The following is a 137,780-nucleotide window of genomic DNA, read 5'->3' as shown; positions in this document are numbered from 1 at the left end:
TAATATAATATAATATTTTTATTAATTTTTATTAAAAATAAAATTTCTTTGATTGATTTTCTTGTCATTGTTTATTCTTGGATTAATTTTAAAAAATTGATATAAATTTTTTTCATCCTCTACAATAGACACAAATAGTAAAAAAATTGGTAAAAATGGCAATCTGTCAGCATTTCCTCCCCTTTATGGAGAGGGGATTTGCGGAAAACTTAGGAGATGATTATTGTTTTTGTTGTTTCCATCATTTGTTTCTTTTGTTACCATTGGAAATTTATTTTGATTCATTGCTCATTCTATTTAGTGTTATTTAGTCTCTGAATGGTTTTGAGACATCTTAATGACTGATTGATCTTTGTTTATGCCTCACCAATACCAAAGCCATTCCTCCATGGTATCTTCATCTATAAAATCGAGTTTCTCACGTGTATGTTGTGTATTGAGCAATGAACATCGGGTGGGTGATTCATTTCTTTTCTAATAGTGGATAAAAAAACATGGTTCTCATTTTCATTAGGGGTTTGGATGATTTGGATAAAGATATCTCACTATGGGAATGCAGAATTCAAAACAACCAAATATTCTAAAAGGATCGGCAACCTACATAAGTGAGAGTAAGCAAACTTGAATGCCAAGACTCGCAAGGTACCATGGACTGGGAAATATCTATCCGAAGTATGTTAAACATACTTAAAGAAAAAAAAAACCACATTGGAAAAGGAAAGGAGATCATATTTCCCTGAAACATGGTCACCAAAGAGATAAGAGCAACTCCAAAAACATGAAAGAGCAACTTTGAGGCAAGAGTTCAAAGTTCATTGGCATATTAGATGTATTTGAGTATCGTTATGATTGTTTGCATTTTCTTATTAGTTCTTGTGCTTGCTTATTATTCCATATTTCATCTTGCGTTGTTAAAGTAATTGTTTCCAAGTGAATTTTACTTCTTATTATTGCGCTCTATTTTGTTCTCTCCTATTTTGTATTGTACTCTCTTTTATTTCCTAATACATGTTATGATCCAATTCCCATTATGTTTCTTCTCTTTGTTTGCGTATACATGTTGTGATCATGTTGCCCTTTTTTTTTCCTTTATCAGTTCTTTTATGTCTCCTACTTTTTGTTCGTGCTTTTTTTATGGGCTTGGAGAGGCCTCCTGTTTCCTTCAATGGGTCAAATCCCTATCTTGTCTTTCCTTCTCCAATTCGGTCTCTACTTTAATTTTTATCTTTTGTCTCTTCCTTTTGTTGGTCCAGGTGGCTTCTCAAGAGAGGGGTGAATTGAAATATTTAAATTAAAAATGACTTGTGCGTATGATTAAAAATTCATTCATAAAAGCAATTCAAAGTAAAGAACAACATACACATACCATAGGGATAAATAAATTTTTTGTTAACGATGTTCCCCTAGTGGTAGTAACCACCCAAGAACCCTTGCTTGGGAAAATTCCATTTTTTTCTCTAATAGCTGGAAAAATACAAAATTCCAGCTCTCTTTGGCCACATGTAGGTCAATACATGATTTACACAAGGCCAATCTCCCTAAGAGATTGTTGCTAGATTCTTGCTCTAGCCATGCCTTTTTATCTAGATTAACAAGTTCTAGATGAACCTCTCACAAATATATAAAAAGAAAGGGAAAAAGTTATACCTTTACTTGGAGAGATGTTCTCCTTGAGAGATTCAAGCTACTTCCTCCTTTGTAGCACATTCTGAAATGATCAAGGAGTTCATACTATGATGAATGTAATGATGATTGAAAGAGAATAAGAATTTCAAAGTGTGTGACTCTCTCCTCTCTAAAACACTTTTGATGGAAAATTGTAAGAGTAGTGGCTTAAAGATTTGCCAATTAATGCTCATTCACTTCTTTACTTAGGTTTGATGGGGCCAACTCAAACTAGTCGTTATTTGCATATTTACAAAAATCAGTACTTTGATTGATTGATCGATCAATGTAAAGTGATTGGTCAATCAATTTATGATAATGATAATTTTTAGTCAAGCAGTGACTTATTGATCAATGAATTCATCGATCAATATGTTATTGTTGGTCTAGAAAAGTCAAGTTGATCGATCATTATCAGTGGATGATCGATCAATCGAGATTCCTTTTGGTTGTGTAATACAAGTATGATTGACCTATGTATTTTCCTATGATCGATCATTTTTTATGTCTCTTACTGAAAAGATTTCATGTGATCAATCAATTATGTGGGATGATCGATCATTCCTTGTGAAAGCCATTGTCCAGGATGATAGATCAATCGACTATGGTTAATCGATCATGCTTTATATTTTTGGCCTACATAGTTTTGGATGATTGATCATTCCAATGCTAGTTTAAAAGTGTAGACTTTTTAAAAACATGAAATTTTTTCTCTAAGTACTCTTGCATGTTCGGAATGATGTTTATGATAATCCTAAACATTTATATATGTAATTTATAACCTAAAACTCTGATTTCACAAATATATTTAAGGAAATGGAGTTTAAAATGTTCTCATACAAAAGTGATTGAATTTAGATATTTGCCTATAGTACTTGAACTCTACTCTTCTGGTTGTCTTCTTCCTTGTGGATGGTGCTTCTTCAAGAGATGTTCTTCAATTGTGTTTGAGGTTTTGAATTTGGCTTTAATGTTTTAGACCTTGATAAACTTTAATTCTTGAAGGTGAAGTATCTGAAATACTGATTTTCAAGTTGTTAATTCAGTTAAGTTTTGTTATCATTAAAAGCAAATAGGACTCAAACTACAGTCAACACCTTTTAGCATTTATCTTTTTTGTCTTCTATTTTTCAGCCCATAAAAGAACAAAGTTTGGAGCCAATATTTGTCAATCTTTGCTTCAATAGATAAATAATTTGCTTTATTTTCTCTATTTATTTCTCCCAAATAGAAACTATCACCAATGAATAACGCTCTTCAACTAGGAGAGAAACTAAGAAACTTTCTAGCAATAGCAATGAGGAGCGACAATCAAAACAAGGAACACAAAATCTCAAAGAAAGAGAAATTGGAAGCAAAGAAAAAAATAGAAAGTAAATATAAAAAAAAAGAATTGGTTAATCTTAAAGAATAAAAAATTGGATCCGTTAGACAAAAATTTCTAAAATAGAGAAAATTTGAATCAAATCTCAAATAAGAGCTTCATTTTAGATAAGAGTTATGTTTAACAACATATAGGATTTCAGGTACTATATTTTAGTTAATAGGATACTATTAGCAACTCCTAAAGATGGGGAGAGGAGAGAAAATTTAGGAAAGGTAACAATCAAGGACTGCTACATTCCTCCTAAAGATGAAGATGAGAAGAAATTCAGGAAATTCACCAATTGGGTATTATGACCTCCTAAAGATGAGGGAAAATTCATGACACAATTCTTCACTCTTGACAAAAATATTATATAAATCGGGGAAAGACTCATTGACCTTCAACCTTCTTTAAATACTCCCAGTCTTCTCCAATCTTCTTTAAATACCATAAAAATATGGGGACAATGAGTTTTTTCTCAAATCATAACCCCCTTCTCCATTAATCTTCTTTAAATACTCACAAAATTCAGATCTCCTCTTCTCTGATTCTTGATCATATGGTTCTTAGTACTTTGAATTCACTCTATGTTTTTTTGTTTTTATTTATTCTTGCATACCGTTTAATTCACTCTATGTTTTTTGTTTTAATTTTTACATATTTATTTATTTTTATAATTTGTAGTACATTTAATTTTTAGTTATTTAAAATTTTCTTTAAGAATACTTTAAATTTATTTTCATTTTTTAAAATTTTTATTCTTATTATAATTCTATAATCTATTTTTTTGTTATCGTAATTTAGTTTAAAATTTTACGCATTATTTATTTTAAAAATAATTCTACATTTTATATTTTAATAAAAAAAGAATTCTTTATTTGATATATTTTTTATTTTAAATTTATTTTATGAATTTTACCTTTCCTCTTTCTATGTTTTTATTTATTACTTTCCTTAAATTATATGTTAAATTTTAATGTCCATATTTTTAAAAATTTTGAATAGTTTTTTCTTATAATATTTATAGTTTTTGATGATTTTTATTATAATATTTTGGATATTTCAAATATACATTTTATTTATAAAATTTCTATATTTTAAAGTAATTAAAATTTTATTTTTAATTTTTATTCCATTTATGAATTGATGTTTTAATTTTATTTTTTGTTTCGTAGTTATTTATTTAAGGTAAATAATCCATTTTATTTTCAATCAAACTTAATTTTTTTATGTTTCATATTCTTTTATAGTTTCAATGTACCACTTTTATTTAGTATAACTTAATAGGTTAATGTTCTATCCTAATATATAGATCATAAGTAATTTATATTTATAATATCGTTAGGGTGATACATTTATTTCATATAGAATTTATAATTTATCATTTCTTTAAAAATTTAATAAAAATAAGTTTCTTATGTTCAATCTTCTTGATGTTAGGAATTAGACGCACTAATTTTAAACTAACGAGAGTAATAATAATAATCGCAAAAGAAAAAACAAAAAAACATGAAAATACATCCTATCTTCCACCGCTACAATAATTCACTATGAAGATGAAATATTTTACAAGAGAAATCGCACATTTACAAGTGTTTTCTGTTACCTTTCCGGGCGACAACTCAAGATCCTTCTCCGATGATAAAACCCCATCGATTAGACTCCACAACTTAAGACTTGTTTCCTCATTAGTTTCATTTGTAACAATTGAAAATTCAATTTACCATCAGCATAGGTTTTTTAGACCATAAGAATTTTTAATCAAATAAAAAAAATATTTAATTTCCAGTTGATTTTTTTGAAAAAAATTCCAAGAAAAATTTTTAGAGGCAAATTGTTGAAGAAACGAGAGTAAGTATGAAGGACCAAGGTTGTGAAAGAAAGTGAGATGAGATTCATGGGAAGAAGCAACGGAGGAAGCTTTGGCTAAGCTCGCTGCTATTACCGTAAGTCACTACTCCTCTCAGTGGTGTGTCCACATATTGGATTGGCAGCTGCAATCTGCGGCAAAATACAACCCTTCTACTTTTGATTACAATCTTACAAGATAGATACTTTAACAGAAAAGAAAAAGTTAAACTGTGCTCTCTACTGCTACTCCCGTACAGTTACAGACTTAGCCATGACATCAAAAACCAGTTCAGATTTGACATAGAAGAATTGGGAGGAACCAACCTTGAACAAGCACAGGCTCATGGCCAAGAAGTAGAAAACGAAAACAAAAACCTACCTATTTGACGCATGGGGACTACAGAACAGAGAAGAACTGTTTCAACATAAAGCATTGATAGGACTTTCCAGGCACGGGCTATCAGAAGTTTTCACAAAGCACATGGATGGAATTTGATGATCAGTTGCTTCTGAGACAGGCACCACCATTGAGTCTTCTCTCAGCTGATGCTTCTCGTACTTGCAACAAACTTTTTCTTGGAACACTTCCAGAGCTTCCCGCATCCAATCGTAGCGGCAAAGCTTAATAGCATCTGAGATAGATAACTGTTGAGGGGAAAATGATCATTACCAGAGTGGGAACTTCAAAATGTTCCAGAAGAGGCTTCCGATTTCCGAAATGAGAAATAAATAAGAAAGAGAGCATTTTTCCATGCAAGAATACTGACCCATCTTCTTTCACGGCTGCCTTGCTCCGGCCAGTAATCAAGCTCCTCAGTCACCTCCATTGCAAACATGTAACCTTTACAATATCCTTCCCGGCCGCATCTATTTTCCTTGCTCTTGCTTCTGAATTCCCAAACACCTAATGGTTCATCCTATAGCAGGATCATAAACGTTTTTTTGAGACCTTTCATAGTATAATTGGCGTTTTTTTTTTCTTTTATTTTAAAACATGACTAGGACATAATTTTGATGATGAGAGAAGATTGTAAGGAATTACAGGAGACCCATTAAGGAGGAGGTTCAACCTAAAAAACGACAAAGTAGAAAATAAACAACAAAAATTATGACTAACGGCTAATTGATAGGAAAAGGACTCCACTGAATACACTTCTCTACTGTACTTTTCATACATAATCTTTTGGTAGGAAGTGAATTATGCAGAACTCTTCCCAAGTAGCATGTGAAAAAGGTCTTCTCAACTTGAATAGTCTGACACCAGAATTGGTTCAATTCAGAAATATTTAATACTCAAGAGAACGAGAAATTTTTCATAAAAACTGAGCATAATTTGATAACAAATACGTCGGAGACAGTACAGTATTGTGATAAAGACAATAAATAACAAAGGATCATCACTGAGCGCCAGTTACAAGTGCAGGTGTTGAGAGGAATTTAGCACCAAAAGCCATACTTATCAGTTGTCATATCCAGAAAAAGATTATATTCCAATAGCCAATTGATTGGACACAAGAAAAGCGCAACAACTGTTCTCAAACATTTAGATACTGAAGGAAAAAAATCATCCTTAAGTTTGATTCTACAAGTATTAGTTTCCATCTCTATTTTTCTCAGAAAAAGCAAAATGTTTAACCAAAGGTCTGTTGCATTTCACTGAAAAAGGTGGGAATAAAAGAAAGAAAGTACAAGAACGCCAAATTGGTAAAAAACTAAAAGTAAAAGGCTATACCTCAAGTTCTCCTTTAATTCCAGCTTCCTCCAAGGCTTCACGGCGTGCGGCATCATGCACAGACTCATCATTTTCCCATCCCCCCTGAAAATCAAACAGAATAGACCTATTCAACTCAAAATGTCAACATCAACAGCAGTGGACAAATTTGAAGAATTTTCTAACTAATCGTGTTTACCATCTATTCCAGATCAAAATATTGTAAAAATATGGATGAATATTCACAAACCTTTGGAAAAACAAGGTCATCACGATCGGGTGAAGAAACCATAAGAACTTCAAAGCTATCTTCTGAAGCAGTAGCATCCTCTACATTTTTCAGCCGATAAGGGATACATCTGTTTATGTTTTAGCATAGTCAGCAAGTAAGAAAATGAGTGGTATCTGTTTTGTACACCAGATACATCAGAACACAAGCCATCCCCAACTCAATCACTCACCCTTAAAGTAACAGTAGTCTATATAATGATTTTAAACTCATAAAAAATAGACATTTGACAGCACAACAAATGTAATTCGATGAATGAGATTAAAATTTCAAAAAATGAAAGCTAAAAAAAAAATCCATACTAGTTGATGACATGTTCAATAACATTCAAACATTCTAAGACAGAGAATGACAACCAACTGGCTGCAATAAGGAAGGCAAAACAAAACTTTCAAAATTGTCATAAAACCTTGGGAAGAATCAAAATATGATAATTAACAGCTTTAATCACACAAATCATCAAATTGTGAAAATTTTCCAAGGAAGTGTAGGCAGGATCCAGGGGCCATCGGCTTCGAAGACCATCCCACATATCAGTGTATGGCACTGCCTGGTTTCTCTGGGTTTTCTGTTCAGAAATAAAGCTCGGTACATGAGCCAAACTAATGTGATTTAACAATCACTGCCCAAATACAGCCTAAATTCTTCATCCGAGCACCAAATCAGAAAAAGCTAATTATTCTCCTCTTTCTCGTCAATGCATTCACTATGACATGTACAAGCTCTTTTCTTACAAAGATTTCAGTGAACTGTATGCTCAGCCTACTTAGTTTCTCTAGTTTGGACGTAGGTGCCAGTAAAAAGAAAGAATGAAGAAAAAACAGTGAGTTTAGAAAATATTCTTGACATTAGATCTCTTAATCTAAGGAGAAAATGAATAAATAAAAAAAATAAAGGTTTTTTTTCTTAATTTCAGAAGATACCCGTAATCCATACAGTACTGCTATTTTTTTTTATTTTTTTTTCTTGAAGCTAGTGAATTTGCATCTTTTAATGGAGATTTCCAGCAAAGCTTGAAGGCTCTCAAGCAGATGAAAAAGGAACTTGTAACTCTGCAATAGCTAACTAGAAGTTGATAGATTAGCATTCGCTGGAGAACTGTCAGGCATCCATGCGACACAATCTCTCCAGGATATCCTCACTCCTTGAAATATAAAAGCTGTTGACCAAAAAATTTTAAATTGTGAAATTTCAGAGCTCAAAACTCGAACACTGTAGGATTTGGACTCCGGTCAATGCTGCATCAAATAATGGTGCAAAAATAGGGAAAAAATTTCCTACTGGTGCGCAAGTAGCCAAACCACTTCTTTGTGTTTTAATTAGTAAATTAGGTTTCTTTCATAACTAATGGCCTCGCAAATTTGGAGTAGACCATTCTGTGTAAAAAAACAATGAGATGTCCACTCACAATCTCATCACTACAGCCCAATGAACAACAAGAAAATCATAAAAAAGCAATTAGGTTGCCAAGTCTGGTCAATCAAGGATGCTGTGAGAAGGATGTACAAGTGAATATGTTAGCATAAGAACTCATAAACTGGTTCAGCCCAACTGTTCAATTCCATACAAAATAGAAATTTTCCCAGCGCAAATTCTCCAATGACTTGACCTTGTAATTTGCATGACAAGCCTATTGCTGTAGAACTAGCAAAAATGAAGCCCTAGATCCCCTAAAGCAGCTTGTGAAGGCACCAAGCCTGGTATGCCAAGATGGAATGGGGAGCTCACCGACACAGATACAATTACCCTGTTCCAAATATCTTTTTTTTTTTTTGCGAGAATTTTATAGTTACCTTCCGCAAAACCAGATTCATGGACTTTTCCCACCAGTCAAATCCACAAGAGTAATAAGTTTGTAAAAGAAAATTAGCATACACGAGCAAATTTGCCACCAGATGGTTAAGCAGATGGAAAATGAAGAAGGACCTCTGTACGCCTCCCAAAAGAAAGAAAAATACAGAGCCCGAGACCACGAGAAACGGAAATACACCACAAAATAATGTTTTCTGCATCTAATCACTTTATGAAGCACAAGAAATAAATCCAAACAATGTACAGAAAGCAACAAAAACAAATTTTTATCGAAATAAAAGTAAAAATGAACATATAAATATAACCAAAGATGCAGCAAAGTGACAATTGCATTACGGACGGCAAATCCCAATGAATCAATGACAGCAGTTTATAAGAATCAAAAAAAGAAAAAGAGAGAAAAAAAAAGGATGCAAATGGAACAATGAGAAGAAGAAACAAAAAAGAAGGTTGGAGAGCAAAGTAGCCAAGACTTTACCCGGCGACAAGTCTGAGTCCCTGATCATAAAGTTGCCTTTGGCGACCAACACGAGCTTGCAAAGGTGACATGGTTTTCTCGCGAGATTCCTGACGAAATTAAGATTAATGACGAGTGAGAACTCGAATTCCCAAACGAAAAGGGTTAACCTCATAAATTACACAAAAAGAAAGAGTTTTTCCCCGTCCCATCAAAGAGTTACCGTTCAGAAAAGCAGATTCTGCTCTCATAACCTCGGGACGTCTCCACCACTCCACTCCGACAACAAATTCTCCTTCCACTTCGCGTCTGTCCGCAAGCAACTCAACTGCATTCAACCCGAAACAACAACATCGTCGCTCCACAAGATCCTAAAGACAAAAACTTAGCGCAGAATCACGCAGAAAGAACATCTCAATACCGAGGTTTCGATGGCCGGCCAGCGCCAGCTGATCGATTCTCATGCTAACCTCCGACTCCCCCCAGGTTTAACACAGTTTCCGCGCCAAAAGGAGAATATCACGAGAACCCAGAACAAGAAACTTAAAAGAAACAAAGAATCTAACAAGATAACAGAAGAGAAGGCGCAGTGAAATTTCTAAACGGGGCTTCAGAGAAGCAACAAAGGCCGTTGAATTCAGAGATTTCAAATGGGAGGAACTAACCAGTCCAAACCTCTATTTATATTAGTATATTATTAGACAATCAATTATTTTCTCCTCGATGTTAATTTGACAAATACTGTATTAAATATCGGGAGAGACGGAAAGACACAAAGGTTTCGTTTCGTCTGTGCTAGACAAAGAGACATGACTTGACAAAGAGACATGACTTGAGGAAGAAGAAGAGGAAAAAAGGAAGATAAGTAGAGGACAGCCGGAAATCGGGCCGCTTTCATTGACAGCGTGTAAAAACGCGGGAGTATTAAAACCAGGGAAAATTAATCTTATCGAATTCCTGAAAACACCCCTAAACTTTTCAATAAATGACGCTCGGTGTCCCCATTTTGTTTCATGGACGGGGAGGATTGGGCAGCTTTTTCGGCTCTTTTTATATGGGACCCACCTATATTTCCGGACCACCTCGAGTTTTAATCAACCATCAGTGACCCGGTCCGACCCGACCAAACCATACTCATATGAAAATCTTCTTCTTCTTCTTCTTCTTCTTCTTCTTCTTCTTCTTCTACTTCTCCTTCTCCTTCTTCTTGTGCTGCTGCCAAAGGAAATTTCTCACTCATTTACGATTTACAAATGCATGAATCTCCTCCTCATACCCATTTTGAATAGGTCTAAACTGAACCAGATATTCCGTGTTTGATCAGTTCAAGAAATGTCGAAACCTGGCCGTAATGACACGTACTGTTCTGTTGATGGTTCGATGGAACAGTGGTATTTTTAATCCCCGGGTTTGGATTATTATTTTGCATGGGCACAGATGCTGTTTGTCTGAAATGTTTCACGTGGTTCGACATATCGCATCTTTTGAAGTTTAGAACAGGATTAAAGACGAAGAAGAACGATCATCATTTCCTGCAACTCGATTAGATAACGTTGAGGTTTTTAACGAAAGCCAGAGGCTGTTCCCTTGAACTCGTTCAGAACCTTCGGAAAGTTGGGTAGAACTATATAGTAAGTGGTCGTAAGTTATTACGGCCGACAATTACAAGCTTTGTGATTCTTCTTCCAAATAACATCCTTTCGCTGCTATCTTTGCATGCAGACTAATCGTTTCACATGGGGCATTTCCGGTTTTTTCTTCTGTTTCTTTTCTTTGTATTGGTTTTATGTTTGCCAAGCACAGTGGTATGGGTAGGGATGACACGGAAAAATTGGATTTTTGAAAACTTCAAATTGGACGGTCATGCACTCAATTTCAGTTCCAACTGTAAACCCTTTTAAACGGTCCAAAACAGGACCTTCTTTGAGAAAGGTTCAGAAAGCCAGCTTTCTTTTACTTCTTCCATTGTAGAAACAATTTGCAATTTCGGGGGGAGAGAGAAAAGATTGACCTGAGACCAGTTTCCACCGAATTCCGCTACGGTTTTCTGCCATTTCCCACTCCGTGTCAATTATTATCAGAAGTCCATGCATGGATGCACCGACAAGAAAAGTCAAACAAAGTTCATGTTGATTTCAGAGGTCATCGCTTCCAGGACAAGGACGAGGAAAGATGCCCAAAAAAATTTGGACGTCGGCAAATTTATGATTGGAGTGGACAGATGCAGGACGGTGCCTGTGAAAAATTTATCTTCTTTCATTTGAACGTGTTCCGTGGGAGAAAACGATCGTCCAAGACCACAGAACGAGTCTCATCCCAGACTAGATGTGCAGCAGTTGAACAAAATGACCAACCTGTTCAAAGAATTGGCAGATACCTGTTCTTTAATGTTTACTAATTCTAATAAACCGGTGATATGTCTCTGTCTACTGCACCAGTTCAATTAATCCGTTCAGAATCATAAAACGGCGACTCCATTTGGGTTGCAGATTCAGATGATCTTTTCGTACAATTGGTTCAATGGTCAGTACATCTGTTTTAGAAGGTTTTTGAACTGATCGGGACTGTTCAATCTCCCCGACTTCATTCATGATTACAGGAACGAGAAACCTAAGCAACTGAGCTTCTTCTTTCTTTCGCTAGAAACTCCAGATACAGGAACGAAGATGGGAGGAGAGAAATGTTGGCATAATCGAGTTGAAAAATGTAAGGCCTGTGTCGGGGAGTAGATGACAAATCCAAAACATGATTACAGAAGACAGCGATGGGATTCTCACAATATTAAAGAGGTGCAGAGGCGTTTGCTTTAGTCAACCAGCTTTGGATGCGTCCCCAAAAAAAAAAAAAAAAAATTGTTTCTGCTTGTTTGTGAATTTTGTGTGTCGCCATGGCTGATATTGAAGGTTGAAAGGAAGAGAAGATGCTTCTTTCAACCCTCGTGCAATTCACAAGGCCCACACTGGAGCATATAATAATTCCATAGTTCTTAAAGAAAACCCAACTTTAAATTAATAAGTGCAAAATGGACCAATGATAAGACAAAATGTGTACGTGACACATACTTGTCATTAGGTGCACATGTCACCATTGTGTTATAATTTGCCATTTTTGTCCTCAAGCATGTCGACTAGCATTGAAACTTTGGAAAGCATCTTGTGGCATCTAATGCTTATCAAAGCCATGATAGAGACTTAGAGTTATATGAATGAAGGTCATCAATTTTATATGGGTCTTACATGAATAGATGCACTTGTTAAATATCAGAGTTTATTTACACTTTTCAATGTGAAGGGTGGCCTAGGTACAATGGAAGCCATTTATCAGATTTCCCATGGAAACCCCTTAACCAGAGGCCTATCTCTTGGTATAAATCGGTCTTTTTTTATGTTTTTCTTCTTAATGATTGGATAGGAACAGTCTCGTGCTTTTCCATCGAGCTCGGAAAACCCTCTTGGATTGAGGTGCATCTCAAAATTTGTACCTAAAGTTGAAGACCCTTTTCTCACTAATAATTATACGATTCTTCTTCCACATCTGTAACTCTAACAATTCAATTCTGAATTGAATTGGTTCAAGCTTCATGCCCAAAAAAAAACATCAACTTTTATCATGGGGAAGTTTCGTCACAGGCACAAAGGTCGTGGGAGGATCTCTTTTTGGATCCAATCTTCAAATCCAAGCAAGCAAAGATAGTCCTCCTTTGGAAAGAAACCTAATCACTTTTAAGCCACCAATGGCTTACTTTTCTTGATAGAACTTTCATAAGAAACTTCCGAGGCACAAAAATAGACAACATGTATGTGTAAGAAATTAATGTTTGTTGAATTGAACCACAATTTTCTATTGAATCAATTATGTTAAATTTAGGACCCCATGTTTGAAACCTTGAGCAAGAAGAGAGAGGGGGAAGAGGGGAGAAAGAAGAGAAGAAAAGAGCAAAGAGATTGAGCTCGGGTAGATAGGAGAGAAGAGAAAGGGGAGAAAATAGACTTAGCTTAGGAGAGGTTCTTCCACGAATTTGAGAAGAGGAGAGTTTGATTGAAGGCTTCAACCAAAACCCCTATTTATACTATTTCCATTACATATTTAAGCAAACTCTTCAATCAATTAGGATCCCATATTTAGGCGCGGCGGCCGCTACAAAACCTTGGGCGTGAGTCAGGGCGGAGCGACCGTCGATGCAGATCTTGGTGGTAGTACAAATATTCAAATGATAACTTTGAAGGCCGAAGAGGGGAAATGTCCTATGTGAACGGCAATATTATTCTTCATTCCTATATTCTACAATTATATCAATAATGATTAACTAAATTACATCAATCAAAATAAGATCAATCAATTACTTTAATCAAAGAAGATGGCCAAATCTTCCACCTCGTGTGATAAATCATCATGCTGACTTGTGTAGTCACTACTCATCATGCCACCTCGCGTGGGCATGGTGGGATTGGTCCCACCTTCCATCTTGGGGAAGTTTTGTCACAAGCACAAAGGTCGTGGGGAGGATCTCTTTCTGGATCCAATCTTCAAATCCAAGCAAGCAAGCAGAGATAGTCCTCTTTTGGAAAGAAACTTAATCACTTTTAAGCCACCAAAGGCTTGCTTTTCTTGATAGAAATTTCGCAGAAAACTTCTTAGGCACAAAAATAAACAACGTTTATGTGTAATGAATTTATGTTTGTTGAATTGAACGACTATTTTGCATTGAATCAGTTGGGTGTGGATGAGACCTGTCTCCTAGTATAATCAGTCTTTTTATGTATTTCTTCTTAATGATTGGATAGGAACAGCCTTGTGTTTTTCCATAGAGGTAGCAAAACCCTCCTAGGTTGAGGTGGATCTCAAAATTTGTAACTAAAGTTGAAGACCCTTTTTCTCACTAATAACCATACAATTCTTCTTTCATATTAATAATATGTAACTCTACCAATTCAAAGTCTGAATTGCACTGGATCAAGCTTCATGACCTAAAAAAACATCAGCTTTTGTCATGGGGAAGTTCCATCACAAGCGCGGTGGGGAGGATCTCTTTTTGGATCCAATCTTCATATCCAAGCAAGCAGAGATGGTCCTCTTTTGGAAAGAAACCTCATCATTTTTAAGCCACCAAAAGCTTGCTTTTCTTGATAGAAATTTCGTAGGAAACTTCTTAAGCACAAAAATAGAGAGCGTGTATGCCCATGTCCAGGAGAATTATGCTTTGGATATGGATAAGTCTACATACAAAGGATTGATCCCGCTTTTATTTTTATCACTACGAACGTTCCGTGAAGGTTCCCAGCAGTAATGGATGCTGAAAGAAGTTAAAGATGACGATAGTACTTGCTGGAGTGGAAATCTTCTTATAGCTGCACAAGCGGCCTTGAATGAATGCTTGAGTGGGTCAAAAGGCTAGGAAGGAATCAGACAAATAAGAATCCGATGAAACGATCAAATCATCAAATGGGAACTGAAGTTGGGTAGCGCGTAAGATGAGTCAGATACCCAGAGCTTATCCATATGCGGAGCTTCAATGACAAGCGCAGTCGGTTTTAGAGTCATGACCCAGTCAGCAACCTGGAAAGCTTGTCGAATTGGCTTCGTTAATGCATAAAGAAAGTGAATGATGCAAAGAATGAAAAGATGAAGAAATTCTAGTTCGCTCTGTTGAGCGGCGTTGATGTTTCGAAGAGTTAAGAAACCTTCATGTAAAACCCTGGTGTTGAGTAATCTTACTCAGAAGAAGGATTTAGAAAAATGAAAGATCTTCATGTGATCACTTATACCAGTAGTTTGATTACTACCCAAATGCAAAAATTCACGTTCAGATGAGTAAATTATCACTCATGTAGAAAATGAAGCTAAAACAAAAAAGAACGAAGAGGAGAAATGTCAGCTTCAGGCATGAAATTCTAATCCGGCGCCGGAGAGAAGTCATTACATGGAAGCAGTTGGTCTGTTATGGATCTCCATCCTTCTCAAATTAGGCAAAGACAGGGATGGGACAGTAACAAGAAATTAAACAATAGAGAATGAGTTCGCTTACTGGAGTCATCTTTCTTTGGATGGATTCCAACAAATCGCGTCTCCTCTTTTGGCTTATTCGCTGTGGAAAGAAGAGATCAGGAGATCAGGTCGCCTCTCTTTCCTCTCTTTTCTATACACGTGCTACTGCTTACAGGATGGATTTACGTCATTGATATGAGCTCGTAGCTGGCTAGGTTTATTGTTAGTCCCGCATGAATACAAAATTTTTGAGTTTATTAGTTAGAATTTTTTTTTTCTAAAATAGTTAGTCATTTTGGATAAGTCTTAAAATTATCTATTGCAAATAACCCAATTGAACCCATTAAGAAGACTAATCGAAACAAGAAAACTTCTCCCATATTTATAAACATGAAATCTATCTATTCTAAGTACAAAATTATAAGCAAAACATCTCTCAAATCTAATCTAATCTAATCTAATCTATCAAGACTGTTCTTCATATAATACTTATTATATTTTTAAAAACCAAGCTAACATAAGATTTCACGTGGGTTCTCCTATTGATGCTCAAACCAGGCAATATCGCTTAGATTATACACGCATAAGGCAATAAAAGAATCTGGACACAAACAGAAGGAAAGACGGCGAAACATTCGAAGAGAAACAGAAACGTCGATATCGAACGAACCATATGAGAAAGGAAATAAGCTGCTCGAGTAAACCACTCTTGGATGTTTTCAAATGGCATCCATCGCCCCATCGCCCACGAGCTGCTGTGGTTAATGTCGGCAGAAGTTATCGTTTTCCCTTAGTTGGTGACGTTCCCCATCTTCGTGAGATGTGCAGATTTTGTCTGTTCGTCAATGAAGTTGCTATTACTTCTACATTATAGTTGGAACCGACAGGACGGATGCTACCTACTGCTCAGTAAATCGTAATCTTGAACTGCCGTCCTCATCCGTTTTAATGGTTGGTGCCGTTGATAGAATCTCTTCTGATCAATAGCGATTCAGGCGAAGGATCTGATATGAATGACAGACGAAGTGTGGATGCTTTCAAATTATAATCAACAAATAACAATTTTTCGCCATCAGGCGAAGGATTCCTGGGATTTACTGCTAGCTGGAGCCAAGTAGCATATCTGCAAACGTTACAATACCTACGATATCGAAGATAAGGTTTATCGTTTCAGCATTGAGATATGAACCATGAGGAATTCATTATCCACCAGGCATGGCCTATTTGCTAACAAGTGTCAGTTAAACAAATCCTACTTCCAAAGCTCAATACAATTGAATGGCTCACTCATGCCTCAACCATATCAATCAGATTGAGGAAACCTGCACATTACTCTTTCTTCAACTAAGTAGATTCAAACTCATACCAATTGGAGGCAGATATAACAATGGTGTTAACGGACCAAAACACAATCAAGTGCAGATTGTCAAACCATGGAAATTAACAGTGCTTCAGATAGCAGGCCACAAATTTATGATGAAAATTATCAATTTGACAAACTGATATCTATGTTTAACGAAATAAATGTAAATTATCCGAGCAAAAAAAAAATAACCGGGAATGGTAATAGAGCAAAGACACCCACGAACTATTGTCAGGAAAAAAACAGAAACAGAAATCAGCTACCTGGTAATGCACGAAATTTAGCTTTGACTGTCAACTAAATAGGCAAAAAGTATACAAAATCTGGCTTTGGCTGTCTGTCTTTCTCATATCTGCACTGGCATTAACAATAAATACCTGGGAAGTCCAACTACAGATGTATACAACAAAAGAATCTGCTTACCAAGAACTATGTATAGATACACATATACCTTCTACTGAGAAGTCGTAAATTCCAAATACTAGGAATTTTAAAATGCTTCAATGGATCAGCTTCAAAAAATGGAAGACCGTCCTGTCTCTGGCTTTTGTATCATACAATTGAACAGTATCAAATAAAATACAGAGTTTCAAAATAAAATGCCCGTCAATGTCAAGGGCAAAACAATTTGGTCCTTGAAAGAGGAACCCTGCTCCTGTTGATAAGCAACTTGCCTGCAAAAGACACAAGGACTAAACAATGTGACTCACAAAGTGTATAAGAATAAAGGTAGAGACCCAAAACAGAATCTCCACTGTACAACTTTCTACAAATCCAACAGGTAAAAGGATGAAGAGATAGAGATCGTCTGCATCAGATTTTCTTATTCTGTTTTCCAGTTTTTTTTTTTCCAAAGTACCTCAAATCACTTAGTCTAGTTACTTAAATTACAAATTTTATTCTAATGGGAAACTGTACCAGGAGTTTCATCTCTCAAGCAACAAAGCTTGATGATGAAAGCCCAAGTAAAGCATTATCCTTCAGTCATCAGTTGACGGTATAAACTTGACCTTATAAGACAAAAGCACCTAATGACAGATGGATTTTACTTCGAAAGGAAATATGCTAGACTGTCAGACAAGGTCGTCCATTAATCTGTTTGGCTTGAAAAATTAAGTGCACCAAGCAAGTCAAGCAAACATGTCCCTTATAACTTTTCTTGAATCAACTTTTTCCCCCCTCAAAAACTATATCCTATTTTTCTTTAACAGTAGTTCTCTTACTACTTAATGTCATCACTCTTGACTTGAATACCTCAAGTGTAAGAAAAGAATGGTGCAAAGAAAAACCGTTACCTGGCAGATCAGATGTCACTATTTGTGGAGCATATATTCTTCACAGTTTGACTGTTATTAGTTCAAAGAACCTTACAAAAAACTCATCCTGTTAGGGACAAAAGAGTATCACCTACATAGCATAACCGAAGCAATCACACCTACTCAATTAGTAATCTTATTCTCGTCATCATCATCAACTCTATATAGTCAGCCACTTCAACAAGATGTCGTCTTGCAAAACCAGAGCCCGTCTTCAATCAAGCTCAAGACTCTTTTTCATGCTCTCATAAACAAGATAAGTAATGCTCGCGGAAGGCACCACTTTGAGAAGATTGGGAAATAGCCCTTTGTAGAATCCTGAAAAGCCTTCATGCTGCAGGGTTCTCCAAAATATTTCAGCCATCCCCTTATTTTTCTCACCTTTACTAACACGCTGGGCTTGCATTCTGTACAGTAGTTGGAAGAATTAATGCCTCCAAAGATGGCACAATCAAATAGATGCCTCCAAGGAAGATAGAAATACTGGAATAACCTCACCTTGTTCTGATAACCTGCAAGGGGTAAACACAAGTTGCTCCAAGAGATCCCGACACTGTTCCACAACCCAGTTGAACAAGTGGGCCTGGTTCTAAAGTTAAAGCAAAAAAATTAAGGTTACATTCTCATCAAGGGAGCAGAAGCAATGCTACAAGTTATGTTCTTCAAAATTTTCAATGTGTTTTTTCCACAGATCTTGTATCACAGTGTATTGAAGAACATACAAATAATAACAAAGTATGACATTAAATTTGGCATACTTCTGTTTTCAAGAAAAAAAATGGTATAAGATAAAGAGCAGATATAGAAGATTCTTCTATGACTCTCATAGAAAGAAGTCTCACAAAAAAGAAATTAATATGGTAGAGTTTAAAGGAGTCTCATGGGAAGAAATCTCACGGAATTGTTCAAGTTCAAAGATTGTTTAGTTTTACTGCGTTTCTTTAAGTAGTCATGTACTTTGATTATGATTAGAAATTCTACTTTGGGTGTAACTAGAACTTGGGTAGTTTAATTTCATAACAATTTTATGTACTTATTCAATTATAGATAGAGGCCCAGTGTACTCAAATTATATCAATCAATGAATTATTCCTCTTTTTCAAAAATCCAACATGGTATCAAAGTAGGTTATGTGAGTTGACACGGTCAACCCACAAAGATAATGTGATCATTTTCTTATATGTCATCTCTATTAGTTTAGGTTTGTATTCTACTGTTTTCTTCTTCATTAATGTTTTTCTATCCCAGTACTCTCACCTTCATACTACACTTTCCATATTACAAATTATAAATTGAAGAAAATGTCTTTGAGTCAATTTCCAATACAAAAAAAATTCGGAGTTTTTTACAAAGAGAAATTGATATATGAAGCAACAATGGTTAGGTAGCAAGAAAAGTTTGACCCATAGCAGAAAGCTTTGTTTTTTGAGACGTTTTATGCCATCAAGAACAAAACTTTATATGGAGATTATATCTCGAATGAAAGTTTTGCAGGTCTATTTTCTAACCCAATAAATTGTTTCTCAGTCCGATGTTTCCAAAGAGAGATATCAACATCTAAAGAACCAAAGGTCATGCTGGCAGCCAATTGCATGAAGAAATCCAAATTTTAATTCGATCTTTTCCTTTTCTATTTGGGTTGTTATTCTTTTCTTCCCCTATTGTTGCTACTGCTTGATTATACCTTAAAGTTCCTTGCGTTGGCGTTTCCAAAATTTTTTAAAAGGGTTGTTGTTGGCTATTAGTCCGTGCTTTGTCATTAAGCTTTTTTCCTTAAAACTCCATGGCCCACCATTTTTTTTGGGAACCCCCTCTAGTCTAATCTTATTCACCTTTGTCCCTCGAGTTGAAAATCAAAAATTCATTTTTTTGCCGCAACTATTTATAATCGATCAATCGAGGTTCCATTGATCGATCATATGTTATAAATTCTCTTCTACTCTTCTTCATGATCAATCAATTGGAATCCCATTGATCAATCATATGTTATAAATTGTTTCTTCTTCTCTCTGTCTAATAGATCATACTTTATAAGGGTTGATTGATCATCCTATATGACCCTGTCCACTAGTGGTCTTCTCCTTCTAATTTTATCATTTTGTTGTTTATTATACCTACTTTTCATCCCCTATAACTTTCTCACTATATCTAGCTTTCCTACCATCTCTTTTTACTTTGGACTCTTTCTTATCTTTTCAAACCAATCCCTTGTTGAGTTTCTTGGTTGGTTGTTTTTTTTTACTATATATGGGTGATTTTAATCCATTGGGATTTTCTACTGCTGCCCTTACGCAGTTTTTTTACTACTACGGTCATCCTTTGAGTAACAGGGATTACCCTACTTAGTGATTATTATCATTTTTTTGTGTTTGAAATCAATTGGGTTGGTTTCAACTCTTATTTGTTCATTACCCATAATTTCTACTATTGACAAAAACTTGAGTCCGCTTTAGGACTTATTCTTGGGACACTTTGAGATGATGGAAGAGATGATTACTACAGTTATTTTTATGTTTAAGCTGGGATTACTACTGTCTCCTCCCAACTTGAGCAGGAGAATAGAAGGAGAAGTATGAAGAATGAGGTAGGTGACAAAACCTACCATAAAAGATTCTACAAGTTGAAACAACCCTGATCACTTTCATTACTCTTTCATTACTCCATTAATGAAACATTTCACGTGTTGCACTAATCAAATTATGTGACTAGAGTATTTAAGATAGGCGGGGTACAATGTGAAGAATTTGTTTCCAAACAAGATGAATCTTTTTCTTTGCAAACTAAAGTTAGCTGTTGAGAGCAGAATGAAAGAGTTTTATATGAACTCTCACAAAAAGAAGTCTCACAAAGAAGTAATTAATATGGCAAAGTCTAATAGGAGTCTTATAGGAAGAAATCTCACAAAATTGTTCAATTCAAAGATCGTTAGTTTTACTATGTTTCTTTAAGTAATTTTTTACTTTATAATGATTAGAAGTTCTATTATTGGTGTAACCAGAACTTGGATAGTTTAATTTCATTATGATTCTATGTATTTTTTTATTATAAATAGAGGCCCAATGTACTCAAATTATATCAATCAATGAATTATTTCTCTTTTTCAAAAATTCAACAGTATACTAAAAGTAAATTTTATATTTAAACACATTATCAGTGTTGGGTAATCCTAAACTCTTTCATGCTTTTACCCTTTTCCTTTGAGTTCATCTAACACAACCCTTAAATTCAACAATCACACCAACTCACTCTCCCACTCATCAGTTAGCATGTGATGTTTGTATAGATGAAAATTAACTCTCAAAAACAGATATTAGGTCTCCACTATGGCATAGGCTTGCAGTCCTATTTCAATGTCAGACATGTTTATGTGATATGGAATCCATTCCCGTGGTCAGACAATAAATAGCAGGTCTGCATTTGAGCAGTTGATATTTTGAAATGAAAGGGACCATTATAGTGTTTAAAAAAAAATGAACAGGACCATTTTGTGTTAAAAAAGTAAGAATGGGACCATATTGGAATAGCATGTCACCGGCCCACATTGAAGAGGATACAATAGATTACTGTCAAAATTATTGTCTTTTTGAACATCTACAAGCCAAATGTTGGAACCCAATAAGAGGGTAATTATGATTTCTAGACTTTTGAGGAGCAAACTTTGAAGTATCAACTAACACCTTTCAGACTAGAACACTAGAAACCAAAAAGAGCATATCGTTTTTGTTTTTCAAACATTCATGCAAATTCTTCATCAAATCTGAAAAGCAAGAAGAAATGAGCTGGGAAAGTAATAACAGAGAGAAGACTAACTCCAAACGCTTACCCCCATCATGAAGTATATATGTTTTTGACATATCTTTTAATGTCTCATATGCAGCCAGGTCTATACCCGCATAGGGAATAATACCAAGAAGAGATGGAATCAGGCCTCTGTAGAAAGCCCGAGGCCCCTCGTGAACAAGTATATCCTTTGAGAGAGCCCCTAATTTAGGAACTTTCCCACCTTCAATAGTGCAAGTTTGCAGCCTTGTTTTCACCAAATCCATTGGATAAATAACCGTCTGTGCCACTGCACCAGCTAAACCCCCAGCCAAAAGTCTCCCAGAAGTTCCAATATCACCTTTACCTTCCCCCTTTGCATCAACAATAACAGTCTTCAGCATCTCATAAGCATAGAACCTAATTGCACTCTCTGGGGCTACTTTCATGACATTTAATCCATTCCCCCTAAAAAATCCCATGAAACGACCTTCTCTCCAGATGTCCTTTATCGCAGGCATAATACAGGCCTGGGTTGTTTGTACTTGCAAGACCACTTTTAGTCGGTCAAGAGGAGCAGTTGCAGTACGAGATGTCGCTCCTGCTACACCTCCAGCAATAAGATATTTACTAGCATGGACGTGCTTACTGATGCCTTCTGGAATAACAGCCTGCTCTCCAATATCTACCATACAGACCCTCTCCCAGTACTGATAAATGTTCTCTATGGTGGCTTCATGTGGATACAGAAGAAGAAAATCTCTCCACTCTTCAAAAGTTATGATTCCATTATTGTCCTTGTCAACATCCTCAACAAACCGAGCAAGCTCCTCATCATCAATTTCAATACCTGCAGAAGACAACGGACTCAGATAATAAAATGGATATATTAGTTAGCAACACTCCACTGATTTAATTATTTCTGTGGAGATTATTTATGTATTATAAAGAAAAAACAAATATGCAAGTCTGCATAAAATAGCCATAGGGAGTCTCTCAAGATGAATTCTTGTTCTTACTGTCTTCGTGCATTAAGTAGAATATTATATGAGCAGAAATAATCATTCCTGATGTTTTTCCAAACATCCTTGCAAGCAAGTAGAGTTTTTGTTTCCCTTTATCAAACATTAAGTAAAATAGATAACCCTACTCACCAGTGCACTATGAAACAGAACGGATATAAAAGATGGCATCAAGAAAACAGTTGTGTTTCAGACACCATGAGGCCAAAATACTCCAATTTGGAATAAGGAAGACATAAAAGTCACAGAAATAGCCATAAATGTTTCAACACTTTAAAATGAAATTTGTGGTTCTAGATAAATTACCTTTTTTTTCTTTTTTTTTAACTGAATGGTATGGACAAATCATCATTTTCCAGCAAAAAGATGAATCAATCATCACTCATTTTCTGTAAATGCTAATGAACAGTTGTATAAGTAAAAGTTCCTTGTTTTTTGGTTTAAGACCATACAAGAGAATTAGCAAAAATTATTTCAAACCATAAAGTAAATGCAACACAAGCCAGCTGCTAGGATCTAACACCCTCTGAGCCAATATTTCTTTAGACAAGTCTTATCATCCATCTAAAATATAACTAATTCTAGGCTTACCAACTAAAGTTGTTAACACCAGCCCGAAAATCTCTTGGATGTACCAATTTCTTTAAACTTAACAGATCGACAGTTAGCTTAACTAAATCTTATAATCATATTCATATAAAAGCATACGACATTTTTCGCCATGAATTCATTAGACTATTGATTAGCTTATAAATGAGCATCCTAATGCAACTAAAACAGCTCACATTGATCAGATAACAAAAACCTGCTCCCTGATTTTGATATGCTGTTGCAACCAAGTGAATTGAATTTTTTGTCTAAATGTTGCTAGCTTTTAGACCCATGCATCTAGATTGGTAGACTGGCGTCTTGTCTCAACCTGATTAATAAAAGCAAACTATGTATGGCTCCTGGGTGTATGCTCATGATGCTATTGCTCATATGGTACAGAAAGCATGTCAATAGCAATCAAATTCTCCTATTTCAAGTTCATCAACCATGATGACTACATATACCAACTTATGTCAAATTCACTCATATTAACCTGATTAATTATCTTTAAACAATGAGAAATTACAACGATTATCTATAAACTATAAGTAGTCCACCAATTTCATCGATCCTTACACCTATTGGAGTAGTTACGGTCAAAAGGAAGATGGATAAGAAGAAATCATACATCCAATAGTTTTATTGTCAATAGTCCCCACAACCCCCTTCCCAACCCCCCAAAACCAAAGTCTCGTTATTTATTCTGCTGCATCAAGTTGCAGCAAAAAAGATGCAATCTGGCTGTGTTCCAGTTTCTTAATAAGGGAAACACAAATAAACCAAGGACAATAGCAACCTGTATAAAGATATGGCAAAAACAGGGCACCACTCCCATTCATAGTACATTCCCAACCTTATCCATAAGGTACATGCTTTTGTTTAAGCAGCTAGAGCTAGGTTGCAGAAGATAGAACAATGGGACTGAAGCTTGCAGTACGATATAAGCCTACAATTTATTATTCATTCAATATTTTGTTTTATTTAAAATCATAAAGTAGAGCATTTCCCAGTCTTAAGGAACTGATATAGGCATATTGAAAGAGTTAGACACTGTTTAAGCTATACTATAAAAAAATATACTTTAATTAGGTGTATATTATTTTTTTAAACAAAATCTGACCCCATCATGGAGTTTCCCCGAGCCATCCCCAACTTATAGGAAGAAAACCTGATTTTGTCCTCTCATTTAACAGGGACAGGTTGTTTTCCATATTTACCACAGCCCATTCCAAATTCAGAATAAAATTTTGCTTCCAACAACATTTCATGAGATCATAACTCAATGCAGTCCTGGGCCTCTTGCAAGAAATGTTATTGAAGCTTTACATGGCTGCATATTGAAACACATAAAAGGAGTAATCTTTCTTTGTTTTTTCTTTATTTTTTTCTCTTGAGAAAGGAGATTTCATTAGAAGGAAAAAAGGCCAGCAATCTAGCAACAGAGCATGTAGGGGTATGGTCATAACAATGAAAGAAAAGTAAGTACAGTGTACCTCTTCATCAGATTTTATTTGAGTCTGTCAATTTCAAGATTTTATCATCTTACTATAGTTCTGATAAAAAGTAATTCGAGTATATCAAGAGTCAGCCAACACAAACACCAGAACAGGACTGAGTTGTCCTCTTAATGCCAAAACTGCCTTAAGTTTAACTTTAATGGGTAGTCAAGGGTGACCCAACACCAGCAGGCGTAAGTGGACCACTTAGCCTCCTTGCAGCAAGAATAATCATCCTTTTCTCTGGTACACTTATAACAAAGCAAATCCAACATAGTCAGAGTTAAAGCCCTCCTACACAAAATTAAGATTGATAAAAACACATTTTGGATAACCTCTTCCCAAAATGTGATTGGTCGGTTCATCAGTCTTCCAGACCTTGAAAGCTCATGCAATGCTATGAATCATGGTTGTGCAACTCAGAAAGATGTCTCACATCTCTGATGAGTTATCTTTCTCAAGATGAACAAGGGGTACTACTCGAACTGACCACCCATCTTAACCTAGAACTTGCCCTTATAACTTGGCCAAGGCCCAAGATGAACTAAGACACACAAGCCAACATTTTTTATCTTCTTTGTACTCATTTCTTGTCATCGTTCTTTATTTTCGACCATTATCAGCTTACTTCCTGCCAGATCCAGCCTTTACTTCCTTGCCTACATTTTCCAGCCCGATCCAAAGCCAAAAACCATTAGAAAGCATGTGGAAGCATTTTTAGAATGTTTCCCTCAATCTACATGCTTTCACCAGAAATCAACCAAATTTTTCATAGATATTGGAACCAGATCCACTATTTAAGAAAATGTTGCAAGTTTGTTGTAGTGAATGTTTTGATCCAATCTGTATGAGGTAATATATCATGACTAAGGAATTAGTTTAATTGACAATAACAGCTTTTGTTAATGGCATTACAAGAACCTAGTTAATGGCAAGTTTTGTGATCAATTTGTATTCGTTTCTAAAATGAATTATAAATTATAGAATAGAATAACTTCACCCACCTCTCCCCTTCCCCCCGCTCCACGGCGGCCAAATTATAGAATGGATTACAGAAATTTGGAATGCGCAATGAAATGAAATGTGGATATGGGATCCACCCATTCAGAAGATATGAACCCCCCACCAACAAGTGATTGTGGGGATTCACCAGCATTGCAATTCAGACATCTGCCCCTTTTGACCCTTTTTAACAAGTCCATTCATCATCATCATTATACAGATTAAAAAAAGAGAAACAGAGTCCTACACCTGCTTAACAGTGGAAATTTGGTTGGTTCATCCGACAATGATCGATGTTAGGAGGCCTTCTTCAATTATAAAAACAAGATCTTTCAAACCCAGGCCAACATTGGATTATCCTCACACACAAAAGAGCTTCCACTCTCAAGCAAGTAGCTTTGGATATGAAGCACAGGTAAAGTTAGAAAATGGTGGAACTTTTTACTCATCGACACTCCCCTTCGTGTCCAAATATAACCAATCATCCTAACCAAAGATGTGGAGAATGTAAACAAATAGATCATATAGAATAAACACAAGCCACTGAACAAACAAAATTAACTTGTACTTGCTCTAAGTTGGATTAACTAATCTCAAAATACCAAAGTAAGGAAGCTTCTTCACACCCAACTATAAGATTTTTTCAAATCTAAACCAGTGTAAGATTATTCCCCCACCCACAATAACTCTTCTCAGTCTACTAGCCTAAGATATGGAGCACAACCATAGCCACAACCAGCCACAGAATGATGGGAATTTTTACCCACGAACACTTACACTAGTAGGATTGCTTTACAAGCTGCCCACATTACTAACCTATAAGTGATCCCAAAAAATTAGCAAAAAGAAAGTTAATTACTGATCAATTTATAGCCATGAAAGAATATACCCAACAAGATTATTCATAAAAAAAGTGCATAAATAAGGAACAAGAAAATTTTCCTACATCTTTTTCCTAGTCCTGAATCACCTCCAAAACCATTCTTTGAAGTAGGTCAATAGTCCTCTATCTTTTCCTTAGTAGTAGGCGCTGCCTACTACTGTTTATTAGTACTAACTGTCTTCTTGCAAATGCTGCTTTTCACATGAAGCGTCATTCTAACTGTTTTTTTTTCAATAGAATGGTCATGCAATTCTCAAATGGCAGTGCCTACTACTAAGGCAAAGATAGAGGACTATTTTCTTAGCAAACCAGTATTCTCCAAGATAGAGGAAAACACTTTTTTTCCTTAGTAGTAGGCGCTGCCATGTGAGAATTACATGACCATTCTATTGAAAAAAAAACAGTTAGAATGACGCTTCATGTGAAAGCAGCATTTGCAAGAAGACAGTGCAATACAGATTACAATCCTGAGATGTATTTGTTACAAAACTAGGAAAAGAAGATCATACGCAAGGAAAAAAATAGAGCATATAAATTAAACATGGAAGTAGCCAAAATAATAAGAAAATAGGATACTCATCTAAATTGCTAGGACATACCAAAGATGCAGCAGAGTACAATTGAGGGGGTTGCCAGACCATCAAGAAGTGCTACATTGAGATAAGTGGCAGTGGACTCCAAACAGTGACAGTGGGGTAAACAATAAATACTATGGAGCAAAAGCATTCATGTGCTCAACCCAAACACAGATTGGAAAAGGCTTAAGCCAATTATGACAATGAGATGGGTCAATTTATTATGTGATAAATCAAAAAGAGTGGTTTCTACTAGCATGGACTATGATCCAAATTGACTAACCATTTGTCCATAATATAGACAATGTTAAAAATAGTAGGCTGAGGACCACGAAATCTCAACCCCTCCATGTTCACATGTTAACTTCCTAATCACCACAGCATTTCTTTTTTGTGGGGACTGATGGAACCATTGACCGAGCACCTGCCATCATTCTGATGCCTCATAACTTTTGACAAGGTTTCACTTTTGCTGGTAGTTTTCTAGGAATGCAGTGTACAGGGCCCAATGAATATGAAAAATTAAGCAAATATTGGTATCCTTATAAGGAAGTACTTGTCTGCTGAATCTAGCTATAGTATTTTCAAAGAATGAGAAAAATACTGCACATAACGGAGGTATAAATAAGATCTTACAAACCAAATATGGTTTAAGCCAAGAACTAGAATAGAATTACAAGATTAGATGAAATCCATCTCTTTATGAGATGATAGATAGCATGCTAGGGTCTAATTTATTTTGAGAAGCTGATTGGTTGGAGAGTTAGTCTCAACAATTCTCACTTAAAGTTAGGTCATCTTGAGACTCCAGGACAGATTCTCACTTACAGTTAGGTCATCTTGAGACTCCAGGACAGAAGACCCCCTCCAACCTCTCCACTTTTTTCTTTCTCTTTTTTCAATGAGAAGACCCCATCCACAGATGTAATAAAACGCAAAAGACTTGGCAAGAGCTTTCACGTGCTGAGAATAGTCATTGATGTCCAGTTTATCTAACAAATAAGTAAAAGGATTTCTGCAAAGGGCAGTTATGAGGTCTTATGAAACCTCCATTAACGTTTTGCCTTTTGTGACAAAACAACTAAAATTTTTAAGTGAAAAATCAGTCTCCATTTTATTCCAGCACATCTTATCAAAGAGCTCATGTCCCAGAACGGAACTTTTCTTGTTGCCTCATATAAACAAAAACAGCATAGTAACATAAATGGTTAGAACCTACCAAAGATTAGACATATTCGAAGAAAGAGAAACATCGATGAGCTGAAATTACAACATACCTGCCTTAACAAGAGCATCCCATAGTTCTTCAGGCAAGATGCATCCATTATGTTCGACATCAATTGCTTGGAAAATGCGATACAGCTCAAGCTCCTTATCATCCATATACCTCCTAAACTCATGATAATCAACACGGCCATCTCTATTGGCATCACAAACCTTTAAAAGATCCTTTGCATATTTGTACTCGGCAGGTATTTGAAGAGATGATAAACCTGCCTCTATCTGCGCGTAATCCAAATATCCAACATTTGCAACGTCAAAGAAATTAAAAAGACTACGAAGTCTCACCTCCCTCTCCTCTTTCGTCTCTCTCAGTGCCAATAGAACGTGATCCAACGTGACAGACCCCGGTTTCTTAACAGGATTGCAAGGGCCGCAACTGTCACTTCGCTGTTTTCCGCTCTCAACATTCGATTTTGTCTCCATCTTTGGGAGTCCAACATGCTCAACCGCCTGACTCGCACCAGACATTCCCTAATTATTACAGGAGGGCAAATTCCTAGCCTTCAATAACAAATGGAACACAGAATACGAACAAGACCAAAATAAAACTATGGACCACCTCAAGGGGTAGGAGATACAAAAATGACTCGGACCTGTCACGTTGAATTTGTTTTATCAAATTGAGAAATGAACTGTCACTTTTAAAGAAGGTTTCTCATTTCAATTATAAGCACAAACTGCTAGAAGAGTGAGCAACAGAAAACCAATAGACATTTAACAAAAAAAGAAGAAGAAGCGCTCCTTATTTCCAAAATTTAAGCTGTAAAATCAAATCTAGGACAAACTTAACAGAGAAAGAAAAGAGCTCGGTAACAACAAAACACACGAAAATTCAAAGAAAGAAAGTTGAACCAAACATAAGATGATCTCCGGCCGCTTGATTAAACCGCCCCAAATATCAATTTAATTTCTCAACGAAAACCAAATTCAACGCAAAATGAGCCGGAACGTGACTCCAAACCTTCCAAAAACCAAATGAATTTAAAGTCATTCAGAATTGGAAGTAAGAGACGAACGGCAAAGACCTCAATGTTCAACTCGACGTCAAAATAGAAAACAACCGCGGAAAGACAACGCGGCAATCCAATGGTCAAATAATTTCCACGACGGAATAGATATTCAAAGACGGAATATCGAACCGAGTCCAACTCCAAGGAATTTTGACCTAACTTGTTCAATGCAGAAGAAAAAAGTCGATCATATCCTCGAGAAGCTCCGAGGCGGAATCCAACGTCTGACGAAAAAAGAGGCAACACCTGCTCTTGCCTGGTATGGTGATAGAGGGAGAGCGAATAACACACGTTCCAAAGCCCCCGCGTGTACGCCGGAAACCTTACTACAGTTCAGTCTTCCGGCGGAATTGGTAGGAGCTCAGCCGGCGAGAGGCGGATCGCCGCGGCTGTCGATCGCCGAGGAAGACGCCATGAAAGACAGAGAGAGAGGAAGAGAAAAGGGATCTGTTGGATCAAGCGTGTGAGGAATGCGGGAAGAGATTGAAGAGGAGTGATATAAAGGAATTATTATTTTTTTTTCTTTTTACGTTCATAAATTATGGTTATTTCGATCGCATTATCTGCAAGCGCAGAATATATCTGGTGGAGCGGGAGTTTTGCGCTCAGCCATGGAAATCGCATTTTCTTTTTTAGAGAAAATAGATTCTTTAAATGATTCTACAGGTGGCATATTTACCACCGTACACGTGGATCGCGTGGGCCCGATGATCGCTTTGCGCAGCGAATTATTTTTTCCAGGATTCCAGAGCATTCGATAGTTAGATTTTTGTTATGGCGTTAGTGCCTCTCTTCAGGGGGAAAAACACCGAAGTGGTTTCTAGTCTTCCAGTCTTTCTACTGGAATCATTCAATTTAAAGTGGCTTCCACTATATAGTGAATTCCAGTTTGGCACCCTTTACACGTTCCATGTCCGATTTCTGGACCTTGAACATCAGCAATGCCTATGGACCTGTTACCACGAATAAAGTTATTAAATCATGTGACTTTATTAATTACCAACATGTCATTTAAATTGTAAGTTAGGACTTTATGGGTATAAAACCCCGTCGGGTTTGGCAAAAACCGAACCCGAACCCGATAAGGTGGAAAAGAACCATCCCCGGGTCAAGTTTCTCACGAAGGAAGGAGAAAGACCTGCAGAGCTACATTCTTCATAGTTTTGGCTTGTTCATTCTTCAGCTGTTCTCTAGCCTGCTGAGCACTTGGGAGAAAGGGCATCAATACCAATCTTTAGACTCATCTTGAGAATTGCCTTTTTTGTCCTCAGCCTGCTTTAACTTCAACTCAGCAACAGAAAGGGCAGTCTTTAGACACTCCACCTCAAATTTTGCTCGAGTTATCTCAAACTCAACCAAAGTCATACTCCTTCTGTCCTCTTCAATCATGGTTCTAAGAGATGTACAAGTTGAAGAGATAATCTCCGTATGCTTAACCAATATAGAAGCAGCTTGAACAGTTGAAAGTAGCTTGTATAATTCCTCTGAGAGCATCGGTTCTCCATGATCTCCAGGACTTAGCTCTGCATTACCTTGGTTCTGGGAATCATCTTCTGCCAAACTTTCGGAAATTGTCTTTGGTGAACCATTCAGGACTGATATGTGAGTGGAACTCAACTTGGCCCCAGTCTCCATCATTTTAGCATCATCCTCATAAAATGCCAGCAAAGCGTTAGCAGAGGCCAGGACGTGCTCAATCATCTTCATCACTTCACTTTTCCCTTGCTTCTATCCCCCTCTTTTTCTCCAGCTACTTCAGCCGACGTCTTTACATCTTCAATGTTTTTTTCTTCTTTGTCTTTTTGCTTTTCCTCAATAATCTTCTGCATCACATATTCCTTCCTAACCATTTGCAGTCCAGCCACCTCCCGTACTATTTCCATTTCCTCTTCCACCACTTCATGTTCTTCATGTTTAATCTCTTTGTCCTCTTTCTCTTCTCTCCCATTCTCTTGTCTTCCCTGTTCTGACTGTATTGCCTGTTCCACTTTTTTCACGTCTTCATTTATTCTTTCTCCTCCATCCATGTCTTTAGCACTGGAAGCCACGTCAGTCAATTTTTCCAGCCAGATTGATCCAGTATTCCTAGGTCCTCAATAGCGGAAAAACCGTTTCAATGAAATTGGCGTTTAAGCAGAGTATGAATGAATTTCTAATTGAAACTGCATGACCAGTATCCCCTCTGCTTACAGAAGTGACATACATCACTCTTCGTCCTTTCAGCCAGATAGGAACCCAGAACTGCGGTCCCAGCGGCAGTGGCAGACGAAGCATTTCCGAGGTGCGCCGGATCAGTCCGGAACTGCCCGACGGCAACTGACATCAGGCCTCCGATCAGGAAAAGAGCAACATTATGAGAAATTGAGGAAAAGAAGACGCAACCGATAAAACTGAAGCGAAGAATCAGAATCAGAATGATTTGAAAGCGTGTACAAATGGAAGGAAACGTCGAAAATAGCGTCTATTGTTGAGTAAGGCTTAAGAGCGAAGGGATCATTGGTAGTCGACGAATTTGCTTGAAGACTGACAAAATAAGAACGTACGGCGTTTTCTGCAGCCCAGCGCATGACTGCTTGACTAGGCAGTAACCATGAGGCGGTACGCCGGTAACCTTAGGCAGAGCCCGGCATCTCCTTAACTTCAGCCCAACGTCACGGCCAATTCTCCCACCAGCAAAGAACCAAGAGCCAAGGAAAAGATGTTTCAGGATCCGCAAGAAAAATCCCACAAAGACTTGAACAATTAGGCTGGGGGAAGTCTAATGTTATTTAAGGTGAATTATATCCAGATTGATGCAGGGGTGGTGTTTGGTGTTTATAAGCCATGACCTTAAAAAATTCTTTCATCTGCGTGTTGTCGTAGATCAACTCTCTTGGCTAATAGAGAAGCTCTTGGTTAAACGAAAAGAAAATTTGACTAGTCACAATTCATGATTCCACAAGCAACCTCAGCAGCCCATGCCAATATCGGTTCAACATTTTTGAAACATGGCAAAAACAAAAGCAGAACTATCAAGTCAATTTATTCACAGGAAGGAGGCTGTCCCCTGTATATTCTGTGAACATTGTATGAACGGTTTCTATAACATGACAAACACAAAAGCAAGACACCTGTGCTCTACCTGCTTCACGTATAAATGCTGCTTCTACCTGCTTCACGTTGATAGGGGTTGGTAGTCTTCTTTGCCTGCCTTCTTCTGAAGATAACCAATGCCAATACTAATAGTCACCACAATTCCAATGAAAACTAGTGGCCAAGTATAACTTGGAAACCACCTACTCATCTGCGCCTACACAAAACAAGATATGCATTGAGAGAACTTTTAAGTCAACTCATTAAGATATAAAGTTGCTTTCTTCTATTATCATAAATGTCTCTTGGGTTGTTGCATGCTGTGTATTGCCCGGTGTTATTGCTTAGAGTTGAAGAAAAGTGGCTCTCTTTGTCTTCTGATATAAAATAATAAGACACATAAAATTATTTCTACTGTATCTAAAACGTATGTTCTCAAATATGCAAGTGAAGAATGTAAATAGAAAAGGATGCCTTACATGAGAAGTTGAAGAATCTGCAAGTTGCATTGATGTTGTTGGGTCAGCTACCAAGATATAGAAGAGATCCATTACTCCTGTATGCATTTGAGTACTGTTGTAATTCGATTCCAAAGTCAAAATCTCCCCATCAGCAATCCTAACAGATCCCGGCTTTGGATAGCATGTGGACATTCCCACGATGTAGTCAGCTTCATTTCCAGCTTCCTTTCCATCTCCATAAATTGGGTTTGATGAGCAAATAAGCCGACCATTCTACATCCGTTCACATAAACACAAATTTAAAGAAAAATTTTCCAACTAAGAACATAAAAATTAATAGCTGAACTTGAGGCATCAGTAGCAACCTGTGATGGTTGAGACATGAGAAATAACATGATGATTGATGAATATCAGTCATTAAAGTAACCTAGAAAATCTTTTAATTCGTTGTCACCTGACCATACAAACTTGAGCCAACCCCGCCCCAGTGCTGATGTGCCACACCATAGACAAGTTCACCTCCTTGGGGGATGACCAGGTTTGTCTTTTTATTATCTACACACATGCCAATGGTTGAAGCTTCTTCTGTGCAAGCCGCAACTTCATATTCAATCTGATAATCAAATAAGGAATTATAAGTACTTCAAAATTAAGCAGAAAAATATTCTGTTGATAAAAATATATATTCTTCTACAATAAATGGACCACTTAATTTAATCATGCAACCTATCAGTGTTAGTCCTGTTACTCTGAATCTCTTTATTAGGAAATAAAACAAAAGAAAGTAAATACCTTGCAACCAAGTTGAATGTTCTCCTCAGTTGAGTTAGTCCTCTTGCCTGAATCTGTGACATCAAATATGTATATCCTTACAGGCACAACACTTTGGTCCCAGTCCACCCACCTCACAGTATATTTCAGATACAGCTTTCTCCTCACACCCTCAAACCCATGTCTCAATTTACACTGGGTTTGGTCATAGCAACAACGTAAACCCCCAGAGTAATTTTTTGCTATAGGCCGGTCATATTCATCCACAGTAACACCATATAGACTGCACCTACATTCAGTGCATCCCATGCGATCCACCACACCCCGTGTATCAATTGCATGAACATTTAACAACCACATCTCTTCATATCCATCTGAAATTTCCGCAGGGTTCCCTATCTCTATTCCATAAGGGTCTGGCACTTTTGTAAGAGTTCGGCGTGTTTCTGATCCAAGTCCAAAGTGCTGACTAAGAGCATTACCTGGGCAAATACCTGAGTTTCCAGCTAAAATACGCTTAGGTATATGACTATTCTGAGTCAGGTTCCCCTTAGAAGAAACTAGTGAGTAGTATCTGATAATGACCCAATGATGGAGGTATGTCTCATGAAGAGGAATGGAATTTCCCAATTCATCAACTACTTCAGCATTAAATTCTTTGAGAGCAATGTGACCCCTTGGAAACTTGATATCATAGTAATATTTGTTCAGCACTGAACCAGGTCCCAGAATAAAGGGAGGGGATAAAAAAACAGAAGATTTCCATCCATTTTCATCAGTTATTACAGGCTCTACAGCATAAGCATATACTGTTGAGAGTATGATAATTGATGAGAATATCACCCAAAGAGAATACTGCTTCATTTTCCTGGAAAAGAAGAAGAATTTTTCATATGTACACAAGCAAGGTTTTTTTCTAACCTGTTGCAGACATAAATGAAAAATAAGCAAGAGGATAGCTTCGTATTAAGTATAAAAAGCAGATAAGACAGAATACAACTGAAAAGACTGAACAGAGATAAGTAGATACACATTGGAAAATTCCATGTCATGAATACCACAAGAAAATAAATGGAAGACTTGAGCTAACAATCCATTCTTTAGGACATTATGAACTTCTTCTCAGTTTTGAACCGAAAACTAGAAGTGACCAAGCTGGAGACAGCTCTCGATGAATATTAGGGGAAGAAAAGCAAAAGAAAACAAGGAAAAATGGATAAATTTCTTTTAGCCTAAACTTTGTTTACACCTGTTAAATCCGACATGCCACTCACGATATGTAAAAAGCAAAAACAGGTTTCTGTAGAAGCTGCTGATAGCAAAGAGTTACAAGCAGTTCTAATAGTAATCTGTATAACCGATGCAAAGTAGACAACTAATTCAATCAGAGACAGTAGAGAAAGAAAGAGTATCAATTATAAGATTACAAAAGAAAAGGAGGTATGCTATTATAGAGAACAAGAACCATTTTATTCTTGGTGTTGTTTCAGAGAAATTTAGAATGGCAGCCTATCTATCCCGAAACCTATTAGTTCAATCACTAAGATAATAGCGACAGCATCTTTTGTGAAATGCAAAGAATCATCAAATTCAGGGGAACGCTTTCCTTTTCCACAGTTCCTCATGTAAACGCCAGAACTGACGACGGTGAACCTATGGTATATTTGCCAAAAACTGATGTGGATCCTCTTAAAATCAACAAACTGCACAAAGCAGCAACAGACTTCCTTCTGTTTTTCATCTAACAAGATGGAGCAGTACCATAGAAGCAGTACATTCATAGATGTTGATTAAAAAACAGAAAAGAGTATTCACAGATACGAATCTAAACGAACCATTCAAACATGCCCAACAAAATTTCCGCCAAAGAACCCAAAATCGTTCAAGCTAAAACCTGTTACCTTGTTAAATTATCTCTCGATAAAACCGAAGCTCCACATAAATTGAATACAGCAGTCGAGCCCAACAGGCGAGCCCCAAACATCCAAATACACAGAGTGACGCCATTGCTTGCGTACCAGAAAGATGTGTGAACAACAGAAAGCCGTAATAATAGTCAAAATGTCAAATAGATTATTTAGTCACCATCCCCCCCCCCCCCAAAAAAAAAGAAAGTTGTTTACAAATATGCCATCCTGTTTCTGCTGAAACTGTACACGGCGTATACAGTACGAAAAGCTAGCTGGTATCATCGGATCATGATACTGACCGCTGAGATAGCAGTTTTCGATGTTTAGTTGAATTTAAAATATATATTCTAAAAAAAATATTTTTTGCAAATTATAGATATTGTGTTGAATTTAAAATCTCATAGTGGCCTATCTAGAAATGATATCAAAATTTAAATATTTTCTAGTAACACGATCAATATTTCAAGCGAAATAGGTGGAAAATTGAAATTGACATTTCAATGCAAGATTGAAAATAAGAAGAAAATAGGCTACGAGTAGGGGTGGCATCGAGCCGAGCCCGAACCGGCCTATGTTCGAGCCGAGTTTGATTTAAATATTTCGAGTCGAGCTTCGAGCCGAACCTCGTCTCGAGCCTCAAATTGTTATCGAGTTCAAGCCCAAAAATTTTAACAGAGTTCGAGTCGAACTCGAGCTTCAACATACATTTAAAATTTTTTAAAAAATATATATAAAATAAATTATACAAAAAATTATGCATACATTTTACATAAAATTGGGTATGACCTCTACATAAAATTGGGCATGACCTTTACTTAAAATTGAGCATAATCTATGTATATAATACCTATATAAAATTCGGCATGACCTCTACATAAAATTGGGCATAATCTATATACATAATACTTACATAAACATTCAATAAACACTCCAGAAAAATAGTCTAAACACTCCATATACTGTATAACATTATGCACAACCTCCATACAATAATCAAATACAACAAAATTAAATGAAATATCACTATCAATTTATAATCACCCAAATAAAAACTATAAATCCTTTAAATAAAATCCTATTACTATTAGAGACTTACTAGAAAATTACAAGAAATATTTTAAATTTTTCTTAGGAAAGTTAAATGGACCTCTTATTGCCTCTTCTAAGGAAATAAATAAAAATTAATAATTAATCTAATATATTACTATACTTATCGATAAATTTTTAATCAAATAAAATGTCAAACACAAAATTGCTATGAAAATTGCCTTATGCTAAAAGTATTATTTCATCAACTGTCAAATACTTATTCAAAATTTCTCTATACGGTTTTCTAGCCCATCTTGGCAAGAAAATCTTACTTAAAAAATTATATAATTTTTTAACAAGAATTTATAATTAGAAAAATATTTTCAAAAAACATGATGCACTAATGGTCCCTATATTTCTACCAAATTTTTTTTTCAATATTTATTAAAAAAACCACTAATAGTGTCTAGAAACGTATTTCTACGAGAAAATTTTTCAATTTCTTCAAGAGCCATGAGGAAGGGAATTATTTCTCCCAATTTAGGAAACTCTAACCATTCTCCGATTTTCCGCCGAGATGAAGGGGAGCGAAGGCGTGGCGCCAGCAAGCACCTGTCGTCGACGACGATGGAAGCTGCAGCGACAGAAACAGAGGAGGCGAAGAAATCGGAGGGGATGTAGCGGCCGGCGAGGAGTTGTCGATCGCGACAAAGCAGCGGACAGGAGGGGCATGGCGTCCCCCCCCCCCCCCTCAATCCCGCCACTCGCCCGTTAACGAGCCGATTTCAGATCTCAAGTTCGGCTCGAGCTCGTGACATACCGAATCAAATCGAGCCAGCACCAAGCCGAATTCGAGCCGCTGGCGAGCCTGCTCGGTTCGAAGCCACCCCTAGCTAACTGAAGAGAGAGAAACAGAGAAGAAGTGAGATAAAGGAGATGAAAGAATAAGAGAGACGATGGGTTGATAGTAAAACAAAGAAGAAGACAAAGTAAGCGAGATTCGATGTGAACGCGCATCCATCTATTCACAAAATGACTTCTACCATTTTCTCCAAAACGAGCAAATTGTTGGGACTCAAGAAATTTCTTGAGATTTGATTTTTTTTGGGTTTTTTTTAAAGTATTTTATTACTTTTATTGATGACCATATATGTATATATCTCTATCCACTTGATGATAGAAGTGAAAAATAGATGTTTCTAAGGTCTATAAAGCAGAAGTAGAGAAACAATTCTACAAATAAATCAAAATAGTGAGGTCAAATAGAAGTGGTGAATATTATGGAAGGTATACTGAAAGGGGACAATTGCCTAGTCCTTTTGCATTGTTTATTGAGGAACAAGGTATTGTGCCACAATACACCGTCTCAAAATGATGTGGTTGAAAGAAGAAACCGAACATTAATGGACATGGTCAGGAGTATGATTAGTAACTTCGATCTCCCATTATCTTTGTGGATTAAAGCTCTCAAAATTGCATTCTATGTACTCAATAGGTTCCAAGGCAGTTCATATTAGAGTTATGAAAAGGTTGAAAACCTAGTTTAAGGCATGTACATGTTTGGGGTTGTCTAGCTAAAGGTTGGATTTATAATCCACATGAGCCAAAGTTAGATTCTAGAACAGTTAGTGGACATTTCATTGGCTATGCGAAAAAGTCTAAGGGACACAGATTTATTGTCCATCTCATTCGACAAGAATTTTCGAATCTAAAAATGCAAAGTTTCTTGAGAATGATGAAATTAGTAAGAGTAGTCAACCTCAAAACTTAGTTTTTGAGGAACATACAAGTTTTCAACCCGCTCCTACAACTTCACATAGATTGGTTCTTATTCATGATAATTATCAGGATGCGATTACTCAAAAACAACCAATAGTTGAGAACCATCTCATCATGAGGATATTCCTATAAATCCAGTTACTCAACATTCTCAACCCGAAAATGTTGAAGTACCATTAAAAAGATCTTCAAGAGTTAGGAAACTTGCAATTAGTGTACCTTCATGAGTCTGACATGGACACTGGTGTTAAAGATGAACCTATTTCGTTTTCATAGGCTATGAGTGGACATAGATCCACATTATGGAATGATGCCATGAAGGAAGAGTTGGATTCAATGGCTAACAACCAAGTTTGAGATCTTGTTGAATTGCCTAAAGGGGGGAAGACCATTGGCTGTAAGTAGGTTTTTAAAACCAAAATAAACTCTTTAGGCAATATTGAAATATATAAGGCAAGACTTGTAACCAAAGGATTTACTCAACAAGAAAGAACTGATTATCTCAATACCTTCTCTCTAGTTTCAAAGAAGGAATCATTTCGAATAATCATGACATTAGTGTCTCATTTTGATATGAAGTTACACCAAATGGATGTAAAAACGGTTTTTCTTAATGGAGACTTAGAAGAAGAGGTTTATATGAAATAACCTGAAGGTTTCATTTAAGAGGGGAATGACCATTTGGTTTGTAGACTTAAGAAATCTATATATAGAGTGAAACAAGTCTCCCGTGAGTGGTATTTAAAATTCCATGATGTTATTTTTTTTATTTGGTTTTACGGAGAATATCATGGATCAATGTATATACTATAAGGTCAGTGGGAGTAAAATAATTTTCTTAGTCCTATATGTAGATGATATTCTACTTGCTTAAAGTGATTTAGGATTACTTCATGAGGTTAAACGATTTCTCTCGACGAAATTTGATATGAAAGATATGGGTGAAATTTCTTATGTCATAGGCATAAAGATTGATAGAGACAGATCCTAAGGGACATTAGGATTATCTCAAGAAACCTATATCAACAAAATTCTAGAGAGATATCGTATGAATAATTGCTCATCTGGTATTGAACGTATTGTCAAAGGTGACAAATTAAGTTAGAACAAAGTCCACGAAATAATTTAGTGAGGGTACAAATGAAAAACATTCTATATGCTTCTACAGTTGGGAGTTTAACGTATGTTCAGGTTTGCACAAGACCAGACATAACATATGCAATAGGAATATTGGGCAAATATGAGAGTAATTTGGATTTGGACCATTGGAGAATCGCAAAGAAAGTTATGCGATATCTTCAAGGGACTAAGAACTATAAGATTATATGTAGGTGATTTAATCATCTGAAAGTAATTAGTGATTGGATATTCAAATTCTGATTTTGTTGGTTGCCTTAAGAAAATTGACACAAGGATGTGTTTTTTTATCAGCCGGTGGGGGCATTTCTTGGTGAAGAGTAAAAGTTATATTATGATAGGTAGAAGTTAATACTTGTTCTAATAGACTTATCATCGTATTTTATATAATTTAATATATTTTTTAGGGTACAAGGATATTTTATATATGGGAATTTTGTTTTTTGAAAATATATCATTATTGAATGGGCAAGTGGTGGAACAAGACCGAAGGGCAGAAATATTGAGGGACAAGACGTCAAAGACCTGCAGACTCAGACGTACTCTCGACGGCTTTAATAGTTTAGGGTCTTTAGACAATCATACATCAACTGAAAGCAGACAGCGCCTGCTTTGTTGGTAATGAGTTGGGACCATGAGAACTTTCCGGACTCAGTTGGGAACCAGAGATAAACCTATGATGGCTAACGACGACTTTGACTTGATGACTTTAACACAAAAAGACAATTTCACTCTATTAGGGGTGTAAACCCTTTAAATAGATATTTATGGCAAGTAACCCAAAAGTCTATGAATCATAAGTTTCGAGTGTGGCAGGAAGGAGCCCGGTAGCAACCGATTTATGGTAGATAACGATTAGACTTGATATTTGATGGACGGAGAGAGAGAAAAACTTTCATGGTAGAGGCAGCCGATGACGAATTGAGATGACGATGACCACAACGACGACGAATTGAGATGATTTAACAGCAAACTAGTGTACAGAGCTGTCTTTATATGTCTAAGTGTCATGAAGGAACCCTGCAGCAACACATTCATGGTAGAGGCAGCCAACGAAGACGAAGACGATCGCCATTACAAACCTATAAGATTGTTACAATTAAATTAATAATAAAATTAGTTAGGGTTTATAAATTACTTGATAATGTGCATCCTATCGTCTTATTGCACTAACTCTATTGATTAAGGAACTAAATTCATTTTAAGTAATACTTAATTAATTAATTAATCACTAATTATGCCCAATTAACTTCCATTAATTCACATCTAATTAATTACTTATTTATGTTAAGTTACTTAATGATAAATTATAAATAATAGTTTTATCAACAACAAATTTAAATTTAAAACTTGAAAATGAAAATAGGGAAATTATGATAAAAAGATAAATTAATTAGTATGATATATTCTATATTAATTACTTATTTATCAACTGACTTGAAGAATTCGTAAATGAATTAATTACCGAGGCACCCTTGCTGATATAAAATAAACCCAAGGGGACAAGTGGATCCACACTTCCCTCTGTCCTTCTCATCTGCTGCCTCTCCAGTGTTTCGGAATGTTCCCAAGGTTAGCCTTACTTCCCCTTCTCCTTCTCTCCAATCTCTTAGGTTTCCTTTCCACTGCCCACGGAGCCGACGCATGTCGCCCTTCTTCTTGCGGAATTATCCGAAACATCAGTTACCCTTTTCGTTTGGAAGGTGATCCCATCCACTGCGGTGATCCCCTCTACCAATTGCAGTGCCGAAACCATCAGACCCTTGTAAATATTAGCTCAGGCATCTACTTTGTCAAACAGATCTTCTACGACTCTCAGCGGATTCATATAGTGGACGCCTCTCTAAAGAGCGATCTTTGCTCCTCCATCCCTCAGAATTTTCCCTTGAAAGATGATTATTATTATTACCGTTGGCAGGATTTCTTCTACTTCGAATCAAACCTTTTCTTCTCCTCGGGCAATGTATACATGTTGACCAATTACTCGAAATTTATTGTCCTTGTGACTTGCCCAAAGCCCATTCACCACCCGTCCTATATTCAAACCGGTATCTGCAAGAAAAACAAGACCTCTCCAGCTTCATATGTCTACACCATCATAGATAATATTGCACTATCCGACTTCCACACAAACTGTGTCGTCGTAGCAAAATTCCCTGCACCGGTCGACGGAATTCAGATTCTAACTTCTACGAACATTTTCCAAATTTTGCTCCAAGGCTTCGAGCTCTCTTGGAAGGAGCAGCTTTCCTGTCGTCCTTGTCTTGCCGGTCTGTCCGACTGTATAGACTATATGGTCACTAAAGGATATCTGAGTGCAGATGAACCTCTTCCGTCCCATTACAAAAAGACAGGTGGTCCCTGCATAGACTATCAATCAGAAGTTTATAGATGCGGAGAAAACTTTGAAAATGTGCATTTCTTGCCCTGGTGGTTGCAGAAGTTACTGGCTTGGGTGGCTTGTAAGTATAACTCTATGATGAGCTCAGTACTAAAGTATATCTGTTTTTACTCATTAACAATTGCACAAAAAATTCCCTTTGAATCTTTTTCTTCATGTGATGGATACTCATATTGTTACTGATCTCCCAAACATGTAGGTCATCTGGACTTCGTCTTTGATTTCATACGGATAAACATTCTCAAGCACGACAGAAAGGACTACATTTCGTACTGGAGTCATCAGTATTTTGCTCTATCTGGTAAGAGTCATCGTTGTACTCAAGCCGCACGCACGCACGCACGCACGAGTATATCCTTCTATTCATTTCAGAATAAAAAATGCTCCTCACTAGCGCACTAGTACATGCCATTCAAGAGCCCTCCCATGCAAACAGAGGGCTACATTTGACGTTTCAAGGCCTTACATATTTTCCTCTCTTCTTTGCCTATCTCTGCAGATTACGAGTGGATCACTTTAGCGATCCTAAGTAAGATCAACTTCTGCTCTATTTATTGAGTAAACAAAAAGTCAGTAATAAAATTGGGTCTTGTAAAATCTAACAGTTCTTCATTTGTTTCCTCGAGTTTACAATAGTTCTGTTGGCTATAAGAACGGTAATCGGAGTATTATGCTTCGCGGCTTTCCTGGTGTACAAGTGTAGAACCAGAGCGGCATGGATGGATACGACAGTTGAGGAATTCCTTGTTCAATTCAGATACTAGACGCCAAACAGGTACTCTTACCGGGATATTAAGAAGATGACAAGAGGTTTCAAAGAAAAATTGGGCCAAGGAGGCTTCGGAAGCGTGTTTAAAGGAAAGCTTTCAAGTGGCAGACTAGTTGCTGTAAAGATGTTGTCCAATGCTAATAGTAACGGTCAAGACTTCATCAACGAAGTTGCCACCATTGGAAGGATTCATCATGCCAACATTGTTGCACTCATTGGGTTTTGCGCAGAAGGATCAAAACGAGCTATTATCTACGAATTTATGCCGAATGGATCCTTGGACAAATACATTTTCTCTCGTGGTCAAAGCGAAACGAACTCATTGTCATTGAGCTGGGAAAAGATACATGATATCGCTATGGGAATAGCACGAGGAATCGAATATCTGCACCAAGGCTGCGACATGCGTATTCTACATTTTGACATCAAACCTCACAATATTCTCCTCGATGAAAATTTTGCCCCAAAAGTCTCTGACTTTGGATTGGCAAAATTATACCCAACAAAAGAGAGTTTTGTGACGATGACGGCTCTACGAGGAACGATAGGATACATGGCACCTGAGTTGTTTTATAAAAATATTGGAAGGGTCTCTTACAAGTCAGATGTTTATAGTTATGGAATGCTTCTTATGGAAATGGCTGGTAGAAGGAAAAACATCGACACTTACGCAGAAAACTCGAGTCAGATTGTTTTCCATTTGTGGGCATATGACCAGCTTCAACAAGGAGGTGACCTAAGCATGGGAGATGCAGTTGAAGGTGATAAAGAAATGATAGAAAAGATAATATTAGTTGCGCTATGGTGCGTTCAAATGAACCCAAGTGATCGTCCTTCTATGAGCAGAGTCGTAGAAATGTTGGTGGATAGCAAACAACTCTTGTCTTTGCCCGCCAAACCTTTCCTTTCGTCCTCTGATCGGCCCCTGCGGAATGAAGAGAACGCAACAGATTCCAATGGATCATTCAGTATTTATGGAGTTGCTTCTCAGTCACAAACTGGTGTGGAAACAACATCTTTCAGTATCATCACGAATTAGTCTTTCTTTGTGAATGGGTGAAAATCTTTTGGTTTGAGATGCAGTTAGAAGTTTTTTAAGTATTCTGATTACCCTGAATGTAACTCCTGCATGTTGATTTGATTTATAGAAGAGAAACAATGGAGTAGTATAATAGTAGAATATGAAAGGAGATACTAAATAAAAGTTGCACTTCTTCAATCTCATCTATTTTTGTGTGGAAGATAAATAGGATTCATTCGTATTAAAACACGTAATTGGAAATGACCATCTCCGTTATTAAAACATTGTCTAGTAAACCTGAAGTCAATTGATTTGTCTCGATCCGTATTGCAACTTACTCTTTACATTATTTATTTGTGAACCTTTTACTTAAAAGCTCAATTTCTTATTTTACTTTAAAAAGTCGGGTAAGGGTGAGTTCCTTGTTGCCATATCTCTATATGAGAGGGACTCCTGAGTACTTAGAACACCAGAGTGCCTATTGATAGTTAATCCTTCTAGTTATTAACTAATAATGTCTTATAATTATATATTTTATCAAATTATTTGATTAAAATATATAAAATACCATATATAATTTTAAAATATGTATATATTTATTATTTATTATAAATTTATTTATAAAATATAATAATATTAATAAATATTTAAAAATGATTTACACACTAACAAAGGCTAGGGACATCAATTTTATCCGATTACCCATTTTTTTCCATTGTTTCTTAAATTGAAGAGGCAATGGAATAAAAATCTTACTCAGATATGCAGTCAAATAATTGTATCCGTTTACGGTTTTACTATTGGTTGAACGGAATGGAATTGGATAATACCTATTACACACCCATTTATGCGCACCTTATTATGTATATTGATGTTTAGCTTTTTTATTTCCTACAAATATTATAAGCATGTTATATTTTTTTCTAATTTTAAGAATTTTAAAATATTTGTATCAAATTTTACTATTTTACGATTATTTATCCGTTTACCAAGGTGTTAACCAAGTAAATAAACGAAATTGGAATACCTTAAAAAATAATAAAATAGAACGGATATAGAATCTTGAAACTGGAATCAGAATGGTATACAAAATAGCCTATTTTGTTTCATCCGTATACCGTTTACACCCTTAACAGAGGCCGCTCATCCACCCAGGGTAAAACCAACTCCTTTTAAGGTCTTACAAGGAAAAACCTAAAGGGGGGAAGGGTGATTAGGTTTATCAAATTTATATGGCTAAATTAAAACATTGATTGCATTCTAAGTGTTCAATGGAGAGAATAAATATATAATCAACCATTACACCAAGAATTTTTATAGTAGTTCACAATCAATTTTTTAGATTGTTACTCCAATCCAAATGAGCTCTTGCCTTGGAATTAATTTTTTTTACTATGATCAGCCAAACAACATCTACATCAAAGAGTCTTGAGAAGCTCAATTGCATCACCTGTCGAAGCAGTTTATGACTTATGGTCAACAACTTTTAAGTACATGCACTTAGACCCAACTAAGAGATTTTTTGAAAACTTCCAATAAGCTTATACATGCTTTGATTGGATTACATGCAAGGGTGACTTACTTTTATATTTGAAGTACAATTATGCCTCTTGTTATGCAAATACTACAATCAAGTATATAAGAATTGATTACACCCAATCCTTGTTCTTCCTTCTTTAACCCAGGATGCCATTGAGAAGCTCCTGATCTTGACAAGAAATCATTTCAGCATCATGGGCTTTGGAGATCAAACAACTTGCCCCCTTCAGAGGCTTGGACTGATGAAGTTGTTCTCACACTTCATATTAGTTGTTTCTTTGCGTTCTCACACAAAAGTCGACGAGTCAACTCCTTTCATTGTGTTCGACCCTTTATAATGTTTTCCCTTCCTCATATTGATGGGGTCGATTCTTTTGCAAAAGGGGTTATTTCTAGTGGTCATTCCTTAATAATGAACGTGGCCAACTCCTTTTTACTTCATATTTCAATTTTTCATTCTGCAAATAATGAGGTCAAACTCCTTTGCACCGTGGCTCTTCAAAAGGTCAGTCTCTACTTAAGTGGTCGACTCATAACTATTTTCTCAACTCTTTTGGCCATTTTTGCTCTTCTTGCCTCTTTTTGGACTACAGTTTAGATGTCTAGGCTAACAATCTTTAACAAAGACTTTTCTTGCTCCTCTCTGGTTACAAGAACTTGAGTTGCTTGTTGTGCTAAGTGTTTATCAACGCCATTTGGACAGTTCTCTATACAATTGATTGTAGAGTGTTTTCTCTCTCTCTCTCTTTCTCTCTCTCTTGTTCCGTAAAACAGTGTTTCTAGGTAGTTCAGGTGGTGTATTTTTTGGCATAAACTGTTTGCTTCACTCTTTGTAAGGATTGTTGGGACAAATCATGTCTGTCAAAGTGATATGGTGTCAGAAATGCTGCTTCTACCAGTTTTAGGTTCACGTTGATAGGGGTTTTTAGTCTTCTTTGCCTGACTTCTTATGAAGATAACCAATGCCAATACTAATAGTCACACCATAATTCCAATGAAAACTTGTGGCCAAGTATAACTTGGAAACCACGTACTTATTTTCACCTACAATTAACAAGATATGAATTGAGTGAGTTTTTAAGTCAAACTCGTTAAGATACAAAGTTGCTTTCTTCTATTATCACGAATGTCTCTTGGCTTGTTGCATGCTGTGTATTGCCCGGTGCTCTTGCTTATGGTTGAAGAAAAGCGGCTCTCTTTGACTTCTGATATAAAACAATAAGACACATAAAATTATTTCTACTGTATCTAAAACGTATCTTCTCAAATATGCAAGTGAAGAATGTAAATTGTGAAGAAATAGAAAAAGATGCCTTACATGAGAAGTTGAAGAACCTGCAAGTTGCTTTGATGTTGGGTCAGCTACCAAGATATAGAAGAGACCCATTACTCCTGTATGCATTCGAGTACTGTTGTAATTCGATTCCAAAGTCAAAATCTCCCCATCAGCAATCCTAACAGATCCCCGCTTTGGATAGCATGTAGACATTCCCACAAGATAGTCAGCTTCATTTCCAGCTTCCTTTCCATCTCCATAAATCGGGTTTGATGAGCAAATAAGCCGACCATTCTACATCCATTCACAAAAACACAAATTCAAAGAAAAATTAATAGCTGAATTTGAGGCATCAGTAGCAACCTGTGATGGTTGAGACATGAGAAATAACACGATGATTGATGAATATCAGTCATTAAAGTAACCTAGAAAATCTTTTAATTCATTGTCACCTGACGATACAAACTTGAGCCAACCCCACCCCAGTGCTGATGTGCCACACCATAGACAAGTTCACCTCCTCGGGGGAGGACCAGGTTCGTCTTTTTATTATCTACACACATGCCAATGGTCGAAGCTTCTTTGGTGCAAGCCGCAACATCATATTCAGTCTGAGAATCAAATAAAGAATTATAAGTGTTAGTCCTGTTACTCTGAATCTCTTGATTAACAAATAAAACAAAAGAAAGTAAATACCTTGCAACCAAGTTGAATGTTCTCCTCCGTTGAGTTAGTCCTCTTGCCGGAATCTGTGACATCAAATATGTATATCCTTACAGGCACAACACTTTGGTGCCAGTCCACCCACTTCACAGTATATTTCAGATACAGCTTTCTCCTCACACCCTCAAACCCACGTCTCAATTTACACTGGGTTTGGTCATAGCAACAACGTAAACCCCCAGTGTAATTTTTTGCTAAAGGCTGGCCAGTTCCATCCACAGTAACATCATATAGACTGCACCTACATTCAGTGCATCCCTTGGGATCCACCACACCCCGTGTATCAATTGCATGAACATTTAACAACCACATCTCTTCATAACCATCTGGAATTTCTGCAGGGTTCCCTATCTCTATTCCATAAGGGTCTGGCACTTTAGTAAGAGTTCGGCGTGTTTCTGATCCAAGCCCAAAGTGCTGACTAAGAACATTATCTGGGCAAATTCCTGAGTTTCCACCTTCAATACGCTCAGGTAGATGACTATTCTGAGTCAGGTTCCCTTTAGAAGAAACTAGTGAGTAGTATCTGATAACGACCCAATGATGTAGGTATGTCTCATGAAGAGGAATGGAATTTCCCAATTCATCAACTACTTCAGCATTAAATTCTTTGAGAGCAATGTGACCCCTTGGAAACTTGATATCAAAGTAATTTTTGTTCAGCACTGAACCAGGTCCCAGAATAAAGGGAGGGGATAAAAAAACAGAAGATTTCCATCCATTTTCATCAGTTATTACAGGCTCTACAGCATAAGCATATACTGTTGAGAGTATGATAATTGATGAGAATATCACCCAAAGAGAATACTGCTTCATTTTCCTGGAAAAGAAGAAGAATTTTTCATATGTACACAAACAAGGTTTTATTCTAACCTGTTGCAGACATAAATGAAAATAAGCAAGAGGATAGCTTCGTATAAAGTATAAAAAGCAGATAAGACAGACTACAACTGAAAAGACTGAACAGAGATAAGTAAATACACATTGGAAAATACCATGTCATGAATACCACAAGAAAATAAATGGAAGACTTGAGCTAACAATCCATTCTTTAGGACATTATGAACTTCTTCTCAGTTTTGAACTAAAAACTAGAAGTGACCAAGCTGGAGACAGCTCTCGATGAATATTAGGGGAAGAAATGAAAAATGGATAAATTTCTTTTAGCCTAAACTTTGTTTACACCTGTTAAATCCGACATGCCACTCACGATATGTAAAAAGCAAAAACGGGTTTCTGTAGAAGCTGCTGATAGCAAAGAGTTACAAGTAGTTCTAATAGTACTCTGTATAACCGACGCAAAGTAGTCAACTACTTCAATCAGAGACAGTGAAGAAAGAGTATCAATCATAAGATTACAAAAGAAAAGGAGGTATGACAAGAACCATTTTATTCTTGGTGTTGTTTCAGAGAAATTTAGAATGGCTGCCTACCTATAATCCACTAAGATAATAGCGACAGCGTCTTTTGTGAAATGCAAAGAATCACAAAATTCAGGGGAATGCTTTCCTTTTCCGCAATTCCTCGTGTAAACGCCAGAACTGACGACAGTGAACTTATGCTATATCTGCCAAAAACTGATGTGGATCCTCTTAAAATCAACAAACTGCACAAAGCAGCGACAGACTTTGTTTTTTCAGCTAACAAGATGGAGCAGTAGCATAGAAGCAGTACATTCATAGATGTTGATTAACAAACAGAAAAGAGTATTCACAGATAAGAATCTAAATGAACAATTCAAACATACCCAACAAAATTTCCGCCAAATAACCCAAAATCGTTCAAGCCAAAACCTGTTCCCTTGTTAAATTATCTCTCGATAAAACCGAAGCTCCACATAAATAGAATACAACAGGCGAGCCCCAAACATCCAAGTACAGAGAGTGACGCCATTGCTTGCGTACCAGAAAGATGGGTCAACAACGGACAGCCGCAAGAATAGTCAATGTCCAATAAATTAGTCAAATGTCAAATAGGCAACGAGCGAGAGAAAACTGAAGAGAATAGATTATTCAAAATGTCAAATACTACGTGCGAGAGAAAAACAGAGAAGAAGTGAGATAAAAGGGATGAAAGAATAAGAGAGACGAAGAGATGGTTTGATAGAAAAACAAAGAAGAAGACAAAGTAGGCGAGATTCGATGCGAACATGCATCCATCTATTCACAAATGACTTGGTCCATTTTCTCCAAAACGAGTCAAATTGTTGGGGCTCAAGAAATTTCCTGAGACGTTTCGAGTTTCAACGTCTGTTTTCGAAGACTTTTCTGATTTTTTCTTTTTTTTCAAGAATTTCGGCCTTGGGGTCAATAACCTCTTGCTTGTGCTACCGAATTTTAATATAATTATAAATTTATTTTAATCCTAAATGTAATTATTTAATTTAAGATATTATTTAAATTAATACAATATTTAGTAAAAAATAATTTAGTTTTAAAATTCTTATTTGTTGGTACAAATATTCTACCATATTTTTTATAATAACAAAAAATACATTTATTAATTAATTATTATTATTTTTTATTCTTATCTATTTAAAATCTTTTCTTATAAATTTAAAATATTTTTACTTGAATAAAATTATTTTAAAATTTTAATTTATTGGTACAAGTTTTATTACCTTATATTTAAAAATAATAATTTCTTTTTAAAAAATTATTTAAATCTTAAAAATATTTAATTTTATAGAAAATAAATATTTACTTTTCTTAAAGTATTTTAAAAAAAATTAAAATATTTAAAAATATAAAATATTTTTAAACTTTTAAAATTTAAAAAAAATTAAATATTTTCAAAATATTAAAAATATTTTAATATTTATTAATATTTTAAAAATATTTAAAAAGTATTTAACATTAACTAAATATTTAAAAAGAATATTTTAAAATAAATATTTTAAAAATATCTAATTAAATTTAAAATTCTAAAAACAATATTAAAATTTTAAAAATATATTCATTGACATGGCTTCTTGATGATGTGGTAGGTGACATGGTGTTAGACTCTTAGGTACTCATGTGGTGTGATGATGTGGTACCACATAAGCGGTTAAAACTTACATGTCACTTTTGACTATACACATGTGGAATTGACCGTCAAAGTTGGGTATTTATGCAATTAAATTCAAAAATTGGCTATTTTTATTATTGATTTAAAAAAATTGGATATAAAACTAAAATTTCCTTTTTTAATATTTTGTGATAGAGACCAGAGTGGGTAGATAAAAATGATAATTTTTACCTCAGACAATCGATAATTGCATTGCTATACTCTAGTCCCTAATGCATAAATTTTTATTTCTGTAGTATTCACATAATTTTATTATCAATTTCTACTGTTGTTTCTCTAAACTAATTATTAGATTCGGTGAGAAACTAAGGGAGGAGGGGTGAATATGTTTCTTAAATTCGTTAGTCAATTTTAACTTATTTTGATTCTTTTGTTCAACCCTTTTAAAAAGTGTTTATAATCTTGTAGAATTGGGTTGTGCAAAGTAATTTTTAAAATCAAGATTCAAATACAAGTAATAATTTAAACAACAAGTCCATAATCGACACACAACGATTTATAGTGGTTAATGATATGATATTATCTGAGATTGCTAATCTACTCCCAAGGTGTTTATACCTTGGAGTTACACTAGACACAATAGCAAATTGCTTCTTATGTCAATTGTAATGTTGCCATTCTGGGGACTTACATTATTCAATTGACGACAACAACCAATTCACTCTCAGATATGAATACAAAAAGAACTAGGTTATCCAACCTAGATCCACAAGGGATTTTCTAGCCTAGACCAACTGAAGGATTTGCCGTAACTCACTAGACACACCAATCTAGAACCATACTGGGATTTTTAGCATTGTTTGCCTACACAAGGATTTATTGCTCACAACAACATTATATAAAGCTTCTCAGCCCTATCCTCTTCAACCATGCAAACCTTCATCAATTCACTTAATTAGAGGAAGGTCTCACCTTGCCTAGGCTTGACAAAATGATATTAGGGTTACTTGGTTACAACTATGATCAAATACAATAACCTCTCTATAAAGCAAATATTTGAATTCAAGCAAAAATAATAAGCACACCCAATCCTATATGCTTGTTTATATAACAATAGCTAAAATAATCCTTAATAACTTGATTTTAAAATACAAGGGCACATGACTGCATATGCATAAGTAATTTTTACAAACTCCCTCGAATTTGTTATCTATTTTCGAATTTTTCTCTTGTATGGTAGTACTCTCCTAGACACAAAATGGTATCTGATAGGCCCAACATGACTTCTATTGCTACTCAGTACTATTCGGGGTTTGACCCTATTCCTTCCGGCTTACCACCACGTGGGCTAAATCGTCATGCGACCTCACAGTTTTCAGAGGTCCCTAAGCCATACATGTCAACCAATGTGACTCTATGGCTGCTTCAGCAGGGTAGAGCACAACTCCGTTTCGTTTTTTACCTCGGAGTATAACCAAATATTACTAAGTACCTAGCTTGGATCCTATTAGGCACTATTTAGATATTATTACTATTACGAGTGAACAGTAAAAATGAATAGAAAATATAAACAGTAAAAATAATAGAAACTTTTGAACAGTAAAAATATTTACTGTGGAGATTCATATATATATGCGAAAATGAACAGTGACAACAAACACTGTATGAATTTAAATATTACACCTGCGGAAAATTAAAATATTGTTTCAAACAAAAATATAAATACATAACTACATAACTCTTGAAGTTACAGACCGTGCTACCGGTCAACTCTCTCTTTACTACTCAGCCATTATGGTTGTTTTGCACATATCGTGTTTTAGGAACTTTACCGAAGGATGCTTGCCGGAAATCGCTTTCTTTCCTCAGACCGCCTTCTTCTTCTCGAAAACTCGGAGTGATCTTCAAATGCCTTAGACTCTTGCTAGCCTTCATATTTATAACCAGAAGTTCGGTTATTTCTTCCACTTTTACCCTTGATCATAAGGTTGGTGATTAAAGACTAAGGACATCTTTTTGTCTTTTTCTTTTGTCATCTCTTACACTTGCTTTAATACCTTTCGGTGCCGAAAGTAGGGGTGAATATGTCTTTTGTTTCTTTTGTCGTCATTTTGTAGACGTCACGTATTCTTTGTTGATGTGGTCCACGCCATTCTGATAGGCTGTCGTTTGACGGATTCCTTTGTTTGCACAATTGACACATGTGCTTCTTCTGAAAGGTTTTCTGTGCCATGGCACAAAAATCTTCTTTTATCTTTTTGCTGGCGGAAAAATTTCAATTTTGTAACTTCTTCAATGTTTCTTTGAGAGACTTCTATACATTAGATGGAGTCTCTTTGTAGCTTCTTGTGACAATTGTCAAGGATACTGATGTCTTGTACACGTAGCATTTCTTTTTCTGAATCAGCATCTCAATATACTGAATCATAGTCTTGAGTCCGAGAACACATCCAGTTGGCTAGACAGAATCAGGGCAAGGCTTGGGCTTAGGAATATGTTTTGGATCATATCCCTTGGCTTCATCTTCTTTATTGAGTCCTTCAAGAGTGATTACCGAAAAACTTGGGAAAATCTTATTTTTGTCAATAACTTCTACAATGGAGGAGATGATCTTGAGTCTGATCTCTTTATATTTTGTTATGGAGCAAAAACTTTTACATGCCTCCATAATTTCTTTAGGCATCTTTGCCAGTACCGATAAGTTGGTGGTATGGATGAAGAGTTTCCCAATAAAACCATATGTGTAAAGTAAATGCACATATTTAGAGTCTATTGCTAGACTCAGTGTTAACTGATTCCATCTGTTACTTGAATCGGTGGTCATGATGGGAGTATTAATTCCCTTACCAATATGTTCATTCCAATTTTGAAATTAGGTCACATGATCGACATATTTTTTTAGGACTCACATTGTTCACCTTTTGAGGGCATAGTGAGAGTTCATCGAACATTATATCCAAAAGTTTTAGAGGTTGAATTTTACTCAAAAAATCAAACACATTAAAACCTACTTTGTTTAGTTTTGTTTAAACTTTTCTACCTTGTAAACTCAGACGGGGTAACAAGTTTTGTTTTAAACGATTTCTCATCTACCGTTTCCATGCAAGATGGAACCGTTAAGGCTTCCTTCCTAGTTCAAGGCTGGCAAGTAGAAGTCCCTGATTCCGTTTACTTACATGACAGAATCGTTAAGGCTTCCTTTCCAGTTCTAGACTGGTAGGTAGAAGTCCTTGATTCCCCTTTCTTCATAAAAGATTGGGTTGTGGTTTCCTTCTCATGCCTAGCATGACCGATAGAAATCCCAGGTCGACCTGTGTTTAATGAAACACTAAAGTCATCTGTCTGCTTGTCAGCTGATGTTATAACTTTCTTTTATCGCAATGGAGATTCGTTAGAAGTTCCGAAAGATCTTGGCTTAACGCGCCTTTTTGTGAGTCCTTTTAACTCTTCGGTTAATTCCTTAACTTTGAGTTATAAGTTTTCACCGTTTAGCCCATAACGGGCATATTTCTCTTCAATTTCTCCTCTTTTAGAAAGAACAAGGAGGTTATCGAAAATGGATTGAAGTTGCGAAAGCAATACCGTGAGAGTGGCTATTGCAACTGTGAGGTCTGTCAGAGAGTTGTTGAAAGAATCCATTTGGTTTACCTGTCTGTAACACAAGAAAATTCTCGAGTAAGAATATCAGGTAAATAATTTTTGTCACCTGTAATGTGTTCGACAGTAAAAGAGAATTGAAAGAACCATTACTGCCAACGAAGTAATCTACCATGACAAAGTGAATCTTCTAGATTTCTTGTCATAAAACCGACAAAATTCTTACAGTTAGTTCTAACTAGAAATTCTTTGGGGGCAAGATAAATATAAAATTTCTTTATCCCGTTTTTTACTGCTAAAATTTCTTTTTCATAAGAATGATAGTTTCTTTCGGCAGATGTAAATGTTCTTGAGGTATAGTTGCATATTCTCTCAGAATGATTGGTTTTACATTTTAGTATTGTTGCCTATGTATGATCTGAGGCGTCAATTTCTAAAATTAATTTTGCATGTGGTTCTGGTAGAGTTAACGCCGAGAGGTATTTCATCATTTGTTTGATCCTGATTACTTCTGAACTATCGGTGGGTGTTCATTCCCATTTGACATCTTTCTTTAACTTCCGTTGAAAAGGTTTTCTAATTTCAGCTAAATTCTTTATCAATTGTTCAACATACGTTAGACATCCTAAGAAATGTTGAAGTTGTTTTTCATCTTCTATTTCATTTGGGAAAGCTGCTAGTTTTTTTAGAATATGATTTTGGAGAATGATTTCTCCTTTAGAGATGTTTAATCCTAAGAAATATATCTTAGTTTTAAACAATTCTGATTTCTTTTTGTTGAGTGTTATCCCAACATTCTTTAAGGCATTTAGTACCTTATGTAATTGCTCTTTATGTTGCTCTTTGTTTTCAGAGAAAATTAAGATATCGTCAACATAGACTAAGCAAAACTTAAAGAATGGTTTGAGATATCGTTCATTCTTCTTTGGAATATATTGGGTGCTTGTTTTAACCCGAAGGGCATAACAAGTCAAGCATAATGTCCTGAAGGACAGTGAATGCACTAAAGGGAATAGCTCTTTCGGTTAGACGAATCTGCCAAAACCCTAACTTGCAATCAAACTTGGAAAACCATTGTTTTCCTCTTATTGCGGTTATTAATCTTTCTTTGTTAGGAAGATAGTAGCCATCCATTTTTGTGGATTCATTAACCTTTTTATAGTTAATGACCATTCTAGTTTTTCCATGTTTTATCTCTGCATGATTCCGAACAAGGAAAGCAGGAGATGTATGTCGAAAATAACTTGCACGGATTAATCCTTGGGTTAGCAAGTCATTGATCTACGTTGAAAATTCTTCAACATCAGAGGGAGTGCAAACCATAGTTTTTTTTTGAATTTCTTTTTCAAGATCAAGAGGTTTGAGGTCGGCATATGGTCTTTGTTTATTCCACCATTCTAGGGGTTTCTCAGAACAAGTGGAATCCAAAAACTTATGAACTTCTGATTCGTAGGATTCTGCGAGGAGAGATTCCAGGGGAGGAACCTCATCACCACGCTTGTTGCGTTTTTTGACGACTTGGTGGAGGACTTCTCCATTGCCATAAATGGCAAAGGCTTCAATGGGTTTTACTGCGTATACATATACGGCATAATTATTTATCTCACGTTGAGTACGACAATGAAGTTTATAGTAGGTTAGTGTTTGTTCGACAGGGGCATGAAACATTAACCATTCATTTCCAAGGATGAGATCGGGTCCCGAGTTTATGTTAGGTCCTAAACTAATAAGTTTTGGGATCATAAAATTTTCACCTCCAATGTCAAGATGAATGTTTCTGGCTTCTGCAGGAAGAGAAATATTTTTTCTTGAGCCAACTATTACTTGAAGGGGTACTTCAAGTATTTTCCATAAATTTGTGGGAAGTAAATTTGGTCTGACGAGGCAATATGAATTTCCAGTATCTACTAGAGCGTGTATATGGAATTTATATATCCGGGTAGCTTAAGCATGACCGTGATATAAGAATTTCCATATGCTACATGTTTTGCATTTATGTGGATACTCGTTCAAAGAAGGTGCCTAAAGAGTCCGACATGTTTTCTGAGGTGGAAGACTCTGTTTCGAGATGAAGTTCATATACTTCATCTTCCGACTGGATTTCATCATGATGGATGATTTCCAATCCTTTCTCTTCGTCTAGTAACATATAAATATTGTACTGCCATTTTTTCTTATCATTTGAACAATCGCGAGAGAAATGTCCTTCTTTCTGGCATATCCAGCATTTACATTTGCATGGAGGTTTCCCCTTTGGGCAATATGCATTTGACCCTTTACTGGATGTGGTAGGGCCAGAGTTCGTTCTTTTTCTAAAGTATCTCTTGTTGGGAATATACCTAGTTTTTTAATTGTGTTGTATCCTAAATTTTTTCTTACGAAATTTCTTAGGATATTTTCTTTGCTTATGGGAGTTTGTTTTACAACCATAAGCTCCTACATTTTTGTTTTGGTTAGAACAACATAATGTTTGCTTATTTGCTTTACTACTTTTATTTTGTAGTCTTTGGGTTTCACAGAGGTTTGACAACATGTCTTATAGAAAGTTGTGTCTTCTTCCTAGAGTATCAAAACGTAGGAAAGATTCCATTGTTGGAAGTGGAAATTCTGCGTTGTTTTGTGGCCAATATTTTATAATAATTATCTTTTTCAAAGACAATTGCAAAAGGTTCGGGCAATTTTGAGTAAAAGATGGAAAGATAAGGTGTCTGATAATCTTTTTGTAATTTATAGAAGTAGCTTGCAATTTCGCAATAGTACTTCTCATAAAAACAAATGTTACAAACTTGTAACTTGTTTAGGTTTTGAAGAGTTTCTAAACGTTTTCTTTGTATAGTTCATTTATTATGAGCTTCTAAGGTAGGATGTATACCTAGAAATTCTTTTGATATCTTAGCAACTAACCCTTTTAGAATTGAAGCTATAGATGTGGATGTAGGTGTTTTTTGGTCTTTGGGAAGGTTGTCCCACCAATTAGCTACATTACCCTATAAAACATGGGTAAAGAAGTTAAATGCAGAATCTTCTTTATCCCAAGATTCGTGCATATTTGCTGCATTGCTCATGTTTTTTTCCCATTCTTTAAGAATTTTTTCTCCATCCTTGGGACAATCCAAGTTGAGATAAAATCCAAATGGATTTATACTATCAATGGTTTGGTGTCCTTTGTTAGCATGATTTGGATCAATGTTGATATATTTTGTCGAATATCTTTATCCTCCTAATGAAACTTTGGAGTGAGAGAAACTTTCTCTTTCTCGAGAGTTATCTGTTGTGCGGTCTCGGAAGTTGTCTTCCATGTGAGTATCTCGTGCCCTTGAACTTTTTACTTCATGTTGGCTAGTATTGCCACCTCGAAGCATTCTAAATCTTTTACCAAAATCATCTACCTTTTTGTCTTTAGCAGAGTAGTCTTTTTTCTTGGTATTTTCTATTGCAACTTCGTTAGAGTCCCATGCCTCTGGTTCACTGTCTTGTTGCTCTTTTTATTTACTAGAGGAAGGTTTTTCCTCTTGAACATAATAAATCGGTTGGCGACTGAAAGTATTATATTCTGCGTAAACTTCATCATCAGTAGAGGATGATGCTTTTGAAGTGATCCTAAAGGCACAAGGTTCTCGATCTTTTTTTCTAGGTGCTATGCAAGGTGCAATGTACATTAGGTTTTTAAGTCATCCGGTAATGTCAGGAAGGCCTAAAAGTAATGGAGTTTCCATATTATTTAAATAGAAAAACTCATTCATATTTATAGAGCTATTTTTGAAGTTTTCTTTGAAGTCTTCGAATTATGAACAGTAGTGTGCGTGCTCTAAGGTTTAATCTCATCCATTCAATCTGAAACTCGATAAAAGCTATCATAGTTTCATTTGCTGGTCTGAGATTATCTCTGAATTGCAGAGCGCGAACTTTTATTGTTCGTGCCAAATTTAAACGATCTAATAGTCTTTCTCTATAGATCATTTTTATAAAGCTAAGAGGTTTAGCTTTTATTTAATTCTTTTGATCTTGCATCTTAGTTTATATGCGCGATCATTATATCTCATCCACCAATAATGGTACATTACTTGGGATGGGATTGTATCATCTTCAGGTTGAAGAGTATCTCTTTGTTGTAGAGGGAGAGCTAGGCTTTCTCTACAAAATTCTAAACGAACTAATAGTTTTCACCTATAGATCATTCTGGTGTCCAAGGTGTAAAAGGGGTTTTATACCTTGATGGACTGAGAGAACCTAAACGTTCTTTTAATGCTAAGACTTCGGTTAAAAGTTCTTGCATTTTATCTTTGTTTAGATTATCTAAACTTTGTTTTAGTTCTATTAATTCTTTAAAGAAAACAGGACTATTTCCATGGTCAATTTTTTCTAGAATATTTTCTAGGATAGTTTGATATATTATTATTTCTCTATGTTTATGTTCATCATAGAGGAAATCAACTTTCTGCTCAACAACATTTTCTAACCTATTAAGGGTCTTTCCATAAGACTCTAAGGTTTGGTTGGAATAGGTGACTATGTCATTGTTTCCTATTGATGAGCTTAAGGCTTTGTATGGGCTATGTGCCATTATCGATGTGAAGTGGAACATAGGCATTGGGCATTGGGTTTCCTATTCATTCAAAAAGGGAACTTGTAGTTGCTCTACTGGTAGAGGTAGAGGGCCTATCCTGTTCGAGGGAAAAACTTGATCTAGCATTGGTGATTACTAGTTTTCCTTATATCTCCTTTATGGTTTTTCGGGAGAGGGGAAGGTGTCTTGGTGCCAAAGGTTGGACTACCCATTTAGTTGGCCAAGTTAACTCTCTGGGGTCAAGTTCTTCTATGGTCAAGTTTTAGAATAACCAATATTTTTGGCTAATTCTGTGATTTTCTTTGAATCTTTAACTGAAACCTTTCTAATGTTGATTCCTCTAGCTACGACGCATATACGTATGCGCATAACTCGTCGTCCTAATTGAATTCCATTTTTCGACCAGGTGTCTATGTAGATTTTTAAGGACAAGGTATCCTCGGTATGTTCGTCTTCTAAATTTATTCGTAAATTGTGCCAGGTTGTAAAGGTTTTTTCAAAATTATTCCTCAGTTATCTACGATAGTTGCTATGAAGGGTAAATTTTAGTTAATTCGTATTAAGGGGTTTAATCCTATACGAACTAGTCTATAATGGACATATTTGAATCGTTTTAGTTTGGCTAAGTTTGATTCACTTAATAACCTGTAGCAGAAGGTACCTGAGTCGATATCCTGTATTTCTAGAGATAGTTCCTTCTGGAAGACGAAGAACGGTGTTGCTAGGCAGTTTGGATGGTGTACTCTTTAGCATGAATTGCTTGTTTGCCTCTTTGTGTAGATTGTTGGGACAAAGCATGGGTGTTTGCCAGAAATTTCCTTTGGACCTTTTTTTAAATGCAAGACATACTTAATACATATTATTAGTAATTAAGTATTTATTAAATATTTGAAATAGAAATCATTACTAACTTAAGTATTTTTTTATCATTAAAACTATCTCTTAAACCAACTTCAATAAACAAATTTTCATTCCTGTTTCGTTAATTCGACTTAGAATCTTTAAATAAACAGATTTTCATTCATGTTTCGTTATAACACCCAAACTCTGATCTTCCGCTCTGCGTCTTCTCAACATTTGAAGACATGGTTGGAAGTTCTTCAACCGCTCTCGTTATCTTCCTACTTTCAGTGGTGCTTGCCAACAATCTAGTGTCAGGGACGCAGGCGCAGCCAGACTTGGGGTGCGTTCGTGGATGCGTGATGAAGAACTTGAGATGCCAAGAGAAATATCCGCCACAAGGACCCAGAAGGCTTCCCTGCTTAGACTTTTGCGAGCGTGAGGAGATCAAGTGACAATTTCCAGAAGGGTCTTCCTGCCTGCCTTCATCCTAGAAATGAGAAAAGATGAACTCACCTGTTTAAGTTCCATTGACAATTTCCTCTTCTTGATAAATGATTCATTAGTCGGATACGTTTCTACCTACACGAAGAAACGACTTGATGATGACATTAACAGCAGATTCATGGTTTTCTTCCTTCATCGTTATGTTTTTTTTTTTTTTTTCGGAAAGTATTTCCTTCCCTCTCACCCAAATAAAGAACAGAAAAAGGAAAGAAGAAAACCCCGAAAATAGCTCCTGTCTTTTTCGTCGATTGATTGTCACCCATCTGCATCCGATGTAACGTTGCTGAACACAAACCTCTACAGTCGCCAACTTCTTCTTGTCGTTTCTGAAAGAAAAGTAAAAATTAAATACGAATAAACGAAAGCTAATTAATGTACTCACCAAACAGAAGCTCATTCATGGTATCTATCTGAAAGTTGAAAGTTCTGTCCCGGACGAGGTGGCTCTCCTTCCTGTTCGCATTTTGCGGTCGAGAAAATCTCTTCACAAACAGTTCAAATGTTATGAATTTTGCGAAGTTAATTTCGGGCAGAGGTGGGATTGTAGTTTCTAAAAATATTATCAATGGGTAGTTCGTTCAAGTAGTTGCCTTTGAGGGCTTTCAGAATTCTTTTCTCAAGAATTCGGACTCCGGACGGAATCGCTTTTTCTCAAGACGTGGAACGTTTGCCACGTAGACGTTAAACGTGGACGTCTAAAATATCATAAAAAATCTACCACCCAACTCCAAAAACCTTGGATTCATTTCCGTGCCACGATTAGACTTGAGTAGGAGGATCAGGCACGAGGCAACCACCTTTGAAAAAAATGTGAGTGCGAGTACACGTGGCAACCTGAAATGGCGTGTCGCCAAATCCACCACAACCCCCTCGTTCCTCCCATCTGCCCGTCCCTCCAACCAACTCTCCAATGATCTCTTCTGCTTATAAGAACCGGCCAACTTCAGCCCGGTTACTCCACCACTCCTCTTACTCTCCAAGTCTCAACCCCTCCCGGAGTGGTGAGTGAAGCAGTAACGGACTTGTCGCTGCGCCAAAGCTCGGGAGAAGAGATGTCGAAATCGATTGAGGAAATCCGGGCGGCGCAGAGAGCGAAGGGCCCAGCAACGGTCCTTGCCATTGGGACGGCGACGCCGGGAAACTGCGTGCACCAGGCGGATTATCCCGATTACTATTTCAGAATCACTAAGAGCGAGCACATGCCGGAGCTCAAGGAGAAATTCAAGCGGATGTGTGAGTGGCTAGTGTTGTTTCTGGATTAACTCAGTTAACGAATGACGCTCTGCTACGTATACTAATGTGGAATCTCTTTCGGACAGTCGGTTTTTCTTTTCTCTGTGAGTGGCTACAAGTGTCGTCGTTTACGTGTTTTTGGCTCTGTTGTGGGTGTGCAGGTGATAAATCCATGATCAGGAAGCGTTACATGCACTTGACGGAGGAGATACTGAAGGAGAACCCCAACATGTGCGAGTACATGGCGCCGTCATTGGACAAGAGGCAGGACTTGGTGGTGGTGGAGGTGCCCAAGCTGGGGAAGGAGGCGGCGGTGAAGGCCATCAAGGAGTGGGGTCACCCCAAGTCGGAGATCACCCACCTCGTCTTCTGTACCACCAGCGGCGTCGACATGCCTGGGGCCGACTACCAGCTCACCAAACTCCTCGGCCTCCGTCCTTCCGTTAAGCGCCTCATGATGTACCAGCAGGGCTGCTTCGCCGGTGGCACCGTCCTTCGCCTCGCCAAGGACCTTGCCGAGAACAACGCCGGAGCGAGGGTGCTGGTCATCTGCTCCGAGATCACTGCCGTTACTTTTAGGGGTCCATCGGACAGCCACCTCGACAGCTTGGTGGGCCAAGCTCTGTTCGGAGACGGCGCCGCCGCCATGATAATTGGAGCAGATCCCAAACCGTCCACGGAGCGACCGCTCTTTCAGTTGGTTTCGGCGGGGCAGACGATCCTCCCCGACTCGGAAGGTGCAATCGACGGGCACCTGCGGGAGGCGGGGCTCACCTTCCACCTTCTCAAGGACGTGCCGGGGATAATCTCGAAGAACATCGATAAGAGTCTGAAAGAGGCGTTCGAGGCACTGGATATCAAGGACTGGAACTCCATCTTCTGGATCGCGCACCCGGGAGGGCCAGCCATACTGGACCAGGTGGAAGCCAAGCTGGGTCTCAAGGAGGAGAAACTGAGAGCAACGAGGCACATTCTGAGCGAATACGGGAACATGTCTAGCGCCTGCGTGATTTTCATCCTGGACGAGATGAGGAAGAGGAGCTTGGAGGAAGGGAAGTGCACAACCGGTGAAGGCCTGGAGTGGGGCGTCTTGTTCGGATTCGGCCCCGGGTTGACGGTCGAGACGGTCGTCCTGCACAGCGTCCCTCTGCTTGCAACCCATTAATGAAGCTGCACGCAGCCCTGGTTTTTTTATGTTTTTTTTTATATTGGCTGATCTTGCACGTTACAAACCGGGAGGTCATTCGAATTAAACCCAGAGTGAAGCAGAATTAGCGATGGAAATCTAATTAAGCGTGAGTTTGGAGCGTTTTGATTGCAAAGATGTTTGATCTGTTTGTAAGCCGCGTATATGACTGTTAATACTAGCAGTCCTTGTGTTGTAAAATCTTTTTGCTGTGGAATGTTATCCTTCTGGAGTTTGAAGTGTACGCCAGAACCAGACAACTGAGCCCACTGGCGACTGCTATGTAATGTGTTTTCTCCACATAATAAATAACGAAAATTTACTGACCATTTAATTAGCCTAAGTAACATCTTTTCCACATTTTTTATTATATTTTCCTTTTATTATTGATTTAATTTATTTTTAATTAAAAATTATTTTAAAAACATTTAAAGCATTTCATTTCACCTTTAATTAAATATAATAAAAAAATATAAATTTTGATTATTAATTTTAAAAAATAATTTTCTAATGTAATTAATACCTTAGATTATCGCTTAAAGATATTATTTAATATAATACAATATTTTTTAAAAAAAATAATTTTTGTTTTTAAAAAAATTATTTGTAGGTACATATTTTATTCCCTTCATTTTCTACAATAACAAAATATAAATTTGTATATTAATTAATAAAAAAATCATATTCTTACCTATTTAACACCTTTCATTATCGATTTAAATTTTTTTAATTAAAAAAATATCTTAGTGTTTAAAAATCTTATTTACCGCTACACATTTTATTACCTAATATTTAAAATAATAGTATATTAATTAATTTAAAAAATCTTCTAATATGTTTAACACATTTTATTGTCTATTTAAGATATTTTTTAAATTAAAAAATAATTGGTAAAAAATATTTAACTTTTCAAAAATCTTATTTGTCACAACATGTTCCATTACCTTCCATATTATTTTAATAAATATAATATTTATATATTAACTAATTAAATAATAATATCATGATAAATATTCTAAAATTTTAATAAATAATAAGCAAATTTTATATTTTTAATATAATTCTATTATTAAATTTTCACTTATTTATTTTTAGAATACTGTATATTTTCTTTTTTTCACCGCGAAAATTATGATGACATCATTTGATATAATCATGGGTCAACTGATGGTCAAACCTAGTTGACTGTCTTTGCTGACTTGGATTTATTGAAATTTTTCCTATCCATTTCAGATTTTTCTTTGAATTCTTTCGAGTGATTACCAGCCCATTTAGAAATTATTAACACGCCACGAAGAATATGGACCGGCCCAACTCCTTGAGGGCCGGTTCATTGCTTGTGCTTTAAAAGAATGGTGGCGCAAGAGGCCTCTCCACGAAGCGAGAGGTTGATCTGAAGGCATGGGAAGAAAAGCGCGGACTGAGGAGAGACAGGAGCGAAGAGAAAAACGGCTGCTAGAGATTAGTCGTCTCAGAGCGATTCCTTACACAGACGCCGAGAGGCAAGTTCTCTTTCTTTGCAGTGCTGGAAATCGAGGTTCTATAAGCGAGAAAAAAAAAGAGAGGAAATAATTGTTTACATCTACAAAATTCTTTCTGTGACTGGAAAGATACCATGGATATAACGAAATTGCGATTGCAAAGTGTTTGGTTGGAGAATTTTTTTGTACTTTGAGCTATTGAATAGATACTTACGCCCGCTGTCTCTGTCTTATTCGGATTAAGGTTGGTAAATAATCATTCTGTTTGTTCTAGTTTAAAAATTAGGGCTTGGTAAAATGCCTCTAGCGTGGGAGAGATTTTTGGCAGTTGGCTAGCTAAATCCACCTGGAAAGAAACTCTTGATGGGTCAATTAATCAACTGGACCACAATTTTAGTATCTACTTTGGTGGAAGCACATTTATTCGTCTTGCAAACCCACGAAAAAAGTACCAATCTAATTACTCAATAAGAACCTTTCTACTGTTGTCCCTAATGCTGGTTTTTTCTTGAATTTGGAAAAACTCTGTTTGCAATGTTCTCGTTTTTCATATGTCGGTTCAGCTTCTTTTTTTTCGTGATTGTTTTATTACTTTGAAGAGCCAGAAACATCTAATAATGCTAGATTACCAATAAAGTGCATTTGCAGAAGTTTCTATTGAGTTTATTTGGCTTTTGGGCTACTCACTGATATGGGCGTTCCTCTGTCATCTCCAGCTTTTTACAATGATGGTGAAAGTGCTCTTCAAATTCGTCATATTATTATCTTTCAAAATGAATTTTATTGTCACTTAGCATGTCATCATGGTCTAGGGAAAATTGTGTTTTTTGTTTTGTTTTTTATATTCAATTGGTGAACTAGTGACAAATTTGTTTACAAAGTCTCATATCAGTTGCTTGGTTTTTGTTGCTTATGTCCAAACTCATGATTTTCTTGGAGGATCTATCTTGAGTTTAACTGTGGGTGTTAATTGTTCATATTTTATTGCACTATAAGTGCAGTATTGTATTTGGAAAACTGAATAGGATTATTCTGAAGTATGATTAAGATTGTAACCAAACCCTCATTTCTAATACAGTGGTAGTCTTTTTCTAAGTTAATTTAGCATTGAAGGATTAACATATGCACCACAATCTCTCAAAATAGAACAAGGGGGGAACTCTGTTATATACCACCGGTTCTATCACAAAGCTTACTAGAGTAAGTATCCTTCTTAAGGTTTCCCAGTAGCTTCATTTGGTTTGAACACCATAGAACTCTAAATCTTAACTAAAACTAGTTGCTAGGATGTCTGTGTTTCTCATCCTGGGATTTTTATTATTTAAACTCAGGATTACTTAATTTTATTAAAAAATCTAGATGGTGGTCGTCTGAAACTATTGCGGTGGTGACTGGGAGTAACCAAGGAATTGGATATGAGATTGCACGAAGCCTAGCTGCATATGGTTTAACTGTCATTCTAGCAGCTAGGAACCCTGTTAAAGGCCTTGAAGCAAAGAAAGCTTTGCAAAAAGAAGGTTTGGATGTGGTTTTCCATCAGTTGGATGTTTCTGATTCTACCTCTGTCGAAGAGTTTGCCAACTGGATTGCAGCGAACTATGGTGGCCTTGACATTTTGGTGAGTCTTTGAGATTCTTTCTAACCTTACCGACATCAAAGACTGCTTCAAAGCTACTTCAGTGTGTTCATTTTTTATGCAGGTCAACAACGCTGGTGTAAATTTTAATGTAGGGTCTGAAAATTCTGCTGAATTTGCTGAAGAAGTTATAGCAACAAATTATTTTGGTACTAAAAGGATGACTGAAAGCATGATGCCTTTGATGAAACCATCAGCTTCTGGGGCTCGAGTTGTCAATGTGAGCTCAAGGCTTGGAAGGCTCAATGGAAGGCGCAATGTAAGTTGATCCTGGTTCATTTATCCATCTTTTCATATGTTTTCTGTGTACACAACCATTCCAAGTTTTTCACCATGATGTTTTCCATATTGTTTATAGTTTTTATGCCCCTAGTTTTCCCTGTTTTTCCTTCCATGGTAGATTTAACTATTAGTTTCCTTTTTCCAAGTATTTTAGTTTCTCAGAGAAAATTTGGTTTATTATGACTTTTGTTTGGGTGAATATAAAATGTCTGGTTTTACTAGGAGAGTGAGATTTTTTAATAGAATATTAGTCTGTAATGAAGAATCCTAGTAGAAATAAACCAGTATGTAATTTTCAATAACTTGGGAGATGAGCAAGATATCTCGATTTCCTAATGTTTTCCTTCTCTCTTCTGCTCTTTCCTATCAATCTCATGATTACTACTTTTTCCTTTTTCATTATGAGGCTCTAGAATTTTATTAATTTTAAATCTTCAACTCTGTTTTAACATGTTCAGAACAAAAGGAAAAAAGTTATAGTTGATACTTCTGCTAGTATTTTATTTGATTTATGAGTTTGAGTAGCTTACTTTCATTCTCCAAACTTTCATTTTCTGTTAAATTTGTCATTAGTGAATTTTGTTCATCTTAATGTAGCTTAATTAAAACACAATGTAACTTTGGCAGAGACTGGGAGATATAAACTTGCGAAACAAACTTGCTGAAGAAGAATCTCTCTCCGAGGAGCTAATTGAAGCCACCATTAATGAATTTCTTGAACAAGTCAAACATGGTTCTTGGGTTTCAGGTGGCTGGCCTCAAAACTTTACTGATTACTCGGTATCAAAATTAGCTGTCAATGCCTACACCCGCTTAATGGCAAAAAAAAATTCGGATCACCCAGAGGGTCACAAGATCTACATCAATTGCTACTGCCCAGGTTGGGTGAAGACTGCAATGACTGGTTGGCAGGGCAACATATCAGCTGAGGAAGCTGCCGATACTGGAGTCTGGATTGCATTACAGCTCAACGAACCCACCACTGGAAATTTTTTTGCAGAGAGGCGAGAAATCAGCTTTTAACTGAATCCATAGGCCAGCTTTATGAGTACTCTCCTCGTGTTTATTTTGTGGTACGAAACTGATCAATGGCACGAGTTAAATTACAGAAAAGGCCTTTCTATAACTATTGCGACTTGCCTCTGGAGCTTGGTAAAATGAAACAATTATTGGGTGAAAGCACAGTGTGTCAACCTGGAGCCATCAAGAGGTCTGTGTTCTTGAGGAAGAGTGGGTAAATATGTTGACGTCTCACAGAAAGATCGAGAAAGTAAACGACTTTTGGAGGATGAATCAGTGGCTTTACTTCCTTACCATGGATAGATCAATTCAGAGAATCGAGTCATTTGAGATCTCAGCCAAAAGTGGTGTCTGATCTTCGTTGCTTTGGGTTTGAGCTGGGTATTAAATGGATTCTGCTGCAAGTTTTGTGAACACTTGTACTCTTTCGAATGCGACCAGTTTGGACAGTTTTTTTCTTTACCTACAACTTCACATCTTGTCTTCCTTGGTTAAATTTACATCACAATGTGACTAAAAATTTCATTTTCACTGTAGTCTGCTCGTCGAAATAACCCTTGCCCATCATCTTCCATGTCAGGTCAGTGGCTTTTTCAAATGAAAAAAAAAAGAGATTATATTAAGTTCATGGAGATGGGCTGTTTGGGACGCCAAAGAGACAAGACCGAGCAATGACCTTTCAATGAGATTCAGCACTGACTCCTCATGTTGACCACAAAGAAGATTCAGTCGTCGTCAAGGAAATCTCACCGAAATTTCTTCTGGATTGGACTTGAACCGACCAATCCAAAGAATAATCACCTCCGAACATCTTAAAGGAGTCTCCATGTGCATCTCTTTTCCTCAAGAAATTCAACCTCATGTGGGTTTTGGATTAGGATTAGGGGCTAACATGCAGGATGCGTATCTTATTTTACTCGATGCTAGCGAGATCATTTCTGGGCCCAACACAATCATTCATGGGATTATATATCTTTATGGGCCTCCCCAATCCCATGTGCATCTCCTCAGCTTAAGGATTAACAACCCACTGTGACATCTTTTTATTAGATCTGCGCCTTGCTCATGTGGCATGTCTCCTGATGATCCCTTTTATTCTTTCTATCAACTCGGAGCAAAAAAAATTTCTTCTTCTTTAATGGCTCTTGGATCTGGCAATTGTGATTGACTGTGTCTGCTTAAGATATCAAAAAGGAATGGTGTCAAGCTCTCATTAGATTGAGGCAGCTATGTTTGATGGAGTGCTTATCTGTTGCTTGACCCTGGAAGAAGAAGTGAAGGGGGACCAGCCATGGATTCCGAGAACCAGTTTTATTTAGTAACTCGATGCTGCTACTGCTGCTTCTCGGGGTAGGCAAAGTAGGTTAGACTGGTTTATATATAGAGCAAAAACATTTGCCTAGTTTCAGAGCTCTTGAGATAGTGGTTGATCATGATCGAACTGAGATAGTGGGTTTAAACACCCCCACAAGGTTGGATTTTTAACCCCGTCCTCGTAAGACTGCGCTTTGTACCAAAGTTTCAATTGCGCATTCAAAATGTTGAAGATTTTATATCTTTTTTTTTTAAATTTTTAGAGGTAAAAAAATAACTCCATAATAAAAAGTTGGAATAATTCTTTGGCAAACCATCTTCACTATGACATTACAGAAAAGAAAAAAAAAGGGTTTTTTTCTAGGGTTTTAATCTCATTGACTTCCATCAATGCCAAATGGCTTCCCTGTTAATTTCTTCCTCTGTGAGTCTTGCTTACCGACCAAGTAGGCTCTAATATAGATTTTCCCTCGTGGTCCTCCTCGGGTCTTTCTAGGGTTTTGTCACTGCTGCAGTTGCTATTAGGGACAATTTTAGGGTTTTGGAACTGTGTGTTAAGGTCATTCGGTGGAGCCTAAGTATATCCCTTAGTCACCCACCGTGCGCAGATCTTCCGGCCATTGCCGGCGCTACGGCGAACAAAGACAACGCTTCCAGCTTTTTTTTCCTTTTTATATTTTGCACAGTCGGCCTTGGCTGCATTAAATGGCCTCCCAACGTTTAATTACGTGAAGAGAAACTTTAGAGACGAGACATGCAGTACTTTAATGTACATCTCTTTTGTTAGTCTTCGCTTTGACGAATTGAACCCTTTTGGAATGGACGACCCTCATCCCATATCTGAAAGAAAAACAACAGTGGGTTTGGTCATTCCGTTTGGAAAACTGAGAGAAATCTCTGTTGCAGAGGACGGAGTTCCCATGAGTTTGGTAAAACGAAGTTTTTTTGCGGTTTTTTCTTCATCGACTGTGCCAGGACTGACTTTTCACCTTTCAAACGACCTTTGCATCTTGTGGAAGAAGATGAATGAGAGGGAAGATCGTATAGAAATCCGAGTGAAGACTTCAATAGCTAGGCTAGCTCAGTATTCATGCAAATTTTGTGGGAGATGGATCCGTATTAATCTACATACGTGAGGACAAAATGCCTGATGAATGAAGAGAGAGAGAGAGAGAGAGAGGGACAGGGAGAGGGGCAACCTCTTTTTCCTCTGGCTGTTTCTCAGTCTCTCCCTAATTTTCCTCTTCTCCTGCCCTTTTTCAAGGGTACCCTGTCCCCTTAACACACACTCACGCCTTTTATTTTTAATCCAAAATGCTGCAACAGCAAATCCAGCAAATCCCGTTTTCTTTGTTTTAACAACTAACAAATCCACCTCTTTTACCATTTCTTTTCTCTTCCTTTCCTTTCTATTCCTTACCCGCAGTTTCCACACTCCATTTTTATATCTTATCTCATTTGTTCCTTATTTAATACAATCTCTGACTTTACGCCTTCCTTACTGTCCTCTCCCCAATTATTCTAACCTTTTGTTGCATCATCTCGTGCTTTCCCAGACTAGCTTTCTCTTCTGAGATAACCAAATACTATTTGCTGCTTAAATCACTGTTTTAGCACATAAAATAACATTTTCTAGGCATACCCAGTTTGAAATGAAACTTGTATTTTCCTCTTCCTTGTGAATCATTAACTTTGTCGTCAAGAGAGAATTTGGAAGGACCCATCTCATTGAAATATTTTGATTTGATTTCAGAAAGTTTTGACTGTTTCATGAAAGTGGGTTTTGGTCTTGGAGATGTGATGCGAGGTGGGTTGCTTAACATGGGAATCATCCGGATAACTAAAACAAAAGTTTCCTCATTTTGTTTGACTGAAACTGCCTAATCCCATGACCAGGTAGCTCGACTTTGGTAGAGATTCCCCTGGCCAGACACTGGAGGGGAGGTGGATTCCTTCTTCAGTTTGTCCCCAGATGTTGATTACTTTACTGCATTTTAAAGGTTTTGTTGTATGAAGCCATTGACACCTTTCTTTGAAGAAAAAGGGAATTCAGAGCAGTTTCATCCACACCCGAGGGCTTTAAGTACAGAATTTAAGTGATGAATGCAAGTATAACACTTGCTGGTTATAAGCAGTTACAGGTTTTTACCCTACAAGTAGAAATTAAGAGAACATGCCTGACATAAACAAAAGTGGTGAGGAAAAGCAAGCAGAAGCGTTTAATTCCAAAATTCAAATACATGTTTAGTTCATGACAAGGAAGACAGGATGAGGAAGATTTTATTTGTGGCTGACTCCAACATATATATATAAAGCTTCTAGAAAGCTCTAATGAAAATGTTGATGACTGCTCTTAATTAAACTTCAACTGTGCTTACTACTGAAAGATTAGTATCCAATTTTCTGGGTTTTAGCCCAAACTGTTCCCCTTGTTTTAGAGCTCCGTTTTTAGCTAAAAATGGGACAGCCATTAGGTCATGAAAAATGCAATTTACAGTGCTTAATTGCTTATACCTCTCCATGTGTACTGCCTCCCACAACCTCAACTAAAACTATCTCACTGCTACTGCTTCTTGTCTAAACACAAATATGCGGCCTCAGCATCTTGTTGTTCCTGTTGTGATCTCCACACGTACTTCTTGAGCTGTAAAGAGGCCCTCCCTATGATTGTTATTTGATCATCTTGTCACCTGCTGCCAAGGGTTTCTTGGATTTTTTCTGGTTTTCAAATATATTTTTTCCGCCAGCTTTATTTCACATAAAAAGAACTCGAAAAAAAACGGACCCTACATCATCTGCTTGCCCATCGTTATACTGAAGGCAATTACAGTCGAGACCGTGTCCTGATCGAAGGCAACATTAGCATTTAATGTGGAAATATAATATACTTTAGAAAATTATCCTATACTGCAGTAGTTTATAAGTCATACCAGTAAAGCTTGTGATTGGATCGTCCATGGGGTTTTCAGTTGTTTATATGTTATTGGTGTGGATTACTGAAGTGAACGTGAGGAAATAGGCAAACATAGGTTGGCTTTATGGCTGGAAAAATAAACTTCTACAATGTAGTTTGACCCACAATTGCTGCATCAAATACAGGCTAGAAGACATGGCCATGTGTGTAGGGTCGCCCCATCCTTGTCTTCGTCTACACTTCCTGCTCTTTTTCCACTTTTTTTTTAATTATTTCAGAAAAATAATGAAAATCCCCTCAGGAAGCCATTATATTTAACACTTCTCGTCACCCCTTTGTATCAACAGTTAACCAGAAGCAGGTTCCCAATCCAAAGAGAACGAAGAGAGTGTTTTAAATAGGAGAGAGAAAAAGGAGTTCAGTCCAAGAAGGCAATACAGCAAGTTAGTAGTGATTTTCCTCAGCCTCCTTCTGTCTTCTATTCAGTCCTTCTTCGTGTCTACAAGTTTAGCGGGAAGGGACACACTCCACGTTTGATCCCCCAGAAAACTAACTATTGCTAGCTTTTCTGATTCATGGCAAGTCCAGACTCAAACAGACTGCTTTAGATATCTTCTTCTTGTTTTCCTTCTCCTCTCTTGTATCTGACGATTTATTCTCGGGGTCTGATCGAAAATGCTGTGGACTTCTGATCCTAATAATGGAGAAAGAAATCTGCAGCTGATAGAGGAGCTGACCATAAATGCAGGCCAATTTCAGCAGGAGGTACTGAAGCAGATTCTGCAAAGAAATGCTGAAACTGACTATCTAAGTGATTTCCTCGAAGGCCATACTGATAAGGATCTCTTCAAATGTAAAGTTCCTGTTGTGAATTATGAAGATATCAAGCCTTACATCGAGAGAATTGCCAACGGAGAGCCGTCTCGTATCATCTCTGAGGAACCAATCTCGGAGCTCCTCACCAGGTAAACAGATATATAAACTTCTCATCTTCCTCCTTCCATTGCTCATCGTGTATTTCGTAACTAATTATGGGTTTTCCTTTTTAGCTCGGGTACATCAGGCGGGCAGCCAAAGATGATGCCTTCCACCCTTGAAGAGTTAGAGAGGAAAACTTTCTTTTACAGTGTCCTGGTGCCTGTGATGAACAAGTACGAAGTTCCTCTCTCATTCTGTCCCTTTCTCCCATTCACTCTCATTTCCTCTGTGCATAATATAATGAACTTAACAGCGGACAGGGTCTCTGAGATCTCTCTTCCTTCGTTTGTGTTGCAGGTATGTCAGCGGTTTAGACCAAGGGAAGGGGATGTATCTGTTGTTCGTCAAACCAGAGATCAGTACTCCTTCAGGTTTAATGGCAAGACCAGTCCTAACTAGTTACTACAAGAGCCCGAACTTCAGAAACAGAACCTTCAACAAGTTCAACATCTACACTAGCCCAGATGAAACCATCTTATGTTCAGACAGTCAACAAAGCATGTATTGCCAATTACTCTGCGGGTTGATCCAAAGAGCTGAAGTTCTTCGAGTAGGTGCAGTTTTCGCTTCCGCCTTTCTGAGGGCCATCAAATTTCTGGAAAGTCAATGGGAAGAGCTTTGTTCTAACATAAGAACAGGTCAAGTAAGCGACTGGATTACTGACCAGAGTTGCAGAGACTCGGTACTCAGAATCCTTGATCGACCAAATTCAGAGATGGCGGACGCAATCGGATCAGAATGTGGGGAAAGATCATGGAAAGGAATAATTAAGAGGTTGTGGCCTAGAACCAAGTATGTGGATGTCATAGTGACTGGCTCCATGGCGCAGTACATTCCCACTTTGGATTTTTACAGTGGTGGATTGCCTCTGGTTTCAACAATGTACGCTTCTTCCGAGTGTTATTTCGGGATTAATCTGAAGCCGCTGAGCAAACCTTCCGAAGTGTCTTATACCCTTCTACCAAACATGGCTTATTTTGAATTTCTTCCCGTGGAGGGAGGCAATGAAGAGAAAAGCCAATGCAATGGGGTCTTAGATCCAAAATGCTCCGCGCTACAGAACGAGACTGTGGATCTCGTGAATGTGAAGCTCGGTCACTTCTATGAGCTAGTGGTCACTACTTTCACAGGTGAACCTCTCAATACATCTGCTGCTCCTTTCACTGTACTTTCACATTTAGTCGTTGTTTCTTTTCTATTCTCAAAAAGTGAAGAAGAAAGATAGCATCGCATGGGTCCTTCATAAATTCTTGTATATCAAAAGGAATAATTTCCTCTGTTTCACCTCTGTATCAGGCCTCTACAGGTACCGAGTTGGCGACATTCTAATGGTGACCGGATTCCACAACAAGGCTCCACAGTTCCGATTTGTCCACCGGCGAAATGTAGTCCTGAGCATTGACACGGATAAAACCAATGAAGAAGACCTCCTGAGAGCTGTAACAAAGGCAAAACTCCTCCTGGTGGAGCTCGGCTGTTTGCTGACAGAGTACACCAGTTACGCTGATACATCCTCAATCCCAGGTCACTATGTGCTGTTTTGGGAAATCCAAACAAGGGGACCCGCCGATAATTCTAAACTCGATTCTACCGTAATGGAAGCCTGTTGCTCCACGGTAGAAGAATCACTGGATTCAGTTTACAGGAGGTGCCGAAGCAGGGATAAGTCGATCGGTCCATTAGAAATCCGGGTGGTTAAGCAAGGGGCATTCGATGCATTAATGGATTTCTGTGTTTCCCGGGGATCTTCAGTGAACCAGTACAAGACTCCCAGGTGTATCAAATCGAAGGAAGCTCTAGAGTTGTTGGACTCACGAGTGGTGGGGAGCTTTTTCAGCAGCAACGCTCCTCACTGGCAACTTTATCAATTGTGTCCTCATTAGATGTTTCCCACTGTCGGCGTTTTCAAATGTTCCATCACTGGATACTCCGACTAGTTACCCAGTAAGTTGCCGGAGTATCGGTGATTTCTGTACCAGTAAGTGTCTGTGGAATTGGATAAAATCTGTTTAGACATCACAAGTAATGTGAAGGTAGTTTGTCATTCTAGAGAATAGGGGAAATGTACTCCAAAGGTGTGATTTGCTTGATGATCACTTTTAAAGTTCTAATCATTGAGGGATTTCTCTGAATTCAACAAACAAGAATTTATCAAATTAGTCCTGGATTGGAGTCGAAACTGACGCTATTCTCTGTCTTAATGACTGAAAACTCGGCCCGCGGTTCTCATCTCGAGCTTCTTCACTCTTCTAATTCCTCTTCAAAGCTGTTTCAGTTTTTTTCTCGCCCATGCAAACAGGAAATCGTTAGAGCTAGAAGCAACAAATGAGGGAGTAGATGAAAACCTTAGGGCCAGAAAATAGACACGATCGAGGGTGGAGTCTCTCAACGGCATGAGCCTCGCAAAGGGAGACGCTGAGAGCAACCCACGGGGACAAGAGCTTTTACTGATTAGAAGCCTGTCTGAGCCACGAACTGCTGGAAGTGCACACGAGTGGCTTGCATTTAAGGACGACGTGTGACCTTAACAACCGCCTCTCTGGTCACTCGCCGTGAGCTGGACCATTCCCATCCATGGCTTCTGCTCCTCACCTTGATAACAAGTACAGAAGGGACTCTGCAATCTGCATTCGGTTCCTTCTCAGCATGATTTAAACGGGACACATCTCCTGTTTGGTAAATTGCTCAAATCAGTAGCGGGCTTCCATTCCGTTCAACTCTTGACTGCAATTATTTAGACCGGCTACCCAGACTCACCGGATCCTGATAAAGATCTTTAAATGTCAGTCTTGGGAATCGGAAGTGCAAAGTGCATCGTGTTAGATATTTAACTGAACCATAGAGGATTAATTAATAGTATTTATACAATTTAGAATTGAGAAATAAATTTTACATAAAGAAGATAAATAGAACATAAGATAAATCTAATGAGATCTTATCTAATAACTTAAGGAATTATCTTTATCCCTTATCCTTATCATGTCCCTTCAAGATAGGTCAATGTTAGAGAGGTCAATCTTGTCTTGTAGCAATTGAAACTATAAACTTGGCACTAACTATATAAGAAGATTTGTTTCAAGAGTTAAATAAAAGGACTGGAAGAGCAGCGGCTAGTAACAACTAGGGCGGACAGAATCGGAGGGAATGCATTATATGGTGATGAGATGGCGATGTCGATGAAGGTAGAGGATGGTCTTTGGCGATGACATCAGGAGAGGAGTTGGATTGATGAGGGGTGGCAATAGGAAGGGATTTGTTGCTTAGGGATAGGAGAAAGTCTTGTGCGGCATGGCACCGAGGAGACCCGGCAAGGATTGAGACCAATGGTTGCAAGTAGGACTTGCCATTCGGGCGACTGATGCACCAACATGACCTAGTAGGGAGAGAAAGAGCTCGTCGCTGAGAGGTGTCGTTATGGAGGTGTGAAGGGGCAAAGGTCATTTGTGATGGCTCAAGGAAGGTCGAAACAGAAGAGGAAGGAGTTCTGGGTTGGCAACAACAAGAAGGGATTATGGGTTAATGATAGCTAGAAAGAATGGCGATGGTCACTATAGATGGTCGAACAGTGGAGGTGACAATGGTGGCAAGAGATGCGATGGTTTAGTTGGGGGGGAAGTCCTACGTGGCACTACACAGGTGTGTGATGTCAAGCAACAAGAAAGGAGTCAAACCAAGGACAACAATGGGAGAGGGTGAGGTACACAACGAGGAAGTTTTTTTTTTTCAAGAGGAAAGAGCAAGGTTACAACGAAGGGGAAGGGGTGTGAGGAACATTTTTTTACAAGGACGGTAATGTTTCTCAAAGAGCTAGGATTTGGTGTAATGCTACAGCATGGATTTGTGAAATAAAATTCATGGAGATTACTTAGACAACAAAAAGAGGGAAAATAGGAGGAGAATTGCACAAGGACCTTCAATGGCCCTCGATAGTGGTACACGTCTACACGGCTCACACAAAACACTGTGGGTGGTTCAGCTTGGGAAAAAGTGTCAGAGAGAGTGACTTTTGGAGAATCAAAAGAATCGGAGAAAGAAAAATCGAACTAATATGATACCATGTTAAATATTGAACTTAACCACACAAGAAAAAAACCATACATTTACAATTGGTTAAGGGTAATATCTATACAATCTAGAATTGATAATATAAGCTTTACATAAAAACGATAAATACAACATAAGATAAATATAATAAAATCTTATCTAAGAACTAAAAATATTATATTTATCCCTTATTATCATAGCTTTCACTTCCTCCCCATGTACCGGCTACAAAGACAGCCAGATAAGGTGACGTGATGAGAAGTGTTAATTAGTCGTGGGCAGAGAAAAGCGGACCCTTTAAAGAAGACTTAACGAAATGAACCCTATCCACACGTGTACTGATCATAATGTAGTAAAGATTAGAAGACGAAAGCCGGAAAGGACAACATATCCTTTTGTCTCGAGTGGCTTTTAACCCGCGGCAAGGGCCCATCGTGCTAGCAAAACAAATGGAACGAGATGAGACAAGGGAGGCAATCAGAAAGCTGAGTAGAAAGTGACTTGTCCTAGGCCATGGCAATGGGGTCAAAGAGGGAGACTAGAGGGGGAAAGAACTTGTCGCCAGATGCTTAGTTGAACCAGACACTTGAGGCGAGAAAGGAAACCAAGGGTTCTGTGCATGCATTGGCAAGGAACAGAGAGTTGAGATATCATGTGTTCCCCTTTTGGCCCCCATGGACGTAGTCTGTTGCGCCTAGTAATGAAAAATACCGTGGAAAAGGACAATGTATCCTTATCTTGTGTGGCCTCAACCGGCCTGCCGTCCCTCCCTGCATGAGCTAACAAGATGGGAAAATGACATATCCTTTCAGGGCACAAAGAGATGGGAAACCAACATTTTTATCTTATAAAGTTTTCACCTACACCATGGTCTTGAGACCTTCCAACAGGACATGTCGCTGCAACTGCTGGGTGCGCCTTACCGTCATCCTTTGAGGCTTGTCCATGAAATGGACGGGTTGATGGAGATAATTCACGTGGACGTGTCCATGTGCCAGTTAGGACTGAACGTCACCCTGAAAGTGCAAACAGTCAAATTCTTAATCTCTGAAGGAAAGCTGTGGATGTATTCTCGCAATCACAACAACTCAATAACTGCAGATTTTTCTTTTTTAAGAATTGTCCATTTCATCAGGTCAGGCGTCTCTTTCTCTAGTCATCCCAAACAGGTAGCAGAGTTGTTGCCAATGCAAATGGCCGGCTGGTTCAGTTACACCAGCCAAAAAACTTTCCTTGCCCTCAGCTACACCTTGGGTCTCGACAAGAACCAACACTACCCTACCAGGCACCAAGCTTCTGGAACCATTCCAATTTTGTTTCAGTTTCCTGGTCCATGCAAGGATTTCGAGAACCCTACTCGTGCAGTTGTGGATATAATGTTGCGGGCCGGCCAGCCATTCATCCTGTCCTGCTGCAAGATTGAAGGATACATGGTTTCACAGAATAATCCCCGTCCTATAAACATGGTTGTAGAATACGGAACCCGGTATCATGTGTCCACTGCAATCCTAAACTCCGGAAGATATATATGAGTGTATCAGTTGACAAAGAACATGAAAAATGAATACAACTACGAGTAACATCATGTATCTTTGTATTTCAAATATTTAAAAAATCTTAGAAAAATAAGTTATCATAAACCATATATTGGTGCGCTCACACTTTTCATTCACAAAAAAAATTACAAAATGAATAAGCTTAAATTTACTAGTTTAACTCCTCTCTCTCTCTCTCTCTAAATCAAGTAAACAACATATTACAAGGTAATGAGGCATGACATTGTCAAACGAAATGGTATGAAGAAACCAGTTAAATTATAGCCAATTGAGGTAAACTTTCGTCCAATGCAACCAAATGAAAACAGGTATCAAAATCCCTATCGAAATAATTAAGCAATTACAATAAATACACATGAAAGACATCCCAACTTAATCATCTAACTCGGAATTGCATCATCTCAGCCTAGCTTACATCTTGATCTACCTATTATTTCCTAAGAAGTAGGATCCACTCTAGCCAGAACCTCAAAATTATTGACATAGGTTAACTTGGTCTCAGATCTTGATGATAACAAAACTCAAACTAATTAAAGTAATAATTTATAATTTAAAGCATTTCAGATGCATTTCTTTCAAATGACATAGCTACAAGGTTTATGAGGAAGAACCAACTAAACTAACACAAGATCTTGAGCAGGATGAAGAAACAAGTTACCTTGAAGTACTTTTGAGGAAGAAGGAAAATTGGAAGACCTAGAGTCTAAAAGTAAATCAATTTTTTTTCAAGAACTCTAACTTTGTAAGAAGATAGAAACAAGATTCTGATTCTTAGGTATAAGCATATTTTACCATGTCAACATTTTCTATAACCCTGTTTTTCAAGCTTATACAAATGTTTTAGAACCTTGCATTCACTTAAAATTGACCTATATCATGCTTAGAACCTAATGGTATACACTACCAAAAAAACATAGTCAATCATCCAATTAGCTATATGATCAATCATCCACTTAGTTGTATGATCGATAATTCAAAGTCTAACAAACTTTCAATATATAGCATGATTAATCAACCTCTGTTGGCATGATCAATCATCCAGTATGCTAAAAGGTAGACTTAGGAGGCATAATCGATTAATCCTCTTAGGCATGATCAATCATACTGAATGGTACAAGGCAGAAGTTATAAATAATGATCGATCAACTTCTGTAGGTATGATTGATCATCCAGAATCCCGTTAGGCATCAATTTCTACTTGCTTATTAATACCATGTTCAGTCCACCATCCCTTCCAACATTCTCAATACCAGGTCCAAGCTACATAACCTGTTTCTACAAATATAGAAGCACAAAAGACCTAGTGTATCTTCTCATCGACCTGAACTCATTGTTTACTTTTTGAAGGTTTATTTTCTGTCTCTAGGTAAACCAGGAACCTTGTTTTCCATTCGCAAGCCCTTATATAGACATATTTCTTGCACCATTATGTACATTTGACTCCCTCCGAATGTATGCTTTCAATAGTACCACCTTGCCCAACCATGCATGCAAGGTTCTTTAGAAATATCTCCACCCAGTGTTAGCTGTTTCAAACAAGGCATGTCCCAATCAGTTAGGAACAACTAGTTAGTGTCACATTGAAGCTTACCATCAGCAATTTCAGTAACCTAATGAATAAATGTAAATAAGTTGACCCTGCAGATTAGCATTCTAGCATCATAGACATTAATATGACAATCAATTTCGCAAACAAATCAAGTGGTCTTAAGTGCTAAATAAGGAGTACAGATTTTCTGAATCTTGGGTATCTAATGATCGTCTATGAGCATGGTTCACCATATTCCATACCAGCAGGTCCAACTCTTCATCTAGACATGTCTCAGCTTATGGACCTTGTATAGGACATTACAAAATTATTGGTATATTGGCCAATATGATACTAAAGGTGATACAATGAACCATGTCTAAAAAGTAGATTCGATACTCAAAACCTGTTAATATAGTATAATGTGCACATGTAGGGCAACATAAACAGCAAGAAAAGGGCAACGAAGGATCATATGTCATGAACAAAATTTTGCCAGTCAACTAGCACCATGCTAGTCTCCTACTGAGTACATACCAATTTGAGCAAGCCTCAGGTGAAACTCAACTTGACCGAAGGAAAGAACTTTCAAGTTCATGTCTAAGTCACACCCTATTAAAATAACAAGGTTTGAGACCTGTAGCAAAGAGCTCCGAGCAAATGAAGAACCTTGTCTTCCATATCATCTCCAGTTATTCTTAAAGAATCCACAAGCAATCTGTTCTTCAAATCTTATCTCTTCAGCTCTTCTAACATAGTTCTTTCAATAGACGTCTATCCTAAAATCTAGAGAACCAAAGGAAAGAACTTAGAAAACAAAGTTAAGAAAGAATATATTCCATCCACATGCACCACACTTAACAAAAATGGTTAAAAAACTCATCTGATGCACAACTGATTGTGCATTCAACTTTTGATCCAAAACTGATCAACAACCAATCCAGTTTCAGCAAACCATGATACAATAACCATGTCTGAGAGACCACAAGGAGATCTTGAAGTGACTAAGAGAAAAGCTATCTGTTCGATATCTTATTCAGAGATAAAATTTCTTGTTGACATCACAAAGTTGCAGGATAGCTAAAGCTAAAATATGTGTTTCAAGGAAACCAAGAGAAACATGTATCAGAGCAGACGAAAGTTTTGCAACTTACCATAATGATATCAATAAAAGGGAAGACCAAAGAAAGAATATTTTACAAATATACAACCTCAGAAATTACAGAATCTTCAGCGGTATCCTCACAAAATGGACAATTAGCAAATTCATCAAATACAAAACTCACCATCCACCATATAGAGCATCCCAGGTAAACAATGGATTCATACCTCTAAATGCAACCATACAACACCAAAATAAGACCACACAGAATACAAGGCATCTGCAACGGAAGGCACACAAAGTTAAGGCCAACAGAGTGGCATACAAGCAAAAATCATTTGGAAACAAACAATAAAAAGTATTATAAAAGTAAATATGAAAGATTCTCATGGAAAGGTTTTCTCACAATCACAGATTGAAAGAGTTAATATGGAGGAGTCTTAAATGACTCTTATGGAAAAAGAGTCTCACATTCAAGATTAATATGGTGGAGTCTTACATAAGTCTCATAACAAGAAGCCTCACACAAGAAGTATTTCACAATGACCAGACATATGTTCATGTAATAATTCTTTAGTTATTAAAGGACTTATCTTTGAGAGTTCTACTTTAGGTGTAATTGGGACTTTGGTAGTTTAACTTTACTTTGATTTAGTTGTTTTCTCTATTATAAATAGAGCACCAATGTACTCATTTTACAAAAATCAAAGAATAAAATTTCCAGCCTAAAACTTCAACATAGTATTAGAGCACGGTCTGTGAATTAACTTAGTCAATCACAGAGACAAGGATTTCAATATTCTGCAACCCATATGTCACAAAAAAAAATTAGTTTTAGTTTTAGTTTTGTTCTTCGTCTCCCAAAATTTATCACAATTGTCTCCCTCAAATTATCTGTCTTCCTAGTCTTGAGAAAAATAACAATCGTCCTTGAAACTCGAAGACTCCAACACTGATTTTCACGCAACCAAAGCTCACAAAATTCACCAGAAGCATCCAAGCCATCTCAACAATCTGAATCGGCAGTTGAATTCAAAGTTTGAAAAGGCACAAGCCTTATGGAGCCTTTGAGGAAGAAGACAAATAAGTTGACACAGGCAAGACAAAAACAGGTGATCCTTAGCAGCATTGAAGGCGACTATTCCTACGCTCTCTTGACCTTGGTGCTACAGAGCATGAAGCACTAGGTAACAAAAGCAAGACACCAAATCAACATAAACTTCCTCCACACCACACTCTTCCTGCAATCAACCGCCCCTATACTCATCCTCATCAACAAGATTTGTGATGGAATGTTTTGGAGCCAGTGAGTTTAAAGGAGCAGGACTAAGAGGAAGGTACAAAAAATGAGGATTTCGTAGAAAAAAAAAAGACTTGTTAAGTGATTTGAGAACTCTGCTTTTTAACTGAAACAACACTATCTTATGTTGCTTTCGATGGTCCAAGAAATCATCACAAGGAGTTCAACTCTTCAAAGTTTTACTATTCTATGATCAGCCTCTATTAAACAAGTCGTTGATCTTAGCTAGACATGAGATCATTGACGAAATTTCTGAAAGCTTCCTGTTTTCCCTCTACCAACAAGTCACAAAGCATTGATTTGAGCATGGAAAACCTCCAATTTCAACAAAATGTTTTGCAACTCCCTATTAAAACCCTGAAACACCTGCTACTCGAACTCAATCAAGAGAGTCACCTTGTCTTGGACTAAAGCAGAGGCGTTTTTGAAGTTGTTGATGAGATTCCCCACATTCTCCCAATTGATCCACAACTATACCTCAATCTTGAAGGAGCTACCTATGCAAGAGAACTCGTAGGGCGAGGAGAGACGGTTAAGAGTGAATCAAAGACTAGGTCTCATCTTCCAGACATTTTGGACAAGGGACTTGAGTAGGGAGGGTGTTGAGAAAGACTAAAAAGATAAGGGTCAAAGGAGAAGAGCTAACACTCCATCTCCAGCTCCAACAAGGCTTTTTCTTGGGCTTCCAAGACTTTCAACAGCAGAGGTTGAGTACCACCCAAAAAAGACGACTCAACACCTGGATTCCTTAAAAAGACGACTTAGTAGACATTGATAGTGGGGCCACTTGCTTCTTTCTTGGGCAAATAGTTATTAGATTTAACACCCCCAAAAATTTCTTTGACCTAGCAAGATTGGTTTATCTTTCAGCATCATTTCAAACAAAAAAAAAAGATTGGTTTATCTTTGGTCAAGTTTATTTTTTGTCTCTTTCCTGGCTTAAATTGCATGGTAATTTTTATGGTCATTTTCTTATGGTCTATTTTGTGGTCGAGTTTTGGATCCATATTGAGTTGCATTTTCATTCGAGCACTTAATTGAATTTGTTAGTTGATTATATCTCAATTTTGCGGTCATACTTCTTGGTCTAGCTTTAGTTAATTCCAGAGTTTTTTGGCTCAGCCATTAATGTCTCTTATATGTCATGCACTATCATGCCTTGTTTATGTTATCCTCTTAAGTGTCAAAACTGATCACCTTTGTTACCATTCCAGGAATTCCACTAGTACTTCTATCAATGTCACATTTCTTGTTCATCATTTCAGAATAATTGCCTATCAACTCACTTCCCGCAAAAAACAAGAGCATGCCCAACATCTAATTTGAGTCAAGTCATTTATTTTTCACCCAAGTGGTGACTTTTTTTAACTTCCATTAAAATAGTAAGTAAACTCTCTTCAATACCCTAAAATTTACCTTTGAGAGCAAAGTCCTCAGATTTAGACCTTTTTTTATTGGTGTATGGAGCCTTGTCATTTTTAGCTCAAAAATGATGTTTTCTTCTCTTATATTAGTTTTATGGAAGTTGGGCCTCTTGAAAAAACAAAGAGTGATCCCCAACTTGAGGGGGAGAAGAAATAGAGGCATAAAGAATGAGGCACGTGATACAGCCTATCATAACAAATTCTATGACCATGAGTTGTGGCAAAACCTTGTTCAAGTGACCAACAATGAAAAAAATATCACAAGTTATGGTAAAGAACATCCAAGTAGGTGGGAGAATGGAAGATGAAGAATTTGTATCTTTGAAAGATTTTGTAGCTCAAAGTATTAAAGAAGAATGAAGATTGCAAATTGAGAAGTTAACATGGTAAGGCTATCTCACAATCAAGCGTTGGAGTTAATATGGAGGAGTTTGATGCGACTTTCATGGCAAAGGAGTTTCACACTCAAAATTAATATGGTCGAGTCTTACATGAGCCTCATAACAAAAAGCTTCACACAAAAAGCCTTTCACAATCAAGCATCTATTTATGTAATAATTTTTTTCTTATTTTAGAACTTATCTTTAAGAGTTCTACTTTGGGAACTAGGACTTGAATAGTTTAATTTTACTTTGATTTTAGTTGTTTTCTCTATCATAAATAGAGCACCAATGTACTCTGTTGCAATGTGGGACCCACCATGAGCTCGAGAGGTGTCAACAAGAGCCCTCATACATAGTGGCTCGAGCTAAGAGATAAGGAACATGTGCTGAAATAGAATAGAAGATTAGAAGATCAAATGGGACCCACAAAGATACCACAAGCTGGTACCTCTATCAGCATGAGCTAGAAGATCATGTGGGACCCACAAGATAAGACCACGAGCTGGCTCTCTATCTTGATTCACGTGCTTAAAGAAGGTATTTGTAGTTAAGTTAAATTAGTCTCTTAAATAGATAATGTAATCTTATCATAATAGGCTTATCTTATAGAGTTCTAGTTGGAATGTAATTAGGAGTCCTAAGGTTAGTTGTACATGGACTCTATCACCTCCTCAACTATAAATAGGGGTGATTGTAACTCGGAAATATCAAGCAAATCTCTTCTTCTTTTTTCTCCTCTCTCATGTGAAGTAATCTCCTTTATTTTCCTTTTCTTCTCTCTCTACCCGAGAGCCTTTCTCTTTTTTTTTCTTTTCTTTCTCTCCCCTAGCTTGAGGTATTATTTACGGGGTCCTAAATTCAACATGGTATCAGACCTACCAATTTAGGATCTCCATTATGCTCTATGAAGATATGATTAAAAGCTACTCATAGAAGGCTCCTTATGAAGCAAGATTGAAACTCAAGAGATAAGTATTTATTTATGATATTATTAATTTTTTGCTACTGGTTTTTGGTATTAAGAGGTGGTTTAGAGATGTCCTTATGCATGTTTTCATCTTATGAAATTATGAGAATATATGCATCTTGGATTATCTTTGATTAGAAGAGATTTGCACAATACTTTGTTGATTTGCACACTACTTTGACCGAGACCAGTGCATATTGAATTTTTTTTATAAATTTGTGGGAACAAGATTCCCGGATAAAGAAGCATGATGTTGAGCCTTTTATGAGTCATTGTCCATTAAAATTAATTAGTTAGCTTTTATGCTAAGCATCTCCATTAACCAAGTTGGTTAAAGCCTTCCACTTGGTCATATTTTGATTACTTGATTGGAGAACTATTGATTTGCCTACTAAGGCTGAAGATAATATGAGTCACAAGAGTGACATACTCAGAATCACCACTGTACCCTTACGGGGGGAATTTTATGAACTGGTCCACATCAGTTCGTCGGTTTCTTATCACAAAGGACCTAGTTGGTCATCTCACCAACCGTGGACCACATATTGATGAAGATGATATATTCTATACCAAATGGTTAAAAGAGGATACATTGGTTATTAGTTGGCTTATCAACAGTATGAAAAAACATGTCTCCAATAATATCATTCACCTAAAGACGGCCAAGCAAATTTGGGAGACATACACTAAGTTGTATTCAAGCTCCGACAACTTACAAAGGCCATATGATATTTTACAACGGATGCTTACCACCAAACAAGGAGATAATATACATGAATATTTGGCCCGCTTTCAAGGCTTTCTTCAAGAATGGAAGTTTGCCTAGCCAACTTCTACAGATATCTTTGTCCAAGATAAACAGAAAGAGACCTTGATAACTGCCATATGCCTTGCTGACATTAAACCGCATCTTGAAGTTGCTAAGACTCACCTTCTTAGCTCTTCCGTGGTTTCCACTTTTGATGATGTATGTGCTACACTTCTCCGTATTCCAAATGCTTCTCTCTCTACTACTGAAATACCATCCGCTATGTACTCTGGACATAGGGGAACACCATCTGACCAAGGCCGAGGCTGAGGCAGATTTTATAGAGGTGGAAGGACTAGTTTTAACCGAACAGATGGGAAGGAATGCACCCATTGTAAGGGATATGACCACACTAGAGACACATGCTTTCACCTGAAAGAATGCTCTATATGTGGTAGATTGGGCCACTCTCGAGAAAGATGTTATAAAGCTAATGACAATACGGCTAACCAAACCTTAGTGAGTGATACAAAAGTAGAGTAGTCTACCACAACAACTGCAAAGGATACATTTATTGATTTTTTTTTTTGAAGAAGATGTATTATTAAAACGAAAGAGAATTACAAAATTTGAGGGAGCAAGTCCCTTACAACCAGTGATTGTAGGGTAGCTCCCTGCTTGGCAAGCACATCAGTCGCCGAATTTGCGGGTCTCGTAATGTGAGACCAAATAAAAGGAATAATTGAGGTAATATCTAAAATTTCTTTAAATGTATCCCAATGCCTCCATGGAGGAGAAGATGCGTTCTCACACCAACCTATCACCACTTTGGAGTCACCTTCAATGTGGAGAGGTCCCCTACATTTATTGGTGAAGACTATGAACTGTTCCAAAAAATGAAGACCATGATGGGGTCCTCCCCAGCAAAAACTCCTATGGACTCGAATACAAAATTATGTGCAGGTACTGGAGAAGAAGTAGATGTCGGAAAATATCAAAGATTGGTGGGAAGACTAATTTATCTCTGTGTAACGAAGCCAGATATTTCATATGCAGTCAGTGTGGTAAGTCAATATATGCACAAACTAAAACTCAGTCATTGGGAAGCACTAGAACGGATATTACGATATATGAAAGGATCACCAAGAAGAGGGTTCCTCTATAAAAATCATGGACACTTCAACATCGAAGGATTCTCATATACAGAATGGACCGAATCCCCGGATGACAAAAAATCTACTTCGGGATATTGTACGATGGTTGGAGGAAACTTGGTTAGATGGAGGACCAAGAAACATAATGTAATTGCATGGTCTAGTGCAGAAGCAGAGTACAGAGCCATGGCACACACAGTCAGTGAACTCCTATGGATCAGATCTCTCCTCACTGAACTGGGTTTTTACAAAGAAACTCTTATGAACATATATTGCGATAATCAGGTTGCAATTCACATTACATCAAATCTAGTCTTCCATGAGAGAATAAAGCATATAAAAATAGATTGCCACTTCATACGAGAAAAAATCATTGTCGGCTTCTTATCTCTCCAGCATGTATCTTCACAGAAACCGGTTGTAGACATTCTAACGAAACCAGTCACTCACAAAATTTTGTCCAACATCTGCAACAAGTTAGGCATCTACGATGTTTTTTCACCCTAGCTTGAGGGGGAGTGTTACAATGTGAGACCCAACATGGCTACACAAGCAAGTGGGACCCACCATGAGCTCGAGAAGTGTCAACATGAGCCCTCATACAAAATGGCTCGAGCTAAGAGATAAGGAACATGTGCTGAAATAGAATAGATGATTAGAAGATCAAGTGGCACCCGCAAAAATTCCACGAGTTGGTACCTCTATCAACATGAGTTGTAAGATCATGTGGGACCCACAAGATAAGACCACGAGCTGGCTCTCTATCTTGATTCGCGTGCTTAAAGAAGGTATTTGTAGTTGAGTTAAATTAGTCTCTTAAATAGATAATGTAATCTTATCATTATAGGCTTATCTTAAAGAGTTCTAGTTGGAATGTAATTAGGAGTCCTAAGGTTAGTTGTACATGGACTCTATCACCTCCTTAACAATAAATAGGGGTGATTGTAACTCAGAAATATAAAAAAAGTTTCCTCGTTTTTTTCTCCTTTCTCGTGTGAAGTGTTCTCTCTCTAATCTCCTTTATTTTCCTTCTCTTCTCTCTCTACCCGAGAGCCTTTCTCTTTTTTTCATTTTTTTCTTTCTCTCTCCTCTTACTCAAGGTATTATTCATGGGGTCTTAAATTCAACATACTCAAAGTTTACAACAATGAATGAATACAAGTTTCACCCTAAAAGTTCAACAAGAAGGATAACTTACCTGTTTTAAATTGTGTGAAGGTGTGCAAAAACCAACTTCTTAGCCCCAAATATAAACATAGGCAATTCAAGCATGATTGAAGTCGAAGTCAAATTACTTCTTGTTGAGTTGAGTAAACTTTATTACAAGCCCGAAGCCGACTATAAAACTCAGTGAAATCCAATCGGAAAAGTAGAAACTTTAAATCAACATTCAGTTCCAAAGGCAATTGAGCAAGGAAACCTTCAAGTGATGATGAGTACTCTTTTGCAATTCTATCCAACTCTTCACCCATTTTCCTACGAAACTCTTCAGCAAACTTCATTAATGCTTTTCTTCCTTCGCCAATCAATTGACTTGACTTCGAAGCCTCATTATTCACCTTCAGCTTTGATTTACTCCTAACTCTAGAGCCACTTTTCCATAGACTAAGATGTCCAAGAAAGAAAAAACATGTAAAAAATATTATTCGACATACATGAAACAGGAAATATTTATAGGCATGCGCAAAAGACCATTTAAAAAGTTCTTAAAGAGATTTAAAAAATTTGGGGGTACCTTGATTGCAGCTCACGAATGCCCTCATATAATCTGTCCACGTGACCACGGAATCGTAATATAAGGTCAAACAACACAAAGAGGACCTTGGAAATATGTAATGATGCTTCCCCTAGAAGAGATTTCTCTAAAATTGCATTGAGGTACTTCTCATGAGCAGCAAGGAGGTCATCCAGATCTCTTGCAGCATCCATTTCCTCCAAAAAATGAGACCAAGACACCTCAAGTACTTCAAACATAATATAATACTGCAAATTAGTCACGAAATGGTTCATTTCATTCCAAAGAACTTGGCACCTACGAGATATCCAGACAAATTGTGACATAACAGAAGAGCCATCTTTAACAGCAAAGAGAGCAGAACTGATAAAATTCGGCTTCATTATTTTCCATGCCCCAATTAATGCATGTTCAACCCGACGAAGCTTCCAGAGGAAGTTAAATATTCTAAGGTACCTAGCCATGACTGACTCCGTAAAAATAGTGTTCAATGGGACACGAGCACTATACTCCAGAGAGAAGACATCCCAACCCCTATCCCCTGCACCATGTGGCATCATCTTCACCCGTAATCTGTCCAACACATCAGGGTCATCATATTGTGCATTCGAAGAACGAATTGCACTTTCAAGAAGTCCTGCTAATTTAAATGAACTAATCGTGTTTGCAGGTTCTGACAGTTCAGGACCTACTATGTCCATTAGATACTGAACAAAATCACCCTGCCCAAGAAGTAAATACCTCTTAACTGCAAGACAATGCTCTCTAAATTTGTATCTTTTATATATAACATCCATCAAATGTTTATCAATTCTTTTTGCTGCTTCAGCAACAAGAGTCTCAAGGGCGTTGGTCTCACCATACCCAAGCCCACCTCTCATTGTTGTAGTCCCTGCTGCAGCTGCTGCCTCAGATGCAGCCTCAGCCCACCCTTGATCTTCACAACAAACTCTTAAGAAATTTATTGACTTCCCTGACCTCAAAATTCGCTGCGCAAGGGATTGTGAAATGAAATTAGGAAGCATCCCACTGTGCAGGCGGTAACCTTCCTGCCACAGTGACTCGGCCTTAACAGGCTGCCCAACCACAAAAAATTCTGAAAAAATATCATCCAATTCACCCTCCAAAACCCAACTCCTAACCATTTCAAAAAGTGGTGAGCATATGCGGCGCAACAGGCGTCGCATGAAACCCTGGATCATAGGGTCCCCATGCTGTGCATGCACATGGATAGCTCCTGCTAAAGCACCGCCACGTAAAACTCTGCAACTGTCAACCAGAACTGCCATCAGCCTCATTCTCACCATTGGTTCTGCAAACCAAACTGCCAACCTCCGTAAGGATAGATAGTTAGCAGAATGCCCAGAGCAAGCCATCTCTGAAACCAATGGAATTGGATGTAATGACTGAGTTTCTAGAACCGCTAATAGTTTATAATAATCTGAAAGCTCGTCTTGTAATGCTGCACAAAAGGCCTGGCCCACCGTCCCCACCTCCTCCGCAGGAAACTGCTCCATAATTTCGGAGATATAATTCTTCACCTTCCTGAACAACCATCCCAATTCGCAAAGCTTCCGAACCAAAATCCTTGTAGCCCGAGGGACTATTAAAGAATCAGACAGTGCATACCCATCCATATAACTATCAAATTTAACGTACTTCCCATCGATTCCTTGGCAGGCGAACAGCACATCACGGACCAAGGCATCCTCTGGCACTTCAGTTTCCTCAGTCACCAAGTCTGCAAACTCGCGAATTGCAATTTCACGAATACTATCCGGATCTTTTGAAACCATGAGAATGCCACCTTTCCCCTTACCATCTATGGTTTTCTGATTCTTGAAAATTCTAAGGTTATCAGTTTCATGTGCCAAAAGCGGTAGGCCATTAAAGATACTGGCTGTAAACAGATTTGACGACTTTTCTTTGCGGCAATCTTCAGAGATCACCTTAAGGAGATAGAGCACGGCCCACCTGTTCTTGATAGTCCCGGGACCAGATTTCGTCGACAACTTCGCGTACATGTCAGCAAATGTTAATGCTTCAGAAGACTTACCTTCATTAACCAGAAGGCGCTTGATAGATTCGACCACAGCCGCTTCATCTGCAGAGATAGAAGGCGTCATGCGACTATTGAGAATCCTAATTGCATATTTGAGGACCTTTTCGAGATCTGGCGGTTGTTTTTGCTCGGCCGATGAGTTCTGATCTGAAGGAACAACCAGGCGGAAAACTAGCTCCTTGACGAGATCGAGGGTTTTGAGCTGGTCTTCCATGGCGAAGTGAAAAACCCACCCGAAAACCCTAGCCAATCGAGGAGACACAAGAGCTTCCCCCCGACGGGACCTCCACAGGGGATCAGCCGAGTGGAATGAAGATTCTTGTAATTTGAGATTCTTCTGGGGGTCTTTGTATTTACTAGAGAACGCGCGGAAAACTAAAATTTTTGAAACGAACGATGACGGACCGATCATGGGCCCATTAGCCAGGTTGCTGGAACTGGAAGCCCTGCGCGCCCCTGTTTTTCCCTCGTCCGTGAAAATAATTATTTATATATATCTGGTATATAAATGGAATGAAATAAATTATCCCATGTATAATTCTATTTCTATATAATTATTGATATATGATAATTACTTATTTATCAAACGATAAAATTAGTAATCAAGTAAATAAATAGAATAATTAATTAATTAATTAATTTTTTAAAATATTATAAAAAAAAATCACATGCAAAAGCCTCATAAAAATGCTATTATAATGTATGATAAAATTCCATAAAACAATATTAACATATCCATATAAAAGACGTTTGAATTATACACAATTCGAGTCCCTCTCTTTGAGCCCTAATTCTCTTCTTTTCTCTACTCGACCTCACTCTTCTGTTCTTCGTAGACGTGCGAACGTGCTCGTACATGCGACCGCGTGAAGTTGATTGGTCGTGACGTGGCCCGTTAGTTTTGGCGGTTGGGTTCTCAAAAAAAACGTCTTTCGCGCGAACGAGGCTGGCCTTCCTTTCTCTGTCCGATCCCAACTAAGCTTCCAATTTTCTCTCGCTCAGTGGTTTTCTCCGCCTCATCTCGTCGATGCCATCCCAATCTCACTGGTATTCATTCACCTTACTATCTCAATTATTCCATCTTTTTCCCTCCCCTTTATTAATAATTTGGCGTCCTGTTTATTTTTTGTTTGTTTGTCTGTTTGTTTGTTTTCTTTTCATTTCGATGAATTTGAATTGGTCCAAGTTAAGATAGTTGGTTTTGGTGAATTCTTGACATTGGTTTTTTACGTGCTACTTGATTTCCATCTTCCGTTTGCATTTCTTCTCTCCGTTGTCGAATGTAAAATTTGCCGCTTGCTCGCATGTAGAAAACTGTAGGGTTTGGACGGGTGAAAGAATTCCTCTTTGCAGAGGTTTTGTCTTTATTGAGATGATATGTTTTGTTTGATTGGCTGTACGTCTTGCTTTTTTTGTGAAAATGGTGACAAAATCAATTTTCTGGAAGTTTAAATTTATTCTCTATGAACTGTTTTGTACCTTTGAAACTGATTTTTTTCTTTATTACTTGATTAAAACTCCGCCGGAAAAATATGCGATTCAGTAGGTTGGGGAACCCGAGATAACGTCTGGGAGCATTCGATCGGGATGGGTAATTGATCCATCTCCGGAAGGAAAGCGGTTTTCTTATACCTTCGATCGTACAATATGTTGTGCTGTGGAGGTGCCGAAGAGGAGCCTTTTGGTCAGCCTGTCAATCAATACACTGCTCCACCGCGTGGAAATTCATATGGTACTGTTTCTCGACTTTACTCTAAGCTATAATTATCACCTGGCAAAGCTAATTGGCTGAAAATCCTCACTTTTCTGTTGAGTACAATTCTACTGTTTCTCCACTCTGCGTGGTAAAACCTGACGAATTCTGAATCCTATTATTTTTTCTTTGGGAAACATATTGATCATGGGGTTTATTATGGTGACATATTGCTGTTTCTTTTATGTACAAGCGTGTTTTTCCCATACACTATTGTAATCAGGCTTAAACAACAAATAGTTTCTGTACAATAAATATACTTACTGAGTTTCTTTGAATCTTGAAGCTTTCTGGTGTTCTTGTGAGAAATCATCTTTTATGAGTGCGACAGCCACCATTAATAGATTACCAATAAGTTGCTTTTTTATTCTAATCTTCATCTTCTTCCCTTTCTTATTCTCTTTTATCAGAGATACAGTTGGTTTATGATCATTCCAGACACAGAATCATACTTCCAAGTGTTAAGAACAATTTCCTCAGCTTTAACATGCTTGCTGTAAAATGTCTCAAGTTGTATATGCACTTTATGTGCATTCAGTTTTTATCCTCGGTACTTCTTTGCCCCATAACATAAGTAATAAGCACATTATTCATTTAAGCGTAACATACAAGAGACATAGCCAGAGCTATCCACTTTAGAAAGGGAAGCAGAACAATGCTAAAGAAAAAGCTAGAAGAAGAGGGAAGTTAGTCTCAAGAAACCAATGAATTAATGTCTTCTTTCTGAAATAATAAAATTTCTCAGTGGACTCAAAGGTGTGTAGGATTGGTACGGAGGCACAAGCGTGTGATCCAGTTGCTCATACTTGTTGATATTCTCAACTTAATTTCTGCTTTTGCTTAACTGGAGGCTAAGTTCTATTTTAAGAATAAATTGATCCATATTTAATCTGAAAAATTCCATCATCATATAGCCAAATCAACCAATTCTGTGAGAATTTGAACCATGGTCTGCCCATCTTTTCGGGCCAAATGTTGGATCTGCAAACGGTAACGTATTGTCCTAGTTCTAAAACCTGTCATGTATGTCATCTTTTTTAGAGTACTCTTGCAGTTTTTTTATTTAAAACTGGTTCTGCTATGTTGTTTTCTCATTATTATTTACTACCATATAGCCATAAATAATTCTCTTATCCTCGTCTGCAACTTTGTCCTCATACCCTAAGAAAACTTGCATAACTAGGCAAACATTAATAGCATTCATGTTTTATATGAATTTTAGGGAATGACAGAGAAACAAGGACGGGAGCTGCTGCAGTCAAGAGTGGTGCCCCTGCCAAAGTCTTATCCATTGAAACACCGGCATTATCATTGGATGAGCTGAATAGATTGACCAATAATTTTGGTCCAAAGGCTTTGATTGGAGAAGGGTCTTATGGTCGAGTTTTTTATGCAGTATTTAAAACTGGTGAGGCAGCTGCAATAAAGAAGTTAGATCCCAGTTCACAAGAACCTGACTCTGATTTTGCTGCCCAGGTAATATTGGGACTTATAGGTCTTCTGTACTCATACATGTTGCTTTTCTTTTAGTGTCATAGCTTCAAGTAATTGCTATAAGCTGCTTATTCATGTTCTAACCTTAACTCAGTACTCATTCTCATTCAGGATCTGGAAATTAGAGAGAGAAACTTACTCAAGAAAAAAAAAAGAGAAAGATACATGCCAGAGAGCTAATAACTCACTTAAAACCAAAAAGCCCTCATCTTTAGTACATTCAGCAATGTCTGAAATTTGTACTTAGACTAGCATAACAAAGCTACATGTATTAATTTGTAAGGAAACCACAACCTTTGAACTCCTCTGAGCACATGAGTCTGAACTGAGTTGTAATGAGTTTGTCCTGTCATTGATGCAGCTATCAATGTTATCAAGACTTAAGCATGAAAATTTTTCTGAGCTTTTGGGTTACTGTTTGGAGGCAAACAATCGCATTCTAGCATATCGGTTTGCAACAAAAGGTTCTTTACATGATGTTTTACATGGTATCTCTTTCTCTCTCTCTCTCTCTCTCTCTCTCTCTCTCTCTCTCTCTCTCTCTCTCCCTCTCTCTCCCTCTCTCTCTCTCTCTTCTTGTTTTTTAAATATCCTCTGGTGTGTCAACTTTTGACACAGGAAGGAAAGGAGTACAAGGGGCAGAACCAGGACCAGTCTTAAGCTGGAGCGAACGTGTGAAAATTGCTCATGGTGCAGCTAGAGGACTTGAGTACCTCCATGAAAGAGTTCAGCCTCCAATAATTCATAGGGATGTCAGATCCAGCAATGTTCTTCTGTTTGACGACTTCCTGGCTAAGATAGCAGACTTTAATCTGTCTAACCAGTCTCCCGACACAGCTGCTCGTCTACATTCTACAAGAGTTTTGGGAACATTTGGGTATCACGCTCCAGAGTAAGCTTATCTTAGTCTTGTTAACTTGGCTGTTTTACATGTTTTCTGTTGTTTTAATTCAAAAGGTTTTCTCTTTCCTCTGCCCAGATATGCAATGACTGGACAACTAACACAGAAAAGTGATGTATATAGTTTCGGAGTTGTTCTTTTGGAACTCTTAACAGGAAGAAAACCAGTTGACCATACCATGCCAAAGGGACAACAGAGTCTAGTTACTTGGGTGTGTGTACTTCTTGTCCTCTGCAGTTACAGTTCCTTTCCAGGGTCGACTGATGCCTTAATCTCTAATTTCAAATAACAATTAAAATGCAGGCGACCCCAAGATTAAGTGAGGACAAAGTGAAGCAGTGTGTGGACCCCAAACTGAGTAATGAGTACCACCCCAAGGCTGTTGCTAAGGTGCTCCATGGTCACCCTCTTTTGTTTTGAATTTCTTCCTAGTTCAATTACAAAACGGAATAATGCAGTCACGGACATACAACAAGCATTACTCAGCCTTTCTCTGATGTTATATTTGTGTATCAGATGGCAGCAGTTGCTGCGCTGTGCGTTCAGTATGAAGCAGACTTCCGGCCAAATATGACGATTGTTGTCAAGGCTCTGCAACCACTTCTTAAACAGGCTGGTTGTGACCCTCACACATGATTTGTTACTTTGTCACTAAATCTTAAACAAGCGGACTTTGACCCTCAGACATGAACTATATTACTTCCCTTCAATTTGTTACTTGAACTTTCTTCACTAAATCCAATAGAACTTCCTTGTACAAGTATCAGATTTTGAGAAACAAATACCAAATATATGTTTTTATGCTCTACCTACACTGGAGAGAAAGTGATCCAAATAGAAACGCTGCCAGTGTTTTTTTAGCTAAATAACTGAACTTCCTTTACCATCACATTAGATAAAGGAACTCTAGTTATTTGTTGGGATTTGTTGAAACAAAAACATGTGGAGCCTCTTAAACAGAAGTCTGTGATTGAATGAAGCGTGATGCACACAAAAGACTAATCACAACCTGTTATTTCAGATGCTCTAACTCTTTTGTTTCAATTAATCTCATTACAGAGTCATTGACAATGTCAGTTTGAAACAGACTCTGCAGTAGCAGTTGCCATCACATGTAGCCAGACTGGATTGAGGCTTTTCTGCATCCTCTTCTCCATCAGAAGAAGCTTAGCCGCTCATTTCGGGTTTGTTTCGAACCTAGAAAAGAAAAGAAAATAAAAATTTTATTATTATTATTCTAAAAAATAGTTAGTGAAAATAAGATAATGATCAAAATCTTTTTTTTACTAACTATTTTTTAAAATAATAATAGTTAAATTCTCATTTTCTTTTCTTTTCCATGGTGTTCCAAACTGACCCTTTATGGTCCATAATAGAGGTGACATAAGAGATTTGTGTTTTGTCATACACATCATGGACTATTGTTATGGTTTCTTTGTGGGTTAAATAAATAAAAAATTAAGAACTTACTATTATTTCTATTGAGGTGTTTTTTTAAAACATCTGAGGGTTAAAAAAAAAAAATGAAGATCAACAAAAATCATAAAAAGAGCAAACTGGGGAAAAAAATAAGTCCCATTAGTGGGCTAATTAAAAAGTAAGTGCAGCAGATTCCAGATAATCTGCTACAAAAGTCACCTTGACGGCCTGAAATTATTATTATTTATTATAAAATCTGGGTATAAAAAAAAAAAAAAAAAAAACTAGCATGATAGAAACTATAGCTACCACTAAAGGGTGAGTGGACCATTATTAGGGTTTGTACATGTGACGGAGGGCCCCGCCCAGTCCAACAAACATGTTCTCACCATCTTCCTCAATAATTCAAAATCGGCTGTCCGCTCGATTCTTCCAAAAGCGCAGCGCATGTGACGCAGTGTAAAGCCAACACAAACATCCATACTTGCCTCTTAAACATGTATCCTCAAGATGATTCTATTCAATAAATAACATGTCTCTCAACTGTTCGATTCTTTCTTCTTCTGTTTCTGTTTTTTTCGATTCTTGATGAAACTCTCAGGTTCTCCTGTAAACAAGCCATACAAATCCTCTCGATTGAGCAGAAATGGGGGACCGATTTATACAATCTTGCTTAGCTGCCATTCTTGTTCCTAGTATTCTGAGTTTGCTGGATTATTCATCAATGGCTTCCAGCATTTTGGTCTCGATTAAAACAGAGAAGGCATCCATCCAGCTGCAAATCTTCAGCTTTCTTCCTATACATTATAAACATATTGAATAGCAGTATCCAGCTAAGTCTTGCTTTGGGGTTTTTTAAATACTGATTTTCATACATTATTTTAATTTTAATCTAATGGAGAATTGAGGTGACACAGTTAATTAAGAGAAAAATAAAAAAATTAATAATTTTTTTTAAAAAGGGCAATGGCTATCTCCCTTAATGCAAAAAAAAGAAAAAAAAAAGTAAGTGGGGTAGGTTCCCCTCTTCTCTTTTTTTATTGATGAACAAAGACAAGAGGGGGGAAGGAGACTATGACCACCTCTCTTCTCCCTTTTCTTGTGGATGGAGGGGGTAGTGCCCTACAGGTCTCTCTTCTCTCCTCTCTTCCATGAGAGAGAAAAAAAAAAAAAGGGGTGACTCCACCCTCCTCTCTCACCACTTAGACTAAAGGTACATAGTCGTTCAATGGCACTATCATTTTCCATTAACAGGGAAGGAGGCAGTCAAAATTAATTTCATTTTCTTTAATACTCAACCCTTGTTCCAAGACTGCAAACTAAATGCTTCATGTGGTTGTTTTTAGCTAACTATTTATTAGAATTTAAGCGAAAAGAAAAAAAAAATTCAATATTCAGTTCAAAGTTCACCAAATTGTAGATAAAAATATAATCTTGCAAAATCCAGTATTTTATTCTTCAGAGGCGTTCTTGAAATCATAATATGTTTTGAAGCAGCAATTAACATGTCCCTTTAATTGTTCAAAAAGGTTTGCTTGACCGAGCCAGACAGAGAGACGACAGAGAGACGGGGCAGTTTTCCTCTCGACAGCGTGACTGTGTGGCGATTATTTACGGGACCCTTCTGCTCTCAAATTCTCCTTTCTTGAATACAGTTCGCCTTTTCGCCAATATCGTATATTTATTCACTCCAAGTACGAACAGGGTATATTTGTCTGGGAACAAACGGAATCGTAGGGAGATAGGAGAATCTGCTGTGGTTTTTTGTGCTCTAGTCTACACTTTTCTGTTGGGAGTTTCTGGGAATCGATTCGTATTTCCCTGTAAACGTGTACCCTCTTTGACAGTTTTACAGTTTACCACCTGGGGCTCGTCGGGTGTGGATTCTGTACGGCTGAGAATTGGAATATTGCAAGGGAGACAGTGGGAAGTGAGAGGTAGCCGTTATTGCCTTTTCATTTTTCGGTTAGAGCAACATCAATACAGCTGGATGCTAGCAACAACAACCCCACAGCGTTGAATAGAGAAGATACTCTCTCATTCTCAGATTTTTTTTTCTTTTTTTGGTGGGAGTTGATTTTTTCAGATAGTTCAGAAGCTATATTTTTATTTTTTATTTTTTATTTTTTATTTTTTTGCTACGGCTACTGCCCAAGATGCCCAGAACAGGACAGGGATGAAAGATAGCCCCCAAAAACTTCCAAGTTGCTGCATCAGACAACCCCTTGCAGTTGCTTTACAGCCCACAAAAAGGCAAAATCCCATTCAAGTCCTGTACATCTCTATCCCTGCTTCAAGACCCTACTCTCTATTTTTGCTCTTCACTCTATTCCTTTTCAAGTTTATATGCCATGGGTCGTGGTGGAATTGGGACATAGCTTCTATTTTCGCGATTTATGTTGGTGCTCTGGTTATGTTTTGAGTACCTTGATTGTGTCGGCGTGCAGTCGCTTTCTGTCGGTATTACAGACGATACTTTGAGGTGGGGTTTCCGTCTTATTTATTTTAATTACATTGGAGAGAGGACTTGCTAATGGGGGTAGTACTTGGGAAGCAGTTGGAGAGTCAGTTCGGTGCCGGCTTATTTTGGTTGTTTTTGCAATGGGAAGTTCGTGAATCAATCGCAGTTGGCAGGACTTATTAGATTTCCTGCAGTTATAGCTATCAGGGCATCCCTGCCTTCTCAGACTCAAGCAAGAAATGTTTCGATCCACCAGGGAAGGTGTGGAATGAGAATGTAGGTGAAATTTGCTTCTCTCAATGATGGTAAGTGGAACATTCTGATCTGATGAAGTGGCCATCGCTGGCAAGCTAAGTGAGTTTCTTCCTAGATCGCCCTGTACTGGTTTGAATTGTTTGCACCTGGGCCTGATTAGAACTACTTTGCACGTGGTGGCTCATTCTTTGCTGGGCATTTCTCATTGTCTGGTTGGAGATTCTGCACAGAATCGGATCCGTTGAGGAGTTTTGATGTGAGACTGTGGAAAATGTCGCCCAATTAATTCTTGGTTAGCTAATGAAGCGGAACTTTTTTAAGATCATTCTGCAATCTCTGTGTGGAAGACGATTGCAGGTACTGAGTTTGTGGTCATATCTTACTTGAAGAGTATTAGTCGAAGAGAAAAAATCTGAAATTTTGCTTTATTACTGTCTTATCTGTTCATCATGTGCAGCATTGCATGGCCGATCTATGCTTAGCATATATTCTTATCAGAAAGGTAGTAACATATTTGATTTCATTCACATCTAAAGATACCTACCTCTTAATTATAAATCCTAAATATGGACATGGATTTTCTGATGCTTGTCTCAAATGATCTTAAACTAATTATTCTCAATTTTTGCTTGAACTTGAAAAAGATTAGCACGAGATTTCTAAATTATGGATAGAATACTTTCAGACATTAATTCATGTAATTATTTTCCTGGAAGCTTGCTTTGATTTCATTTTCATCCAGTTCTTACTTCACAGAAACACTACAACTCAGACCATTTTTTTTCCAAAATAAGGTATTGATCGATAAAAGATTTGAGAACAAACAGTTCCTTTCTCTTCTAATACCTTGGTGGTATTATCCGTTTTCAGATTCTATGTTGGGGAATACATACAGTAGGACTCCTGTCTCATGTGATTGAAGTGGAGCCAATACCAAATGTCAAGTTCTCTTGCAGCAGTACTTGGAGGTGCTGCAGGAGCCGTTGGTCTTGTGGTGATACTAGTCATATTTCTTTGGTACTGCTTATCACGTGACAGAAGCATCTCAAGAACTTCTGAGACGGGTTCTTCAGATCCATCTCTTCAAGGTTAAGATTTTTGCCTGTATACTTGTTTTCTTTTCCCTTTTTTCAGGAAGAAAATGGTGATGAAAGTGAGCATTATGGTTTGATGATAATTTCCAGTAGGACGAAACGTTGGCATTGGGTTACCCCACAGAGGAGCTTCTCTTTCATCTGACTCACAAGGAACAAGGCGTTTTAGCTTAGAAGAATTAGTTTCAGCAACAAAGAATTTTAGTGAAATCAATATGATTGGGGTAGGGAAATTTGGTGAAGTCTATAAAGGTTTGCTTCATGATGGGATGATTGTAGCAATCAAAAAGCGGCTGGGGCCTCCTTGTCAAGAATTCATTGAAGAGGTAAATTGGAACTTCATCATGCACATTATCATAGGGAAATACAATAGTTCAACGGAAATCAAAGATATCTTTGTTCATTTTGTTGTATAAATTGTTATTGCTCCCACGAGATTAACAGAGCAATTTATTCTAGTTACATATACATTAAAACAAGTTCCATTGTGAACATGACTGCAGCTTCAGATGATTTTTTTTTTTTTTTCATTTGAGCATGAATAAAGTGGTTTCTACTTAACATTTGGTTTTTACATTAACCAATGTGATCATATTCGTGTCAGGTGCTATATTTGTCATCTGTTAGGCATCGCCATATTGTTAGTCTTCTAGGCTATTGTCAGGAAAGTGAACTACAGATGCTTGTTTATGAATATATTCCCAACGGAAGTGTTTCCAGTCACCTATATGGTATTCATCTATCCATGGTTTTTCTTATTTTACACTTGTAATTTGAACTTTTGAGTTTCCTAAGCAGTGATTTTATGCTCACGCTCTCCCTTTCTCTCAGGTACAGTTCAACTCTCCAATGAAAAGCTAGAGTTCAAGCATAGGCTCTCGATAGCTCTGGGAGCAGCTAGAGGTAATCATTTAGCAAAATTATTGAGAACTTGGTCATACTCATGGTGTAATTTCTTCCTGAAATGAGTTGAAAAACAGTGTGAAGCTTTAATGCCTGCATGTAGCCCTTCCTGCACTGACTGTCTTTCTCCTAGAATATCCTCATTTCGTTCAGAAGCTCTCACTTTTATCTATTCTCTATCTTACAGGATTGGCTTACCTCCACAGTATGAACCCCCCATTACTGCACAGAGAATTCAGTACTAGAAATATCCTCGTTGATGAAAATTTTATAGCTAAAGTTGCTGATACTGGGCTTCGTAATTTACTTAGTAGGATTGACCCTGCAGCCTCGTCTTCTCAGTTGGTAGGGGATGATGACATATTCCTTGACCCAGAGTAAGGATCATTTGTCAAATCTTTGAGTGTTTGAGATTCCTTTTCAAATAAGTGCCATTTCTAACACTCTCATTGTCTCATAGGGTAAAAGAGAGTGGAAGATTCGTTGAGAAGAGTGATGTATATAGCTTTGGGGTGTTTCTTTTTGAGCTATTGAGTGGGCGAGAAGCTGTACAATCTAAACATTTGGAGTCTAACCAAAGCATGGGCCAATGGGTACTAAATATGCTCTTGCACTGAAATTCTACTATTTTATCTTTTATTAGTTTTGGCATATGGTATTCTAATTTGTTCTTGAATGGAAAGTATACGAGATGATATATCTTATCTGTCATGCATTGCCTGGGTCAATATTGGCTGTCTTCTTTCGTAGGATAGTAACCCTTGGAGTGTGAATTCATAGGCAAAACAAGCATCAGAACATGTTTCAGTTAATGATAATTGATGATGTTACCGTTATTGAATCCTGGCTTGTGCTGGTAGCTGACAAAAGAACAATCTTTTGTGGCATCTTGTTAAGGTCCAAGCTCATCAGGACTCGAACGACATTGCAACCATCGTGGATCCAAGATTGATCAGCAGTTTCACAGCTGAAAGCATGGGGGAGTTTGTAAATCTGACACTTGGATGTCTTTTCCCATCTGGCGACAGACGGCCTGCCATGAGTTATGTGGTTGCAGAGATTGACCGGATACTGGAGAAGGAGATAAACTTGACAACAGTAATGGGTGAAGAAACCCCGACTGTGACTCTTGGGAGCCAGCTATTTACAGCATCGAGATGAGGATGTATACTGCTTTGTTTGTTTGTTTGTTCGTTCTTTTGTTTGCTTGCTTTTTTGTTCTTTGTGCATGAATTTTTTGGGGACCTGTGGAATGGAGAGTTTCAGCTGCTTTGTAAGTGTATAAAATAACAGCTGCATCATTTTTTAATTTTTTTTCTTCTTCTTTTACTATAGTGAAGAAAAATATTCTTGTATAACCTCTGTAAGTTGGTTTCTATACTGAATGCCGGGAAACAATTTCATGAGTTTGGAATACCTCGAATCCGGATGATTACTGGGGGCAAATATGTTTGGGAAATCTTCTGCAGCTAGACGAGCAAGTGTTGGTAGCGGATTATGTGTAAGACATGCAATCACTTTATACTTGTATGGATTCAAGGGATGGTACAGGGCATGTAATTATAAATTGCAGTGTTTCCTAGCAGTGTGTAATTTCTTGAATATGATTTGAATATGATTTTTGATGTCTTAATGAGGTCTGAATCTAAATCCACTGGTTGAAAGTAAATTTAAATAGGATCTGGGCAGTGGGTGGGGGGAGGGGGTCTAGTCCATATTAACATGATTCAGTATAAGTTATACTATATATAATGTTATTGCATCTTCATCAGTATTTCATCCTTATCATTCTTTTCTGTCAGCATGGTTCTTCCATGCGAGGAAAAACTGTTTCTGTCAACCCTTTTTGTTCATTCCTTGCTCCTGCCTCCCTCTCTCCCTCTCTCCCTCTCCTAACACTGTTTGCCTGTGGCTTCTGTCCCTTCTCCTCAACTTACTTCTTGAGTAAAGAGTGCAGAGCCCCACAACAATTCACTTTTCTGTCATTCTTTCTTCTTGCCCTCTCAACTGACAACGCTTGTGGTGCTCTCCCTGGTATGGCCATGGCTCTACTTGAAAGTTGACCTCTATCTTAGCTTTAGCTTGCCAATAACGACCCAACAAGCTCAAGCAGGGTGACAATGACCCAGAAAGAGGAACACACATTCTGTTCAAGTTGGGTTAGCATTTTCGTGAAAATGGGTTGGAGGATGGCTAGCAATCAGTTTCAGAACTAGATAAGACATGTTCGGTAATTAAATTGGGTTCTATTGGAATTGGTCTTTCATTTTGTTTTGAAATTAAAGAACTTGAAGAAGAGAGAACACAGTCGATTCACTCTGCTTTCAAGGTTTTAATGGAGCCAATTGATGCGAAGTCATGCGAGTCGGTCTAACCTTCCTGATGTGCCCGCAATGGTGTTTTTGTAAATAGGTTCACTGCTCCCGACACACTCACTTTGCACTCCGTCGTCGTCGCTCGTCGTTCCCTTTCTTCTCTTCTCCAGTTCCAGAGCCTGTCTTCTTTCTGGTATTTTTGTGCTCTCTCGTCACTCTGGCAGAACCGATGCGCATGAGCAGCACCAGCGCTGGGTGCGCTAGCCACCTCAATTGAAGATGCTGAATGAGACACCGCTCTCAGCATTCTAAATTCTGTTCCGTTGCGCAAGATGATGCTCGACGACTCCCAACCCTACCCGTACCCACGCCGCCCCCCTTATATCTCCCCCTCCATGAGCGCCCCCACTTTTTCCTCTTTCTCCACTCACAATTCCCGCTCCTCCCCCTCTAGCAACCCTAGATTTTCTTTCTCCTCCTCCGTTTCCTTCTCCCAGAACCCTAGAATCGCAGTCGCTCTGATCCCGGCTGGACTTTTTCTTCTTGACCTCGGCGGACCAGTTGTCGCTGGCACTCTCACCGTTGGACTTATGATTTCTTATATTTTAGATTCCCTCCGCCTGAAATCGGCTGCATTTTTTGGTGTCTGGTTTTCGCTATTCGCTTCCCAGCTTGCGTTTTTCTTTACATCCGCCTCTTTCTCTCTCGTCCACTCGCTCCCTCTCTCTATCCTTTCCATCCTTCTCTGCGCACAGCACAATTTCTTGATCGGTGTCTGGGCTTCACTTCAGTTTCGATGGATCCAGATCGAGAGCCCTTCGATTGTCCTCGCCCTGGAGCGCCTCCTTTTTGTGTCTGTCCCTGTCGCTTGCCCAGCTCTTTTCACCTGGGCTACCATTGCCGCCCTTGGTCTGGGCCAAGCCACTGCCTACTACCTCGCGGCCCTTACCTGCGTCTTCTACTACCTCTTCTCCCTCCCCCGCCCATCTTCTTTTAAACCTATATCCGGCAATCCCAATCCCAATGACGACTCTTATATCCTTGGTCCGCTGGAGAGCTGCTTTCATACTCTCAACTTACTTTTTCTTCCGGTAGCCTTCCACATTGGGGTCCACCATGCCACCCTCTTCTCCTCTGCTTCCTCTGTCTGCGACCTGCTTCTCCTCTTCTTCGTCCCATTCCTATTCTTGCTCTACGCATCGACTCATGGGGCGCTGTGGTGGGTCTCCAAGCACCAACACCAAATTCAAAAGATACGTGTGGTTAATGGGGCTGTGGCACTTATCGTAGTTGTCATATGTTTGGAGATTAGGGTGGTGTTCCATTCTTTTGGGAAGTACTTGCATGTCCCGCCACCGTTGAATTATCTTCTTGTGACAGTGGCCATGCTTGGAGGAGGTTCTGCCGGGGGAGCTTATGCGGTTGGGTTAGTTGGAGATACATTTAGCTCCGCGGCCTTCACTGTGATGTCTGTTTTAGTTAGCGCGGCAGGGGCTATTGTTGTTGCCTTTCCTCTTTGGGTATGTATCCTGAGTTTATCCTTCTTTCCTTTATTATTTCTATTTGAATGAGATGAACTTTAATGTTCATCTTGACTTTCTGATATATTCTTTCTGAGTTTATCCTTCTTTCCTTTATTATTTCTGTTTGAATGAGATGAACTTTAATGTTCATCTTGACTTTCTGATATATTCTTTGATCAAGTTTTCTCTATATCCTCTCATAACAGTCTTTTTCTCCTTTTTTTTTTTTTTTTTTGGTTGAAGCAGAGCAGTGGAGGCTGCGTCGCCCAATAGTTATTATTTTGAACTAAATTTACCTTTCGCTATCATTTGTTTCAGTATTTTGACTAACCATTTCTAAGTATTAAAAGAAGAATTGCAATTTTTCAAAATCAAACAATTATGATAATTGATCCTGTTGATTTGCTGTGATGGGACACCATAATGACGAATAAATAAGCAGAAGATTAGTTTTTCAAGCGATTAAATGTCAAGAGGAAGAATATTTTTTTGTATGTGAGATTCCTAACAAAACTATTTTTCATAAATTGGAGCTGATATTATTGAAATGGTCATTTAAAAATATTATTGAAATGATCATTTAAATAATTATTGAAATGGTCATTAAAAAAATAAATTGAAATAGTGAAGAAACTGAGAACTCCCTGAGAGTGAAGTTACACGTCAGTCATGGGAAACTTACTAGGTGGTTAGTGTTTCTATTCCTTTTGCTGTATTTAGTGTGAAATTTTACTATTATCCTCTCGGGTGCCTATGGTTTTGAGCACAGTTAAATTATGAAGCCTTCGATGCTCAAGAAAAGAGAAAGCTGGAGGTTTGACTCACGAAACATGCAGTAATGGAGCCATTCATATAGAGCTTGAAAGATAAGGAAGCGAAAGTTTGTTGAATCTAGTATTAATAGTGAACTACAAATGGAGAAAAAATGTAGCGTATAAATATGTTAACACATTTAAGTAGGGCGATTTTAGTTTTTCAGGTGTGTTCGCAGCTGATGTGGTATTTTCGGATGGATATACCTAGCATACAGTGGGAAATTTATATTAGTTTGCAGTATTAGTAGCTTAAAAAATAGTTCGTGGAAAATCAGTCAGCAATTTTGTTAACGAACTAAATGGTGGTGATCAAGCTGATGGACTGTAAGTATCATAAGTTTTGAGATAGAATATCTTCTCTTTAACATATTTATATTTTTTAATGCTGATTACAGCACACATCCCTCAATACCCCTGGTGGTATTTGAACTCCAGACCTTACATTAGAATCTCCCATATGGCGATTGAGCTAAAGATTTGACTCCTGGATAAGCAGGCTATGATGGTCTGGTATTTGTATTGGAACTTTGATTATCAAAGACTGGGTTCAGCTCAAGTCATAGCATTTCAACTGATTCATGTGCCAGTTGGGAATACAGTGAAGGTTATCTTTGGTGGAAGGTCTCTACTATTATATTGATTGGACAACGGCACGTGATATCACTTGGAGGAAAATAGTGGTAGCTAGACCCAAGAATAAATTTTTATCAAATTCCCTAATCAAAGGGTAGTATTTGTTGTCATCTCATATAAGAGTTTATTTCATATTCAAAGTACTTCTCTTGTTACTTCCATGGAATTCTCTCTCTTTCTGATAAATAATAAAAGAAAACATTCTCGACAAAATCAGTAATACAATTCTTCTTCATGGCTCTGTCCTTATTTTTTGGTGGCAATTAACATGTTCTGTTACCTTTGTACCTTCTTGACATAATCAGTAATCCAATGCTTCTTGATGGCTGTCCTTATTTTTTGGTGGCGATTAACATGTTCTGTTGCCATTGTATCTGCTGCATAATGATTCTAAGTCTATTATTAAGCTAGACTTTATCTTGTTTACATAAAATTGCGTTTGTCCTTTGCAGTTGCTCCCGCTTCCCTTGATTTCTGGGTTCTATGTTGCTCGGTTTTTTACAAAGAAGAGCTTGCCTTCATACTTTGCCTTTGTTTTGCTGGCAAGCTTAATGGTTGCATGGTTTGTTGTGCATAACTTCTGGGATCTAAATATTTGGTTGGCTGGAATGTCTCTCAAATCCTTCTGTAAGATGGTTGTTGCAAGTGTAATCTTAGCTATGGCTATTCCTGGTTTGGCACTTCTTCCTCCAAAATTTCGGTTTGCTGCTGAAGTTGGTCTCATCAGTCATGCCCTGCTGCTTTGCCACATTGAGAATCGCTTTTTCACTTATACTGGCTTATACTATTTTGGATTGGAAGATGATGTGATATATCCAAGCTACATGCTTATATTAACAACTTTTTTGGGCTTGGCTCTTGTGAGGAGATTGGTACTGGACCATCGGATTGGACCAAAAGCAGTTTGGCTTTTAACATGTCTCTACTTATCAAAGCTGTCTATGCTCTTCATTACATCGAAGAGTGTTGTATGGGTATCAGCTGTTCTGCTTTTGGCAGTTTCTCCTCCTTCACTTCTTTACAAGTATGGATTTTGCAATAAGTTTTATTTTTCTCTTTTCTTGTTTTTATACAGATCTCGTAATGAGAGTTTTGTGTACAGGTTGGGAATTGTATTCATCAGTAGATATGGATATGTTTTGAAAAGTGATAAATTTCTTTATTTTAAAATTTCAAGGTGTATGGATGATTCTATTGTTTTAGCCTTAAACAAAATGTTTGAACCAAGCGTTGGGTAAAAGTTGAAAAGGAATGCGGTTTCGTAGAAAAGCGCCTAAAATGTGCTAGTACATGGAAAGTTGGGTGGAATTTACATTACCTAGAGCTAGTGAAGCACCTTGTTTATGAATAACAAATGAGATTGATATTTTATCTTATCAGGTGGAATTTCACTTTTTATTGAGATGTTTAGTTGAGATGATATTGGATGATAAAATCCTCCATCTGAACCCTAGACTTAAAATAAAAATAAATCTTCCACTTTGTTGTACATTTTCCATTGACACACACTTGCACAAAAAGAAAACAACACATTCTCTAGGGAAAGTGAATCACCATGGAATGAACTCGTACTCTGTTTCTTTAGGTGATCTACTTTCTCATTGCACTAATCTCCCTTTAGTATCTGCTGCATCGAATTTTCAGGGTAAAGGTATCTCGTTGTGCAATACGGAGAAATAAATAAATAAGAGATAACCTTTTGTTTACTTTCTGAACTTTCTTGCTTGTTTGTGATTTTGTCGAGAGAACTTCTTTTTGCAAATTGATTAACAAGTTTCAACTTTATTTTTTTATTTTTTAAAATTTTTGGTGCTTGGAATTTTCAGGGATAAGCTAAAAGCAGGTCCAAGAATGAGACCCTGGCAAGGTTTTACACATGGCGGTCTGATAGTTATATCTGCCTGGTTCTGTCGTGAGACAATATTCGAAGTTCTACGGTGGTGGAATGGGAGAGCCCCCTCTGATGGCGTACTTTTGGGATCATATATACTTTTGACTGGGTTGGCTTGCATACCAATTGTCACCATTCACTTCTCCCATGTGCAGGTGCTCTCATTTCTTTGGTGTTCAGCAAATTAGTGCATGAGCTTTTATATCTCTTCTGGCTTCCTTAAGTGCTATTCTAGTAGTTGTGCATGCAACACTTGAGTGTCTCTTGCAAGGCATTAGGTTGGACCTACTTGTGTTTCAAAACCCAAAGTTGTCTCAGGCCCCCTCCCCCTAAGCTTTTCAATATTGTCTATTAGAAATGAGAAATTTATGTGCTGGCATTGCAGGGTTCTTATGACTTTAGATCTTGCTTCCCTTCATTTGGTATTCATTTGGTATTCATTTACCCTTCAAACTGTTTGTGCATGGAAACATCTTCGGTGTTCCTTATGCTTTGTTTATGCATCAGTCTTTAGGGTTGACCTGGGAATTTTTGGTTTATAATGCCATGGACTTTGACTTAAATCTTTATTGAATGTTAATTTTGACAGGTAAATGACATTGCAAGGAGAAAACTGAGATTAACAGAACAATATTTAAAATCCTGAGTGTTGAGCCTTGGCTCAATGACTACATCCAAGTTTCTGCTAATTGGAGGCTTTAATCTCAACCTTCATTTTGGTGCAACCAATCTAAAATATAAATCTGGCAGTTTGATATAGAAGAATCTTTTGATAACTCCATAGTGGAAAAGTCATTACCCCTTTTCAATAACATTGTTAATTGCATGTTGGAATAGCTTGATCTTCTATCATGTGTTTCTTATACCTAGGATTGAGGGGTTTAGCATGTTTTTCTGCGATCTGTTACTCTTTTGTGGCTTAAACTGCTGAATGATTTAGTTTCTCCTTGTTTTCCATGGCAAACATCATTGATATGGAGTACATTCTTCTACAGCTTATTTAAAGATTTTGGAAGGTGTAGGAAGCTGATTCTTCTCTTTGTTCAAACTTCCATGCCCTCATATATTAGGTTCTTTGCACAGGAAACCTCACAATCTTAAGTGTAAGTTCAGAAGATTGTGCATCTACACTTGACATGGTTTGATGGTCTAACTGGAACATGTAAGAGGTTATAAAATTTGCTTAATTAGAAGTTTAATTAGAAGTTTTTGAATTTTAATTAATGATACCCCTAAAATGAAAAACCATCAAAGTATCTGGAGTTGCTTCTTGTTCTCACTGATTCTTTTTTATTTGTGACTTGCATTTAGTTTTTTTATTTGAATTATTGGTATATTTTTTTCTTTTACTTTTTGCTTGTTCTTTCTTCTTCTTGTGCACCATTACATGAAAAAAGATATATCAGACTGTTCAGTGTTTTGTTACTTAGGTTCCAGGTAATAAATTTTTGCTATTACTTATTTACCTGAACTAACTTCTTAATATGGCTACTTCTTTTCGATGTGCAGTCAGCTAAAAGATTCCTAGTCCTAGTCGTGGCTACTGGTCTTCTGTTTATTCTTGTTCAACCACCAGTTCCATTGTCATGGGCACTTGAATCTGAGTTAATCAGAGCTTCACATCAACCTGCTGATGACATTTCAATTTATGGCTTTGTGTCGTCAAGGCCCACATGGCCATCGTGGCTGCTGATTGCAACAATCTTACTGACATTGTCTGCTGTAACCTCTATTATACCTATCAAATATGTTGCTGAGCTGAGAGCCTTCTATGCTGTTGGAGTTGGTATGACATTGGGCATTTACATTTGTGCTGAATATTTCCTTCAGGTTGTGGTCATTCATGCCCTAATTGTTGCAGCAGTTGTATGTGCAACTGTCTTCATGGTCTTCACTCACCTCCCTTCTGCTTCAAGCACGAGGTTCTTGCCTTGGGTTTTTGCTCTTTTAGTGGCACTTTTTCCTGTTACATACCTTTTAGAGGGTCAATTCAGAGTAACAATTGGAGAAGGTGAAGGGGATAAGCTTACAACTTTATTGGCAATCGGAGGAGCGAGAATGTCACTTTTGGGGCTGTATGCTACATTATTTATGCTTATTGCATTAGAGATCAAGTATGAATTGGCATCACTAATACGGGGGAAAGCACTTGACAGAGATGGCTCTGTCACTCAAACAGGTCGAAATTCTGGGCACCCACTGAAACTAAGATTTGTCCAACAGCGAAAAGGTTCTGCACCTTCTTTTACTGTCAAGAGGCTTGCAGCAGAAGGGGCATGGATGGCTGCTGTGGGAAACGTTTCAACAATTTTATGTTTTATTATCTGCCTAATATTGAGTATTAATTTGACGGGTGGATCAAACCGTGCAATATTTCTGTTAGCACCAATCTTGCTACTTCTCAATCAGGATATGGACTTGTTTGCTGGATTTGGAGATAGGCAAAGGTATTTCCCAGTGTCAGTTGCTATATCTGGCTACTTAATTTTGACTGCCCTGTACAGAATAATGGAGGAAGTCTGGCATGGTGATGCTGGATGGGGCCTAGAGATTGGTGGTCCAGGATGGTTTTTTGCAGTAAAAAATGCTGCCCTTCTTGTCCTTACGTTAACTAATCATATTCTCTTCAATCGTTTCTTGTGGGATTATGTGAAGCAGACAGATGCAATGCTGTTACTGACTATGCCTCTTAACTTACCTTCAATTATCATTACAGATATAATCACCATTAGGGTGCTAGGTTTATTAGGAGTTATCTATTCTTTGGTCCAGTACTTGGTATCAAGGCAGATCAGAATTGCTGGGTTGAAGTATATATGAACTGAATGTGACTTTAACAATAGGTAAAATCTTGTTTGTTCAATTCCTTGTTCCCTTTAGTTTTCATTTGTCTGATCTTTCCTGTTTCTTATGTTTAAAGGTTATACATCTTACTGCAATGAAGTGATCATTACCATGGTTTTGGCAAGAGTGAAGCTTCGGTCTGATAATCAAGAGGCTTGAAAAACTAAGCAAAGGGTTCGTCTCCATGTTTTTGAACCATCTGCCCTTAAAAGAGTGAAACGGGCTCTAGAATTTGTCAAATGAAGTTCTGTTTTCAGTCTGCTCTCTGATTTTGGCGACAGTGGCGATAGCAGTCATGTTTGAATGAGTACCAAACTTTAAGCGGAGAGTTTTGTAAAAACTCTTTCCATTTGATAATTCTAGATGCAGCAAAAAGAAGTTTTGGACTACAGAAGAGTTTCACGTAATCTTGTTTTGCTCATACCAAAGTTGGACGAATTGCAGAGTATAGTATGAACAGCAACAGGCGGGCTTGGGGGGCAAAGGATGGCGGTAACTGAGATGTTTTGAAGCCATGACTTGCTACACTTCGTTTACAACTCGCACCGTTCTGGAAGTTCTTGAATGATTGACAAAGACGGTACCTGGCTTGGCTGCACTGATTGTGAGGTTCAAGTCATTATTTGGCAAACAGTGTCCAAAGGATTTCGTCTAAAGGGGGCTGAAAGGAGTACGTTTGTTATTTAGTGTGTTTTTGCCAAAATGAAATTTGAGTCAACAGGATTTTGGCTATAGAAAACTAATACGAAGGCTTTTTCTAAGAGTATATAGTGTAAGAATGTAGGTTTTATGTATCTAGTGAAAAATTAGTTTAGAATTTACTTGTGTTGTACGAGATGAAGATGGGGTATGAATAATTTTACAGAATTTTACCTTCGCTTCTACTTTTTTTTCTTCTCTTTTTGTATATTTTCTGCTTCACTCTCAATTTCTAGAGCAAGCTGAATCGTCAGCCCAACGATTGGCTTCATGCATCGTTGAACTGTCCTCGTTGACCATCAAAACTGCATTCTGCCTCACTTCTCTTCCATTACTTCAGTCTCAATTTTGCTTCTAGGATGACACCACAGAGAATCCAGGAACAACATAGCTAAAAGTCTCAAATTTTCCCAACTCGAATGTGCGTGAGTTTCCTTGAACTCGCCATGAAGTGTTGCCTCCTACTCGGAGCCATACTTCCTACATCCTACACATGAGGCGCCTAATGACAAGGTACTGAAACACATAAAGGTCGAGGCTCCCACATTCGATGGTCATTTAGATCCATGGGTGTTCAGATCCATGGGTGTTCTCTACACGAGTTCGTGAGATGGATAGATTTTTTGAGTGGTACAATCTACTTGAGGATAAGAAGGCCGGAAATGTAAAAATGAAATTAACAAGCACTACTGAATTTTTTAGGTAAATGTTGAGAATGATACTATGATTAGGGGGGAGGGAGTGAAGCACAAGTTACAAACAAAATACATCCCTCCCTCCTATAAGAGCACTCTTTTTTACCAGTGGTACAATCTTAGGCAGGGGAGCAAGTTTATCACTGAGTACATAACACAACTCGATGAATTCCAAATAAGGTATTTCGTCATAGAAGATGAGGTGATCACTTTAAATAGGCTTCGAAAGGGCCTCAATGATGACCTTAGGCGTGAGTTGAAGCTTCGGGGCTGTAGTCACAATTGAAGATGCCTATGCACTTATACACAATTATGAGTAGGCTTTCAAATTTCAGCAAACACATGGACCTAGCATCCGTAATATGCCTTTTAGATCCCCCCCACTTTAACTCTCAAGTTTAAGGTAAGTCTATCCTAGGTCCATCCCCTCAAAGAGTGAATCACAGTTTAAAAGTCCATACCATGGGAATGGGGAAGGAAGTGTGAAAGCTCAATTCTAGGATTCTATGTCAAGTGTATAGGATTTGGCGCATTGTGTCCCACTATAGCACGAGGGCTCTTCTCATTGAGGATCATGAGTATTCACATGAGATTCAGGAATTTTTGAAGTATGAACTTGACCTTGCCGACTTTGACCTTTAGATGAGACATGTGAGGATAACACAACTACTTTGAGTTGCATCAAGCCTACCTGACCTAAGTTCTCACTAATACCATACTCAAATCAACCATTTTTTTAGAATAAACTCAGATGCAAGGTAATTCTTCTCATAATAAAATATAATGCTTTCTTCTCTTTTTAGCTTATTTATAATTTTTTTTTTTTACTTTTCAAGTGACTACAATCACTAAGATCATCTCTACCTAACTCTCACTTCATATTCAAGAAAAGATGGTAGCTTCATGCCGTCCAATGCTTCACAGAGAATTGGGCCCTCTTCCTCAAAGTGCCTATCTGCTCTCCTACTAGTAACAATTCCAGTTTTTCATCTATAGTAACAAAGTTTGATTGGAGCAAATAAATAAGAAAGTTAATTAGAGAATGTGTTGCACTAAGGTTGAACATTGTGCAATGCACGTTCACTTAGCCCAAGGAATCCGATGACTGGCTCGAGACCACTATCTTAATACCTACATCAGGTGTGGAGATAAGGGCTACAAAGTCATTATTGAAAGCGACATTTGCATCAATTCAGTTTCGTCCCGCCTTGTTGTCCACCTTGGCCTTAATGTAGTTTCACACCCCAAATAGTATCAAGTTTCGTGGATTGATGATACTTTTGTTTCAATCAAGGGAAAGTGTCTTGTCCCTATCAATTCCTCGAGTAAAAAGAAGACATTTGGTGTGATATGATCACCATGGATGTGGGCCACATTATTTAGGGCTGACCTTAGCTCTATGATTTGGATGTCACCATTCACGAATGCTCTAAAATTTGCTCCTTCATGTTTGAAAAGAAGACTATCCACCTCAAACCCTTGCCACTGAAGTCTGTTGAACATGGTATGGAACAAGAAAGCCCCCAAAAGAAAAAATTGCACTTTATTAGTCCCGTGGACTTGGAGTGTGAATTATTGCATGAGTTTACTATCTTTGTTATGATAGTTTGCGAGGCACCATTTGAATTCCCAAGTTAATCCACCACCGGAAGTTGAGCTTGTATTACAAGAATTCCAAGACATTTTCCCCTAAGATCTTCTAGATGCACTGCCACCCATGCATGATATCCAATATGCCATAGATTTGGGTTCCGAGACCTACTTTGTCAAACCTACCACATTACAAAATGAACCCTTCTAAGCTAGGAGAATTACAACGATAGGTGAATGACTCCTCCAAAAAGGATTCATCAGGGAGAGCTTACGTCTTTGTCCCTACTCACCCTAAAGAAGGATGGTACCTGGCAGATGTGTGTGGATAGTGGGGTCATCAACAAGATCACAGTGAAATAAAGATTACCAATTCCTCAACTAGATGATATGAAAGACATGCTGATGGGTGCTACCATATTTTTTAAGATAGATCTCAAAAGAGGTTATCATCAAATTGGAATATGCCTGGGAGGAGTGGAAAATTGCTTTTAAGACAAGGATGAGCTTTATGAGTGGATGGTCATACCATTTGGATTGTCAAATGCACCTAACACTTTTATTTGGATGATGACACAAGTGCCTTGACCATTCCTTGCCAAGTTTTTGGTGGTCTATTTTGATGATATCCTTATATATAGCCAGACAAAAGACCAACACCTTGGCCATCTTACCCAACTTTGTCAAACAGTCAGGAGGGAAAATCTTTATGCCAATCTCCACAAGTGTTCTTTCTGACTAATAATTTGTTCTTAGGTTTTTGTTGATTTCTGATGGTATTGTTGTCAACCTCTAGAAGTGAAAGCAATTGTCAAGTGGCCATAACCTGCTACTCTCCATGAGGTTCTTAATTTATATGATCTTGCCACTTTTTACCAACAATTCATTAAGGGATTCAATACCATCATGTTTCCTATCAAGGATTGCATGAAGAAAGGAGAATTTTTCGTGGCCAAAAGTTGTCTCATGTGATTTCCAAGAAATAAAGCATCGTATGACAGAGGTATTTGTTATGAGGTTACCTGACTTTTCTAAAGAGTTTGAAGTGGAATATGATAGGTTAAGTGTAGGCATAGGTGGAGTACTTAATCAAGAGTGACATCTGGTGACATATTTTAGCAAAAAACTTAATGATGCCAGACGAAAGTACTCAATCTATGATCAAGAATTATATGCGGTAGTATTAACTTTGAGATATTGGCATCCTTATGTACAATTGCAAAAATTTGTTCTGTACTCCGATCACAAGGCCCTTTGCTATCTCAACTCCCAAAATAAACATAACCATATATATGGTTGATGGGTCAAGTACCTTTAGGAGTACTATTTTGTCTTGAACCACAAATCAGGCAGCGAGAATAAGGTAGTGGATGCCCTAAGTCACAGAGTCAGCTTGTTGTCCATTGTGAGTGCTCAGGTTATTGGTTTTGAGATGCTCATAGAAGATTACGCCTCGTTTCCTAACTTTGGTGACATTTATACTGACTTGCGAGAGGGACCGTGTCACACCATCAATGACTTCTACATCCAGAATGATTACTTGTTCTGGTCGACAAATTATGTGTTCCCCGTATGTCCATAAAAGACTTCTTAATTTAGGAAATTTATACAGGAGGGGTAAGGGGGGCCATTTTGGGCGCAACAAGACCATTGAGGAGGTAGCGTGTTGATTTTGGGCCTAATTAAAAAAATGATGTTGCAAAATTTGTGTCAATTGGCCAAACAAAAGAAATAAAACACGGGATTGTATACCCCCTTCCAGTTCCTCATGTTCTTGGCAAGACCTCACCATAGATTTTGTCTTAGGCCTTCCTCATACATTTTGAAAACACGATTCCATCTTCCTTGTGGTAGATCGCTTATCCAAGATGGCTCAATTTATCCCCTGTACCAAAACATATGATGCATCCAAAAGTCATTCAACTTTTTTTTTATGAGATTGTCAAGCTATGTGATCTTCCTTAAACCAATGTCTTTTATAGGGATGTATACTTTATGAACTATTTTTGAAAAATCTATGGCACTTGGTGGGTACATGATTGAAATTCTCTACTGCTTACCACCCTTAAATTGATGGCTAAACTAAAGTCGTTAACCAAAGCTTGGGCAACCTACTTAGATGCCTCGCCAGGGGTCACCACCGAACTTGGGACTTAATCTTCCAGTTACTCAATTTGCGTATATTGATTCCATGAATAGGTTGATAAGCATGAGCCCATTTCATGTTGTCAATATCAACCTAAAAAACCTTTAGATCACATACCATGTCTCCCTATGCTAGGGTTTCTAAGTCAGCCACCTCATTTGCACATAGGCTTAGGAATTGCATGTTGAAGTTATTAAACACATACAAACTTAAGGTTGATGTGCATAAACTTGAAAAATAATTTAATGTGGGTGACTATGTCGGGATTCGAATTCAACTTGAACGATTTCCTACGGGACTTTGTCGAAGGACCTTTTAAGGTGCTAAAAAGGGTAGGCATAATGCTTATGTCATTGACTTGTTACCTAGTTAGGAATTAGCTCCAGTTTTAACATTGAAGACTTGGTGGCATATAGGGGCCTCCCATCCATTCATGAAGACCCGTTTTGTATTACACCTCTTGACCATACCACATCGACTAACACAACACCCATTTCCTCTTTTGATGTCCCATTGGATTTTGTTCCTCTCCCTATCACACCAACACAAAAAGACCATATTGATGTTGTTAAGTTAGGTCCTTCCACAATAAACATATTTTTTATCCCCCCGATCATTTCGGCCACGACTATGGGTTGTGTAAGAGCGACCTCTACCCTTATTATTACCACCATGAAACTGACCATCAAGCTTACTAGTAGAAGATTGAAGGTTAAGAGCAGCTGCTTCTCAGAGGGCTCCACCTGACTCATTCTTATTTACAACCGCACCTTTAGCTCGAATAACTCTGTTAAAGGCTTGCTCAAGAGTGATCACATCCTCATTGACCAACAACTGGGCTCTAATAGCATCATACTCATGTCCCAAACCATCCAAAAACTGGATTACTTGAATCTAATTTTCTTTCTTACGAAAGTTGAAGATATTCGTAGTAAAAGGATGGAATGTATTAATTTCCTATAATACTCCTCTCATCTTAGTGAAATAATCTATCACTGATCTATCTCAACGCTTCATAGGAAAGAACTTCACATATAACTCATAGTCCTTGACAAATTATTTTCTTGAGACAAAATGGAAGCCAATGTAGTGCACATTGCCTTAGCGGTACTGCAACTCAAAATTTGATCACTAAATTTGGATTCCATACTGTTGACCAACCAGGTCATTACTAAATTATCTTTTGCCACCCAATCTTTAGTAACAGGTACCGGAGGATCATCATTTATATATTTTCCCATTCTTCTGGCCCTCAAATACATCAAAATTGATCTAGACCAGTTTTCATAATTCGATCCATTCAACTGGATTGTAGTTATCTAAATAGACTGAGAAAATTTTACATCAGAGCTCTTAGCAGTCCTCTCGACAACAACCCGTGTGCTGGAATCATCCATTAAATATCACCAAACACCACAATTTAGTACACTAGAGTGTTAATTAATCGAAGGGAAGCATTTTCCCCAAATTTCAATGTTTGCGTAGTCAAGTGGACCCCACACCGAATTCAATTAGGGCAATATAGTCCCACATGGATTAATCAGTACAAAGATCTTGAGTTTATTAGTTAGGAAAGAGGTTTCCTAAGTTGGATAGTCATTTTGGGATAGACTTAGAACTCAACTTCACATGGTATCAGAACAGGTACTCGTATGAGGACCTACACCTAAACTATCTATTTGTAAAGCCACGAAAAGAGGGCCTACACCTAATTATCCACTTGTAGAGCTACAAAAGAGGGCCTACACCTAATTATCCACTTGTAGAGCTACAAAAGAGGGCCTACACCTAATTATCCACTTGTAGAGCTACAAAAGAGGGCATACACCTAAAACTATCCACTTGTAGAGCCACAAAAGATGGCCTACACGTGAGGGGGAGTGTTAAAGAATAGTCTCACATGAATTAATGAGTACAAAGATTTTGAGTTTATTAGTTTGGAAAGAAGTTGCCTAAGTTGGCTAATCATTTTGGGATAGGCATTGGATCCAATTTAACAGATGTTATTATAGATAAACAAGTTGTTTTTACCAAAAGTGGTGAGGTTTAACATTTACTAGTACATTGGTTAGGGCAACGAGAGTCAAATTGCACTTGAATTTTCGATAATACTTAGATTATTATCAGAGCCACCATGAGTTACACTCAACAGGGAGAGTTGGTGGGTACATCCACTGTATGCCACTGATTACACAAGTGTACACTCAAAGGCATTGGGCCACGACCAGACCCACCACATTGTGGTTGTATGGTGATTATTTATTTTAAGAGATATTTTGTAATTTTTTACTTTCATTTTCCATGATTTAAGGAGTTAGTTACAGATTTTATCATCTTTTGAATTTTAAAATTAGGTTTTGATTTTATTTAATGGTTGTATGAGATGAAGATGAGGAATGTATAATTTTGCCTTGGCCTCTAATTCTTTCTTCACTCTGCCTGCTGGACACTGAACAGAGATCAACTTTCGCGGTTTCCCTGGAGGTTGATTAGATATGGTAATATTTTTCACACAAAGGTTCAGATAGCAATGCAAAGCGAACCAAGTACAAAGAGCTGGAAAAGCCAAGTCATTTTGAGGACAACTGGATTGACTTTGGATGTTTGCTACACATTCAATGAAAAACCTAAACATAACCCAATACCGGATTCGCATGCAAAGGGCTTCCCAAGCCCTTCAGTGTACACCTGACTCCACTATAGGTCAAAATTAACATGCAACTTACTGCAAATGATTACAAGGTCATCAACGCAAGTAACCCACAGTTATTACTAATTTTATGATAAAGAGCAAGGGTTACTTTTGAATCAACAATCACCAAACCATTTCTTGTAGAGGTTGGAAGTAAAAGAACAAAAAGAAATTTAAAAAAAGAAGAGTAAAAACACGACCACCCCAAGTTTCTTTCATCCCCTCTCACAACCTTCTGCAGGAGACTATATCCATCAAAAAGATGTCTCACCAGACCCTCCTTGATCCCTTCTCTACAAGTATCACTTTCAGGCATGATGCTGACCATTGAGCAAGACGACTATATTTCCAAAATATATCACGGCAAGTTCAGGAAGTGGCTCCAGGAAGATAGATGCGATGAATATTGCTTAGCGTGAGCTTCTCTCGACAAGTAGGGCATTTTTTCTGAACACGAATGGCATTTGTGATGCAGGGCTTGCAGAAAACATGCCCGCACATGGTTGATGTCTCCTCCTTCATAGTATCCATACAAATGGAGCACCTGAATTTCACCTCCTGTACCTCAACAGCACACTGGCTGGTAGATGCCTGACCCAGCTTTTTCTTTCGCTGTGGAAGAATTAAAATTTTATGTTACTAAAAAGGAACTAAAACAACAAGAGTTAGGCTAAATCAAAAAGTTAAGTTTTGGGAAAACTAAAATTATATACAAATCAAAACAAAATCTAATGAAAATGGTTATCCATCAATTAGGGCTTCAGCCGACATGTTAAACAAAATGTGTAGATGGTTAGTATATCCAATGCACAAGTTTTAAGAAAATTTGGATAACATTTTAATCATTATGCTCATCTATCCTTCAGAACTCCAAGACCCTGTAAAATTTAAGGGGCAATTGATTTCAAGTATGAAGGGCTAGTCATAGAGTCCTAGAGAGGTTAATGAACTTCACTTGTTAAAGTAGTCAGTGGCAAAGCCCAAGAAGGTTGCCCACCTTCACACCTGCCCATGTAAATGAAGCTTCTGATGTGTCATCTGGTACTTCTATGGCATTATGTGCTGCAAAGGAACCCAAAATATAAGAAATTAATGCATAAAAGATTATTTTCGTACACAAATCATAAACATTAGATGAAGAAAATTGAATATAAAGAAAGAAAATAAGTATCAAAATGTTGTCAAATAAAAAATGGGGCTTTAGCCATAGATGAGATATAAACCTAGTTAAATTTCGTTAACAAAGTATTCATGGATCAATGTTTCATGAGATCACCAAAAACTAATGCTGCACAAATAAAATGCTTAGCCTCTGACGAGGATTCAACTCTTGACACCAATTGAAGCATCTAGTTATGTTGTCTCCCCTAGTACCCATTTATTCTCCATAATGAACAGTTTCCCAAACTACCAATAGAGTCCAAGTGCCTTTCTTCACTTAAACTAAATTGAAACCTTCTTCCACTTTTCCAATGCTACGTGAATATTCAACATTTAATCCCATAAGTACACTTAGAGAATGCATTCTACTTAGTTCATCATATAGAAATCTTGATTATTCAACCACTTTTAATTCGACCAGATTAAATATATTCAACTCAAGTACCGAAGAAAAAATATAAAAATGATATCTTAATATCTCATTGATACCTTAACTTGGTGCATTCCAGTTGATATGTGCATCATTGTCTAAGATTAGAGGGATAAACAACAAACCAGACCATGCTCTAGCGAAGAAAAGGGTAAAGTAGGTCGGACTAAAAATATCATTCTAATAAGAGAACAAAAAGAAAGTCTATGTAACTGGACATGTACCAAAAGAAGTAAACAAGTATACAAGAGAGAAGAAAATCCGTTCCTACAGTAACTTCTCCAGTCAATAAGTCCATCTAAAAAAATCAAGTAATTTATATGTCTCCAATTTTAACCAACAGTTTGTGATTGAAAATACAATTAAAACATAAAACTGAAGGGAATCAATTGTAAAGAATATAAAACACCAAGTTAGTCATCAAAAGGAAATCAAACAGATTACCTTTTAGTCCAAGCCGAAGTTCTAAATCTTCATCAGAAATAACAGGTACCCAGGAACTCACACGAGGAAAGAACCTAAGTGTCTGTAAATAAAATGGAGTAAGAGCCACGAGTTTTTTAAAATATTTGATTAAAAAATATCCATCTTAAGATGCTTAGGGTACCTCAGATGAAGACCTTGGAGAGAATACTTGCACGTCCTCATCATCATCATCAATAGTAATTAGATCAGGAAAACCCCTCACAAAATTTGAAGTCAACATATTTCCTCCTTTCGGAGGAAATGAAGGGCCTAATCTGAGCTCAAGATCTTGACTGAATTTCCTGTTTTGTCTTGATCTATGCATGATAGGATTGGCACCCCCACTGTACAGAAATTGAAATAAACTGAGAGCTAATTCCAGCGAAGTATGGATTGAAGCTGGACGGAATATGGAACTTGATTAATGAAGGAAATTTTGGTGAATTGGCACATAGCATAGTACCAGAAGAAAAGAAAAGCAAACACGGCCAAAAATGTTATGAATGGTGTTTAAAACTACTAAATAAAATGTGAAAACAGTCCAATACTTTACAGAATGCACAAAAGGCAATGAAATAACATGATGATCACAAGATATAGCAAAAACAAAAAAAATGCATCTTGTTACAAAACCAGAACGATTAGAGGGATACCTAAACCAGGCAAAAAGAGAGGCCTCATCCGCGTCATATCCACATAATTATTAACAAAAAAAAAAGCAAGGGTTAAGTACAAAAATTGCAGTGCGGCTTCTTATCAAAATATGACAACCAAAAGTCAGATGAACAATGGATGTTTCCAGTTAAAAAAATAGCTGATAGAAGGATAAAAAAATAAAGGATCGAATAAGAAAATTTACCGCAAACAAAATATCGAGAGAAAAGAGTTGCAGAATGCAACAGCCTCATTTTATTCTTTTTGTCGATGATACAAGTGATATATTGTAGACAGAACAAAACAGTTAGGTACGATCTTCAACCTTGGTTCAAATCATGAGCATACCGCCATAACAACTAACCAAAACGATAATGATACTGATAGAAGTCCTAAACTATTACCTGATCACCCCAAAACCCGTTCTAAGAACGAAGAGGAAACCCGAATGAGAAAAGGGTTGAGGAACCACAGAAATTTTAATCAAAGAGCCAAATAAAAAAAAGTGAACCATGAGTCATTAAAAAAAAAGTTGAATTCTTTCCCGGATTCAGCCTTACCTGTCGTGAATGACCAATGGCCTCACCGAGATCAACGATCAGCCAGCCCGCAGAATTTGTGAAAAGAAGAAGAGGCGTGAAGGAATGCCCAGAAAAACCTATGGAGATGAAAAAAGGAATACATCCAATAGTCGAATAATAAGTAATAAATTATTTCGCTCAGAAAAAAAAAAAAGAATATTAAATTATTAATATCCCGATTATTATATTATATTTTATTATGGAGAGATTAAGAAATTGCAAAACAGGAAAAAGGGAAATCAATACCGAGAGACGAATAGATGAATAAAGGCATCGATTCTTGGGCCCACTAGATTGTCATGTGTAGAAACATCCACCGTTAGATTTCTTGGGTCAGGTGCTGTTTCTGAAATCATGACCGCCGAACAACGCTGATCAAGGGAGAAGGACTTTGGTTTCTATATGAATGGCTGCGATTTCAGGTTAGAGGTCGAGATTGAAGTGCATCGTGGAAGACGCGTAGCCATCCATCCACAGTGCTGTCGTGGGAACATATTTACGTGGATCAGGAAAAAAACGGCGGATCGAGGAGTACCGGAATCGTTGGACTTCTGGTCACTTTAAGTCTAAAAGTCACTTTCTTTTAACGCGGCCCGCAGCTAGAGGTCCCTTCCTTCTTTTCGCTCGGTTGCTGATACAATGGCGAATATGCGAAAGGCTCTTGTTCAACTGAAAAAAACGCTAATTTCGCCATTCATGGCGAATCAGTCCTCAATTTCCATCGTCCTTAGGCTTACAGAAACGCAGCTGGGGTATCGATCTCTGAATTTCCGATTCAAGTTTACTTTTAATTGATTCACTCAGTTCTTCTCCATTGCTAAAAGATCTAACGTTTTCTATTTTGAAATCCGTCTCAGGTTTCAGTTGGGCACTATCTCTCGCTTTTCTGATGGTTCTGGGACTTGGATCGATTTGTCTAGTGAAGAGAGTAAAAGACGTCTTTTTGACAGGTAGGCAAGTGAGCTTCACCTCTTTCACTCTGTGAATTTAGTCTAAGGTAAATTATTTATGGTTGGAGATTCTAATTATCGTTTTTGTGTTGATCCGCAGATTGCTATACAGGAGTAGGCAACAATGATTTCTCGAATTGGATTTGGTGTAGGGGAGTTGGGTGGAGAACCATATCCAAACGATGGATGAAGCAGGAATTAAAGCGCTTGTGGAGGTTCTTGATCTGGTAATTGTGATGGATACGTTTGTTTCTTTGTACTTTCTGTAGATTGTCGTGTCTTATGATTATAATCTCTTATATGTTCGAGTCTTGTCCCGGGGGTTGTGAAGTTATGGAAGTTGAATTTACCTTACGAGTTCAGGAAATGGTTTTGACATCATCCTGTTCTTCCATGGAAACTGTCATTCGTTGCTGTTAAATTTTCTGAATGAAGCAATTACTTGTCAATGTTATCTGTTTATATCATTCTAAAGAATGTTGGTCTATTGTGTTTGAAAAAAATGCAGGGACTGTATTTATCCAGACCAATATAGAAAATGATGCTTTCAACTTTTCACATGTTATTCTTGCATTGACCCATAGGTTGGAGTGTCTGCGTGTACTAGTTTTTGTTTAAATGATCAACCTGAATAGAACAAGTGTGACCTAGTCTGCAGCGAGTATTTGTATCCTATGTAGCTACAGAAATGCTTTCAGAATTACTATTGAATTCTCTTTATGAATTAACACGTTATGTGCTGCCCCAACTTTCTGAATGTGGAGGAAATAGCTGAATATATACCTACAGAAAAGTGGTGTAATCCTGTATGGCTTCTTATAACAAGTGAAAGGAGGTGTTGGCTTTAGAAAAGTGGTGTAAACCTATATGGCTTCTTAGAACAAATTAAAGAAGATATTGGCTCATCTCTATTTAAAAGTAGGCCAAAAGTGTGCATGCAGTGTGGCCTGTCTAGTATTTTTAGTGAATGCCTACGGCCTGCTTGCGTCTATTTGGGGAGTGGTTATCATAAGCCCAGAACCCCAAAAACAAGAGGGACAACTGATGCCAAGGTTGTCATCCAATTGATTAAAAGAAACTGGTGTCAGGTGCAGAAAAGTGATCCAAGCAAACTATAGTAATTTTCATGCTTAGGTTTTAGTCTGCCATTATAATTTTGTTAATTGGCAGTTTTAAGCAGCCAGGTACATTATTTTCTTTCCTGTTTCTTCTTGGTAATAATCTATTAGGTTTTGTTTAGTTTTTTTCATACTTACAGAAAGTCGTTTGATGCAAGGCGATACATTTTTGTAGCTGCTTTTAAACATCAAATATACTTCCGCCAAAATTATGCAGGAAAACCCCAACTTATGGAAGTGGTTAACGGGTCAGGAGCAACCTCCAGAGGCTGTCAGTAACAATTTGGTAGAATTTTCAAATGCTACTGAATATGTCATTTTTTATTTTGATATTGCTTGACCTCTTGTTCGTTCTTACTAATTTGTGATGCCAACCACTATTACCGGTATTTTCTGCAGTCTGATCAAAATTCATGTCCAATCTAACAGCCATGCTGCCTCAGAGACAAGAGCAATACCTGGTCATCCATGGGTGAGAGGGTTGGGACGACAAGGTGGAAACGGAGAATGCAAGATTTGGAAATCAGTAGCTTCAACACAGAGGTGTTGCATATATCTCAATCAATGCATAAATGTCCGGAATTGTCTGGTTCTTGAGTTGAGTCTCCTTAGGTAGATAGATCACTTAAATCATTGCAGTTGAAGATGACAAAAACCCTAAACCTTGATCGGTATTCATGATGACATAAACTGATTGATAAATGACGGATCAATGATCAAAATACAAGATTCGACGTCTCAAACAAAACTACCTGATGATCAATCGATGTTTATAGTCAAAGGTTTCGATGGGGATGCCAGTATTGATTGATGATCAGAGATAAATGGTCATGATGAAGCCGACAGGGTAAGACCTCAATGAGGGTACATTGGATCACTCTCCGAAGATTTTATATTAGGATGGATGACATAGATTGCAACACATTGGTTCAATCTCCGAAGATTTTATGTTAGGATGGATGACATAGATTGCAACAAGGAAAGATGAAAAGATCATGTGGATTTATCTAATGATCAGCAGATGGGATACCAGGACGATGACCCTTAAAATCAAGTGTAGGATTTTGGAACAAAGAGAGAAAATCTTGGAATATGAAGTGGAGATGATTTCGCCACCCTCCCTCTCCCTCAGCTTAAATAAGGGAGAAAGAAGAAGAAACTCCCAACATGGTACTTAAACACTGCTCAGATTTTCCTTCTTGTTAAACACGAGGAATGTGTTACCAGCAGCTATCCAAGCTCCTATAAACAACTTTTTAGCCTGAATTTTATCCACTTTCTCTTCATTGGATCTTATGAACATATATGTTTCACTCGAGAAATTTCTCCTCAACTATCAGTATATTTCTTATGATCTGCTTTTCCTATTTTGTTAAGTAAAGACATGAAACACAGTTTACAGGGTTGAATTATCCATCTTTCCCATCATTATTAATATACCGTTATGTATTCTAATCATATATAGGGTTATTAGATGCATTCATAGAGAGATTCTTGAATACTGCCCAAGTATTACTATCAGTAAATTGTGGCAAAGAAATTCTGTGACAAGTTCAACTTATACTTCTGGAATAAATTATATTTATCAATAGTAACAATAAGATAACGACGTCAGTAATAAACATGAATAAAAGTGAGCACCCACATTTTGCATAATTCATAAAATGTTCCAGCCAGTTTCTCAGACTTTAGCATGTGGGTTTTCATGTTGTCCACCTGCTCTGGTGATGACAGTAAAATCAGGTAATGTTTGACATCATAGCAGGCCCTTCAAATGTAACCGATCTAATAATCAGTGTTTTTCATTTTTTTTTGGGTGAGGGGAAGCAATCCAATAGTTTTTTAATCACAGAGTGAGACAAATATGAGTTTCTGACATTTAGAAAGGAAGATGTTTTCACAGAATTGGTGATTCAAAAATGTAAAAGAGTAGATGCACCCACCTGAAGATAATTTGAACATGCAGAAATTAATAACATTTTGTGAAATTATGGTTATACTTACCTCAATGGGAACAATGAATAATGTGCTTCAACCTTGAATTTTTTATATCTCTGAACTCAAGTTCTGATAATCTTTCACTTTAACTGTTTCAACCTTTCCAAAACTTGCCTCATTGAAGGCTTGACAGTTAGGGACTCTCCACTGTGCAAGCAGAAGCTAGTCTTAAGATCCCAACCAGGTGATCCTTGGGCCCTGCCTCCCATATGTCTGGAGAGAATATCTCTGAAACTTCCTTGATTAGTAATTCACCCCATGGCACAATATTGAATCCATTTCCATAATTTGAGAAGGATGGATCAAGAGACCTTTTGCCAGACATTAGCTCCAAGAGCACCACACCAAGTCTTGCCAGCCCAAAATCTGATATATATGCATTTAATCATTGTCAAGCAATATATTACTAGGCTTTATGTCCCTATTAACACAAGACTCATGAAGATAGGCCAAAGCATTGGCAACATCCAGAGTAATCTTTTGTATAATGGGTCACTGCATGTTTTTGCTGGATCTGTCATGAATGAAACTCTCAAGGTTCCACCTGGTAGATAATTGTAAATAAGAAATGCTTCTGTTCCTCTCATGTGGTATCCAATTAGGGTCAGAAGGTTATTGTGCTGAATTCTCCCTAATGTTCTTATCTCTGCATCAAATGCCAACAGAAAGCCTCTTTGCTGCTACAAGGTACCCAGGCAATAGCTATGCTTTATAGGTTGCACCAACCCACCTGTGCCTGTCAAGTTCGGGACACTAAAGTTGCCTGTTGACCTAACAATATTTTCATTGTTGGAACTCAGGTGGAATGTCTATAAATGTTACGACTGGTTTCCTTCTTAGGCTGGGGTGTCGAACCAGTCTCCTCCTTCCAATGACAAGGGTTAGAACCAGAATTATCAGGATAGAGACTATAAAAGAAGCTGACGACACCAGTGCAATGGAAAATGGCTTCAATTTGTTCCTTTGACTGACAAATGCCTTCTTCACTTCAACGGTGAATGGACTCTCCACAAAAATTTACAATTTTTCTTTGAAAATCAGTGTTCTTACTTCAAATCAGTGCTTAGAGAAAGCAAGATTTGGGCAAAGGTTTAGGAACTTAGTGATTTTACAAAAAAATAAAAGTGTTTCTTTCTGATTTTTTTTTGAAGAGTTACCATAAAAACTAAGGAAGTTTATGCAAAGCACAAGAAAACATCAACAATGGAATGCAACATCATAGCAGTCGAATTACTAAAATGCCACTCTCCTATATATATAGATCCTTACTCCCCTTTGGCCCTTTCTATCGAAGATCCTTCGTTTTCGATGGCAAAGACGACATCTGTCGCCGGGGTCATACTCCTGGTCCTCTTTCCCTCCGTTTTCTGCTTCCTTCCCTTGGAGTCCAACGACCCACCTCCGATCCCAGCTCCATGGCCGCACCAATTCCATTCCATCCTCTTCATGAATTACAGCGGGTCGCTGCAGCTCATCGACCTCTGGTACGATTGGCCCAATGGCAGGAACTTTAACATCATACAGGACCAGCTGGGCCAGCTCCTCTACGATTTGGAATGGAACAACGGCACCTCCTTCTTCTATACTTTGGACGAGTCGAAGAAGTGCAGGACCGCGCAACTTGAGGTTGGGATCCTCCGCCCCAATTGGCTCGATGGGGCTCACTACCTTGGTCAGGAGTATGTTGATGGGTTTCTCTGCAATGTGTGGGAGAAGGTGGAGTTCATTTGGTACTACGAGGATGTCGTCACCAAAAGCCCTGTTCATTGGACCTTCTATACTGGTAATTCACTTGGATATTTTGTTATATCTTCTTCCTTTTGCTGGCATGCGACAACTATCCAAATCCGAAAATCTTTATAAGTCGCTTGAGCCGTTTCTACTTAGGAGCTGCTTCCAAGTCTCTTCATCACCCGAGTCTCAATTTTGGTGCATTTTCCTTGTCATCAAGTTCAGAGTTTGATCCTCTTCAAGCCATTCGTTGGTTCAGGGCTTTCATTATCTGGATTCTGGAGCAATAGCCTCTTATGTAAATCTGCGACCTGTTTATTTGGTTTGTTTGTGGAATATAAGCCATGTCTGTGGTTTTTGCAGGAAGATCAGCTCATGTAATGACATTTGACGTTGGTGCTACACTGGAAGATGAAAAATGGCAAGCCCCAATCTACTGCTTTGAGAGAAAGGAAGAAGACGAATCCATCCTCCAATCCGTATCAGCAATTAGAGAGAGTTGATGCTGAGCATGATATATGATTCCATGAATTTGATTACCCTAAAGTGACAATTGATATTTGATACCTTAAGTCTTCAGTTAGTTCCAGCAACTGAAGGTGCACGTCAGTTGAAAACCTCAAGAGTAGGATGGATGACATATAAAAGAATATTAGCGAATATCTGAATAATATCAACGATCATTTCCATGATAATTACACACATGTGGTAGGATAAAATAGTTCAAAGAAATCAAATCTTTACAAGAGCTATCCGCCAATCTAGTGACCGCATATGCACATAATGCCTGCAAGAATCACATTACAAGGTTTTAGGATTTTTCTTCAAGAAATGAAATGCCTACATTACGCAGCTGGAAAGATAAACTTACGGGTTGCTCAAGTTCTACTGAGCAGCAGCTTGTTTTGCTTTCATCACCAATTCTTCTGTAGTGGTGCCTATGATCTCATTTGCACGCTTCAAGCTAACACAGTAAATTCTTCCAAGAGAATCCTGAATTCAGAGAATACAGTAAAACCCTAGTGCTGCAAGTGAAGAAGTGAAGAAGAACAAGTAGGGAAAGGACGATCAAAATGCATAATGAAGTTCAAATATGATCACTCACCCTAGAAACTATCCCTAGCTTTTCTAGTTTTTGTACTGCATCTACCACATCAAAATTGCACTTCTCACCAAACTCCTCTAAAATCAGTTGTTCACAACGAATATCAAGGTCCTGCAAATAAACCACACAAATTAAACGGTCAGAAAACCTTCCAACTAGCATTTTATTTTTCAACCGTAATTATTGTATCAGTTTTTTTTTTTTTTTTTTAATGCTGACTACACAGCTTCCTTAACCCCCATGTGACCATTGTATCAGTTATTATTCATCTTTGATGTCGGGTGAATAAAAAAAAGATAAGATACAAGTTGTTTTAACTTAGTCCATACATTTAGCGTAGCTTTACCCTGCTCCATCAAAATAAAGAACGAAATGATGATCTCCTTCACCTGCACAAGTAAATTGCAAGAAATTATAACTCCATGTGTAGATGCAGTGTGCTGGAGAATTCCTTTTTAAAGAAGAAAAATAATGAACTCTACAAATTCACTGAATCAACCGAATCAGACTAAGGATATAAGTAATCTTTTTTTTGTTATTGACAATAAAGAGGAAGCTACTAACAGAACAGGCTGTCTGCAAAGAGAACAAAAGCTATAAAACGACCATTGACAATGAGTGCTGTCCCTATCAACTGCATCAGCAAGAAAGTTTGCCGAGCAAGAAGAGTGAATACAAGCAGTTATTAGACAATTGGCCAGTGAGAGTCCCCTTCAACCACCAAGAAGAGAGGGGAAACAACCTAAAACATCTTGATCATCTTAAAACAAAAATACTAAATTATGTAATCAGACTAGTTGAAAGAAGAGAAATGAACTCCGAACCCAGATAGTATAATAATAGGCCTTTTTTTTTTTTTGAAATGATGGTAATAGGCCTTTTGAAATGCCATAAGGTCATTGGCAACTACCTCCTGTTGAATTACATCATCACACAGGTGAAGCAGTGTTCCTTTCCCACTATCCAACTGTTTGTCGTACATTGACTGTGTGATTAGATTTTGATAAGTTGCCATGTTTTGCTGGAACCTAAGTAAAAGAAATAAAACATTAAATATAAGAATGCAGCAATAAAAAGTCAAATCAAAGGATAACTATAAGAAAAATGCCCACTAGACATTGATACTTTCTGACCCAAAAAATTTTAAAAGGTGCCTTAAGAATGGACCACAACATCAATAAAAGAAATTTCTAAATCTACACTATTTCAGCACCTTTAGCACTTGCCTGTGGAAGAAGAAAATGTAACTTTAAGTGTTTTCTCTATTACACGTCTATGGATAGAAGTCTAGCTTTGATCCAATGGTAGTTGTAAAGGATGACTACGTACATACATCTATTATGCAGGTATATTTACATTGGTTTGGTGTTGCTGACTCATTGGGTTGAACTAGGTGGGTCCTGCAATTCACATAACAAGAACATCACATGCACTCAAGGGCTGGGCCCTCTCAAAAGCGCAACTGCAAGTAGAGAATCAACAACAACACCTATGCAACCCACCAGAAATGAAATCCACCACCATCCTCCCCCCCAAAAAAAAAGATAAAAAAAACTCTTCATAATAACAAATCACATAATTCGTACTGCATAAACAGAGCAATCTACAGTTATATTTCATGTCATGCACAGGCAATTTTTCTTTTCATTAGATTTCATAATCTGCTTTTGATCTCTTCAAATCTTGAAATCAAGATAATTCAAGAACTCCAGACAAACCCAACTATTGGTTAGAGTGCTCAATCCTGAACACACATGTTCAGATCTGGTTTCAGTATCCAGACCCCTGTCAAGCACCAAAAGGACACGTTGGCCTAATTGGACACGAATCACAAGTAGCAAAGTCCCATTACCAGGTTATAAAATGAAACACTTACGTGAAATAGTTTTTTGCACAATAACCAACAACTCCAGAAAGAATTGCTATAATCACCCAAATATCAGCTTTAGGCATCTCAAGTGAAGTAACGAGTGCAACCTGAAAGAAAGAAATAATATGTATACCTTTCATCTTAAATTTAATAACATAAAAAATTCTTTAAACTAGAAAACTTTTAAATGACTGACCAGTCCAACAACAGCAGAGATAAGAAATTTAACCCAGTCCATCGGAGTTAAACTTGGATTTTTCTTCTCTGGCTACTCATAGGAAGAAAGGAGGAAAGTAATTCCATGTCAGCCATTAGATCTAATTTTTTACGCTCAAATAAAGCCTAGGACTTACAAATATTTTTTTTTAAATGAATGACTTACCAGAACCAATTCCATATCAGCCATGGGGATGTCTTTGAAATGTTTTATATATATTCCTCGCTCTGTGTTTGTTTTTGTACTAGCCCTTCTGAAAGTTTTACAAAGTCAGCACTTGTATAGGATAATAAAAGTGTCAGTATCTGAAAGAAAGTTAACAAGTTCAGAAAAAAAAACAGCTTCCAGATCATTTTGATATCAACAAGTTTTGGAACATTTTAAACTAATTTTTTTAGTCATCTAATTCACTGCAACAGAATAAGCTCGTGTACAAGCCCAAATCTACAAGTAAAATATGGCACCATGGATCATGCACGTGCAAATGTTAAACAAACTACAGCAACCTGGTCATTCAGTGAATTTGTCTATAAATGGTGTTCTATTGTTAAGAGATAGATCCTGCATCAATACAAACAGTTGACCTGCCGGAAGTGTGAACCATGAAAATTAACAGAGGAACCACTTAATTGGTAAAGTCTAGTTTTGACCATAAAAATATCACTTGTAACATCAAAAGTTAGGCCCTTTCAAATGCAATTATTTACATTCTTCCAACATTCAAAGACTGTACCACTCCAATAATTCATTACAAACAAGGCAGTGCTTGAAGGCAATGTACAATTCCTACTATTACTATTTAATATAGGACTTAGTCAAGTCAATTCAGATGAATCCAGAATTAACATGGAAAATTCTCACTAGGATCCAATTCAAAATCAAATCAAACAACCAATTCTCAGAGAAATTTAAGGTCATGATAACAGCTTGTCATTTATAACAAATAGACAGCTCTTACCTATACACCACAATCATGCGATCAAATGTTGGTTCCTGAACTGTAATCTTACCAAACAAATTCTTCATGCTGCAGGACACAGAGATGAAACCTCAGTTTAAAGCTAAATTCCAACTAAGTCAAAACGTTCATAATGATGGAATAAAAAAGAACCTAAGTTCCATATTTTCTAGACGAATCCGTTCAACAAATAGGTCTTCCCCTTCCCTATCAGCAGTTATTTCATCAGTTTTCTTCAAATCTTTCTGGGTATGTGAACTTGTTTTTCTAGAAAGGATCTTCTGAATCCTGAAAGAACCAGTCAAAATTATTATTGAACACTTAAGAGGCAATTATACCGTAGTAAAAGATATCAGACAATGTACTTACCTAGTCATTCTGAGGAACCATGCCCAAAGACGAGCAATTATCATATCCACTTTCTCCATAAAAAAGTAATCAGATGTCCGGTCAATTCCAATGCCTCTACGGAATATAATGTACTTCAATGCACATGAAATACCAGATTACCATAAGATTTCATGAGAAACTTTAAAATATTATAAACAAATAAAAAAGAGCATTCAAAAGAAAAAAAGAATAAAACAAACAAATGGAACAATAAGACAAATAAATGATACAAAAAGTCAAAATTTAGTGGAGATACGAGTAATGAGTACCAAAGAAGCAGTTTGAGGCACAAAAAATTTACTAAACGGTATATTTTCAAAATAAATTCCACCATAATTAATTATATGTAAATCATTAAACATCTTCCGGAACAGTGTAAACACTGTTGCCCCAGATTCCACAGGGAGAGTACAGAAACGAAGTTAAAACAAGAGATCCATGTAAAGAACACTTGTCAAGCTCTTGAGTGAAAGGGCTATGCTCCTGGTGCAAAGGGTTTGTATCACAGCAATAAAGGGGCCCAGTACACAAAAAAAAAAATGATGTTAAATCTCCTTATTCATGACTACATGCGATATACGCCAACTCTAGTCAGACCCTCGGCCAAAGTATGTTTACAACTCTGAGTCTTTAAACCAATTATGCAATGGTTGATACGTACAGCATTACAGTGTGCCAGATACATTAAAGCTGATACTTGGTTGTCAACAAAGCAATTTGTGCAGCCTTACTAAACTTACAAAGGTAAAAGATAACCATTGCATATTGATCAGTTATAAGATATGCTAATTCCATCAAATATTGAAAAAATAGAGTAATGAAAGAAAAAAAAATTTAGAATAAAGGAACTTAAATATATTTATCCTACATTATTGAGATTTGACATAGTACCTTATCAGAAAATTGTGGAAGGTTTTCATGAGGATGCTCTTGAAAATATCTCTTCAAAAGCTTATTATCAAGCTGTATACAAACAAATTTTGTGAAATGAATGCATACATAACATAAAAAGATGATATAAATCAAAATCTAGAAAATGATACTGAGAACCTTTGACTCGTTGACTGTAATTGGAAGATTCAGGAGATATTGCCCAGAATGTGCAACCTCAATCTCCTCATCAGTCAAGATTTTGAAATTACTCTTCTCCATTACCTGCAAAATGGGAAAAGGACAAATTTAAACATCTTCAAGATCATGCTAATTCCTGCATGCCTGAGGCAAAGTCCCAGATCTGTTGGATCCAGCTCTTTCAATGAACCAAATCATCACATTGGATTGTTTATCCTTCCAAACAATGCATCAATTGTTTTATCGCGTCTTATGATGATGAACTACAACTCATATTAGATGCATGGAATAATCCAACTAATGGAATTTTTGAACTCTGACTTCTGTGTAGAACAACCTGGTTTGATTGCTTGGTCTGTTGCAATATGTATGAGGGCATTGTAGTCTTCTGAAAACACTGACTTATGTTACCTAGAAATATAATAGGAGGTCAACATTTTTAGTGGCTGCTGCCGAATATGGGTTTTATCTCCTCTCTCTGTGGATGATATAACTTCCCTCTCTTGGATTTTTTCCCCCTCTTTCCTTCCTCTTCTGAGTTCTAAACTCTTGGATGTTTTACTAGAATCTTGTGATGTAGTACATTTACAAGAACCTTTCTTAATTTTTTTATCATATTAACATGGGATTAGATTAAATATAAACTTTCACAAAGAAAAAGACAATCTTGTTGTTTAATTAAACAGAATACATTTTTCCATAGTGCTTTGCATCCCACCTGGTAATAACTTCAATTTACAAGCTTGCAATTTCAGGTCACTAGCACACTCGGCTCCAAGCTTATTTCATGATGAATTAGGCACATAAAAGCTACCAGTAAGACATATATAATCTTAGAATCCAGAAATCAGCACAAAACTTGTAGTGAAATTTGTTCTTGTGTTGGAAGTAGATAAACAGGAAAACTTCCCACTAGCTTTTGCAAAAGCTTTTTGAAACTTCTATTACAGAAATCTGTAGCATTTGCAAAAGCTCTTTGAAACTTGGAGTTCTATTACAAAAAATTTTAGCTTTTGCAAAAGCTTTTTGAAACGTTATTAATGATAACAATTGTCAGGCATAATAAATATGGAGCGGTTAAATTGAGGATTTTTATTGGCTCACCTGAAAAAAGTATGTCAAGAAATTTTGTTCAAGAATATCAGTCTCTTCTGAGGATAGACTTTGCTGCTGCAACCTTTGAGATCCATGAATTGGATCAAAGAGGGAGTGCAGTTGCTGGAAGCACAATAATCCCCTTCAGTTCACATCCCAAAAAAAAAAAAAAAAAATATCAAGAAACAAAATGCTTTACTTATAAATGGCGAAGCAAGAAAGACTACTATTGATCCACATTTATGGAAGAATGTTAGTATGAGGAGGAATTGGAGATAACCCTACCATTAGATCTTCAAATTGCAGAAGATACCAAGCACGTATGGTGTACTCAACCCTCCTACATAGTTTCAAAAACTCAGCACGATCAGAAGCTTGTTCTGCAATATAGTTTCAAAAACTCAGTATGATCAGAAGCTTGTTCTGCAAAATATAATGGAAAATCTAAAGATGCCTACTTTTGCAAGCCTCAAATATAGAGTATACGACAAAACACAAAAATTTAAATTACATAAGGGAAATCCGTCTCATAGAAAGAAGTTAAAGACCATAACAATGAAACTTTAATCATTCAGAAAGAGATTTATTATGTCTGTAAAGTACTCGCATCACAGTTGCTTGGGAATCAATTAAATAAAAAATTCAAAAGGTTTATCCATGAGAGACGGAAACTACAACAAAGTAAGTATGATCACTTAATTCAATAATAACATAGAAATAAACTTCCATCAGAAGCCTTTTAAATTTTAAAAGATTATCATGCTAGAAATTGTTGGAAGTGAAAAAACTGTTAATACATAAAAAATATAAATAAAATAAAAACTCAAAAAAATTAGAGAAATGCTCAGTAAATTATGAAACGCGTACACCATAAGCAACATAGAGATAAACCAACTCCAGAAAGATATTGCCAATACGGAAGAATATTTTTCTAAGAAAAGCTGCAAGTCTATACAAATCAAAAGACTGGGAAAGTTTCTTGATTGAGGAGAAAAATATGGACTACTTCAAAAAAATAAAATAAATAAATAAATAAATAAATAAAACTTGGAAGCAAGTGAATATAAAAAGTGGATGCCAAACAACGACATTTAAGTTGAACATGAAGACCCATACAACAGAACTTTGATAGAATGATACACACACAACAGCTAACATGGTTAAACCTCGCCTCTTTCTTCGACTCTATAATCAAAACAACGAAGGAATAACCTACTTCAACTCCAGAAAGAAGTTCAAAGAAAGGATTAGATGAATGAAATCAATATATCATGTATCGAGGACAAAATACAATAACAACATGAGCCAGTTGTAAGACCACGGTACATATGAATATATCAGTCAAATGTTGAATCACAAACCCAGTGCAATATGAAAAATGATGAAAATTAAACAAAAACAAGAATAAACATCACAATAATTTGGCAAACAGGACTAGCGATGGTTAAAGGAAAGCACGCGTGGCACGACACAGGGAAAATTACTCGAAAACCATGAACCACCCCAATCATAACTTCGAGAAATCCAAAATACCCAGCTGTGCTCAAACTTGAAAAAAATAAAACAAAATACAAATAAATGCGATGAGTTGAATGAAGCAGACGAATGAAACACTAAATATGAAAAGTTAATCAGTGCAAACACCAAAAACCAGAGAAACTCGTTTTATTTCAACTAAATCGCGAATAGCCAAAAGAGAAAAGCCTTAGAGCCAATGTCCAAACAAACATAGAAAAAGAAATGAACCTATAGTACCTAAAAAGACTGGTAAAGAATGAGCTCCATACCTATAAGGTAAGTCAATTTCACAATGAGCTTGGGTTTCAGAATGGGAACTACAGATTCCCGCTCCAGGCGTATGATATCTTTCTTCTGTCCACTCATCTTTCACAGCGATCAAATGAAGAGAGGAGGACCAAACGAAGAGAGACACGCTCTGCGTGACTGAACACAAACCGCAATTTAAAAGCCTAACAAAAGAAGCGGAACAGGAAGCAGACGCTCAAATTCGAGAAGTGCAATGGACGTTTTCTCCACAATCCCTCCAAGATTTCATGCTTTGCAGACACGAAAATACCATGAACAGTAAATTGATCCGGCCAGATTTTGTAAAACGTGTCGCCTATTGTTCTTCCTTGTACCGTTCACTCATTAGATGCAGTAGCGAAATACAACGACAGCGCGTTTCTATGAGAAGACAGCGACAAACTTTAACCTAGGCCTGCCACTTGTTCTGCTCCTGTGAAGTCTAACGGCTGAGTCAGCAGTGAGTAAACTCGAAGAACGGGAGTGAAGACACATGGGAGCCTAGAGTGTCTTCTCACTCGACTCTCACAAAGGAATCTGTTATGAATCCTTCAAACTGTCAGCCTTTAAAGGAATAAGAATTAAAACAGAGAAAGATAAACAATTCTTTCCTGTCACGACACTGACACAGCTGAGAATATCTGGAATACCAGTAAGGCAACCTAGCGCCCAGAAAACCGCAGCTTCTTTCCTTTCTTGTACAGGTCGGTAGAGTTACAGATCAAAGGCCTTTCGTGGTTTCAATGTTGAAGAAGGTGAAGTCCGTTCACCTTTTTTCTATCAGTCTGCAGCGAAATGACGGATCTGTAAGGTTCTATTCGTGCGCTGGCGTTGAGCAGAAGACTGTTGGCGACACTCTCATTGGCAAAATTGAAACCACTTGTGATCAACTTTTGGTAAGAACTTTTTTGGTAAAAGCAGATGTTAACGCAGGAGCTGATTTATCTTGGACGTTTAAATTATTTATTCCGATGGAGTTTGCGGATTTGCTGAATTTCTAACATATATTGCAAATAGATTATTGTATCGGGTAAATGTGGTGAACCATGCCACAATCATGGATTCATCCTCAACCTCAAGGAATCAAACTGCATCTCCATTTTAATAAAATGCTTAGCAAGTAAACTTTGGATTAATCGGTCCAACCAATGCTAAGCCTTGATCCAAAACCATCTTAGCTTTTGTTTCTTGTTCATATAGTTCCTGATATTCTAACTTTTTTTTAAAAAAAATAATTTTTTTTTTTAAGCAAAATCGTTAAATTGGGCTAGGTTTTTCAATCCAAATTGGGCATTTGAAAACATAAGTCTAGTTACCGGACTCATGAGTCTAGTAGACAAACTTGCAATAGGTGATTCGCTTAGAATAAAAGGGTTATGTCTAACCCATTGATTCATTGCATCTTGAAATCCAAGACAATGTGACGAGCTTTGGGTTGAGTTAGTAAATGGGATACTCTACTCCCAATTTCTTGTAATCCATGAAGGTAGATGTAACCCATTTTTGGGTAGAGATAAGTATTATTCAGTTATGCATTAACTAGTATTTGGTACAGTGTTTTCAATGAGAAGGCAAGGAGGAACAAGACAATTTTCATGTGAATAAATCTTATTTATGTCTTTTATTTTGTTGAAGAAGAAGATGTATGAAAGAGTCTTATATGATTCTTACAATAAGAAATCTCACAGAATCAAAATTAAAATGATAAAATCTAAGAGGAGACTCATGGGAAGGAAATCTCATTGAAGAGTCTCAATTTTAAAGTGTTTTAGTTGTATTAATTTTTTTCATATTCAATTGTCTTCGAATTTATCATTTTGTGTTTGACTTTAAGTATAAATAGGATATGAGTAGTTTGTTTGTAATCTAATTTTACTTATTTCCTTTATTATAAATACAAATTTATCGTACTCAATTATAATCAAGTTAGTGAATTATTTATTTTTTCCTAAAAATTTAACATGATATCATAACATGTTCTATGAGTTGATTCGGTCAACCTAAAGAGACAATGGGATACTTATTCCGATGTGATCATTAATTTTAGTTTTTATTATTTTTTTCTTTTCTTTTTTCCTTTGCGTACACTAGTCATTTTGTTGGTTTCTAAGAGAAAAGAGGAACCCTCAAAAGAAGAGAGAAGAAACCCAGGGAATGAAAGAAAA

The 137,780-nt window shown here is 37.4% G+C and overlaps 14 protein-coding genes and 1 pseudogene across 31 annotated transcripts; 8 read left to right on the top strand and 7 right to left on the bottom strand.

Moving 5' to 3' along the window:
• Positions 1-5,027: 5,027 nt before the first annotated feature.
• LOC137962333 (nudix hydrolase 13, mitochondrial-like) lies at positions 5,028-9,917 on the bottom strand. Of its 2 annotated transcripts, XM_068809137.1 has the most exons (7): positions 9,573-9,917; positions 9,375-9,479; positions 9,173-9,261; positions 6,844-6,952; positions 6,615-6,698; positions 5,650-5,799; positions 5,028-5,527 (listed from the first exon to the last, which is right to left on the bottom strand). In XM_068809137.1, exons 3-7 carry the CDS (start codon positions 9,241-9,243, stop codon positions 5,303-5,305), a joined length of 639 nt encoding a protein of 212 aa, XP_068665238.1. In that variant the 5' UTR covers positions 9,244-9,261; positions 9,375-9,479; positions 9,573-9,917; the 3' UTR covers positions 5,028-5,302. The 2 variants fall into 2 exon arrangements, with proteins under 2 accessions (XP_068665238.1, XP_068665236.1); XM_068809135.1 differs by having other exon boundaries at positions 9,375-9,917.
• Positions 9,918-16,987: 7,070 nt separating this feature from the next.
• On the bottom strand, positions 16,988-29,954 carry LOC137962564 (calcium-dependent mitochondrial ATP-magnesium/phosphate carrier protein 2-like). 6 transcript variants are annotated; one of them, XM_068809502.1, is made up of 6 exons: positions 29,598-29,954; positions 28,421-28,898; positions 21,639-22,424; positions 18,314-18,404; positions 17,795-18,222; positions 16,988-17,173 (listed from the first exon to the last, which is right to left on the bottom strand). In XM_068809502.1, exons 2-5 carry the CDS (start codon positions 28,893-28,895, stop codon positions 18,030-18,032), a joined length of 1,545 nt encoding a protein of 514 aa, XP_068665603.1. In that variant the 5' UTR covers positions 28,896-28,898; positions 29,598-29,954; the 3' UTR covers positions 16,988-17,173; positions 17,795-18,029. The 6 variants fall into 6 exon arrangements, with proteins under 6 accessions (XP_068665603.1, XP_068665606.1, XP_068665605.1 ...); XM_068809505.1 differs by having other exon boundaries at positions 28,421-28,877; XM_068809504.1 differs by having other exon boundaries at positions 29,684-29,954.
• A 2,378-nt stretch (positions 29,955-32,332) lies between these two features.
• Positions 32,333-35,821, bottom strand: LOC137962881 (uncharacterized). 4 transcript variants are annotated; one of them, XM_068810000.1, is made up of 5 exons: positions 35,643-35,821; positions 33,763-34,609; positions 33,425-33,583; positions 32,989-33,243; positions 32,333-32,726 (listed from the first exon to the last, which is right to left on the bottom strand). In XM_068810000.1, the coding sequence occupies exons 1-5, from the start codon at positions 35,723-35,725 to the stop codon at positions 32,592-32,594; spliced, it is 1,479 nt and encodes a 492-aa protein (XP_068666101.1). In that variant the 5' UTR covers positions 35,726-35,821; the 3' UTR covers positions 32,333-32,591. The 4 variants fall into 4 exon arrangements, with proteins under 4 accessions (XP_068666101.1, XP_068666102.1, XP_068666104.1 ...); XM_068810001.1 differs by having other exon boundaries at positions 32,333-32,720; XM_068810003.1 differs by having other exon boundaries at positions 33,763-34,662; positions 35,643-35,723.
• A 5,311-nt stretch (positions 35,822-41,132) lies between these two features.
• On the top strand, positions 41,133-43,858 carry LOC137963610 (LEAF RUST 10 DISEASE-RESISTANCE LOCUS RECEPTOR-LIKE PROTEIN KINASE-like 2.1; annotated as a pseudogene).
• Positions 43,859-46,358: 2,500 nt separating this feature from the next.
• Positions 46,359-48,805, bottom strand: LOC137962882 (uncharacterized). Its single transcript, XM_068810004.1, has 5 exons — positions 48,759-48,805; positions 47,299-48,145; positions 47,055-47,213; positions 46,645-46,896; positions 46,359-46,531 (listed from the first exon to the last, which is right to left on the bottom strand). The coding sequence occupies exons 2-5, from the start codon at positions 48,139-48,141 to the stop codon at positions 46,499-46,501; spliced, it is 1,287 nt and encodes a 428-aa protein (XP_068666105.1). The 5' UTR covers positions 48,142-48,145; positions 48,759-48,805; the 3' UTR covers positions 46,359-46,498.
• Positions 48,806-60,816: 12,011 nt separating this feature from the next.
• On the top strand, positions 60,817-62,386 carry LOC137962109 (chalcone synthase-like). The gene is made up of 2 exons (XM_068808826.1): positions 60,817-61,078; positions 61,240-62,386. Exons 1-2 carry the CDS (start codon positions 60,898-60,900, stop codon positions 62,241-62,243), a joined length of 1,185 nt encoding a protein of 394 aa, XP_068664927.1. The 5' UTR covers positions 60,817-60,897; the 3' UTR covers positions 62,244-62,386.
• A 1,246-nt stretch (positions 62,387-63,632) lies between these two features.
• Positions 63,633-67,219, top strand: LOC137962332 (uncharacterized). Its single transcript, XM_068809134.1, has 4 exons — positions 63,633-63,766; positions 65,105-65,363; positions 65,446-65,640; positions 66,291-67,219. The coding sequence occupies exons 1-4, from the start codon at positions 63,666-63,668 to the stop codon at positions 66,684-66,686; spliced, it is 951 nt and encodes a 316-aa protein (XP_068665235.1). The 5' UTR covers positions 63,633-63,665; the 3' UTR covers positions 66,687-67,219.
• A 4,367-nt stretch (positions 67,220-71,586) lies between these two features.
• On the top strand, positions 71,587-74,001 carry LOC137962611 (indole-3-acetic acid-amido synthetase GH3.17-like). The gene is made up of 4 exons (XM_068809589.1): positions 71,587-71,876; positions 71,961-72,062; positions 72,187-73,019; positions 73,186-74,001. The coding sequence occupies exons 1-4, from the start codon at positions 71,587-71,589 to the stop codon at positions 73,770-73,772; spliced, it is 1,812 nt and encodes a 603-aa protein (XP_068665690.1). The 3' UTR covers positions 73,773-74,001.
• Positions 74,002-76,126: 2,125 nt separating this feature from the next.
• LOC137963515 (gamma-tubulin complex component 3-like) lies at positions 76,127-90,170 on the bottom strand. Of its 6 annotated transcripts, XR_011115202.1 has the most exons (5): positions 87,831-90,170; positions 87,294-87,700; positions 80,347-80,399; positions 76,798-77,441; positions 76,127-76,703 (listed from the first exon to the last, which is right to left on the bottom strand). XR_011115202.1 is itself a non-coding variant. In XM_068810626.1 (2 exons), exons 1-2 carry the CDS (start codon positions 90,104-90,106, stop codon positions 87,382-87,384), a joined length of 2,595 nt encoding a protein of 864 aa, XP_068666727.1. In that variant the 5' UTR covers positions 90,107-90,170; the 3' UTR covers positions 86,677-87,381. The 6 variants fall into 6 exon arrangements, 1 of the variants encoding a protein (XP_068666727.1); XR_011115201.1 differs by having other exon boundaries at positions 76,127-77,441; positions 80,304-80,399; XR_011115200.1 differs by having other exon boundaries at positions 76,127-77,441.
• Positions 90,171-90,865: 695 nt separating this feature from the next.
• On the top strand, positions 90,866-94,843 carry LOC137961940 (probable protein kinase At2g41970). 2 transcript variants are annotated; one of them, XM_068808595.1, is made up of 8 exons: positions 90,866-90,939; positions 91,436-91,624; positions 92,868-93,121; positions 93,501-93,627; positions 93,758-94,031; positions 94,119-94,251; positions 94,344-94,430; positions 94,557-94,843. In XM_068808595.1, exons 2-8 carry the CDS (start codon positions 91,540-91,542, stop codon positions 94,674-94,676), a joined length of 1,080 nt encoding a protein of 359 aa, XP_068664696.1. In that variant the 5' UTR covers positions 90,866-90,939; positions 91,436-91,539; the 3' UTR covers positions 94,677-94,843. The 2 variants fall into 2 exon arrangements, with proteins under 2 accessions (XP_068664696.1, XP_068664697.1); XM_068808596.1 differs by lacking the exon at positions 90,866-90,939 and adding an exon at positions 91,119-91,247.
• Positions 94,844-97,782: 2,939 nt separating this feature from the next.
• LOC137962619 (receptor-like protein kinase HERK 1) lies at positions 97,783-101,481 on the top strand. Of its 3 annotated transcripts, none has more exons than XM_068809603.1 (9): positions 97,783-98,274; positions 98,406-98,532; positions 99,046-99,263; positions 99,360-99,595; positions 99,874-100,000; positions 100,101-100,172; positions 100,360-100,549; positions 100,633-100,765; positions 101,070-101,481. In XM_068809603.1, exons 3-9 carry the CDS (start codon positions 99,113-99,115, stop codon positions 101,331-101,333), a joined length of 1,173 nt encoding a protein of 390 aa, XP_068665704.1. In that variant the 5' UTR covers positions 97,783-98,274; positions 98,406-98,532; positions 99,046-99,112; the 3' UTR covers positions 101,334-101,481. The 3 variants fall into 3 exon arrangements, with proteins under 3 accessions (XP_068665704.1, XP_068665705.1, XP_068665703.1); XM_068809604.1 differs by having other exon boundaries at positions 98,395-98,532; XM_068809602.1 differs by having other exon boundaries at positions 97,929-97,941; positions 98,017-98,532.
• Positions 101,482-102,546: 1,065 nt separating this feature from the next.
• Positions 102,547-111,088, top strand: LOC137961939 (uncharacterized). The gene is made up of 5 exons (XM_068808594.1): positions 102,547-104,007; positions 105,911-106,482; positions 107,285-107,504; positions 108,859-110,192; positions 110,270-111,088. Exons 1-4 carry the CDS (start codon positions 102,820-102,822, stop codon positions 110,167-110,169), a joined length of 3,291 nt encoding a protein of 1,096 aa, XP_068664695.1. The 5' UTR covers positions 102,547-102,819; the 3' UTR covers positions 110,170-110,192; positions 110,270-111,088.
• Positions 111,089-118,069: 6,981 nt separating this feature from the next.
• LOC137963789 (uncharacterized RING finger protein C548.05c-like) lies at positions 118,070-121,377 on the bottom strand. The gene is made up of 5 exons (XM_068810992.1): positions 121,286-121,377; positions 120,214-120,415; positions 120,051-120,132; positions 119,013-119,077; positions 118,070-118,627 (listed from the first exon to the last, which is right to left on the bottom strand). The coding sequence occupies exons 2-5, from the start codon at positions 120,394-120,396 to the stop codon at positions 118,385-118,387; spliced, it is 573 nt and encodes a 190-aa protein (XP_068667093.1). The 5' UTR covers positions 120,397-120,415; positions 121,286-121,377; the 3' UTR covers positions 118,070-118,384.
• Positions 121,378-126,674: 5,297 nt separating this feature from the next.
• LOC137963759 (uncharacterized protein At4g14100-like) lies at positions 126,675-127,696 on the top strand. The gene is made up of 2 exons (XM_068810955.1): positions 126,675-127,155; positions 127,467-127,696. The coding sequence occupies exons 1-2, from the start codon at positions 126,681-126,683 to the stop codon at positions 127,604-127,606; spliced, it is 615 nt and encodes a 204-aa protein (XP_068667056.1). The 5' UTR covers positions 126,675-126,680; the 3' UTR covers positions 127,607-127,696.
• A 40-nt stretch (positions 127,697-127,736) lies between these two features.
• LOC137962260 (uncharacterized) lies at positions 127,737-136,307 on the bottom strand. Its single transcript, XM_068809025.1, has 17 exons — positions 136,266-136,307; positions 135,597-136,152; positions 134,095-134,189; positions 133,819-133,932; positions 132,694-132,798; positions 132,535-132,606; positions 131,623-131,735; positions 131,407-131,541; positions 131,254-131,322; positions 130,461-130,548; positions 130,275-130,346; positions 130,085-130,185; positions 129,119-129,236; positions 128,538-128,597; positions 128,209-128,319; positions 127,975-128,096; positions 127,737-127,890 (listed from the first exon to the last, which is right to left on the bottom strand). Exons 2-16 carry the CDS (start codon positions 135,691-135,693, stop codon positions 127,989-127,991), a joined length of 1,458 nt encoding a protein of 485 aa, XP_068665126.1. The 5' UTR covers positions 135,694-136,152; positions 136,266-136,307; the 3' UTR covers positions 127,737-127,890; positions 127,975-127,988.
• Positions 136,308-137,780: the final 1,473 nt, after the last annotated feature.

This window comes from Aristolochia californica, unplaced genomic scaffold, assembly GCF_029961685.1.
Source record: "Aristolochia californica isolate CCGP_79_NKW_82.1479 unplaced genomic scaffold, dmAriCali1.0.hap1 SCAF_4, whole genome shotgun sequence".
Lineage (NCBI taxonomy): Eukaryota > Viridiplantae > Streptophyta > Magnoliopsida > Piperales > Aristolochiaceae > Aristolochia > Aristolochia californica.
The sequence above is the reverse complement of the archived record's forward strand: the minus strand, read 5'-3'. Positions and strand labels throughout refer to the sequence as shown.

What these genes read in the sequence shown, in the direction of transcription:
- LOC137962564 (XM_068809502.1), bottom strand. Translation starts at nt 28,895, where the DNA reads ATGTCTGGTGCGAGTCAGGCGGTTGAGCATGTTGGACTCCCAAAGATG. An exon ending in GGATGCTCTTGTTAAGGCAG is followed by an intron (nt 22,425 to 28,420) that starts GTATGTTGTAAT and finishes TGTCTTCTGCAG; the next exon opens with GTATTGAAATTGATGATGAG. An exon ending in ATATATACTTCATGATGGGG is followed by an intron (nt 18,405 to 21,638) that starts GTAAGCGTTTGG and finishes CTTTAACTTTAG; the next exon opens with AACCAGGCCCACTTGTTCAA.
- LOC137962881 (XM_068810000.1), bottom strand. Translation starts at nt 35,725, where the DNA reads ATGTTTGGGGCTCGCCTGTTGGGCTCGACTGCTGTATTCAATTTATGT. An exon ending in TCGAGAGATAATTTAACAAG is followed by an intron (nt 34,610 to 35,642) that starts GTAACAGGTTTT and finishes CTTCTTTTCCAG; the next exon opens with GAAAATGAAGCAGTATTCTC. An exon ending in GCTCAAGTTTGTATGGTCAG is followed by an intron (nt 33,244 to 33,424) that starts GTGACAACGAAT and finishes GAACGGATGTAG; the next exon opens with AATGGTCGGCTTATTTGCTC.
- LOC137962882 (XM_068810004.1), bottom strand. Translation starts at nt 48,141, where the DNA reads ATGAAGCAGTATTCTCTTTGGGTGATATTCTCATCAATTATCATACTC. An exon ending in GCTCAAGTTTGTATCGTCAG is followed by an intron (nt 46,897 to 47,054) that starts GTGACAATGAAT and finishes GAATGGATGTAG; the next exon opens with AATGGTCGGCTTATTTGCTC. An exon ending in CAGGTTCTTCAACTTCTCAT is followed by an intron (nt 46,532 to 46,644) that starts GTAAGGCATCTT and finishes GTTTTATATCAG; the next exon opens with AAGTCAAAGAGAGCCGCTTT.
- LOC137962333 (XM_068809135.1), bottom strand. Translation starts at nt 9,243, where the DNA reads ATGTCACCTTTGCAAGCTCGTGTTGGTCGCCAAAGGCAACTTTATGAT. An exon ending in GGACTCAGACTTGTCGCCGG is followed by an intron (nt 6,953 to 9,172) that starts GTAAAGTCTTGG and finishes AAACATAAACAG; the next exon opens with ATGTATCCCTTATCGGCTGA. An exon ending in ATGACCTTGTTTTTCCAAAG is followed by an intron (nt 6,699 to 6,843) that starts GTTTGTGAATAT and finishes TTTGATTTTCAG; the next exon opens with GGGGGATGGGAAAATGATGA.
- LOC137962332 (XM_068809134.1), top strand. Translation starts at nt 63,666, where the DNA reads ATGGGAAGAAAAGCGCGGACTGAGGAGAGACAGGAGCGAAGAGAAAAA. An exon ending in CCTTACACAGACGCCGAGAG is followed by an intron (nt 63,767 to 65,104) that starts GCAAGTTCTCTT and finishes TAAAAAATCTAG; the next exon opens with ATGGTGGTCGTCTGAAACTA. An exon ending in ATGGTGGCCTTGACATTTTG is followed by an intron (nt 65,364 to 65,445) that starts GTGAGTCTTTGA and finishes TTTTTTATGCAG; the next exon opens with GTCAACAACGCTGGTGTAAA.
- LOC137963789 (XM_068810992.1), bottom strand. Translation starts at nt 120,396, where the DNA reads ATGCATAGATCAAGACAAAACAGGAAATTCAGTCAAGATCTTGAGCTC. An exon ending in ACTTCGGCTTGGACTAAAAG is followed by an intron (nt 119,078 to 120,050) that starts GTAATCTGTTTG and finishes GTTCCTTTGCAG; the next exon opens with CACATAATGCCATAGAAGTA. An exon ending in TTACATGGGCAGGTGTGAAG is followed by an intron (nt 118,628 to 119,012) that starts GTGGGCAACCTT and finishes ATTCTTCCACAG; the next exon opens with CGAAAGAAAAAGCTGGGTCA.
- LOC137961939 (XM_068808594.1), top strand. Translation starts at nt 102,820, where the DNA reads ATGATGCTCGACGACTCCCAACCCTACCCGTACCCACGCCGCCCCCCT. An exon ending in TTGTTGCCTTTCCTCTTTGG is followed by an intron (nt 104,008 to 105,910) that starts GTATGTATCCTG and finishes TGTCCTTTGCAG; the next exon opens with TTGCTCCCGCTTCCCTTGAT. An exon ending in CCTCCTTCACTTCTTTACAA is followed by an intron (nt 106,483 to 107,284) that starts GTATGGATTTTG and finishes TGGAATTTTCAG; the next exon opens with GGATAAGCTAAAAGCAGGTC.
- LOC137963759 (XM_068810955.1), top strand. Translation starts at nt 126,681, where the DNA reads ATGGCAAAGACGACATCTGTCGCCGGGGTCATACTCCTGGTCCTCTTT. An exon ending in TCATTGGACCTTCTATACTG is followed by an intron (nt 127,156 to 127,466) that starts GTAATTCACTTG and finishes TGGTTTTTGCAG; the next exon opens with GAAGATCAGCTCATGTAATG.
- LOC137962619 (XM_068809603.1), top strand. Translation starts at nt 99,113, where the DNA reads ATGTCAAGTTCTCTTGCAGCAGTACTTGGAGGTGCTGCAGGAGCCGTT. An exon ending in GTCAAGAATTCATTGAAGAG is followed by an intron (nt 99,596 to 99,873) that starts GTAAATTGGAAC and finishes TATTCGTGTCAG; the next exon opens with GTGCTATATTTGTCATCTGT. An exon ending in TGTTTCCAGTCACCTATATG is followed by an intron (nt 100,001 to 100,100) that starts GTATTCATCTAT and finishes CCTTTCTCTCAG; the next exon opens with GTACAGTTCAACTCTCCAAT.
- LOC137962611 (XM_068809589.1), top strand. Translation starts at nt 71,587, where the DNA reads ATGCTGTGGACTTCTGATCCTAATAATGGAGAAAGAAATCTGCAGCTG. An exon ending in ATCTCGGAGCTCCTCACCAG is followed by an intron (nt 71,877 to 71,960) that starts GTAAACAGATAT and finishes TTTCCTTTTTAG; the next exon opens with CTCGGGTACATCAGGCGGGC. An exon ending in CTGGTGCCTGTGATGAACAA is followed by an intron (nt 72,063 to 72,186) that starts GTACGAAGTTCC and finishes TTTGTGTTGCAG; the next exon opens with GTATGTCAGCGGTTTAGACC.
- LOC137962260 (XM_068809025.1), bottom strand. Translation starts at nt 135,693, where the DNA reads ATGAGTGGACAGAAGAAAGATATCATACGCCTGGAGCGGGAATCTGTA. An exon ending in TCTTGACATACTTTTTTCAG is followed by an intron (nt 132,799 to 133,818) that starts GTGAGCCAATAA and finishes CCCATTTTGCAG; the next exon opens with GTAATGGAGAAGAGTAATTT. An exon ending in TTCCACAATTTTCTGATAAG is followed by an intron (nt 131,736 to 132,534) that starts GTACTATGTCAA and finishes TGTGCATTGAAG; the next exon opens with TACATTATATTCCGTAGAGG.
- LOC137961940 (XM_068808595.1), top strand. Translation starts at nt 91,540, where the DNA reads ATGTTGTGCTGTGGAGGTGCCGAAGAGGAGCCTTTTGGTCAGCCTGTC. An exon ending in ACTCTGATTTTGCTGCCCAG is followed by an intron (nt 93,122 to 93,500) that starts GTAATATTGGGA and finishes TCATTGATGCAG; the next exon opens with CTATCAATGTTATCAAGACT. An exon ending in AACAGAGTCTAGTTACTTGG is followed by an intron (nt 94,252 to 94,343) that starts GTGTGTGTACTT and finishes ATTAAAATGCAG; the next exon opens with GCGACCCCAAGATTAAGTGA.
- LOC137963515 (XM_068810626.1), bottom strand. Translation starts at nt 90,106, where the DNA reads ATGGAAGACCAGCTCAAAACCCTCGATCTCGTCAAGGAGCTAGTTTTC. An exon ending in ATTCGTGAGCTGCAATCAAG is followed by an intron (nt 87,701 to 87,830) that starts GTACCCCCAAAT and finishes TGGACATCTTAG; the next exon opens with TCTATGGAAAAGTGGCTCTA.
- LOC137962109 (XM_068808826.1), top strand. Translation starts at nt 60,898, where the DNA reads ATGTCGAAATCGATTGAGGAAATCCGGGCGGCGCAGAGAGCGAAGGGC. An exon ending in GGAGAAATTCAAGCGGATGT is followed by an intron (nt 61,079 to 61,239) that starts GTGAGTGGCTAG and finishes GTGGGTGTGCAG; the next exon opens with GTGATAAATCCATGATCAGG.